Raw genomic sequence first — 140,059 nt, 5'->3', positions numbered from 1 at the left:
GCCTTTGCATATGCTATTTCCTCTGTCGGAAATGTCTGTCCCCTCCTCAACCCCTCTCCAGTCAACTACTCACATTTCAAGGCTCAGGTCAGGTATCTTTGAATCATCTTCCTGATGACATCACCTTCCTCCCTCCTTTGTCCCTCGTTCACTGGGCTTCTCACACTGGATTTTGGATTGGGATGAGCCATTTGCTAACCTGAGTCTTTGCCCTGAACTTGGTCCCTGGAAGCCAAGTCACACCTTGTGTTTGAAATGTGTAGTTCCCATTGCTGAGCACTTACCAGGTGCCTGGCTATAGTGAAAGCTAAGATCATGGGTTGTGGAGGAGTCCCCTGGTGGCTCAGTAGGTTAAGGATCCAGGGCTGTCACTGCTGTGGCTCTGGTTACAGCTGTGACTCGGATTCAATCCCTGGCTGAGGAACTTCAAAAGAAAAAAAAAAAAAAAAGAGCAAGCGAGCATGGGCTATGGAGCCAGCCTGTCTTCTCTGTGCTTCAGTGTCCTCATCCATAAAATGGGTATAATACACCCACCTCATAAGACTGTTAATGAGCAGAGGTTGGAAACAGGGCCTGGCACTGTGAGCCGCCAATTATTTCAGCGCTTATGCACATGTGTGGTTGTATTTAATCCTACAACCTCTGAAGCAGCTATTATCACCTCCACTTTACAGAAGAGAAAACCAAGGCTCAGGCAATGCCCAAGGCTGCAGAGAGACCCAGCCAGCTCTCTGGACTCGAGCCCTGGGCTCTCCTCCCCTCACCCTGTATATCCACTCCACCTTGGCCCAGGACCTGGCATCCAGGGCCCAGTCAATGTTTGTTTGTTGCATGACTAAAAATGATTCACCAAGTGGCATGTTTGCCCCCTCCAGTCTGGGCAAAATTTCCGGGCAATTGTTTGGCGTACTTTATAAAAATAAACTGTTTGCATGGTTGACGCATCCTGGTCACTCCTCTGGTCTCAGCTTAAATATCACTTCCTCAGAGGCTGTCAGCCACCACCCCCTCCCATATACATTAGCTCCCTGAATAAGAAACACAGGAAGGAGAAACCAGAAACCAGTGAGGATCGTGGGTAGGAACACAGAGGAGGGGCCGGGATGGGTTCTCTGCAACGTGACTTTCATCCGGCTTTGTGATTACACATGTAATACCTCCCCAAACCAAACTTTAAGCCAAAAAGGGAGGGGGACACAAACTCATTATTAAAATTAATAAAACCACCACATAGAACCCAAAGAATAACTTCAAGTTACTTCTGGGCATTGTACTTTGCCAGTCTTTCCTTAGATACATTCTAAAGGGGAAAAAAACCCTGTCAAAACCTCTTTACTCCATAGGTATAGTAATATTAAAATTGTAATATCTTCTCTTTTGGCCGTGCCTGCAGCATGTGGAAGTTTCCAGGCCAGGGATCAGATTCGAGCCATAGCAATGACACCAAGTCCTCAACCACTAAGCAACCAGGGAACTCCCTCACACTTACTGTTTGATGTCTGGGGCTGGAGTCACTGACTAGTCACCCCAATCCAAGGCCTCCTGTGGTTCATTACAGGACCCCAAGCTTTGAGGAGCACCCCCCATCCCTGGTGACTGGGAATAAGGACCCACTTCCGCCTCAGCCCCCCAATGGAGGGCCAGCAGGAGACCCTTTACTAGGCCTGAGCCAGGCTATGGGTTCACAGGGTCTTCAAATGCCAGCACTGGAAGGGACCTTAATTATGGGGGGGGGGGGTTGTTGAGCTATACCCAGGATTTATAAGTGCCCTGGGGGGGGGACCTCTCAGAGCCCTCCACCCCTTCCCCAGGCTGAGCTCTTGCTTGCGGGTGGACCATGGCGAAAGTGGCCCTTGGGTTGCATGAGAAGTAGGACAGTAATGTGTGCTGGATAAACATGGATTGCTGACAAATTCTTTTACAAGCTGGTCACAGGCAGGCAAGGCTGAGGGCTGTTCCTTTATCAAAACTTGGCTGAAGGAAACACCCAGGGTCATCTGCGGCACAGTTGTCACTGGACCCAGGAGAGCTGTGGCCTTGGACAGTATTTTACCCTCACACAGTTTCTTCTGAAGGCAGGAGAGTAACACCTAACTCAGAATTACTGGGTGAGATAACTCCAGAACTGTGGACACCTTCCTGTTCAGCGTGGTCCCAGGCTGTGGGCATAGCCCCTGGAACTTTGTTAGGATGCAGACTCTAGTCTGTCCTTCTGAGGCAGAAGCTGCTTTTTCTTTTTAAAAGAAAGCTTCTTCTCTTTATTACCATTTTTTCTTTTTCAGCCTCACCCGCTGCACATGAAGTTCCCAGGCCAGGGATCTTACCCAAAGCACAGCTGCAACCTACACCACAGCTCACGGCAACGCCAGGTCCTTAACCCACTGAGCGAGGCCAGGGATCAAACTCGCATCCTCATGGAACCTAGTCAGGTTCGTTAACCGCTGAGCCATGAAGGGAACTCCCATATGCGGTTTTTAAGTACAGATTTAAAATAGCCCTGAGAGGTACCAACCACCGCCCCAGCCATATGTAGCCCCCAGGTCTGCTGGGGAGAAGCCCCCAGAGCAGAGGTGGACCAAGGACTGCTCATGTCACTTTATCCTTTTCTACTTTATTACTTCAAATTAACAACCACAATAAAGCTCAAAAAAGTCCAATATTTACACAGGAAAAAAGTACAAAATTCCCCCCAAAGTTCTTCAGTATTTTTTTTTCAGTTTTTTAAATTACAAAGTAATAAAAAGCTTTGCTCTTTAATTAAAAAAAAAGAAAAAGAAAAAAGGGGAAACAGAGGTAAATAAATTAGGAAATACACACAGGAAAAAACAAAATAAAGAAAGAATGGGTGTTAATTAGGAGGGATGGATAAATCCAGTGCCCAGCCCTGACCCTGGGCTCCTCCTCAGAGAGGCAGCACGCAGGGAGGGGAGGCCCCAGGAGAGTCAGAACCAGGGAATTCATCTATAACCCAAGAGCTAGAGGCTTTCTGGAAGCAGTCTCCACAGATTCTGCCCTAAGACCAGGCAAGGGGGACCACAGGCTGATGACAGTCGGGCTCGGTGGTGGCACAAAGCCTGTGCCCTTCTTGAGGGACATGAGGTCACTGCCCACCCCTGTTAGCGGGGATAAGAACAGAGAGTCGGTCTGGCAGGTGGGTGGGACACCTGCCATCCTGGGAGATACAGGTCAGAAACACACACACACGCCCACAGGGCCTCTTGACCCTCTTCCTCAAGGTCCCCACGGAGAGGCCAAGGGACCCGAACGGTCAGGGAAGCACTGGAGAAGACCCAGCACAGAAAGTCAGTGACCATCATCTCAGGGGGTGGGGGCTGCACACACCTGTGGCCCCAAGGCTCACAAACACCCAGTGGGACCTGCCTCTGGCCAACCAACCCATTCCCCCCAGCTCCTTGGGCCACCTTGCAAGGGCCCGTGAGGACCCGTGGCCTCTCCAGTGCAGAAACGTCCCCCTTCCAAGCCACGTCGGGCGTCGGCAGGGGTGGGGCCGTGGCGTCTGGCAGGTGTAGCCTGGTGTAGGGAGCGCTTGGCAGCCTCAAGGCTGTGGGCAGCGGGAAATTCGGAGGAAAAGGATCCTCTGTGCCGAGGGCAGCCCGTCTTCTTGCCATTGGCAAAAAAAAAAAAAAAAAAAAAGAAAAAAGAAAAAAGAAAGAAATAAAAGGGAAGAAAAAAAAGAATCGAAACAATATCCATCGTCAGTTTTGTGCTGGGTTTTGTCTTTTTTTGTTCTTTTGAGTGGTTTTTCTTCCCCATCTTTTTGTTGTTGGTTTTTTTTTTTTAAAGAAAATACAGTGAAGACACTAGAAAGGGGGAGAGAGAAGACAGATCAGGTGCACATCTGCCTGAACCACCCACCCACCAGCCGCCTTCAGTGTCTGTCTTCCTGCCCCTGAGGCTCTGAGCTGGTCCCTCCATTTTCACAGAAGAGACAGAGACTCTTCCTCTTGTGGGTAAGCAGCCACCCCCAGCCACACATCTGCCCACCCTGCCATGGACAGACTGGCTCCCGGGCCTGAGGTCTGCCAAAGGTAAACCGATTTAGGTCCCAGCGCTAACTGTGGACAAATTTCCACGAAGCAGATCATACCCAGGATGTCCCAGTGCGAGTCAAGCTTGTGAACTGTAAGCTACTGCCAGCCTCGGATATACTCCCCAGGGAGTTCAGACCTACCTTGTGCCACCAGCCCCCCGCCCCACCCCAACATCCCCAGCCACTTCCCTTCCCAAAGGCGGGGAGGGGGCCCAGAGGGCAGAGCTGCTGTACCTGCCTCAAGGCCAAAAGTAGCCACAAGTCCCACTGAGGCTCACACTGGCCAGATGGCCCCTCCTGGGCTTGAGGAGGCCACCAGGGGTCTCTCTGAGAGCAGATCCGCTCCTAAGCACAGGGCCCTGTTCTAAGGACTTTGCATGAACAAAGCTTTTAACAGCCCAGAGACAGAGACACGGCTAAAGCCCTGGGGAAGGTCGGCCTGTGGGCCCCCAGGCTCAGTGCCTGCTACCAACTTGCTGGAATAGTTACGACAAAGCGGGGATGGAGGACTGGCCCCATGGCAAAGAGAGGGGTTTCCAGCAGAAATCAGCTGGTATGGGCCAGGCCTGGGCAGAGGACACACACTGGGCTCCTCTTGGGGCCACACGTGCTTCTAGACACAGCAGACATCCACTCACCTAAGCAAATACTGGTCCGATGGTGGCTCCTCCTCACTTCCCGAGGTGGTCAAATGGCACGCTTGTCTACGAGGAGGGAGGCAGAAAGGGGGGACGGGGTGAGCTGCTGGCAACAGCACATCGACAAGTCCCTGCCCACGCCCACCAAGCCCCTGGAGTCAAGGGCAGGGGTGTGTATCTCAAGGACCCAGGGTGTTCCTACTTTGTAGGCAAGAACACTGCCCCGAGAGGCAACACAGCTGCTCAAGGCCACACATGAGTGGAACGTGCGACCTGTCCTGCCGAGGCGCCTTGGGTACAGGTAGGAAGCCCAGGGCAGGTCTCCGGCCCACTGCTGTCGGATCCTTCCCTGGGCAACCCCAGATCTGCCTTCTCGACTTTCCTGGTCCAAATGTGACCCTAGCAGGGCCACCACACATGATCTGCCCGTCACTCCATCTGTGCTGACAGGGACCATGAGCCCCTCCTCCATGAGCTCCCTGCTGCCCACCCAGGCCAGGCTTGGGCAGTCATTCCTCAGAAGATGCAATGAGGCCACGCTGAATCAGTGGAGAGGAGAGAGCAGGACCCCTGATTCCGTGCCGGGGGAGGGTGAGGGTCTCTGGCTCAGCCGAGGCACAGCAAGGCTGGAGTGAGGGCGGCTCACCTGTGAGGCTGAAATCCGGGAGACCTCTTGCCGCCCAGTGAGGTCGGAGGACGAGACATTGGCAGGTGCACCCCTGTGCAGCCTCATGCTCACCTTCCTCTCTCTGTCCACCCGGGAGATCGCTCTGGGAGAAGTATTGCCTGGAGGGTGAGGTGGGGGGAGCGGCCGTCAGTGTCCAGGGCTGGGCAGCCCCACCCCTCGGCTCCCCCCGCCCCGCCTGGGTGCCCACTCGCTCACCAGCTTGCTGGAGGCGGGAGGCGGGGGTGGAAGCCACGGGCTCGGCAGCACTGCGGAGCCGGTTGGCGGTGGCCCCCGTGGGTGGGCCAGGGGGCAGGGCTCGAGTTGCGGACCCTCGGAGCTGCCCCATTCTCTCCTCGCGTTCGTGTTCTCGCCGCTCCCGGTCCACGTCCTCGGGGTTCCGGGCTGCACCCTGTGGGCGTGAGAGGAGACCTGGTCAGCCCTGCCAGGGCAGGGAGCTCCGGGACCCAGCAGTCCCCTGGGGGCAGAGCAGGGGGAGGGAGGCCAGGTGGGCATCTCGGGGAAGTAGCATCTCAGAAACCCTCTGGTCCAACCTCCTCCCCACAAAGCAGGAAGCCCAAGACCTGGAGATGACCCACAATCACACCGCAGAGAAACAAAGCCACACAACTGCCTGGAAGGAGAGAGCTGGACCTGAGAGGTGGAGGGAGGTCACTGTGCCCTGGTCCCATGGGGCTGGCGTCAGAGCTGGGAGGGCCAACACCCCAGGACGACCAAGGGCACTCCTTGACCTTCCCAACCTGGGCTCCCCTCTGGGTTTCCAGACACAGCAGAGGAGGTGTTCAGAGCCCCAGAGAGTTACGAGGCTAGCTGAAGGCAGGGCCAGGACTCCAAACAGGGCCCCCAGTCCCTAACCAGGGATCTTTTCAAAGGGCCGGACCTGGCAATAGCTCTGGCAATAGCTCTGGCAGGTGCTGGGGGAGGTCACAACCAAGAGGCCTGGGGGACCCACGCAGACACTGCCTGACCTGGGATGGGAGTTGGAAAAGGAATGGGCTAGATGCCCCATGAAGAGAGAGGCCCAGCAGGCAGGCTGGGACAGAAGGGAGCCATGGGCCCCTGCCCTCCAGCCACTGCCACCCCCAGCACAGGAGGAAAGAAGAAAGGCCCAGAAAGAGGAGCACGGCTTGGGAGCAGCGCCTTGCCGCATTACCTAGTTGGTCCTGGGGTCGTCCACAGGGAAGGGCGGGGGGCTGGCATGAGGGGGGCCGCATCTGTGGAGGAGAGAGCTGCGGGCTGAGTTGGGGAACTGCTCAGGGGCCATGGAGTACAGGCTCCTGCAACCCTGTCTCTCCCAGGGAACTGGTCAAGAAGCCCTATCATCCCTGGGTGATGAGGTGGGCGTGGCCCTCAACTTTAAGCAACTCTAGGAGGTAGTGGCCGGGGATCACAACGATCCCTGAAGCCTAGTGCGGAACCGAGGCCCAGAGAGGCCTCATGACCCTCCTGGGGCCACAGAGCTGTTCTGAGCTGATCTCTGTATCTCAGGAGGACTCAGCAGACTTCAGGGGCGCACTTCCCAGCCCTCCCCCAACAAGCCTGGCCAGGCAGGCGTGGAAGCACCAGGGCACCGTCTCCTGACCTCCAGCCTTCAACCAGGGCCCCCACCCAGTTAGACGGGCACAGAGAGCAATTCAGCCAGAAGCACAGCAACACCTGGAAGTAAGAGCTGCAGCACCCATGTCCCGGGGGCACATCAACTCGCAAGGCAGCTATGCGCTCACTCCACAGTTGGGGAACTGAGGCTGAGCGAAGCCAGGCTATTCACACAGAGGCGCACAGCACAGAGGCTGAAGCTGAGCGGAGGGCTGGAGCCCCTGCCCCTTGTGACCAGAGCAGGATCGGCTGACCCAGCCCTGTGGCAGGAGGGGAGCTACTCTCCCTGTTTCCACCCCACCCAAGCAACGCCTCAGGAAATGCACACTAGGGAGGTCTCTTGGCTTTTATTTGCCCACAAGAAAATACAGGTCAATGTCAAAGTCACACAGGCATCCACCCACGTCGTGCAGACTCCTGTCCTTGGCTGTGTTGAGTTTCCACCTGGCCGGCTAGTTGGACCTTGGAAGACACTGGCCCTGCGTGCTGAGAGCAGCATCCCAGCCTCCGGGATCCAGGGATTCCAGGGCCCTGATACCCAACCATACGGGGTGGGCACTTCAAAGAGGCAAGTTCTCAGTCAAGAGCAGGATTCTTCCCACGGGACTCTGCAGCCCACAGTGCCCAGCGGAATGTCCAGCCTGCTGGTAGGTGCTGGTGTAGGCTTCCTGCAGGGGTGTGGGGGTTGATGTGGGAGGGGCTTGGCCTTGAGATGAGTGTGGTAGGTCCCCAGTGCGTGCCTGCAGATGTTTCCGTCGCAGGCACTGGAGGCTCCATGGTGAGCTCACCAGCGTGGTGATGGGGTCAAAGGTGCCAAATTATCCAGTCCGATGGCCCTCAAGCCAGAGATCAATCAGTGCAGGACAAGGCTGCTGGCACCTCTGCTCAGCTTCTGACCCCAGGGCCTGCCTCCAAGAGAACCCCAGGCAGGGGTCGGGGTGCCAGCAATGGGTGGAGAGGGAGCTCCTAGCCTGGCTTGAGGTGGGATCTTGTCGGCTTTATGGTCCCATGAGAGGCTCTCTGAGGAGCCGTTTGGAGTGGCAGGTCCCGCAGCCTCTCTGTGACGAGGGATGTGCTCACATCCGCCTTGCTGGGTATTCGTTAGAGCCACTAGGCAGCCACTTGTGGCTCCTGAACTCTGAATGTGGCAAAGGCAACTGCAGAAGTATGTTTCCAGCTTTAATTCACTTAGCCAGCCACAAGAAGCCAGTGGCTACCCTACGGGAGGTGACAGGCCTGGATAACACAGACCCCACTGCTGGAGCTGTGCCAAGAGGAAGGGCCAAACCCAGCCGAGAACCAGACACAGGAACGCCTCTCTACATAAATGAGTGAATGCCCAGCGCCCTGAGCAGTGCCCTGGAGCAAGAAGAGCTGGCCCCAGGCCCTCGGCTGTGCTCTCAGCCCAAAGGTCTGGGGTGAAAGGCACCCCACGGTCACCCCTGGGTCCTTTGGCCATGGAACTCCCATCCTCTGCCCAACCTCTGCCCCACTCCTTAGGGAACAGTACCAGGCCACTGTCTGAGAACCAGAAAGAGAAGGAGACCAAGGCCAGTGCAATCCCAGCGTCTTGGAGAACAAGGCCTCGGTCCTGAGCAGCTGGCGGCGTGGGCTGAAGGTGCCCACCGTGAAAAGAGAGGCACACGACGATGAACTGCAGTACGGGGGGGGGGGCGGGCATTTAATGAGTTCGGGTTCAAGACAGAGGCCGCTGACAGGGTCAGGCTGAGGCTGCATCTGGTACCCGTTCTCGGCAGGCCCTCCAGGGCAGGGAACATCGTCTCTCCTTCAGGCTCTGTTCATCAGGCAGCGGATTTGTCCCCAGGAATCTCGCAGCAGGACCTTCTCTGCCACACCCTCTCCACTGTGCCCCCACCATGCCAAGGGACGTCTCCTCGAGCCTGGCCCCGATAGGCTCGGGCACACTTGGTGATGTCAGAATTGGGGCCCAGGAGTCCAGACCACAGGCCAGTAGTTTGGGGGAGGCAACTCCTCCACCTCCTCCATGGGCCTATCTGCGGGGAACTGGGTGCCCAGGGGCGCCGGGCACCTGGAAGGGACAGAGAGAGCAGAGCAGAGGCTCAGCCTCTGTGCTCGCCCGGCCAAGCGGTCAGTCTTGGAGAGATCAGGTCTTGGAGGGTCCTTACCAGTATGTGGGTGGGTACGTGGGCCCGGCACAGGGACAGGGGCGGGGGCAGGGCAGTGCAATAGCTTCGCTGTCACGGGGCTGAGCCTGGCTCGAGGAAGCCCCCTTTTCCAGAAGAGATGTGAAACAAGACACAGGATTTCACACATTCCTGAGCTCCAGGCCCAGCCAACCAACACTACTCTCCACCCCACCACCCCCCACTCTTAAGAGAGAGAGATGAAAGAGGCGCCTAGCAAGACCCAGGGGCCCATGACCAAGAAGAAAGAGAGCACAATGAAGGGGTCCAGGCTGGCCAAGGGGGCTCGGGTGAAGGCCGCCACCTGGGACGTGCAGAAGAGCAAGAGCAGGACAGTGTAGGCCATGATCAAGACCGCAGGGGGGCCGGCCAGCGCCATCCAGGCCCCCCCCCTCCAGGACCCTAGGAGGGAGGGCAGGCCCAGACAAGCCCTCTTGGGTCTGGTGGGAGGAGGCATCCCATGGGGGCCTCGCTGACCACGGTGGCACGTGTCATCAGCATGGGTGAGGCTGGAGTGGGGGGAGCACGCGGGCCCCGGGACCCCAGAGAGGTCACTTGCGCTGTCCGGCTCATAGCTCCCGTCTTCCGGGAGCCCCGCCCGCCACCAGGTCACGTTCGCCTTCCCAGTCCAGTCCCCCAAGCCCTCCTTGGCCTCCAGGTGACTCACGAATTTGAGCATGTTCCAGTCGAAGACGTAGTCGTAGGAGAAGCCCTGCCGGTGGAAGAGGTTGCGGAAGAGCTGGCGCAGGTAGGAGTAGTCAGGCTTGTCATCGAACCGCAGCGAACGGCAGAAGTTGAGGTATGTTGAGAACTCAGCTGGGGTGGGGGGTGACAGAAGGGGCCACATGAGGCCCATGCTCCCAGGGCCCTCAACAGCCAGCGCCCAACAACCCCGCCCCTGTCCTTATGATAGAAAATCTCTATATTGGTCTCTGCCCCTGGGCTCCTAAAGCCTGTATAATCTCCGGAGTGGAAAGAGCACTGGGAGTAGCTTTTGTTCTAAGGGGGAGACTCAGGGTGGGCTCCTGGAGGGGGCTGGTTGCCAGGATTGGAACTTCCAGCCCCACCCCTACCCATTTCCCTAGAAAAGGGAGAGGGGCTGGAAATGGAATTACTGACCGCTTATGCTGACATGATGGAGCCTCCACAAACATCCCAATAGTAAGGGTTTGGAGAGCCCCTTGGTTGCTGAACACCTTCACATCAGGAGAGTGACACCCCAACTCCACAGGGAGAGGAGCTACCTCATCCCATGTGCATTTTCAACTGGCTGTTCATTTCTGTCTTTTTTTTTGCTTTTGCTTTTTGCTTTTTAGGGAATGGCACATGGAGGTTCCCAGGCTAGGGGTCAAATCGGAGCTACAGCTGCTGGCCTACACCACAGCTCACGGCAACATCAGATCCTTAACCCACTGAGAGAGGCCAGGGATCGAACCCGCAACCTCATGATTCCTAGTCAGATTCACTTCCACTGTGTCACAATAGGAACTCCCTCATCTGTGTCCTTTCTCATGTCTTTAAAAAAAAAAAAAAAAAATTTATTACTCGATGAATTTACTGCATTTATAGTTGTACAATGATCTCACATCCTTTTATAAGCTGGGAAATGCAGTATTTCCCCAAGTTCTGTGAGCCAAATTAACGCAGTCCGAGGAGAGAGTCATGGGAACCTCGGATTTACAGCCCATCGATCAGAAGCCCAGGTGGCAAGCTTGACTCGCGGCTGGCCTCTCAAATGTGGCGGGAAGAGCCTCGTGGGACCGAGCCCTCAACCTCTTGGATGCGACACTACCTCCAGGTGGACAGTGTCAGGACTGAGTCAAACTGCAGGACACCCAGCCGGTGTCACAGAGAACTGCTTGGTGAGGGGGAAACAACCCCGACCTTTGGTGACAGCAAGTGTCAGAAGTGCTCCGTGGGAGCAGCAGAGGAGACTCCCAGGAGGTGGGAGTGAGGTGGGCCGGAGTGAGGGTGGGGGGCCTGGGCAGCTCCCAGCCAGGCCCCCCCACCCCCCCGCCGGGCCCGAACAGCAGCAGGGCCTGCGCTGGATGTTCTGGGGCCGGCAGTGGCAGCGGTAGGAGCCCCGTGGGCACCACGCCCCCAGCCCGCGCCGGCTACTCACAGGGGTAGCCTTTGCAGAGGACCTCGATGGGCGTCGACATCTTCTTCTCGCTGATGCGCTCATACTTCTGGCGCTTGGTGGCCGCCTTGAGGCCCTGCCAGGGCAGGGAGCCCAGGTTGAAGTACATGAGCACGTAACCCAGACTCTCCAGGTCATCTCGACGGCTTTGCTCTGCAGAGTCAAGGACAAGGTGAGGGGGCAGGGTCCACTCAGGCTTCTGGGGGCCAGGACCCCCTTTCCCAGGACATGCTCCTCGACTGAGGGGAACAACCCATCCTGGCACCCAGCAGCATCGCCCCCCGCCCGGGTCACGTGCTGGCTTGCTGCAGCCCCACAGCAATCAGGCAATGGCACTGCCCTCTTCTACGGAGAAGAGGCCTGAGGCGGAGGTTTTTCAGCTCAATCTAGGCCTAGTTTTTCCAGCTCAGGCACTTATTCATTCATTCATTCATTCATGCACCCCAGTGCCTCATTGCCTGCCCTGCCCTGCAGATAAGACACAAGCAGAGGCATCAGCCAGGCTGGGGGTCAGATCTGACTTTGGCGCCTGCTAAGCCGTACGACCTTAAGCATCGTGTGTCTCACTGTGAGCCTGTTTCCCACCCTGGAAACACGGGGCAGCACCCTTGCCCTCCAAGATGCTGCGGGGATGAGGAAAGACAGAAGATGCTCACACCCTGCAGTTCTTCTTGTGAAGGAGGAGGGCTGTCTTCGTGGCAGCGGGGGAATAAAGCCAGGCCACAGAGAGCCAGGACCCTGGCTGGGTGCCTGCGGGTGCCCTCTGTTCCCGGGCAGGGCGCACTCACCGATGCCCAGGTGGGTGTTGATGGAGGCGTAGCGGGCCGTGCCGGTCAAGTTCTTGTTTTCCCGGTAGGGGATGTGCTGGTGGGTGCGGGCGTCCCGGTACTTCTTGGCCAGCCCGAAGTCGATGATGTACACCAGGTTGCCCTTCTTCCCCAGCCCCATGAGGAAGTTGTCGGGTTTGACGTCCCGGTGGATGAAGTTCTTGGAGTGGATGTACTCGATGCGGCTGATCTGGGGGAGGGGAGAGCGAGTCACTCAGCAAGTGTTCCTGGGGGGGCTCCCCCAGGCGCTCAGGGCCAGGCCCTGGGCTGAGGCTGCAGAGATGGAAAACACACCCGTGGTCCCGGCTGTGGGCAGGGGAGAAAGACCAGCCTGCAACAGTGTACGATAACTTGGAGGGGCAGGTCAGGGAAGGCTTCCTGGAGGAAGTGAAGGTGAAGAGGAACTCACTCCGAAGGAAGAGTTCTCCAAGTTTGCTATGACAGAGGTAAAGAAAGCAAGGCAGGACCTTTTTTCTTTTTCTTTCCATGGCCGCACCCGCAGCACACGGAAGTTCCTGGGCTAGGGGTCAAATAGGAGCTGCAGATGAGGCCTAGGCCACAGCCATGGCAATGCCAGATTCTTAACCCAGGGAGGCCAGGGATTGAACCCGCATCCTCAGAGACAATGCCGGGTCCTTAAACTCACTGACTGAGCCAAAGTGGGAACTCCGAAGGTAGGAAATTTAATGGCAAGATCTAGAAACGAAGCCCATAAAGGCATGTGGGCCTCACCTGCCTGGCTCCACACTCTGAGAGGACATGAAACGTCCCCAAGGGAACCAGAAAAGCATTTTGCAGGTTGTTCTGATCACGAGACTGGGGGTCAAGGAGCACCAGTGAAGCATAAACTTGGCAGCGGGGACAGAGATGGAGCCCGCAGACAGGATGTGTCCCTGGCTTCCAGAGGACACCGAGGTCAGGCAGACACACAGGCCCTGTCTTCCTTCAAATGCTGTGTTAACGACTTAAATTAAAACGTGTGCACAGACTGTGTCCTCTGGCAGGCTCGTCCCCTCCCTGAGCCTCACACTCCTGAGTATTTCCCAAACCTTTTCTGAGTCTCTTCCCATGAGCCTCACGTCCTTCTCTGCACACACACATTTAGCCTAAAACTAAAGGATGTCCTGGAGCTCCCGTCGTGGCTCAGCAGTTAATGAATCTGACTAGGAACCATGAGGTTGAGGGTTTGATGCCTGGCCTTGCTCAGTGGGTTAAGGATCTGGCGTTGCGTGAGCTATAGTGTAGGTTGCAGACGCACGCGGCTCGGATCCTGCGTTGCTGTGGCTCTGGCGTAGGCTGGCGGCTGCAGCTCCAATTCGACCCCTAGCCAGGGAACCTCCATATGCCGCAGGAGCGACCCAAGAAATGGCAAAAAGACAAAAAAAAAAAAATTAAAAAGGATGTCTGAAGACCTCCTGCAGGGCAGCCACAGACACAGACCCCTACACAACGAGATCTCCATGGACCATCCCATGGCTGAAATTCTATGGTTTTAAACATTTTATTTTTTCTTATTTATTTATTTATTTATTTTTGGTCTTTTTGCCTTTTCCAGGGCCACACCAGCGGCATGTAGAGGTTCCCAGGCTAGGGGTCGAATCGGAGCTGCAGCCGCCAGCCTACGCCAGAGCCACAGCAACACAGGATCTGAGTCGCGTCTGCAACCTACACCACAGCTCACGGCAACGCCAGATCCTTAACCCACTGAGCAAGGCCAGGGATTGAACCTGCAATGTCATGGTTCCTAGTCGGATTCGCCAACCACTGTGCCACGATGGGAACTCCTTAAACATTTTTTTAAAGTTTCCCTCCCTTGAATTTATAAAGTGCTTGAGGATCTAAGGACTGCTCTCCATGGGTACCTACTCTGGTCCAGGCCCTGCATGGCGCCCCTGTGACTCCAAAACAACCCGGCAAAGGGGAGATGCTCCTGGGGCAACTCAGCAGCTCACCTACAGTCACCACACAGGGACAGCACCCAGGTCTGCATGACACAGGCTTTATAGGCATAGGACGGCAGAGTCCCAGGACTTTCCTGGGTGCCCGACCCAGCAGGTCTAGAGTTAGAACTAAAGGGGAGTTTCCATTGTGGCTCAGCAGTTATGAACCCAACTAGTATCCATGAGGATGCGGGTTTGACCCCTGGCCTCACTCAGTGGCTTAAGGATCCAGTGTTGCTGTGATATGTGGTGTAGGCTGCAGCTGCAGCTCGGATCCTGCACTGTTGTGGCTGTGCCCGAGGCCAGCAGCTACAGCTCCAATTTGACTCCTAGCCTGGGAACCTCCATATGCTGCAGGTGCAGCCCTAAAAAAGAAAAAAGAAAAAAAAAAAAGAAGGCGAGTCCCCATCATGGCACAGTGGTTAACGAAACCAACTAGGAACCATGAGGAGGCAGGTTTGATCCCTGGCCTCGCTCAGTGGGTTGAGGATCCGGCATTGCCCTGAGCTGTGGGGTAGGTCGCAGACGCAGCTCGGATCCCGAGTTGCTGTGGCTGTGGTGTAGGCCGGCGGCTACAGCTCCTATTCGACCCCTAGCCTGGGAACCTCCATATGCCATGGGAGCGGCCCTAGAAAATGCAAAAAAAAAAAAAAAAAAAAAAGGAGAAGAACTAGGAATCTGCATTTTAACCCCTCTGCCCCCCCCCCATGGCTGACGGTCAAGGTCCCCTGATCCTGGTCTATGAACCAAGCCTGTCCTACATCCCTGTCACTCCCTCCTGTTCCAGCATCTTCCAGGTAGGTACCCAGTGCCCAGTGGCGTAACGGGAACAAGGAGGTTGGAAGGGAATCCGGGAGCCTACAGGGCCCACAGTCCCCGGCCTGGGGGGGTGGGGGACTCACCATCTGGTCCGCCAGGAGCAGCACCGTCTTGAGGCTAAACTTTCGGGAGCAGAAGTTGAAGAGGTCCTCGAGGCTGGGCCCCAGCAACTCCATGACCATCACATTGTAGTCACCCTCGGCCCCGCACCACTTGATGGACGGGATTCCCACTGCAGAACGCATGCGAGGCTGTCAGGGGTGGTCACTTCCCACCCCAACCAGCGCCAGGGCCCCTCCTGTGTGCATGGGGACACAGCTCCTCAGGCTCCCCGCCCCCACCCCCCAGGTCCCCTCTGGCCCTCACCTCCCCCCTGCATCATCTTGTAGAACTTGCTCTCGATGTGCAGCTGGGGGTGCTTTGTCTTCACACACTCGAGCTTGATAGCAACTTCTTCACCAGAGGCAATGTTGGCACCTGCCAGGGGCAATGGACCAGGGTCACGAGACCAGGACCAACTCAGTGCTGGGAAAGGTGTCAGAGGGCCCAGCTCTGTATCCAAGAAGGGAACCATGAGGACCGTGGAGCATACAGCAGATCCCCGCCCCAGCTTGGGAGGGAGGGAGGGGAGAGCCAGAGCTGCAGCACGTGCCAGGGAAAGGTGAGGACTACAGACTGTTCAGAGAACTGGTGGCTGGGGCAGCAGGAAGGCCGGATTCGAAAGGGGTTGGGGTTGGGGTGGGGGGGCTGAAAAGTTCACAGTAAAGGGAGCTTTATCCTGGAGAGTGGGAGCCCCTAAGGACTCCCAAGCCAGGCCAAGAAGACGTCTCCTTCTAAGGCTAGCACCTCCAATCAGGGGACAAGACGGGGCTATGCCACAAAAGTTCTTGGAACACCTGGCCAGGCATCTGAGAAGACACCACGGCTCACAGCATGCATCACAAGCCCTAAGTTGGGCAAAAGATCATACGTGGCAGGGGACAAACCAGGGTGTGAGTTTGCTCAACCACTTTATTTTTGTTTTTGGCTGCATGTGGAAGTTCCTGGGCCAGGGACTGAACTGTGCCACAGCGGCAACCCCAACCACTGCAGTGACAACACAGGACCCTTAGCCCGCTGAGCCACATGGGATCTCCAGCTCAACCACTGTGGAAACTGGGTTGGTGTTTGTCTGGTAAAGCTGAACATTCACAAACCCTTGACCAAGCCAGTCTGCTCCCAAGTGTATGTCCTTCAGAAACATGAGCACCAGGAGGACAAGAATCTGCACAGAACGATGGCCACGGGGCGGTGCGGGCGTCCCGAGGACCGGCCCCGGCAGTGGACGGGCACAGACGCTGGCTGCAGGAGCAGGAAGCAGCACCGCTCTGGGAGCCGGAAGGTGGAGACAACCCTACTGCCGACTCCCCAACAGAGGCACGGGCAGCCGCAGCCCGTCCCTGCCGGCGAGTGTTACTCAGACCGAAAAGGCATCGGGGCACCGACACACCCAGCGACGGCGACGAACCCTGCACCACCGTGCTCAGTGACGAGCCACACACAAAGGGCCACGCACTGTGTGATTCCATTCTATGAAATGTCTGACACAAAGTAGGCTGGTGCTTGCCAGGGGCCAGGGGAGGCGGAAATAGGACATGCCTGCTTCTGAGGTACAGGGTCTTCTTCTGGGTGATGAGAATGGTTTGGGACGAGATAGGCGTGGCGGTCGCACAAGACCCGGACGGCTGTACTAAATTGTGTACTTTTTAAATGGTTAATTTTATATTGGACGAATTTCACCTCAATTTAAGAGAAAAAAAAGAGGAAGGAAGAGATAGGATGATGCAAACACAGATCTATTTCTCTCAATTTCAAAACACACACGACTGAAAAAGACAGTTCAGGGATGTAGACATACATCCCCAACCAAAACTCGAACAAAAGACAAAACCCTCTGACAAAAGAGACTAACTGAAAACGCCAGGCAGCGGCTACTTCTGTGTGGGGAGGCAGAGGATGGGGCAGGGTGGCACACCAGGGGCCTTCCAGGGGACAGGCACGTCCTCCGCCCCCTGGGTGGGGGAGAGGGTGCCTTATGTCAGGCACATGTTTTATATTCTTTTGTATCTACTCAACATTTAATGTAGAAGGGAACACGGTCTTTTAATTTGGGGGTAGGCAAGGCTTTTTAACCCTGACTTAAGATCCAGAAGCCGGAGTTCCCATCGTGGCGCAGTGGTTAACAAATCCGACTAGGAACCATGAGGTTGCCAGTTCGATCCCCGCCCTTGCTCAGTGGGTTAACGATCCGGCGTTGCCGTGAGCTGTGGTGTAGGTTGCAGACACGGCTTGGATCCTGCGTTGCTGTGGCTCTGGTGCAGGCTGGCAGGTACAGCTCCGATTAGACCCCTAGCCTGGGAACCTCCATATGCCACGGAAGCGGCCCAAGAAATAGCAAAAAGACCAAAAAAAAAAAAAAAAAATCCAGAAGCCATTCGAGAAAAATATGGCTCAGAGTTCCTGTTGCGGCTCAGTGCATTAAGGACCCGACATTGCCTCTGTGAGGATGCAGGTTCGATCCCTGGCCTCGCTCCGTGGGTTAAGGATCCAGCATTGCCTTAAGCAGTGGCGTAGGTCACAGATGAGGCTCAGATTTGGTGTTGCCATGGCTGTGGCACAGGCTGCAGCTGCAGCCTTAAAAAGGAAAAAAAACTGGCTCCCTCCTCTCCAATAAAAGAATCCCTGGCAAAAACATCAGGAACAACGTCCTAAGAAATAGTACATACTCATAACTCTGATCAATGACAAAGAGCTGGTATCATTAATGAACAATGAGTTCCTATAATGAGTAGGAAAAAGACCAATGACTCCATAGGAAACAGGGTAAAGGAGTCAGACAGACACTTCACAGAGAAACAAGTCATCAGTATAAAAATCGCTCACTCAGCCAAAGACAAATACATGGTATTGCTTATGTGTACAGTCTAAGAAAACGATACATACAAATGAACTTATTTATAAAGCAGAAACACACTCAGACATAGAAAACAAATGTATGGTTACCAAAGGGAAAAGGGGAGGTGAGGGGTAAATTAGAGGAGTGTGGGATTAACATATACACACTACCACACGGAAAAGGTCCCCAGCCAGTTCTCTGCTGTAGAGCACAGCGAACTATATACTAAGTACGTTGTGATAACCTATATTGGGAAAGAATCTGAAAAAGAATATATACATGTATAATTGAATCACTCTGCTGTACCCCTAAACTAATACAACATTGTAAATCAACTGTACTTCAATTAAAAAAACTGCATTACATAAAATTTTTAAAAAACAAATAAAAATGGCTAACTCACAGGAAAAGATGCCCCACCTCCTTCGACGAGAAATGCAAGTTAATATGCTCCTGTAAGACCACTTCCACCTAAGCTGGCACACACTGTCTGTGGGCAGGGCTGTGGGCAGTGGGCATTCCTTCCTCGCAGTCCCAGTATGAACTGGGAAAGCCCAGCTGCAGGGCCACCTGGCTCCCTCCAGCTTCCACTTTGCGGAGTCTACGCAACACCCTCACAGTGCAAAACACCCCCACAGTGCAAAACAAGGCCTGGCCGAAGCCATCCGCTGTCGGCTGTTTGCAAGGGTAAAAGCTTGGCAACGACCCAAACATCCCGCAGTGGGGATGGGTTAAATAAAGAATGGCCCATCCATGGAACCCAACACAATGAAGAAAGAATGAGGAAGCTCTCTCTGTGCAGAAGTGGAAAGATCTCAAAGATACAGGAAGTGAAAAAGCCAAGTACAGAACAGTGTGTATTCTACACTCTCCCTCCGCTGTGACAAAAAAAAAAAAAGGTGGGGAAACAATATGTATCTGTGTTTGGTTGTATCTACATAAAGCAACACTGAAAAGCAACACGAGACACCAGTAAAGGCTGGGGAGCCCCGGATCTGGGCGGGATGAGGGGGGGGAGGAGAGTACTTTGATATCATGTTACCTGGTACCGTTTTTTTCTTCAACATTAGAGCTCATGTGATTTCCTTAAGTGTACAATTCAATGTTTTTTTGGGTATATTTACAAGGTCATGCAACCAATACCACAATTTTAGAACATTTTTCACCATCCCCCAAAATACCTTAGTAGTCACTCCCTATGTCCCCCCAACCCCCCAGCTCTAGTCAACCACTAGGCCACTTTCTATCTCTGTGGATGTACCTGCTCTGGACATTTCATATAAACAGAATCACACAGTATGTAATCTGTGACCAACTTCTTTCACTTGGTGTGTTTTGGTGTTTGGTTTTGTATGTTTTCATTTCTGAACCACATAATATTGAAATTAAATACACTGGGGTTCCCACTGTGGCACAATGGGATCTGCGGTGCCTCTGCAGTGCCTGGACGCAGGTTTGATCCCTGGCCTGGCACAGTGGGTTAAAGATCTGGCATTGCCACAGCTGTAACATAGGTAGCAGCTGCAGTTTGGATTCAATTCCTGGTCCAGGAACTTCTATATGCCACAAGTGTAGCCAGAAAAGAAAAGAAAAAAAAAAAAGGATCCAGCATTGTGACCTACCCTGCAAGCTCGGATCTGATACCTGGCCTGAGAAATCCATATGCTGTTGGACACCAAAGAAAGAAAGAAAATTGAAAAAATAAAGCAGATTCCTAAATCCCACGAGCAATGGGAGAGAAAGTGTTCAGGAAACTGTAAAGTGCTTTTAACATATCAGCACTCATCACTGGGGAGAGCCTGGCATGTTTCTGGGGGACAGTGAGGATGTGGCGGGGGAGGGGGGGGGGGTGGCCAGCCATGCAGTGGGAGCAAAGGCCGCAAGAGCTCCTGCTGTGTGAGCGGACTGTGCCAGACAGCAGTCACAGCAAAGGCCCGACAGGAGTGGGGTGTGGTCAGCTCCGGGTGGTGTGGTGCAGCTGGAGCTCAAGGTGGCTGAAGAAGCCGGCGGAAGAGCTGAGCCAGGGAGAGACGGGAAGGGTCTCAAATGCCAAGCTAAGGTCCTGGCCATCAGTCAGCCTGAGGCTCTGGGGCCAGGCATCAGTGCCTTACTACAGGCCCTGCTGACGTGTGGGGCCGTCCTGTGTCCTGCAGGGTGTCCACCAGCATCCCTGGCTCTACGCACCAGCTGCTGCAGGACCCCTCCCAGCCTTGCCAAATGTTCCCTGTGGGACAAAATCTGGCCCCCCTCCCCTTGAGACCCACTCATAGATTAGAGAGGACTTGAGGTGGGGGAGGGAGAGCAGGAAGGAGGCTGCAGCAATTGTCTGGACAACGGTGGCTCAGCCCAGGCAGGCGACAGAGGCCGAAGGGCCTCTGGCACTTAGGATTCGGCAGGTGCGCAGGGAGGAGAGGTGCTGGGAAGGCCCATCCCAGAGACGGGCAGGCGGAGGGTGGAAGGAGCCCTTTGTCCCCTCAATCTCTGACCCCACCCGCCAAGTACTAGCATCTGTATCTCTATTTGACACACGTGGCAACTGAGACACCAAAGGTCAAGGGCCAAATGCCACCCGACTGCTCCGAGAAGGGACCTAAGCTGCAGGATAGAGGCTTCTGACCCCCACGGGCTGCTGGAAAGCCGCCCCAGCGGCCCATGGGTCTCACCACGCGACCAGACGCCTTCACTACCTCTGAACTCTACCAGGAAGCCACCAGTCTTTTCTCTGACCTCCCTTAATTCTCCCAACTACTGACCTGAAGCTCAGAGAGGTTAAGTAATTGACCCGAGGTCACAGAGAACTGGTTGGGGCAGAGCCAGGATCTGAAACTTAGTCTCTAGAGCCCCTGCTTTGGTCTCCTGCAATTTCCTAACATCTCATTCATTACGTCAACACACACACTGAGCCTCGGGCCAGCTGAGGCAGCCCTGCCCTGAAGGACTTCCTTCTCTGCGAACCAAGGATAACTCCGACTAAGGAAAGGTGCCGGCAGAGGCAGGAGAAGTAGCCTGTCAGTTAGACAGAGCAGCCCTGTGGGAGGATGAGTCAAGTCTGGAACACAAACTTGGACCCAGAGAAGGGCCTGGATCTGGCCAGCCCAAGAGGGCCTAGGATCTTGGCAAGTTCTAGGTGAGGAGGGGGATACCCGGCCACCCGTGGGGCTCATGACGACACTCACACACACAGTGCAGTCAAGGACCTGGCTGGGCTGAAGGTGGGGACGAAGTGCCCCCACAATCACCTGCTGGGGAGCACTGTTCCTGCCCCATTTAGAACTGAAGGTCTTAGAAGTCTCCAGAGTTCCCAAGGGCACACAGACAGTGGCTGGTAGAGCAGGTGGCAAAGGATCGGCCACCTCTGGACCCCATGCAGCCACGCTGAGGCACTGACAGAGCTGGCCCTGCCCTCCTGGCTGGCCCCTTATGATGCTGAGGGGCCAGGGAGGACGGAGCAGAAGAAGAGCATCCACCAACATGCTCGGCCTCAGTCGATCCTGGAAAGCAGGGCCTGGAGGCCACACCCAGCCCCACCTGCAGAGGCCATCTGGAGCTAGGCCCTGGCCCTGGCACTTGCGACAAGAATGTGGCCAGAGCTTTGAACAAAGGGAGTCAGCAAGGCCAGCTTGGGAGGCCCTACAACCACTACTGTCCCCACACCAGCAAGAGGGGCCCAGGAAGCTGGCAGGACACGGCATCGGGCCCCAGAGGCCCGTGCAACCCAGCGAAGGCTGAACAGTCAGGGGAGAACCAGCCCAGGAGGACCCAGCTCCTCTGACAGGAACAAATCCCAACCAAGAGCACCACTGCTGGCCGAGCAGGTACAGGTCCCGCATGCCGTGAGCCCGTCACATCTTACCACCGGGAAGGCCTCACCACATCTGACAGATGTTTACAGATGAGGTCATGACTTGCTCAAGGGTACACAGCGTTAGCACTCAAACCTCGGTCAAATTTACTCCAAAGCCTGTATGAAGAGAAGTCAGTCTGGACCTAGCTTTGTGTGTGTGTGTGTGTGTGTGCTTTTTAGGGCTGCACTCGTGGGATATGGAGGTCCCCAGGCTAGGGGTCTAAGCAAAGCTACAGCTACGGCCTACACCACAACCTCAGCAACGCTAGACCCGAGCTGCGTCTGCGACCTACACCACAGGTTGTGCTGACACTGGATCCTTTAACCCACTGAGCGAGGCCAGGGATCGAACCCGCAACCTCATGGTTCCTAGTCGGATTCGTTTCCACTGCGCCATGATGGGAACTCCCTGGACCTAGTTTTTAAAACGAACTAGATGACTACTGGATAAACAGGAAGTGTTGTCCCCAGGGAGGTCCCACCACAAGGGCGAGGGACCCTGGCTTTCTAAATGACGACTTTGGGTTGCCCCCTCCACCTCTGGGCCTGTTTCCCTTCTGCGAAGAGAAGGGCTGGGACTGGGTGCTGTCCAGGAGCAGGTATGCATCTGCCAAAAGCTGCCAATGGCTCCAGGCTTCTGAGCCCAAAGCCTCCATGAAAAGAGTCCTTTGTACCCACCCCAATTTCACGAATAGCAAAGAGATGGGTACCCCCTTCACAGGTGAGAATGCTGAGGCTCAGAAAGACAAAGTGACTTATCCCAGGTCAAAGAGCACATGACGAGTAGACCGGGGACCCGAACTTGCCCTGATACCCCAGCCTTCTCCCCCCGCCCTAAGTGAGGCCACTGCACACGCCTCGCCGAATCAGCCCCCACTTCCTCACACGTTCACCTGCAAGGCCTCCACGGAACACCCGCGTGCCGGGTGCTGGGCACGGGGTCTGAGGATGAACACAACCGGGCGCCTGCCTCTCCCGGAGGAGCGGGCGTCACAGAGCAAAGCTTTCCGACAGCTGCAGCCTGTCCCGTGCCTTCCCTGGTTCTCAGCTCGGCAGTGTTTACAGAGGAGAGTGAACCACCAGGTGCCTGACAATGACCTGCACGTCGCAGCGGACAAGATGCTTTCCCATGCGCCATTTCACTTGGGCGGCATGACAGCCCTCAGTCCGCCGGGTATCAGCCTCACAAACCTCAGGGACGGCGCACAGCCAGGGCAAGCGTCTGCCTCCCGGGCCCGCGCTCTCTCACTCTTGCGGGGGGGCTGCGGGGAAAGCAGCCTCCTCTGGTTTGGGATGCCTCAGGTGGTGGACCCGACCGCGCTGCACCTGCCTCTGGATGTGTGAAGTGGGGCCAGTTTGGCACATCTCTAGAAGCTGTTGTGAGGGAGACCACACTCAAACAGGGCCGGCCCAGGGAGGCACTGCCCAGAAAATGTGTGTGTACCTGGCCCCTCTGATGGGCAAGGGGTGGCTCACTGAGAAGTGGACTTCCTACCCTAAGAGGGTAGGGACCCAGACCACCAGGTAGGAGAAACGTCTGGAGTTCTGTGTCAGTGAGCATGTCACACTGCCTTGTCAGTCTCCGCTGCCCAGCACCCAACGGACCTACTCTTCACTTCCCAGGAGAGAAACAGAGGCAGATGCTTCCGAGGGCACAGGGACAGGAGTGGGGATAAAGCAAGCGAGGGGCTGGCCTCTCCAACACACGATCATCAACGCAACCTCTCCCCTGCGGACCAACAACTGCCAAGAAAGGGCCATGCCTCCCAACTGCCCCCAGGGCAGCTGAGACAGTGGCCTGCTCTCAGGGGGAGGACAGGGTTGAGATGTCAGTCATTTGTTTCAAATGACAACATGAGAGCAAGCACAAGACTTTCAACAGGAAGCACATCCGGGGAGAGAGATCCTAAAAGCTATGACACCCCCGCCCTGAGGTTAGGGGGAGCCTGCGTCATTCCCAAGCCTCCCTGGGCTGGATTCCAGGAGGCCGGACCGCAGAGCGGGGGCCTAGCTGGGAGCAAGTAGCAGCCCAGGCCTCTTCTGTTCATCAGCATCCTTCCCCCAGGAGACAAGAGACAGGGGTGCTAACCCAGCCCGGGCCTTCCCACGCCCAGCTGCAGACCCAGGCCCAACTGCAGCTAGAAACCAGTTAAAAATGCCCTCCCCTGCCCAGCCTGCAGGTGGGGACCCCACCCTGCCCTGACTGAGGAGCCCCTGGGCCTGTGCCTCACCCTCAGCCTATTGCTTCCCCCCACCACCTGGGATGGCTCTGGAGACAAAATGACCAAAACATGCCACGAGAGCCACGTTCTGGCTTCAGAGCATGAAATCTTGGCATCTCTCCTTCTAGTCCCGAGGGCTGTCCCAGGGGCTCCCGAAGCACTGAGCCAGAGCCAGGAACACTCACCCAGGTAGATATCTCCAAAGGATCCGCTCCCGATCTTCCGGCCCAGGCGGTACTTGTTCCCCACACGTAGCTCCATGGTTCACTCCTGCTGCAGGAAGGAGAAACACTGGGTCAGGGAGGAAGGGAGCTGGGAAGGGGGCCCAGCCCCTGGACCCACCCCTCCCCCACCAAAGGCCAGGCAAAGCCACCAAAAATTTGGGAAACCACCATTCTCCCTCCCTCATCTGGGAAGGGGTTTAGCCTCGTTTTGCCTGAGGGCAACCAGGTGTCAGGTAGCCCCACAGGCTCCACAGGTGGGAAATAGCTGAGGCAGGCTTAGAACAGGTGTCGGTGGTATAGCCAGACACCAGACAGAAGGGGATTGGAGACAAGGCCCGAGGCCGGGGAGGAAAGAGTGAAGGGAACATCTCCTCAGGGGACACTCATGTGCGGACCCTCCAATAGGAGCCTCTCAGGGGCAGGCCAGTCACAGTGGACCAAGACCCTGGAAGGGAAATCAAGGACAAAGGGAAGGCTGGGGAGGGGATGCCCGAGCTGGTCATCCTGGGGAGCTGCCATGGCAACCGACAGCAAAGTCCAACCTTCAGAGACAGGAAGACAGGTTATGGAGGGTCCCCAAAGGAGTGCCTCAGCCTCGTTGGGACTCCAATGAATGACAGGGTTGTCCCCGTGTCCCCATCCCCACCCCAGGCTTCTAGCACCAAGACTGGAAACCAAGTCTCCAGTCTGGCTGGTCTTCTCAGAGGTCAGACCTGGCCCGGCGGCAGAGTGCCCTGCAAGACGTCTCCTCCCAACTCAGGGGAAAGGCAAGGAAGGGGCCCAGAACCGGCGCATGGGCAGAGGCCTTCCTGTCCCCTCCCTGTGTCGCCTCATAACACCAAGAACCTCAGGCAGAACTGCGTGGATCTCTTCAGAAGAAAGGCTTCCTTCAAGACTAGGTGGGTCTCCTAGGGGAGCCCTGTAGAGCGCTGAGGGGACCAGAGCCAGGTTTTGAGCTGCCAGCTTCTGTGGGGGTGGGGGGTGGGAGGAGGGCTGGGGAGCACGTTCTGCCTTCCTGGATCCCACCGTGGGTGTTCAAGCTCATGGGCCATCTGGGTTCACCCTCTGCTCTGGCCTGGGGCAAAGTTCTGGGCACTCTGAGGTTCTGGCCAACACAGGGGGAAATTCAAAGGCCGGGAGGTGGCTTCTGCTCGGGGGGGGGGGCAGGGCAGGTCAACCTCCGCAGTAAGGAAAGGGATGCGGGGTCCCCGAGGTCTCAGAGTGTCTAGGGCCGGTACAGAAAACCATCAGAGGGGCTGCCCTCAGCAGTCAGAGAACTCAGGCCCAGGGAGGCCACCTGCCCCCAGTCCCCCAGCAGCCAGTTAGTGGTGGTTTCCTCACCTAGGACCCAGACAGGGTCCCTGCTGTCCTCCCACCCTCTCAAACAGGACTTATTTCACGCCAGGGCCAAGAGGCCAAGCAGGAAGGCGCAGAAGCAGCTGTGCGTGGCACACAGGCTCTGTCCCTTCCCCGTGCCAAGTACTACCCCCAAGGCCAGACCCACCTGGGAGGGAAGGTGGGCAATATCTCCTCCACAGATGGTCAGGCTGGAACCTCCCCCCCCCCCCACCACACACACACACACACACACACACACACACACACACACACACACGGCCCCTGGCAGAGCAAGGAGCCAGCCAGCACCAGCACCTAGTTCCCAGGGAGCCGCCAGCAGCCCTTCACCAGCGGTCACAAGGAAGGAACCTCCACCCCGTGCCAGCCAAACGCCGGGCTCTCCACCGAGGGCCTCTGCCCACACGCCTGGCTGGCCCCAGCTGAGGCACCACGGCTGCCAGAAGAACACACTCCACATTCGCAGGAAACTCACAAGCCACACACTCCACATACACTCGGGCCCCAGGGCAAGCGCCAAAGAAAGAAATGCAGACACGCAGACACACACTGAGTCCTGCTGAGGTGGGGGGGGGGGAGTGTGTACACACACAAACATCCCCGAGTCCTGTTTTCCGCCAACGCCGCCAATTCCGAGACCACACATGGCAGCGGGGAAAGCCGCAGGTTAGGAAAGGAACATAAATATACCCGCATCCTATATTACATAAATACCCACGCCGGGTTATATAAATACCCATGCCCTCCGTCTGGGTGTCTTACATAAATACACTGCACATGACCCCCCAGCCCCTCCCCACTCACCGGGCTGCCGGCAGAGCCGCCGACAAGGGAGGGTGCAAACCGTCAGCCTTGTGGGCAACCACCACTGCTCTGTGCTAGCCACCCAGACCCGCCAGCACCCCTCCTACACCGGGGAGGGGAGGCCCAGGGCCCAAGGACAGCCTAGACTGTCCCGGCACCGGCCCCCTAAAAGCCTCCCAGAGGAAAGGAGAGAGGGTTGATTGAGTCAGGAATGGGAGAGGCTTTCCGGTTCTTTGCTCCTTCTTTAGGTTTTTTTGGGGGTGGAGGGCAGCATTGGAATAAATGAAATGAAGAAAAAAAAAAAAAGGTGAAGATGAAGATTCCGGAGTTTCAACTGGTTAAAAAAATTAGACAAACTACCAAGCAGAACGGCACAAGGGCAGTTTTCTTGCTTCCGCCCACCCTTGACCATGGACCATTAAAATAAAAATTGGAGAGACACCCCAGACACCAAGGCAAAGGAGCCCCAAACACAGGCATTTATGGGGTGCACCTCAGACACTCGGGATCCCCCTTCCCTGTCCCCAACTCCTTCTCCCTGAAGGCTGATCCGAGAAGAAAATAGGCAAGAAAACTAAGGGGAAAGTTGGGGAGGGGGCTCACCCCGCTTGGAGTTTGGGTGCAAAGAGGAGCTTGGGAATCCTCTCTCTGAAGACACCCAGGCACAAACAGAGTTTTCTGTTGCACAGAGACTTGCAAAACATGGATTTCTCACGCGCAGAAACCGGAGAATCTGAGCTGATAAATAACCCCCACCCCTTTCTTTCTCTCCACAATGGAAAAGAGAATCGGTGGCTGGGTGACCACACACCCCATCACCCCAGGGCCCCCAAGCGCCCCCATCCATCGTGCGGGAGCAGCCCTCCTGACCCCTAGGTCTGGAGCACCCGACCCAGGAGCGAAGGGGTGGGGGACGCTGCTGATAGTCTGGTGGAGCCTGCTGAAGCCCAGGGTCTGGTCGGGGATCCCGAATCAACAGTATCGGGTGTCCCCAGCACCCTCGTCCAAGAGCCCCTCCCTCAGCGTCCCCAAATCTCAGCCCGGGGTGGCCACTTCGGGTGGCTGGGGCCTTGAAGGGTCCAGCTGGGGGAGGGGGAGGCGGGCTGGACTGGCGGGGGCGGGGGGGGGGGCTCTCCCGGGCAAGCCTGCAAAATAATAGTCACCCTCCTCCTTCTCCTCCTCGTCCCCAGCCGCGCCTTTGTCCTCGCCGGGCCGAGCGGGCGGCGCCCGGTCTGCCCCCCCATACCCGAGTGCGAACGCGCGTGTGTCCGCCCTCCCTTCCCCTCCCTCTCGCGCAAAAACAAAGAGGCGGAGGGAGTCCGGTTTCCCCCTAGGTTTGCGCCCCTCCGCGGGCCCGCGGACCCCCAATATTTACCCCGCCGGGAAGGCGCCGGTGCCGGGCCGCTGCTCGGGGGGCTGCCGCGGGCGGGGGCGACCCGCCGGGGCGGATGCCGGAGGATTCGCAGAGCCGCCCGGCGCGCCAGCCTCTCCCGGCCCAGCTACCGCCGCCGCTGCCGCCGCCGCGCACCGCTCTGCTCGGCCCCGGCCGGGCTCAGGCTCTAGGTTCTCAACGCCGCCGCCACCGCCTCCCTCCTCCGGGCCCTCCTGCCCGCCCCCGCCGCCGGCTCGCGCGCTCCCGCCCGGCGCGCGCCCGCCGGTTCCCATTGAGCCCCGGGCCCGCCCGGTGATGTCATCCCCGGCCCGCCGCCGCCCCGGAGGATTTAAAGGGCCCGCGCCCTCCGCTCCCGGGGACGCTGGGGAGGGGGCGGGGGGGGGGGTGCCTGTAGCCAGGAAACACGCCCTCCACCCCCAGGCTGGCGAGGAGCTCCTTGCAGGAAGGGAGTCTTACGTGTGGGTCCTGAGAGCACACACAGACACTAGCACCCTGAGCCAATGGGGGTACAGGTGGAAAAGCCTGGGTGGGGGTGGGGAGGAGGAGGGCACACAGAAAGCTGGGGTCTTCTAGACTCAGAGCCTCCTCTTCCCTCGGCCAGGTTCTCGTTCCTCTCACCTCCTTGCAGTGGGCCCCTCGGAAGGCGGGTGTTTTTGTGGGTTCCTGCAAAAGGAAAATGTTTCGTGAGTTAGGGGCTCCGAGTGCTGCAGAGCACACAGGCCAGTTTGATTCAGGGGCCAACGATTTAACAGGACAGGACGGCAGGAGGTGGAAGGACATTGACAAAAGGCCCAAACAGGCAACTGGAGCTATGCTGTGCTATCCCCCTACCGAAAAATCAAAGCCAAAGACCCTTCCCTTCTCCTCCTCCAGTAGCTCAAACTGTGATGGGCACAGAGCTGACCTCAATCCCAGTCCTGTTTAATGAGGGACCCCACACACTGCCATGGGACCAACACTTGAATCAAGGTCCCAAGTGGGTACACTTTTAGCCAAGTCCCCTCCCAGCTCGGGGCTTGGGCTTGCTAATCTGCAAATCGAGAAAGAGCACCAGTCCCTCTCCTGGTCACCAAGAATTAATTAAGGCTTTCTACTGGCTTCCAAAGCATAGTTATTAAGGCGATGACATTTACACTGGACCATGCAAAGCTCCAAATTATGACACATGTCCATTCACGCATACAGCTGAGGCTGTGGACACAGAAAATGCTGGAGTGCACTGCATCCAATCCCAGAAGCATGGCTCCCACGAAGAGTCACTCTCACAATACCACATCCTCCTTGAGTTTGAGGGACTTAGTCACACACTGTCCAAACTGGCAGGAGCCCCTCAGACCAGGTTCTTTTTTCCTAGAGCAGGAAGCTGCAGCTCAGAGAGGGGAAGGGGTTGTCCCCAGACCACACAGCGCTGACTCTGTTCTCCCATTGGTCCTTGGGAAACTGAGTCTGTCATGGGCTCATTTCCAAGAGCAGGAGAGTGAGGACCAGCCTCCCAGGAAAGGTTTAGGGCAGTCAACTGGGGACCTGCCCTCAGTGCCACTTTTGCCAGAGGAGAGGGTCACCAGCCAAAGTGGTGGGGTTTGTTGGTTTTTTCTTTTGTCTTGTTAGTTAATTCCCAACTCTTTTTTTTTTTTTTGGTCTTTTTAGGATCACACCTGTGACATATGAAAGTTCCCAGGCTAGGAGGCTAGGGGTTGAATCAGAGCTGGAGCTGGAGCTGCCAGCCTGTATCACACCAACAGCCACACCTGATCCGAGCCGCATCTGTGACCCAGGCCACCACTTGCGGCAACGTGGGATCCTTGAACCACTGAGCAAGGCTAGGGATCAAACCTGCATCCTCATGAATACTAATCGGGTTCCTAATCCTCTGAGCCACAATGGAAACTCCAATTCCCAACGTTTTAAAATGGAAAGATTTCATATTAAAGGTCCGTATTCCCTATTTCTCTGGAAGCACTGGGAGAACTGCCACTCGAGGCCCAAACTCACACTGAGCCCTGGCCACACTCAGCTGGCCTGGGCAGCAGCCATTCACCTTGACCACAACCAAGGACTCACCTTGATCACTTCCTCATGGCAGCTTGTTTTACCCATTTTTAGGACTCCTTCATCTCCTGGAGGTCCCCAAGTGTGACCCTGTCCTAGAGACAAGTGACCAGGCTTGGCTACCAATGCCATCCCAATCTCACTAACCCTGAATCCTGCTTCCATTGTCCAGGGATGGCAGCCTTCCCTGTGTGTGCACGTTCTTCTAAGTGAGACTAGGTCCAGGCCTGGGGGCCCTGGCGCTTCCAGCCTGGCCCTGCTTCCCAATCATGGCCCTCTCTCTCCAGGAAGGGACTAGTTCTCTTCCAGCACCTAGGAAGTGCCTAGCAGTGGGAGACGTGGTTGTCTCATTTCATCCTTTCAAACTACAACAGACAATTCCTACTCTGATTTTTCCTCTGGCTCAGAGAAAACTGAGGCTCCTAATGTTTGCCTAAGGGTACACACTAACAGTCAGATGGCCCAGCGTCTCCTCCCAGTCCCTTGCTCTCTTTTTCTTGGCCACGCCCATGACACGAGGAAGTTCCCAGGCGGGGATCGAAGTCTCGCACCAGCAGTGAAACGGATGGAACCCCAACCTGCTGAGCCACCAGGGAACTCTGTCCCCTCCCATACCAGAACTCGTAACTAACGCCCCATGCCCTTTTCCACACCACTATTGAAGATCCCTGTCAATCAGTCTTAAAACCCACTCCTGCCGCAAGGCCTGCTCCCAGCCTCTCTCTCCCCTGTCCCCACCCATTCTCTCTTTTGGAAGAATGCTCCCCCTACACCCTCCCCAGTTAGCTGTTCTGGGGGCCCAAGGTCTCCTCCCTACCACCTATGGGTCCTTCCAAAGAGCTTCTCGGCTCGCTCCAGGGAGAAACCTAGGGCACACAAAACCCAGCCAAGGAGGGGCAGTGATTCCCAAGGAAAAGAAAACTTACAGAATTCCGCAGCCTCTGGGCCTGACCTCTTGCTCCAACTGGATTCTTAATGATTCCTCCCAGATTTAACTCCCAACTTTAAAGCCCAAGGGTGTGTCCAACTGGAGTTCCCCTCACCCCCCTCCCTACGCCCCACCCACCCACCCACCCACCCAGCAGATGCAATCAGGCCTGGGACAATAGGTGTCAGCAAAGGCCAGCCCTGGGTCCCACCCTGGGTTTAGCGGCTGGCACTGGTTCGAGGGAGCACCTATCCAATCTGACAGTTTCCACCAATTTCCCTGGCACCCCAGGGCACTGGGCCAGGCATCTCAATGCCCTGGCACTGCCAGACCGAGGATGATGCTACAGATGAGCCCAGTGGTGGGGAGAAAGATTTCTGCCCTGGCCCAAGGGACCTGCAACCTGGGGTGGGTTTAACACCCATAAAACTGTAAAACCTTGGATTTACCAGAGGGAGGGTCCTTTAAAATAACCCTGTACAATCTGTCCTCAGGCCTGGTTCTCCCGCTTCCCCGGGCACTTTCCCCTGGCTGTCTCCCTCGCTTCCCTCAGGTCTCAACCCTCAGCTCCCTTTCACAGGGAGGACTCCCAATCCTGATTTAAGATTTTCACCCCTTCGAGTTCCCGTCATGGCACAGCGGAAACGAATCCAACTAGGAACCATGAGGTTGCAGGTTCAATCCCTGGCCTCGCTCAGTGGGTTAAGGATCTGGTGTTGCTGTGAGCTGTGGTGTAGGTCGCAGACGAGGCTCGGATCTGGCGTTGCTGTGCCTGTAGCATAGGCTGGCAGCTACAGATCCGATTAGACTCCCAGGCTGGGAACCTTCATATGCTGCGGGTGTGGCCCTCAAAAAAAAAAAAGACACAAAGACACACACACACACACACACACACACACACAAAAGATTTTCATCCCTGGAGTTCCTCCCAACAGGATTGGTGGCCTTTTGGGAGAGCTGGGGATATAGGTTCGATCTCTGGCCCGGCACAGTGGGTTAAGCATCTGACGTTGCCGCAGCTGCAGCTTAGGTTGGGACTGTGACTCGATCTGATCCCTGGCCTGGGAACATATGCCCGAAGGCCAGTCAAAAAAAAAAAAAAAAAAAGATTTCCACCCCCTACCCTCACCCCAGGGCACTGCCTCCCTCTCCGCCTCTGCTTCATTTTATCCCCTGGCATTTACCACTATCTAACATAATCTATATGGTACTTATTTCTCCTTTTTTTTTTTTTTTGGTCTGCATCCTGTGCTAGAATATCAGTTGCACAAAGGCAGGGGGTTAAAGCTATCTGGGGGCATATCTGTATCACCACTATCAAGAATAGTTGAGTTCCCATCATGGCTCAGTGGAAATGAATCTGACTGGCACCCATGAGGACATATGTTTGATCCCTGGCCTCGTTAGTAGGTTAAGGATCTGGCATTGCCATGAGCTGTGGTGTAGGTTGCACACAAGGCACAGATCCCGAATTGCTGTGGCTGTGGTGCAGGCCAGCAGCTACAGCTTCGATTTGACCCCTCGTCTGGGAACCACCATATGCTGTGGGTGTGGCCCTAAAAAAAAAAAAAAAGAATAGTTGTGGCTCAGTAGGTTAAGGGGTCAAGGACCCGATTAATAACCATGAGGATGAGGGTTCCATCCCTGGCCTTGCTCAGTGGGTTAAGGATCCAGCGTTGATGCAAGCTACATGTAGGCTGCAGATGCAACTCAGATCTGGCATTGCTATGATCTGGCATGTGCCGGTGTAGGCTGGCAGCTGTAATTCTGATTCAACCCCTAGTCTGGGAACTTCCATATGCCGCAGATGTGGCCATAAAAAGAAAAGAAAAAAAAAAAAAAAAAGAATAGCGTCTTGAAGTTCCAGCTGTGGTGCAGTGGGTTAAGAATCCAACTGCAGCAGCTTGAGTTGCTTCAGAGGTGTGGGTTGGATCTCTGGCCCGGCGGAATGGATTAAAAAGCCTCTGATGTTGCCACAGCCAAGGCTTGGATTCAAACCTTGGGCCAGGAACTTCTCTATGCCACAGGTGCAGCCATAAAAAAATAAAATAAAATAAAAATTGTTTTAAAAAGAATAGTGTCTGGCACAGGGGAGGGATTCAATAAATATTTGCTGCCCAAGTGAATGGCTAGATCGTGAAAGGACAGCCTCCACTCCCTCTGAGGACACATTAGAGCTACCACTTATTGAGCACCTACTGTGTGCCAGGCCCTCTATGAGTTACCCACATTCAGTCCTCACATCCAGCCTCAGCGGAGGTAGTTCCCTGGCAGAGCCCACCCTCTTCGTTCCCCCCTGGCTGATGGCGAACACTGCTCCTGGACAAGTCCCTGTCCCCCTCCACCAGACCCCTGCTAGAGAAGCAACTCTGGGCCCCTGCCGAGAGCCACAAGGCCTCATGGGGTTCATTTAACCCGCCTCCATCATTTCACAGGCAGAGAGTCTGAGACTCAGGGAGCCTTACTCAAGGTCACAGACGGAATCCGAGACAGGAGCCCACGGCGGTGAAGAAGCTGCCTTCACATGCTGACTGCTGCTTTCAAACTCCGTGTGACCCTAGGGAAATCCCTTAAACTTCCTGAGCCTCGTTTGTGAAATGGAGACAACACAGGTGATTGTGCACAAAACACCTTCGTCTGGAGAAAGCCCCTGAGTAGGACGAAGGCATTGGTCCTCTTACTGAGCAGAGCAGAGGAATCGCAGGCCGCCTGCCTTGGATCCCCTCTCCCCGCGCGTCTCCGGCTTCTTTCCTTATCTCATCTCCCCCTGGAGGGGCCGCCAGAAGCCCCTTGGAGGTGCAGGGGGGATGGAGGTACACCAACCTGGCTGGGCCCAGGTGAGTCACCGGCCTGGCCCACTCTCTGTCTACCCCTGTGGTCTTGGTTCTAGAAACTTCTGCAGGGAGGTTCTCTGGGGTCTTCCTACTTGTCTCTCTTCCAAGACCTCCGAGGTCAGCAGCCCACACAGGCTCTGTTCTAAGAGGTCCTCTTCAGGCGTGCCAGCCTGGAAGTGCTGCCCTGGCCCATTCTCCATGCCCCGGTGGCCCTTCCAGGATGTCCCACCCACCTCTGGCTGCTCCCAGGGCAGTGCCCTATCTCAGAAGGGCCTTGGCCTCTCCTCTCGCCTCTCCAGACTCCCCTGCTTTTGGATGCTTCTCCTGGGTGAGCTCATCACATCATCACGCCTGGTCAGGCTGTTTCCAGCACTGATTTCCCCCCCCCCCCCGCCCCGCCCCCCACCATCTTCAGCTGAGCAGCAGCAGGGCCGCGTGCCAGAGGCCTGGGTTTGAGTGCCAGCTCAGCCACTGGACCTCAGGGGGACCTTGAAGAATCTACAGCTTCTCTTTAGGACCAGGAAGCCTCTAAGGCTCTCTCTTCAGTAGCCCGGTCTGTCAACTTAAGGCCGGACCAGATAGGGAGTGGCCTCCACATCTGGGCCCTCTGGTGAGAAAGATCTCAAGGCCCCACACGTCTGGGCTCCCTGGGGAAGGGTCCTCTTCCCACCGCTACCCCCATATTCAAAACATACGCACTTCCTGTCAGCTCTGCCTCCCAACTATATTCCCAGCCCAGCCTCGTCAGACGATGGGCGGCTTCCCCGCGGATACTACACCCACCTTTTAATGGTGAGATCACCACCCTCTGTGACTGGAAATACACCAATGGCTCCTTCTGTCAGCCTGAAACCTGCACTCTCTCCCAGGCCTGTGATGATCTCTCCCTAACCTGCCTTTCAGATCTTACCTTGAACCTCTCCCTGCTCTGGTCATTCATTCTGTTCCACCTCAGGGCCTTTGCACTTGCTGTTCCTTCTGCCTGAATAATCTACCCCTGCCCCAGATCTTCAGTGGATGTCACAGTTCGAACTCATGGTTCAAATTATGACTCAGGAGTTCCAGTCGTGGCTCAGTGGTTAACAAATCCGTCTAGGAACCATGAGGTTGCGGGTTCAATCCCTGGCCTTGCTCAGTGGGTTAAGGATCCAGCATTGCCATGAGCTGTGGTGTAGGTCGCAGACGCAGCTTGGATCTGGCATTGCTGTGGCTATGGCTGTGGCTGTGGCCGGCAGCTGCAGTTCTGATTAGACCCCTAGCCTGGGAACCTCCATATGCGGGAGCGGCCCTAGAAAAGGCAAAAAGACCAAAAAAAAAAAAAATCATTACTCAAAAGTCACCTTTTCACAGAAGCCTTCCTCGACCACACAATCTGAAGCGGGTCCCATTGCCCTCCATTCCTCTCTGCTGGCTCACTCCAACTTACGGTGATTATGGAACTTACTACGGGCTGGAAACATTAGCTTGTTTATTTTTTATTTTATTTATTTATTTATTTATTTATTTATTTATTTATTTTTTGTCTTTTTGCTATTTCTTTGGGCCGCTCCCACGGCATATGGAGGTTCCCAGGCTAGGGGTCTAATCGGAGCTGTAGCCACTGGCCTACACCAGAGACACAGCAACGCGGGATCCGAGTCGCGTCTGCGACCTGCACCACAGCTCACGGCAACACCAGATCCTCAACCCACTGAGCAAGGGCAGGGACCGGACCGGCAACCTCATGGTTCCTAGTCGGATTCGTTAACCACTGCGCCACGACGGGAACTCCTAGCTTGTTTATTTTTAAGCCTGTGAACATAAGCTCCAGGAGAAAGAAAGCTTCCTATGAGTGCTCCTGAGGGTGCTCGGTTGGTAATGGGTGTCTCATAAATACTTGCGCAGTGAGCGCACTCTGCCGCGGGTGTGTGGTCTCGGGGGGGTGGAGGCAGGGCCTGGCACTTCCCATCCCTGGGCCAGACGTGCCTGACAGCCTTCCCTCGGGGACAGGCTTGTAGTTCCCCCGCCCCTCCCCCCTTCTCCTGGTGGGCTCTCTGCCGGCCCCTCGCCCTCGGCTGGGCACACCCTCTCTCAGCATTCCCTGTGCTGCTGTCTGCTTAGGGGAAATCAACTCCCAGAGGAGTTAGGGAACGCCTGCCACGTGTCCCACAGGCGCAGTGAGCACTAAAAATAACCTGGCATCACCCAAGGACCATATCCCCCTGCCTCCCGCTCCCCCGCCCCATCTACCTTCCTTCCTTCAAGTCAGCCGGTCACCTGCCTGCCCCGCTGGGCTCACCTGACCCAGCTGCCGGCTCTCTCCAAAACTTGCTCCTTCCATCCTCTGGGAATCCAAGGAATCCCATTCCCAGGACACGCAACCACTCATTAGCCAGGCCACGGGAATTATGACGATTGCCGCGGCTAATAACTCCGACTCCCACAACAGCACTCCTTGATGCAGCATAGCTGGCGCAATTCATCATCTCCTCGCCATGTCACATGTCTGTCCACACACACGTCCTGATGCCAGCTCCTCGCAGGACCCCAGAGAGCCACACTGGACCCTGTTCGCCAGAAGCTGACAATCCGCCTGAGGAGACTGCCTGTACCCAAGGAAGAGGATGGACTAACAATGCCGGTGAGAACATGCCAGCAGTGAGAGCCACAGGACAGAGCCACGTGGCCTGGGGTCAGGGCAGGCACCAAGGAGGGGTGGGCGAGCTGCCCCCAGCCCCCTCTGAGCATTCTATGAGACTCGAGACCTGGGTTTTCTTTTCCTTCTCTTTCTTTCTTTCATTCTTTCGTAGCCACACCTGCAGCACATGGAAGTTTCCAGGCTAGGAGTCGAATCAGAGCTGCTGCTACCAGTCTATGCCGCAGCTTATAGCAGCATTGGATCCTTAACCCACTGAGCCTGAGTCAGGCCAGGGACTGAACCTGCATCCTCACAGAGACAATGTTGGGTCCTTAACCCACGGAGCCACGACAGGAACTCCTGGGTTTCCTTAACTTTTCACGTGAGGTGCTACACAAAGACAGCACCCAGACAAGTCCCCGAGCTCCCTTCTGACCAGATGGCCCCCAATCCCCTTCTACAGCGTGATCACAGAGTTGCCACTGGGGAGGGTGGGAGGACGTTTGATCTGAAGGTGGGTAGGATTTGGAGGGTGAAGAGGAAACAGGAGGCTAAGGAAGAACAGCCTGAGTGAATGCTCTATGGAAGGAACCACAGATATTTGGGGTGTGGGGAGGCCCTGTGGGGTGACCCGCTAAATGGCACCCCAGATCCCTCTCCCTCTGGGAAGAAGGTTGAAAAGGAAGGTGGAGTTGGGCAGGGTCTCCCATCCCAGACAGCTAGATATGAGGTTTATCCACTGGTTTTGCTCAGAGCAGCTTCGAGTTTTGCACGTGGACGAGAAGAGGAAGTTGAACGAGCAAAGCCAGCATTTACTGCGTTGTGCAGCTTTAGCCATTAGTTCTTAAAATGCAATGGACACATCATCGAATCTTATTTGATTCTACAGCAATCCTGTGAGCTGCAGATGGCCCCAGCCGTTTTACAGGTAGGCACCGGAGGCTGAGAGAGTTGAGGGGAATCTGATCTAATGTTGACAACAGTTATGAAGCACTCCAGTTTGCCCTCCAGATCCACCCTGAAGCCGCATCCTGCCTCGAGGACTGTGCCCCAATCTGCCTTTGTCTCCCTCAATACAGGCCAACCAGGACCTGCCCAGGTATCTGAGGCCCTACGGAATGAGTCCACTCACCCGCTTGGGAAGCATCCAGCGGATGCTGCTGGCCCCTAAGGGAGCTATCTACAAAGCAGATACTTGTCCCTCAGGAAGTTCATTCAGTGATTCTTTGGGGTGTGGGAAGAAAAAACATCGTATTCATATTTCATTTCTTTTTTTTTTTTTTTTGTCATACCAATGGCATATGGAAGTTCCCGGGCCAGGGATCGAACATGCACCACAGCAGCGACCCAAGGCCCTGCAGTGACGATGCTGGATCCTTAACCCACTGCACCACAAGAGAATGCCATTATTTCATTTTTAATCTTAGCCTCCTAAATATTCTATTTTAATGTTGGTTTTATAATGCACACACCAGCACGTAACAACTAAGACATACTTTTGAATACATGCATGTTTAAAATTATTTGTACAGACTGGGTGTGCAACCAAACTTTGCATTAGTGTGTGAGTTCTCACTTGAGGGGCAGTATGGTAGAGACCCTGCTTCCACTCGCTCGATTCAAGTCCTCGATCAGCTATTTCTTGGCTAGACGGCTGGCTGAGTTTCTAGAACCTTCCCGAGCCTTGTTTCCTCATTTCAGCAATGGAGGTGACAAGAGCACGCACCTCAGGTAGATTAAAAGAGACGATGGACATAAAGCGTGTAGCCCAGGGCTTGACACCTGACTGGTAGATGCCGTTAGTACCCATTCAGTTACAGAAAGCAGAGCCCGGCCTGGCCGGGGCCTTGGGGTGAGCCCTGCCCAGGTGGACGGCGTCTGCTGTAGCAGACCCAGAATCCAGAATAAGTCATCCAAAATGCCTGCGACCAGGGTTAAGATGGAGATAGGACATCAACAGACGCCAGCAGAGTGAGAGGACTCTCTCAGAAAGCCCAGATGGTCCATGCAGAAGATGACAACAAAGAGATGTATTTGGAAAAACAGACGGGCGTCAAATCAGACACCCTTTCAGGCGACAGCGGTAACGGCCGCGTGCACTTGAGTTAGCGTGCCTGGAATTGAAGCTTGGTTCCGCATGGGCAATTTATTTAACCTCTCTGTGCCTCAGTTTCACCATCTGTAAAGCAGGGACACTAATGTGCCTATTTCATAGTATTGCTCTAAAGCAGTTCAGACAAGAGGCTCTACAAAAAGACCAACAAATAAAAACCAAGAGGCTGGTGAACGAGGCTCTCAATGAGTGTTAGCTACTAGTTTCTTAAACAGTCAGGGGCAGAGGTGTGGATGTTTCAGAAAGTTATCATTTCCCAGGCCCAAGGCGGGGACTTGATTCTGGCCCTGGGGCTGATGGTCATTCTAAATGATTTAAACATCTTGACTAGGCAAATGGGCCACCTCCAATTTTCTGTGAATTGGAAGGTGACTTCCCCAATTCTGTTTCAGAACATCAGAGACCCCACATACCCAATTGCTGGGTATGTTGGGCAGGGGGGTGCTGACCCTGTTATTTCCGTCCTGGAGTGACAAGCCAGGCCAAAAGAGATGGCCTCAGAGGCGGGTGGACCCTCACTACAAGACCTTCTTAACACTTAGGGGTTCCTGCCAAGGCTCAGAGCCCTTTCTCATTCGGCAGGAGCAGGCTGTTACGGGCACATTACAGAAAAGCCAAGTTAGAAACAGAACAAAACCTCCCAGGTCTTAAAACAGATGACTCTGGGGTGGAGGGGTGGATTTCCCATCCTGAGTTGTGGCCAAAGGTACTTGTCTGGTTCAGCTGACAGGCACCCAGCCCCCCCGCCCTGCCCCTGAAGAAGGCCAGAGGGTCAAGAAGATGAGGGGTTCAGGGTGAGGTGTATGACCATGGGTTGAATGGGCCCCTAAAAGTGGAAGGAGGCCCTGGCTACCTATGGATGGACAGGCCTGGCAGTGGGTACTCAGCAGGCAGGTGGGGAGTTACTATCCCTGCTTCACACCCATTTCACAGATGAGAAAACAGAGGCTCGAAGAACAGCAACTTCTCTTTTCTCTAAGCGTGAGGACTTAGCCCTGTACAAGTGCCTCTGATGACTCCACTCTGACCTCTTCCTCCCCCTGCAGCAGCGAAGTCTCTGCAGTGGAGGCCCTGGGGGAGTTAGGCACCCAGGAGTCCACACATACTCTGTTACTGCTGCCTGTCTGGATCCTGAACACATCACCTGTGCTCTGACCCTCAGTTTCCTTGTCTGTAGGAGGAGGGGTTGATTACTAAGCTCCGCCTCTGCCCTTCCCCTCCTACTTTTCTTCCAGTTCCCTCACCCTGAACTCCTTCCAGAAGCTCCTCCCAAGGAGTTGAACCCATTGTGAGCCTGGAGGTCACCAGCCCCGCCTTAGGGACCCTGTCTGTGCCTGGTCCACACAGAGTGGATGTGAATCATTCCTATGGGTTCATACCCATCCATCCTAGGTCTAGGGACATCTCCATTCTGCGGGTTTTCCCGAGAGCCCACCCCCCTCTACCCAGCGCTTCCTCTGCTCCACTCTCTGAGCAGCTCCTGCTGGAGCAGACCTCTCCTCCAGACTCACAAACATGTGGACCCTCTTTCTGCCAGAACCATGGGGGTGGGTGGAGGGGGGGAGATTTTCTATGTAAATTAGCTCACTTAATCCTTACAACATCTGAGGAAGTAGCTTTACGTAGCCATTTCCCAGATGTGGAAACTGATGCTTGCTGTTTTTTTATTTTTATTTTTATTTTTTTGGCCACCCCCATGGCATTTAGAAGTTCCCTGGTGAGGGATCATACCCACACCACAGCAATGCCAGATCCTCAACCTGCTAGGCCACCGGGGAACTCTGAAACTGATGCTTAGAGACAGCAAAGATCTTTCCCGAGATCCCAGTGTTGGAGGCGGAGGTCTTGGCCTGCCTGACCTCGAGCCCATGTTTTTTCTATTACACCTCTCTGTCTCCCCCTCATATCCTTCCTCCAAGTATTCAGAGTGGTACCCAACTATGGCCCATCCCTCAAATGCAGTATTACGCAGCCATTAAAAATGATTACACATACACGAGTGACTAATAACAACACAAGAAAATGCTTATGACACAATGTTAAGAAGGGAAAAGCAAGACACGAAAAATTGTAAATACAGTATGATAAAATTATATTAAAATGACTGTGCATAGACACAAGATTGAAAGGAAATATTCCAAAATACCCACAGTTGTTTTGCTTGTGGGTTAGTACGAGGGGTGATTTCTTTCCTACTTTTATCCCTTTGCCAAACAGTCAGTGCATATTGCTCTTACAACAAAGAAATCATGTAAAAAATAATAACTTGTGGTTGAAATCTTTGGAAACCTGCAGTTTTCCTCTTCAGCTCCCTCTCCTTCAAATCCCTCCATAGCCCAAATTCTCAGTACAACGTGACTCTAACCAAGAGATACGGTAGGAGTTTGGGGAGAACCACCAGTACCTCCATAGACCCAGGACCAGCTCCGTTCTTTGACCAGGCTCTCCTCCGCGACCACTGAGGATTCGCACCCCGGACCCTCCTCCCAGCCCCCAGTCGGAGCTCCTGCTGACGCTCACCTGACACTCGCGGGTCAGCCTCCGAGATGCGAGATGCACACACCTGTCCCTCCAGGTGAGGACTCAGCGAATGCGCGGCGCGCAGGAAGGAGGGAGCCGGTCGGGGCGTGGCCGTGACGTCACCACTTCAGTCCCGCCCCCGGCTTCCCGGCCACGCCCCGGCTTCCAGGCCCCAGGGAATTGATGGTTCCCGAGCTTGCAGGGTGAGGTGCTGGGAACACGTCCTCGAACACGCACGCCTCAGCAGTGCCTCCAAGTACCGTCCTGGGGTGGGCGGACTGAGAGAGGCGGTGTCAGAGCGAGGGTCCCCTTGAGAAACCGAGAAACAGCTGGGATCCTCACCACGCACAACCACCCCTGGTTTATAGAGAACTCTTGGGTCCTCAGACGCTAGGTTCAAATCACCTGGGGTAAGGAGTTATCTCCGGAGGGACAGGGGGAGCCTCTGATTCCTCGAGTGTTTTCTTCAGGTCCTACCTCGCGCTTTGTACTCCTCTGGGATCCTACCTCCAGCTCTCCTGCTAAGGAAGCTGGGAGCGGAGTGTACGTGAATGGACAAGAAGTGTGATTCCAGCCCTCGGGTATCCGGGAAAATTATCCTGGCACCTGACACCTATAGTCAGGAAACTGTTTCCATCTTCTTTGTATTACCTGGGATTGTTTATACCTGGCAAAATTCTCTGCTGAAAATGCCAGCAAGGAATTCCCTCTGAGGCTCAGTGGGTTAAGAACCTGGCTGGTATCCATGAGGATGTGGGTTTGATCCCTGGCCTTGCTCAGTGGGTTAAGGATCTGGCATTGCTGCAGATGCAACCTCTCGCCTGGGAACCTCCATATGGCACAGGTGTGGCCCTAAAAAAAGGGAAGGACGGAAGGAGGGAAGGGAGAAAGGGAAGAAGAAAGAAAGGAAAGAAAGAAAGAAAGGGGGGAGGGAGGAAGGGAAGAAGAAAGAAAGAAAGAAAGAAAGAAAGAAAGAAAGAAAGAAAGAAAGAGGGAAAGAAAGAAAGAAAGAAAGAAAGAAGGGGGGAGGAAGGAAGGGAAGAAGAAAGAAAGGAAAGAAAGAAAGGAAAGAAAGAAAAGAAAGAAAGAAAGAGGGAGGAAGGAAGGGAAGAAGAAAGAAAGGAAAGAAAGAAAGAAAGAGAGAAAGAAAGAAAGAAAGGAGGAAGGAAGGAGGGAAAGAAAGAAAGAAAGAAAGAAAGAGAAAGAATCCCGCCCGCCGCACGCCTCGCCGCCCGCCCTCACTCCCTACCAGCAATAAAGAGAAAGAAAGAAGGAAAGCGAGAGAAAGAGAGAAGGGAAGGAAGGAAATGCCAGCAAAATGGTGGCAAAAAAATCAAGAGCACCAGGTTCCCCCTCTCCAAGAGCTTTAAAACTGTGCTCACCCTTGGACCCAGCGATTCCATTTCTGGAAATCTATCCCAAGGAAGTCATTCAGAATGCAAGTTCATTGTAGAGCTCTTCATAAGGGTGAAACCCAGGGCGGGTGAACAGCACAAACACAGAACCGAATATTATGCAACCATTTAAGAGTTATGTTTACAAACAGCTTAGCATATGAGGAAATATGTTCAAATATTAAGAGAATAAAAGGGCATGTGTGTGATGACAGCAGGCTTACAGTTGTACCTTAAGGCAAAACACAATGTTATGCAGGGGAAAGAGCCTGCAAATAAAATGTCCACTGTGGTTATTTCTAGGTTAACTCGAGCTATGAGGCTTGTTTTTTATCCTTGTTTCCTGCTTTTTTATCTAATGGGCTTATTTCCCTTTTATGTAATAGCTTTACCTCTTGAAGAGTTCCCCTTAATTGAGCACGTACCATAATTTAGAATAAGCCCCTCTCATGGGATCCTTCCAAGAGTCCTGAAGTAGGAATTAGTGGTCTCTCCTTCCCACCCAGGAGGCTTCAGGGCTGGCGTGGCACTGGTGGGATCCCAGAGTCCAAGTCCAAGGTTGAGAGGTCATCTTTTTCAACCTCCTCACTTACTTGTATAGCCCTCATATATTTTTCTGGTTATAAAAGTAATACATATTTATTATAGAAAATTGCAAGTTGATACAACATAGAGAAGAAAAATAAGTCAATCCCTTCATTGCTTTATGTTTTATTGTGGAAAATTTATTTTTTAATTAATTAATTAATTATTCCTTTTACCACACCCCTGTGGCATATGGAAGTTCCTGGGCCAGGGGTCGAATAGGAGCTGCAGCTGGGGCCTAGGCCACAGCCACAGCAATGGTGGATCTGAGCCATATCTGTGAACAACCTCATCACTTGTCGCAACACTAGATCCTTAACTCACTGAGTGAGGAAAGGGATTGAACCCGTGTCCTCATGGACACGATGCTGGGTTTTTAACCCTGAGCCACAACAGGAACTCCAAATTATTATTATTATTTTGCTTTTTAGGGCCATATCTGCGGCATATGGAGATTCCCAGGTTAGGGGGCCAAGCTGAGCTAAAGCCACTGGCCTACACCACAGCCACAGCAACACTGGATCCTTAACCCTCTGAGCGAGGCCAGGGATTGAACCCGAAACCTCGTGGTTCCTCATCAGATTCATTTCCGCTGAGCCACGACAGGAACTTCAGGGAACTCCAAATTTTTAAATAATACTAACTAGTAGAGGGGATATAGTATAAGGAACTCTTATACCCATGACTAATTTTCATCAAATATCAACATTTTCCATTCTTGTTTCATCTATTCCCCTCACATTTTTGAAAGAAAATTCCAGAGATCATATTATTTCATTTATAAACACTTCAGTAATCATCTCTAACAGATAAGGACTTTGTTAAAAAACAAACAAACAAAAAAAATAAAACATCCACACAAGTTCCCATTGTGGTTTAGCATGTCATGACCCTGAGCAGTATCCATGAGGATACGGGTTCAAGCCCTGGCCTTGCTCGGTGGGTTGAGGATCCTGTGCTGGCGTGGCTATGGTGTAGGTCGAAGATGCGGCTTGGATTCCCCGTTGCTGTGGAACGAAGGGTCGAACTAGAGCCGCAGCTGCCGACCTACACCACAGCCACAGCAACTCGGGATCCAAGCTGTGTCTGTGACCTACACCACAGCTCATGGCAACACAGGATCCTTAACCCACTGAGAAAGGCCAGGGATCGAACCCACCACCTCATGGTTCCTAGTCCCATTTCTATCTGCTGCGCCCCGAGGGGAACTCCCTCTGGCACTGGGCTACGTTTACATGAACTGACCCATTTAATCCTCTCATCCTTTGTAGTTGGCTTTATATTCTGATCTTCCTCTTCAAATCAGGAAACTAAGGCTCCAAATGGTGAAGGACCTGCCTTTGATGACTCTTCGGTACCTCCTCTCTGGAGATACTGGAGGACAGAGAGATGGGAAAGCACGGTTCTTGCTCTGGTAAATGCAGACATGAACAAAGTGATCAGAGCCATCGAGAGAAGGAGCTGGAAGTCATGGACGTCTTCCCAGAGGAAGCATCACTGGACCTGGCCTGCAAGCACGTGTAGGAGTTTGCTGCGGGGAACAAAGGTGGAGGAATGAACCCACTGTATGAATAAGGCCTGAGGTGGGATTGGGGCTGTGGCTCAAGCTTCCGTTCCTCATCGTGGACAGGCTCTCATGAAGGTCGGCCCTTGGCAAGAAGGAGGGGAGAGAGGGTGTGATAATGTGTGACATTATCACAGACTGAGAGGCTCCAAGAGCCCTGGACTCGGACTCAGTCTGACAACGAGTGCTCAGCGGGCCGTGAAGCCTGGAGGCTGTTCCCAGACACGGTCCCCTGCGCTCAAAGGCCTAAGACAACGGACAGAGGTAGATCCAGGGGTTGGTAGCTCCTACCTCGGAAAGGAAAAGGCCACCAACCTTGTCCTTGACTCCAAGGTTCTGTCTGGAGGGATCCCCCTCGGCTACCCAGACCATTGAATGAAAAGAACCTCCAGCAAAGTCTAGTCCAAAGGGTCTGTTGTGGAGGTCCCCTTGTGGTTCAGCAGGTTAAGAACCGAGGAAGTTTCCATGAGGATGCAGATTTGATCCCTGGCCTCGCTCAGTGGGTTAAAGATCTGGCATTGCCGCAAGCTGTGGTGTGGGTTGCAGATGCGGTTCGGATCTGGTTGCCATGGCTGTGGCTCCAATTCAACCCCTAACCTGGGAACTTTCATATGCCACAGGTGCAGCAAAATAAAATAAAATAAAAAAACAGGAGTTCCCATCGTGGTGCAGTGGTTAACGAATCCGACTAGGAACCATGAGGTTGTGGGTTCGGTCCCTGCCCTTGCTCAGTGGGTTAATGATCCAGTGTTGCCATGAGCTGTGGTGTAGGTTGCAGACGTGGCTCAGATCCCGCGTTGCTGTGGCTCTGGCGTAGGCCGGTGGCTACAGCTCCAATTCGACCCCTAGCCTGGGAACCTCCATATGCCGCGGGAGTGGCCCAAGAAATAGCAAAAAAGAAAAAAACTACATGAAATGAAAACTTTCAGGGTCCATTTTACAGAAAGGGAAACTCCTCAGATGAACAACTTGCAGGGTCCTCTCCTGCAAGGCCCCCCCACCCCCTGGTGGGGGGAAGAAGGCTCGAGGTGAGAATGTCCTTGCCTTGGTTCCCTGATTTCATTCTCATAGCCACCTCCCCATTTTTCAGATGTGGACACTGAGGCTCATAGCTGGAGAATGGCTTCCAGAGGGTGGAAGGCTGGGGTGCGGATGGGGTGGGGGGAGGCGCCCAACATCCAGCTCATACCCATGGCTCCTGGCCCTCCCATTGGCTGTCCCCCCATGATGCCACCCCCAGCTGGCCAGCAGGCATGATGGCTTTCTCATCTAACTGGCGCCAGACTTCTTCATCCTGAACCTTCTGGTTATTTGACCAAAATGGACTATTGTTTGCCTGAATCACACTTTATTTTAAAAAATAAAAAGATAAGCTGATTGAATGAGCAGTCATGGGACTGGAACGACTCCGGGCTAGATCCATCACGGACTTGACTGGACTGGCCCTTTCCTTGGGCTGTTTGGGAGTTTACTTTAAATTTAGCAGCATTTGGATTCTCTGGCTCTTTAAATAGGCCTGGATTTGGAAAGAAATTCAATTAAGTGGTTCTTTGCCTAAATTAATGGGATTATTTTTTGATTGAATCATGGCCGATTCTTTCAAGACTGAATTTGCCTCCTCTCTGAGGCTTTTCGAGACCTGACCAGGGAGTTCGGGGGGCGATGGAGAACGCTGACCACTTCAGGTTCACTCTGCACAGCAACTGCTTCCTCTGGGAACCGCCTCCCCCACCCCCTCCCCCTGCCCCGAGGACCCCCGACTCCCCCGTTTCACAGCAGTCACGCCTCCTTGCCTGGCTTCCTGGCTCTCACTGGTGATGGTAAAAGGGTTCCAGAACTGTCTCCACATCAGGCTCTCAGTTCTTTGGGGACAGGGATTGCGGATTCACCTGGTCTCAGGGCTTGGCGCCGGCCTTAGCCCAAAGCAGGGCACATGGGCCAGCGCAGGAATGAATTCAACTGAACTGACCCCAGGTCTTCTGACTCCAAGGCCTCCCTCCCACTGGGTTCTTCTGAGAGAAGGGAGGGGGTTTCTAACTGACCTAGGGTGGGATTATACCCTGAGTCCCCCTCCACTCCACTCCCATTCCAGCCAGCCAGCATCTAACACCCACTATGACATAGCTCTAAAACGCAACCGCCTTTACAGTTTGCAATTTTATTTTATTTTATTTTATTTTATGTTATGTTATGTTATTTTTCAAGGCTGCAGTGCAGCGTATGGAGGTTTCCAGGCTAGGAGTCGAATCAAAGGCTGCAGCTGCCAGCCTAGGCCACAGCCACGGCAGCACAGGATCCAAGCTGCATCCTCAATCTATACCGCAGTTCACAGCAATGCTGGATCCTTAACCCGCTGAGCGAGGCCGGGATTGAACCTGCGTCCTCATGGATACCAGTCGTGTTCTTAACCCGATGAGAAACAATGGGAGCTCTGAGAAGTAGATTCTTCACCTCTCTTTACAGCTGACCTCCCTGGGGCTCAGAGAGGGGTGGAGCCTCACCTAAAATCACACAGCCAGTGGGTAGGGGGCCATCAGGACTCCAAGTTCCTGTAGGGCCGGGCGGAGGCCAGGGGGTGTGCGGGGCAGTGGAGAGATCTTAGGGGGGGGCCTCCTCCTGTGCTTGAAGGGTGGAGGGCTGAGGGCTGGGGAGGATGGCAGGGCCTGTGGCCTGAGCTGTGAGATGGGGCAGCAGAAGGTCAGGGAAGATGCCACAAAATCCTGGGAGATGAGGAGGTGGCCGGCAGGAGTGGGAGGAGGAAATGGATGTGGACTCACGCATTCGCACATCAGCAGACTGGAGGGCCTGCCAAGGCTAGTCCTGGGCGGGGCCTCGGAGGGGCCTGGCACGACACCCAGCTCGCAGCTGCTCGCAGGAGGGGCTGGGGCTGGGGTGAGAAGCTGGAGGGAGGTGACTGGCCCTCTCCTTGCAGGGCGAGGGAAGCTACCCGGGAGGGAGAGGGCAGTTTGGCCTGGGGGGTTAGTCTGGAAGGTACTGAGGGAGGAGGAGGCGTTGGCCTGGCAGGGAAATGACAATTCTGAGGCCGATGCTTAGGGAGTGCCCGCTGTGCACCTGGCTCCGTCTACAAGCTCTCCACCAGCTGACCCAGCTCTCAGGCCTTCCTGAGAGCTGGTGCTGTCAGCGTTGCCAGTTAACGTCTGGAGAACCCTGGTGTTGAGGCCAGTGCCTTGTTCAAGGTCACGCAGCTGGTAAGAGGCTGGTGTGGCTTTGAATGCAGGCGGGAAGGATCCCAAGCCTGGCTCCTAACTAGGCTGCCTGGCCTCACCGCGCCCAGGGTCACCAGGCAGGGGGACCAGCAAACCAACGGCAAGAAGACTTGGGTTCGAGCACCGCCCCCACCCGCCGTGTACTTGACCTCTCTGAGCCGCCACTTCAGATGCGGAAGGGATCTGTCTGAAGTTCATGGAGATAGGGCCCTGTGCCTGGCATATACCAGGCACTCGGTAAACTGGGGTCCCTTCCCTCCCTTGTGCCCTGAGGAGGTCAGGGTCCAAGAGGCATAGGGGCTTCCCTCCCAGGGGTCTAGAAAGGTCTTCTTGTCCAGCCCCCTGTGTGTACAGAGAGCAGGCTTCTCTCCAGCCAGAGGTGGGTCCCCGAGAGAAGGAAATTCTTTGAACTTCTTAACGATGATGGGGAGGCGGTGACGGTGGCGATGAAGATGACGGTGGTGGCAGCAGTAGTGACGAAGCTCTGGCCCCTCCCTGGCATTCCGGCCAACCCCGGGCGGGTTCAGCCAAGTGCTGGGCATAGCTCTGCGGGTGTGTGAGTGTGAGTGCCCAGAAAACTCCGCCTCGGGGACTGACGATGGCCTCGGTTCTGTCAACAAGGGTGCCCTGGCCTCAGGTCACGGCCCTGGATGATTCCCTCGGCCCCGCCTCGACTGTCCTCTGACCCAGCGTGTCCTGTGGGATTGACTCCCAGGAGACCACACTTCCTAGAAGTTCGTAACCAAAGTCCAGAGGAGGAGACTCTTGGCTGCTGAGGTCACACAGCAGATCTTGCCCAGCAGGAACCCAGGGCTCCTGACACCTCTCTCCGCCTCCCCCACTTGTTCCCACTGAACTAAGAGGGTGGACGGGAAAGCTGCTTAAAACCAATCCCTTCAGCCGATCCTGCCTGAGCCTCTACTGTGCTCTGGCACCAGGAAGGGTGTGGAGTTCAGGGACACCTGACTCTGGGAGTTCCCGTCATGGCTCAGCAGTAACAAACCCAACTAGTACCCATGAGGACGTGGGTTCAGTCCCTGACCTCGCTCAGTGGGTTAGGGATCTGACGTTGCTGTGAGCTATAAGGACACGGCTCGGATCCTGAGTTGCTGTGGCTGTGGTTGCTGTGGGCTGGCTGCTACAGCTTCTATCTGGCCCCTAGCCGGGGAGCTTCCACGTGCTGTGGGTGCAGCCCTAAAAAGAAAAAAAAAGGAACAAAAACACCTGACTCTGGCCTGCAGGTCTTCGGGAAGCTGTCCAGGGAGCCGTACAGGAGGCACTGGGAAGAGGACTTGAGGTCGACCCTGGGGGCTGGGAGAGGGCAGGCTCAGAGCCGGGGAGAGACAGGGCCCGGGGGGAGGGAGGGGCGGGCAGGGTGTGGGCTGCCAGGAGCCGAGGCTCCTATAGGGCCACGCCTTGAAGTGTGCGCCAGGGCCCACCAGGCAGGTGCAGGGTCTGCTGCAACCCCTGAGGAGTGATGGCAGGAGTGCCCCCGGAGTGCCACACCAACACCTCTGGATTGACTCTTGTAGACTTCAGGGATCCCAGGAGGTTTTTAGTGGAGGGTAGACCTGGGGGTCCTCTCAGAGGGCAGGGATGTGTGTGACAGCTGGGGTGGAGTGGGGTGGGGGCAGGAGGACTGAGAGACACTAAGCTCCATGAGCTAGGGTGACCAAGAGGTCTTGGGAGCTGGGAGGGTCTTGTCCATTGTGACTCTGTGTGGGGAGGGTTGGGGTCCAGGCCGGGGTGGGAGGTGCTGGGATCATGAAGGACTACAAGAGAGGCGGGGGCAGGGCTCTGCCCCCCTGCCCTCCTGCCAATGCCCCCCACGCCCTGCCGCTGCGGTCTGGGCTCCTATTCCGAGCGCTTGACCTTGGAGACACACTCTGCCTCCTCTTCTCCAACTTCATGGGACTCTGTCCCCTGCTCTGCCTGCCCAATTCCTGCTCATGCCTTTATTTTTTAAAAAGTGGAAATGGAAATGTTCATTTTCTCAGTTTTTCCTCAAAAAAATGTTTAGACAAAAATTAAAAATGTTTTAATATTAAAATTGTGTGTGTTAAAACACACAATTGTGGTGAAATATCCATAACTTAAAAGTTACCGTTTTAGACTTGTTTCTTGTCTTTTTGCCTTTTCCAGGGCTGCACCCATGGCATATGGAGGTTCCCAGGCTAGGGGTCGAATCGGAGCTGTAGCCACCAGCCTACACCACAGCCACGCCGGATCCTTAACCCACTGAGCAAGGCCAGGGACCGAACCCGCAACCTCATGGTTCCTAGTCGGATTCGTTAACCACTGCGCCACGACGGGAACTCCCATTTCAGCCATTTTTAAGCGTACAGTTCCGTGTTATGGGTACCTTCACGCTGCTGCACGACCATCCCCCCCACCACCATCATCTTCCCAAACTGAAACCGGGCGCCCACTAAGCGCTGGCTCCCTAACCAGGGGCGGCCCCCATTCTGCTTTCTGTCTCTAAACTTGACTCCTCCCGGTAGCGTGTACGAGTGGAGCCACACAGCCTCTTTCTTTTTTCTTTTCTTTTTTGGCCACACCTGCGAATCTGAGCCTCAGAGACAAGTCGGATCATTAACCCACTGTGCCACAGAGGGAACTCCCACAACCTGTTTCTTAAAGCTCAGAAGAGAGGCCACCTTCTCTGAGAAGTCTCCTGGGCTCCTAAGCAGAGAATTCATGTGATAAGCTTCAGGCCTCTGCCTGTTGTCCCAACTCCAATGGGGGAGGCCACCAGAGGGCTTCTCCCCAAGCCTCCTGCTTCCATGGAGTGGGCCACACATGGGCCAGGAGGAAGTTCTTTTTTTTTTTTGTCTTTTTGCCTTTTCTAGGGTTGCACCCACAGCATATGGAAGTTCCCAGGCTAGGGGTCGAATCGGAGCTGTAGCTGCCGGCCTACACCACAGCCACAGCACCACTGGATCTGAGCCGCATCTGTGATCTACACTGCAGCTGGCGGTCATGCCAGCTGAGCAATGCTGGGGATCCAACTGGCATCCTCTCGGACACCATGTCAGGTTCTTAACCTGCTGAGCCGCAACAGGAACTCTTCCTCATTACTTTTTTGTGCTGCGAGTAGGTAGGGCTGGGGAAACCTAGGCACAGGGAGTTGCCCCCACTTACTGGGGGTCACCCTAGAAACCTGCTCCCCGTGCTGGTCTCTGGGCTCCGGGGCCGCAGGAGGGAGTGGCCTGCAGGGCCCTTTGTGAGAGACAGGTCAGACCCTAGGCTCAGTGCCAGGTGTGGGAGCCAAGTTGACCTGGCTTAAATCCCGGTCTGCTCATCCCTGGTGGCCCGGCCTCCGTCCTCATCTGTAAGTGAAATGCATCATGGAGCTGTTTCTCAGAGCAGCGGGAGCATGGCTCCAGCTCAGGTCCCAGCCCGGCTCGAGGCAGTCTCAGCAAATAGCCCCTCTGCCCTCCTTTCCTATTCCGAGGTCTGTAGGGAGGGGTGTAAACAGCCTGGGGTGGGAAGTTCAAGTCCTGGCCCCACCTCTGACCCACTCGGAACCTCAGGATCTTCATCTGCCTCTTCTGGCTACTGTGCTGCGCTTGTGAGTGGGGCCGTGCTCAGGAGTTTGGAAGGCCACCCCCAGCTTTGTCCTCCTTCTGGAAGGAGATGGAAGGGGCTGTGTTAGGCTAGGCCTGAGGAGATGTTTGAAGAGAGCCGGGTAGGAGCCAGTCCTGGCAACAGGGCCAGGCCCCCAGCCTGTGGCAGACCCTCCAGAGGTGGTAAGGAAGGCTGAACCCTGAGCCCAGGACTTCCCATGGGGCCTCTGTGGCCTCTCTCTTCTCTGGCTGTGTGTGCTGAGCTGCCAATTCTTTTTTGTTTGTTTGTTTTTTCCATTTTTGGCCTCCCCGAGGCATATGGGTTCCGGGGCCAGAGAGCAGATCCAAGCTACAGCTGCGGCAATGCCAGATCCTTAACCCACTGCACCTGCCTGGGGATTGAACCAGTGTCCCAACAGTCCCAAGAGGCTGCCAATCTTGTTGGGGCACAGCGAGAACTCTGAGCTGCCAATTCTTATTCCCTTTCATTTTCCAAGTAAAGGTAGGAGGTGGAGTGGGGGTTGCTAAATCCTTAAACCTCCAGGGAGGAGTTCCCGTTGTGGCTCAACGGGTTGAGACCCCCACAATAATGTGGAGTATGGATGACGATCCGGGTTTGATCCTTGGCCTCGGTCAGTGGGTTTAGAATCCAGGGTTGTCCTCTGATGTAGGTCGCAGATGCGGCTTGGATCTGGCATTGCTCTGACTGTGGTGTAGGCTGGCAGCTGCAGTGCACATTGGACTCCTATCCGGGAACTTCCATATGCTGCAGGTGTGGCCCTGAAAACAAAACAAAACAAACAAACAAAAACAACAACAACCTCCAGGGAGGTGGTGGAAACAGCAGACAGAGGCTGGGCGCCGCTCAGCCCTGGTCCTCGCGCGAAGGCACCGGCAAATCCCCTCCCCTTTGGGGGCCTGGCCTGCTGGTCTGTACACAGGGGTCTCCACGGGGGCGGGGACGGGAGCTGGGCTTGGAGTCGGATGTGACCTCAGGAGGCTCACTTCCGTCTCCCGGCTCCTTTTCCCCACCTGGGCTTCTGTCAGCCCAAGAGAGGACCCCGCTTTGTGAGCGGGGACACCAGGCACAAAAGCCACTCTCCATTCGTTACTAAATCCTGCTCAGGGATTGTCAGGGCCAAAGAGGCCCTTGCGGACGGCCTGGTCCCTCTGATGGGGAAACTGAGGCTCCGGGGGGGTTAGGCAACCTGCCTGGGACCCCAGCGGGGCGTCAGCGCCAGGCCAGCTCCCGGCTCAGGTCCCCTGTTTCCCGGATGCTTTTCCTCCCACTGCATCCGGGCTGCCTCCGGGCTAGAACTTGGGCGGCGGGCGGCTTGGAGGGCGCTCGCCTGCTGCCCCCATGTGGCCTCCGCGGGCGCTGCAGGCGGGGCGCGGCGGGGCCGCTGGGTCCGGGTCACGCGGGGCGGGGGGCGCTCCTTGTTACCAAACCCTTGGCGGAGCGAAGATGCGCCCTGACCGCCCGAAACTCTCGGGACTGAGCCCGCGCCCCCTAGACCTGCCCTGAATGCGTTCACTCACAATTGGGAAACTAGGGACGATTCTGGGAGGCCATGTCACTTGAACAAGTGGCCCTGAGTGTTGGTGATGGGTCTGCCTTGAAGCATCCGGGCTATGGCTGAATTATGTGCTGGTCTGAAAATAGAGAGGCTTTGGAACCTGACAGAGGGGGTTCCTGGAGCTCGACGGCTCAAAGTAAGACATTGGTGTGGGGCCACCCTTGAGGAGCTTGCAGATTTGTGGGAGCTGAAGCCAGCTAGCTGAGCCTTTTGCTGGAAGAAAATATAGGACTTAGTGAAGGGGGGGTGGTGCAACTGCAAGGGAGAGCTCCGGATTCTGGCCCAGGAGGTGGGGCGCTCCGACTGGATGGGGCCTGGGAGGAGGGCAGATGGGGGGTGCTAAGCTTCTTGGGGACTTCTGAGTTGGGGGAGTGGGGGGGCTGGAGGGAAGGAGGCAAGGAGGGACTGTAGGTTTAGCTCCTCCCATAGGCATTCTCCCTCCTACGGGTGAGATAATGCACCCATTTAACAGATGAGATCATCAAGGCCTAGAGAGAAGAGGGGAGAGGCCGAGTCAGTCAGGGTCAGTGAGCGCTGAGTGTCTGAGCCCCGCAGGCTCTTAGTGAATTTTGAGTGAGTGAACAAAGATGTGAAGAAGGGACAGTTTGGTTTGCTAGTGACCCAGAGACATCACCCAAAGACTCCTGGATGCTGTGGATCTGAGGGCTCAGAGGCAGAGTAGCTTCCAGAAGGACACACAGGAACTGGTACTGGTGGCTGTTTCTGGGCATGGGGGTGGGGAATGAGGAGGGAGGGAGGTTTACTTTTCTATCTGAATGTTTACTTTATTATTATGATGTGCGTATGTTATAATGTCTTATAATTATGATGCCTTATGGGCATGTTCAGTAAATGAGTACTAGGAAATCATCGCCTGGGGGGCCCCTTGAACTTGCGGACTTCTGGGCTGCAGCTCCAGGGGCTGGAGGCAGTGGGTCTGGGGGTGGCAGGGCACCAGGATACGTTCCCCAGGTGATTCTGTTACAGGTGGCCCTGGACCACACTTTGGGAACAAAATCACCTGCTGGGTCCTCTTCCCAGTGGCCGCCAGTCAGGCTAATTGGCATGGTCTTTTGTATATATTTGTATTTGCATATGACGTCTCTGGTTCCAGATGACGCCTGGGTCAGTCTTTATCCTGAGGGAGGCCTCTTCCCTCCTCAGGTCGTCTCCCATCACTCTCCGCATTCCCAGACCGGGCAGCCTGGACAAGCCCCTGCCTCCTCGCCCCCATCCGCCAGCCAGCGGGGTCATTCTTTTACCCCAACACATTCTCGCAGTTCCCCAAGGCCTGGCGCGCACACATCACCCCCAGGACCCCTCCCCACCCCCAGCCAAGTCTGTTCTCTGCCCCCTACTCTGAACTCGCTCTCATGTGCCTGCCCGCCTTTTTTCCCTCTTTCTTCCTCTCTCTATTTCATTCTTTCTTTTTTCCTCCTTCCTTCTCTTTCTCTCTTTCTTTCTCTCTCTCTCTCTCTTCCTTCCTTCGGCCCCACCTGTGGCATATGGAAGTTCAGGGGCTGAATTGGAGCTGCAGCCTCAGGCCTCACCACAGCCATGGCCACACTGGATCTGAGCTGCGTCTGCAACCTACACCGCAGCTTTTGGCACCCCCAGATCCTTAATCCACTGAGCGAGGCCAGGGATTGAACCTGCATCCTCAGGGATACTTGGTCAGGTTCTTAACCCACTGAGCCACAACGGGAACTCCCCTACATATATTTTTGTAGTGAATATTCATGGTGAACCCAGGGCCAAGTCAGGCCCTTTACCCATCTCATCCCCTGCCACCACCGCACCCAGTCCTCCAGAGACCCTTGAGACCAGACCCCGTTAGATTTATTTTACTTTTATTATTATTATTTTTTTGTCTTTTTGTCTTTTCTAGGCCACACCCGCGGCATGTGGAGGTTCCCAGGCTAGGGGTCGAATCGGAGCTGTAGCCACTTGCCTACACCACAGCCACAGCAACGCAGGATTCAAGCGGCATCTGCCACCTACATCACAGCTCATGGCAATGCCGGATCCTTAACCCACTGAGCAAGGCCAGGGATCAAACCCACAACCTCGTGGTTCCTAGTTGGATTTGCTAACCACTGAGCCACGACGGAAACACCTAGATTTATTTTCTAGAAGAAGAAACCAAGCCTTAGGGAAATCGTATGACTCACCGGAAAGTGACAGCTCTTTCTATTCCACAGACCTGCCCCCTAAAACGCCCCCCAAAATTGTGACATATTTCCTCTTCTTGTGTTAACATAATTTTGTCTTGCTTTAGTTGGTTTAAGTGGGTCTTTAAAATTACCCAGGTCATACACACTCCACTGTAAGATCATGCAGATGATCAAGAAATATTTGAACAAAATACAAATTCCTGGAGTTCCCACCGTGGTACAGTGGGTTAAGGATTCAACTGCAGTGGCTTGGGTCACTGCAGAGGTGCCAGTTCAATCCTCAGCCCAGAGCAGTGGGTTAAAGGATCCATCGCTGCCACAGCTGTGGTGCAGGTCACAGCTGTGGCTCAGATTCAATCCCTGGCCGGGGAACTTCCATATGCTGTGGGTAGGGCCATACATTTTTTTTTTTTAAATGAATGCCCCCTCTCTACCTCCCCCATGACACTCTCTAGGAAGGGCCACTGTGGTGCAGCAGAAACAAATCCGACTAGTACCCGTGAGGATGTGGGTTCAGTCCCTGGCCTTGCTCAGTGGGTTGGGGATCTGGCGTTGCTGTGGCTGTGGTGTAGGCCGGCAGCTGTAGCTCTGATTTGACCCCTAGCCTGGGAGCTTCCTTATGCCTCGGGTGTGAACCTAAAAAAAAAATTAAAAAAAAAGTCTGGGTCTTCTTCCAACCTCTTATGCATTTACATGAAAATATGATATAGGGAAATATACAGACATAGCATTTTTATCATAAAATATACATGCAAAATATATACAATTTAAAGAAAAACAATACAGACACCCATGTACTCACCACCTATAAAAATTCCTGGTACCTAAGAAACACAGCTTTATGCCCCTCTGCAGCTGTACCCCCTACCGCTTCTGACTTTCCTTACAGATTGGCCACATATAATATATGTATGTATTCTTTTTTTTTCTTTTTATTTAAACAGCTGTACCCTTAGCATATGGAAGCTCCCAGGCTAGGGGTCAAATCAGAGCTGCAGCTGCCAGCCTACACTGCAGCCGCAGCAACACCTGATCCGAGCCACATCTGCGACCTACACCACAACACTGGATCCTTAACCCACTGAGTGGGGCCAGGGATCGAACCTACATCCTCAAGGATACTAGATGGACTCTTTACTGCTGAACCACAATGGGAACTCCCTACATGTGTTCTTAAGTAGCAAGTTTAGGATGAGAACTGCTATCAGAGTGAGAATCATTGTGTGTGTAACGTTTTCCACTTTTTTAGGCAAAGCGAAACTATTTTCCAAGGAGATTGAACCAATTTTTACTCCCACCCAAAGGGAAGGCAAGTCCCCACTGAGCTGTATCTTTGCCAAATGTGGAACTCTTCAACTTTCTAACTTTTGCAAGCTAGGGGGAGTAAACATCCAACTCAGTGTGGCTTAAATTTACATTTCCCTGATTACTAATGATATTTAATGTCTTCTTGTTTATACCTCCCATATCCTTAGTGATTCCTTTTTTTTCCTTCTTTTTACAGCCGAGCCTGTGGCATATGGAAGTTCCCAGGCCAGAGATGGAATAAGAGCTGCAGTTGGGGCCTACGCCACAGCCACAGCAACAGCAGATCTGAGCTGCCTCTGTGACCTATGCCACAGTTTATAGCAACAGTAGATCCTTAACCCACAGCATCCTTACAGAGACAGCACTGGGCCCTTAACCCACTGAGCCACAATGGGAACTCCTTAATGATTTTTTACTTTCTTGATGTATCAGCCATTGAAAGAGTTGTGATAAAATCTCTAATTATGATAATGAATTTTTTTTCTCCATGTTTTGCTTTATATGTTCTGGGTTGGTATTATCAGGTGCATAGACTTTAGAACTATTATATCTTCTTGGAGTTATATATTCCTTGTTTCTAATAGTGCTTTTGTCCTATTATCTATAGACTAGATAAACAACAAGGTTCTACTCTATAGCACAGGGAACCATATTTGATATTCTGTGATAAACCATAATGGAAAATTATATGAAAAAAAGTGTAAATATGTATAACTGAATCACTTTGCTGTATAGCAGAAATTAACATAATGTTTTAAATCAACTATACTTCAATAAAGTAATTTTTTTTTTTGTCTTTTCTAGGGCCACCCCTGTGGCATTTGGAGGTTCCCAGGCTAGGGGTCTAATCAGAACTGTTGCTGCTGGCCTACATCAGAGCCACAGCAACACCAGATCCAAGCCATGTCTGCAACCTCACGGCAATGCCAGATCCTTAACCCACTGAGCAAGGTCAGGGATCGAACCCACAACCTCATGGTTCCTAGTCGGATTCATTAACCACTGAGCCATGAAGGGATTCCCCAATAAAGTAAATTTTTAAAAAATAATGCTTTTGTCTTGAACCCTAGTTTGCCTGTTTAAATAGTGATAATGTTTTTGATTTTGATCTTTTTCCAGGTGAAGGGGAACAATTTTTTGGCCTCGTCTTTTCTTCTTATCTGGGTCAAAGCACTTCCAAACTACCAGTTGGTCTTAGTGAGAGGTGACTTGATTTCTTATTTTAAAAAGATTTATAGTATGGAAAGTTTTCAACCTATACAAAGGCACAGAACTATATGTAATGACCTTCCATGCAACCGTTACCCTGCTTAGACATACACCAAATCAACATACTTATCTCCACCGGCTCTCCCATCCCATATTATTTTGAAGCACATCCCAAATGCCGTAAATTAATCTCTAAATACTTGAATAAGTATCTTTAAAAGAAAAGACTTTTTTAAAAACCCTCCACGTCCGTTGTCATCCTATAACAATAATTTCTTAACATCGTCGAATGTTACTTTGTTACAGTGTGTTGAGTCAAGATCTAAATAAGGCCCATGAGAGTGTAACTGGTCAATGTCTCAAGTCTCATTCAGTCTATAGGTTCCTACCCTGTCTCTTTTACTTTCCTTACAATCTGTTTGTTGAAGAAACCAGACCATTTGTCCTTTATATGAAAATATTTTGTTTCATGGGATTATAAAGGTAATTTTTTTTTTTTTTTGCCACCCTGCAGCATATAGAGTTCCTGGGCCAGGGATCAGAGGATCAGATGTGAGCTGGAGTTGTGACCTACACCGCAGTTGCAGCAGCACTAGATCCTTTAACCCACTGGACTGGGCTGGGGATTGAACCTGTGTCCTGGTGCTGCAGAGATGCTGCTGGTCCCATTGTGCCACCGTGGGAACTCCAAGATAATATTCTTTAACAATAGTTACTGGTCATATTTTCTCTCAGTATATATGTCAATTTTGGATTTTTAGTTGGTGTTCAGAATGCCATAGTTACTATTTTGAAAAATGTCTTATCTCCTCTACTTACCTACTATGAGCATTGGATCAGATCGTTCACCCAACAGACATTTAATGAGCACCTACTGTGTGTCAGGCCCTCTACCAGATCCTGAGAAGTATAAAAGTAAACAGGCTAGGAACATTCCTAGAGCTTAAATTCAAACTTTGGTGGTTTGCAGAATCCATGAAGAGACCTTGTTAAGATGCAGCTTCCAGGACCCCATCTCAGACGGGCTCTCAGGGGTATAGTATGGGGCCCAGGAATGGGCACCTTTTGTCCTGTGTTCTGTAGAAATATGTGAGCCACAAATACAAGCCACATTTTTCAATTTACATTTTCTAGGGAGTTCCCTGGTGGCTTAGTGGGTTAAGGACCTGATGTTGTCACTGCAGTGGCTTGGGTCACTGCTGTGGCACGGGTTCAATCCTTGGCCTGGGAACTTCCACTCGCTGCCAAAGAAAAAATTATTTACATAACAAGGTGAAAAGAAACAGGTGCGGGAGTTCCCATTGTGGCTCAGCAGGTTATGAACCTGACTCGTATCCACGAGGATGTGGGCTCAATCCCCAGCCTCACTCAGTGGGTTAAGGATCCGGCGTTGCCATGAGCTGTGGTGTAGATAACAGAGGTGGCTCAGATCCAGCGTTGCTATGGCTGTGGTGTAGGCCAGCGGCTGCAGCTTGGTCTGATTAGACCCCTAGCCTGGGAATTTCCATATGCCGCAGGTGCGGCCCTAGAAAGAAAAAAAAAAGAAAAGAAACAGGTGAAATTTCCCTTGCAGAAAATTTTAATTACATAGTTATACATTTAATACATAAAATGTATTTAACATATATACAATATATATCTGAAGTATAAGTTTAAATGTAATCTATAATAAAAATCATTAATATTTTGTATTCTTTTTTTACATACTAAGTTCTCAAAGTCGTGTGTGTGGCTTACATTTACAGAACTTGGCTCCAACCAACTGCATGTTGAGTGCTTGCTGTGGGTGGTGACTGCTGTCCCGACAGCGCCGCCAGTGAGTCTGATCTGGATGCTGGGGGCCTCCGGGGGTGCAACGCTAGGCTGGATAATGTCTGTGAAGAGCATGGAGCAAGTTCTGGTGCTCCAAAGAAAATATAAGGACAAATACACCTGGGCTCAAATCCTGCCTCCAACCTTCTGTCCCTTCCTCTCTGTGTGACCTTGAAGTGGCTTCACCTTCAGAGCTTGGCTCTCCACACCTAGAATGGGTGAATAATCCTGGATGGTGTGTGGCGCCCTCTGGGTGTGGGCGGCAGGGAGGTGTGAAGGGTGCAGACCTGAGACGAGGAGAGGACGGAGCAGGACTCAAGGCTCCGAGACCCAGAGCAGAGGGCATGGGGCTCCCCGACTCCTGGGGTGGCAGTGACGGGCCACGTCCACCAAGGTGCACTCAGCCTGCAGTGCCAGAGGCCACCACAGGGCGGCGCTGTGGGCCAGGGACCCGGGGGATCGAGCAGACCCCCCGGGTCTGGCATGAAGCCCGGGAAGGCAAAGCGAGAATTGTTAGTAACCATTTGTCTGGCGTGGACTTCCGTGGGGAGGAAAAGATGGAATCATTCTGACTTCCTCTGCGGCAAGAGGGGAAACTGAGGCGAGGAACGGTTCCCTCTATCACCTTTGAAAAGCTGCTGTGATGGAGGGAACTTGGGCTTCAGAGTCCGCGTATGGTCCTGGCTCTGACCAGCTGAGGAACCTGGCATGGCAGGCCATTCAAGCTGCCAGGCCTGTTTCCACACCTGCAAAACGGGGACACCTGTACCTCCCGGGGCAGGAGCAGGACCGCTGCAGATGATGGCTAGGAAGGGGCTTTGCCAACTGTTTGGTGCTGAGACAAGGTCCACACCTGCTCTGGGACTGAAAGGTTGAACTTCTTTTTTTTTTTTTTAGGGCCATGTGCACAGCATATGGAAGTTCCCAGGCTAGGGGGTGACTTGGAGCTGTAGCTACTGGCCTACTCCACAGTCACAGCCATGCTGGATCCGAGCCACGTCTGCAACCCACACCACAGCTCACGGCAATGCCAGATCCTTAACCCAATGACCGAGGCCAGGGATTGAACCTGCGTCCTCGTGGATACTAGTCAGATTCGTTTCCGCTGAGCCACGGTGGGAACTCCTGAAAGGCTGAACTTTGAAGGATGAGTATAAAGATGACAATGGCCATTAGCTAAGTGCTTAATCTCCTTTACAATCTCATAACAGCCCATGAGGTTGGTGCTACTATTGCACCCATATTACAGATGAGAAAACCGAGTCTCAGAGACATGGTGTGGTTTGCCTGAGGTCACACAGCCCAGCAGAGTCTGTCCTCTGACTCTTGGGTTTTGTGCTGCCATGCGACCAGATATCACCTGAGGCCGGACCTCTTCCTGCCCAGCTGTTGTCTTTCATCACTGGTTCCTGGCTTCCTTCCTCTCTTCTCCTTCTCTCCTTCTCAGCCTCTGTGGCCTCCCCCGCCTTCCTCTGCCCAGGTTGCCAGTCCCCCCATTAACACAAAGAGCCTCTCCTGGCCCACAACTCATACCTGCCAATCAGAGTGGTCCATGCTCCTGCCACAGTGGTGGGTGGGCTCAGGGGTGGGCAAGTGTCCCAAGCTTGGCCAATAAGGCTGGATTCTGAGAGGGTTGGAACTTTGGGAGACCCTCCTTTCCCCTGCCTAGAAGCCGAGCAGCTGTGAGCCTGGAGCCCAGGGGCTTCTGGAGACTTTGCTTGCGCCTCTGACTTCACCCAGAGGACCTGACTATCCCATGAGTTCATGCACCAGGACGCCACTGAAGCGCCTCCAGCCTTCCACCTGCCCCCACACCTGCCCATCTCTGCCCTTTCCCACCACCAGCTCACCAGACCTAAGATCCGAGCATTGAGGTTCCCCAAACCCCTGAGGTTCCAACAAGATGTGGTTTCCCAAACCCCTGCCTCCACCAGGAAAGTTCTCAGCTCCACGCTGACAGGCAGGCAAGTGTGCTAAGTGAGATTTGCCCAAAGATGCACAGGTGAACAGTGGGCCCACAGTCTAGAATCCCATCAGCGTATTCATTCCCTTCCTGCCTTTTTTTTTTTTTCTTTTTAGGGGCACATATGCAGCATATGGAAGTTCCCAGGCTACGGGGTGAATTGGACCCGCAGCTGCTGGCCACAGCCACAGCCACAGCAATACCAGATCTGAGCCACATCTGTGACCTACACCACAGCTGGCAGCAAACCAGATCTTTAACCCACTGAGCGAGGCCAGGGATGGATCCTAGTCCTGGTGGTTTGTGCTGTGCCACCACGGGAACTCCTCCCTTCTTGTCTTGAGCCCCTGCCCAGAGGCCGGCTGTGAGGGTGCAGGGTGGGGCTCTGGAGACAGACCCCCCCACCACCCCTCCCCAGCTCAAATTCCAGCTTCCTCACTCTGTAGTGATCTTGGGCAAGTTATTTCACGTCTCTGTGCCTGTTTCTTATCTGTAAGACAAGGGAAAGGGTGAAGTTCCCTCATATCTCCAGAAACCCAGAACCTTCTGCCTCTTTCACAAGACCAGGCTTTGCTCATGCCATCCCTCTGCTTAGATAGCCTTCCAGAGTGACCACAGACTGGGTGGACTCTGGGCCCAGGAAGTCCGGCTTCCAATCCCATCTGGAGACGAAGGAGAAGGGCATTTCCAGCAGGAGAACCACAGGTGCAAAGGCACTGAGATAGGAAGCTGTATAGAACTAGGGGGAAGGTTCTGTGGGGCTAAGTTGCACGGTTGCACCCCTGATCTAGTCCTGTCCCCATCCTTCTGCCCCCGTGAGAACCTCTGCTCTCTCTGGGATTGTGCTGTGGAAACAGGGGCTGGCTTGCAGGCCCCGGGGAACTCATTTGAATAATCCAGGGGAGAATGTGGGGATCCCGATTAGCCTGAAGGGCCCGGGCCCTCTGGGAGAAGTGGCGTCCGGGGGGGATGGAGGCCTTCAGTTGGAATTGGAATTGGAATTGAGCCAGGAGGAGCGGGCAGCCCAGCCTTGGTGGCCCTCAGGCCAGGGGGCAGTTCCCAGGAGGCAGGAGAGCCCGAGGTCCCAGCTTGGCAGTGCCTGGCAGAATGGGGGCAGGGGTTGGTGCAGGCCCTCCGCAGCCAAACACCCTCGCACTGCGTTCTGGGCCTCTCCATGGAGGAGCTGGAAGCTAAAATAGGACTCTATTTTGGGGGCCTGAGCCAAGCTGGAGTCATTTCCCTGCCAGACAGGAGAGGTTGCCTCAGTCTCTTCAAGGCCAGGCTCGCTGCCCATGCAGGAGCAGCGGGGTGAGGGCCTTGACAGTGGGGTGCAAGGCAGGGCCCGGGCTGAGACGAGGGAGATGGCGGCTACTGTGGGCCCGAGGCTGCATTCGTGAGCTCCCTCTGGCCTCCCAGCTGCCCTGTGGGGCGGAAGTGGGGGCTTTCCCCATTTCACAGAAGAGACTGAGGAGTTCCCATCGTGGCTCAGTGGTAACCAACCCTACTAGTATCCATGAGGATGCAGGTTCCATCCCTGGCCTCGCTCAGTGGGTTAAGGATCTGGCGTTGCCCTGAGCTGTGGTGTAGGTCACAGACACGGCTCAGATCTGGTGTTGCTGTGGCTGTGGCGAAGGCCGGCAGCTGCAGCTCTGATTCGACCCCTAGCCTGGGACCCTCCATAGGCCTTAAGTAGGGCTTTTGAACAACAAAATAAAAAATAAAAATAAAGAAGAAGAGATTGAGGTTCAGAGAGGCGGAGTTGCTTGTGCAGGGGCGCTCAGCAGCAGGTGGCAGAGCCAGGATTCAGCCTGGGTCTGGATTTTGCCCGAGCCTGTGTGCTAACCACAGCAGTGCACCTGAGCTCAATAAGCAGAAGGCAAAACCTTTTTCTGAGCACCTACTGTGTGCCAGGGCCTCTCCCACACATTAGCTCAGTGAGCCTGTGGGCTGTACCCCGGCAGGAACCCGTCATTCCCCCCTATTTCACAGACAGACTTGAGAAGAAGGATCAGGGACCAGCTGGCTTCAGTTGGGCATCTGAGCTACTACACGGTCAGGGGCAGAACCCTTCCCCTTTCCTGGCCTCAGTGTCTTCATCTGTAATTCCAGGAGATGGGCTCAGGGCTGTGACATGTCTCCAAAGGAGGCTGATGGAACTGGGCCTGGGGAGGTGGCCAGGACAAGGGAGGGAATTTTTCTTTTTCTTTCTTTCTTTTTTTTTTTTTTTTTTTTTTGCTTTTTAAGGCCGCACCCACGGCATATGGCAGTTCTCAGGCTAGGGGTCAAATCACAGCTTCAGCTGCCGGCCTACACCACAGCCACAGCCACACAGGATCCAAGCCGAGTCTGCAATCTACACCACAGTTCATGCAGGATCCCTGGCCCACTGGGTGAGGCCGGGGTTGAACCTGAGTCCTCATGGATACTAGTTGGATTCGTTTCCACTGCCACCACAGTGGGAACTACCACAGAGGGGTTTTTTCCAAGCCTACCTTCCCCTGCCTGCTGCCTCCTGCAAACCCATTTTCCGGATCTTCAAGTCGGACCCATCTATCTCTGAGGGAAGAGAAGGAACACATGTTTCCTGAGCCCAGAGTGTGCCTGATGCTTTGTGGCTGGATCCACATGCACTAGGTCCCTAGTGCCCACGTGGTGGCCCCTGTGGAAGTGGGACAGTGGCCATTGGGTCATTCTTACAGGTGGAGCCCGGAGAGGGGAAGCAAGCCACACAGGACAGCCCAGAGAGGAAGGGGTGCCCTGGGTCCACGCCAAGGCCGTGGGCTTTGGGGCCCTGTCCCCTCTGCTGCCCCCTTCCTGATGCGACCGAGCACCAGGGCCTTCCTTCACCAAAGGCTGACCCCATGCCCCTGGATTCTGGGCTGCCAGGGGGCAGCAAGGCCGTTTGGCGGCCTCGTCCTCACGCCTTCCCCGCAGAGACCAGGCCAGAAATAGGCCTGTCTGTCTCTCCACGGGTTGCCACCTGGGCCGCTCGCCGTGCTCAATTGCCCGTGTCCACCCTCCCCTCCCCGTCACAGGGAAGACGGAGCCAGGCCACCCTCCCCTGTCCCCATCTGTCATCGGTCCTACCGCCCCTCCTGCTGAGGCTCCTCTGGCAGCATCTCGGGCTCTGCTTGTCGCATTGCTGAGCCCAGAAAGCTGCCCGCTCTGTTCCTGCCACCACATCCAGCTTCTCTCAAAGCCCCGCGGAGGCTGGGCCGCCCTGGTCCGCACGCGTCCTGCTCCAGCCCCGCTGGTTGCCACTTGCCGCTTGCCCAGGCCTCTCCCATCCCTCGCGCCTCTACTCCAAGACCTCCCGGGTCTTCCCTGCAGGGAAAGGCCTCTCCTTCTGCTGAACTCACCTCCTCACCTGGCCCAGCCCCCCCATCTTGGCCCCACCTCCGCCTGCTGCCCCCACCTCGCTCCCCCATCAGCCAACCTCCTCTAGGGCTTGGGGCTAAAATGCCATCAAATGTAAGGCCAGAAAGCTCGGGGCAGAGCCCTGAGGGGCTGCAGGGCCTTGGGAAGGACACGTGACCTCTCTGGGCCTCCTCCTCTGTAAAATGGTGATAACAGAATAACAGATAATTTCTCATTGATGGAATGAGAAATCGGAGGCCAAGGGGATTTGTAACCTGTAAAGGGCAGGCATTTCATCGTTGGGGATGTTGAGGTGTCCTCAGATTGTAAAGCACTGGCGTGTGCCTGCTGGGGACTGAAGGACAAACTCACAGCTGGAACAGAGTTGCTGCCTGTCCACCCACAGGCTCCAGGGACCAGCATCGGCAGCCCCCTCTCGAAGGCGGGAAAGAGGCTCGGTCTCACGGCTGCCACGCGGGGATTGGCTGCAGGCCGATCGATTCCCAACACAGAGCCTTTGGTCCCCTCTGGCCTCTGGGGTTTTATTCATCAACAACTCGGGCTTTTTTTGTTTGTTCGTTTGTTTGTTTTGTCTTTTTAGGGCCGCCCCTGTGGCATATGGAAGTTCCCACACTATGGGTGGAATCAGAGCTGCAGCCGCCAGCCACAGCCACAGCCACAGCCATACAGGATCTGAGCTGTGTCTACAACCTACTCCACAGCTCACAGCAACTCCGGATCCTTAACCCACTGAGTGAGGCCAGGGATTGAACCTGCGTCCTCATGGATACTAGCCGGATTCATTACCACTGAGCCATGCTGGGAACTCCTGTTTGTTTTTTTTTTAATGGCTGCACCTGCAGCATGTGGACATTCCTGGGCCAGGGATTAAATCTGAGAGAAGCACCGGCAATGCCAGATCCTTTAACCCACTGTGCCAGGCCAGAGATTGAACCCATGCTTCCACAGTGACCTCAGCTGCTGCAGTAAGATTCTTAACCCACCATGCCACAGCGGAAACTCCTACAGCCTGGGTTTTTGCGGGCTCATGGTCCAGCTCCAGCAGGGCCTCAGCAGGGAGTCCAGCGCTGCAGGGAACCCCAAACCGCCCTCCCTGCAAGACTCCCTGGTGCGCAGCGTCCTTTGTCAGCTGCTCTGCTTGCACAGCTGCCCTGGCCTCTCTGCCTGTTCTGTGGTGCACCCACCACTGCTCAGCACCTCCGAGGAGTCTCTCCGGGACATCTCTTGGGAAGGGTCGCCACCTTCCTCCCTGCCTGGTTGGATGCAGCCTGGGGTTTCTCCATCCTGGGGCCCCAGAGCACCTGGCTGCTTCCCTGCACCTATGCCAGTCTTTGTGTGTGTGTGGGGGGGGGTGCAGTGGGAGGCCACCCTCTGTCCCTCCACATCCATGTCCCCCAACCCCAACACACCCCTCACCCCCACTTCTGACTTGGTGCCCGTCTCCCTCCCAGATTGGGGCTCCCTCCCCCCTAACCCTGGGCAGCTCTTCTCTCGGTTGTTCTGGGGTTCTGTCTGCCTCCCTCTGGCTTGTTCTGGATCTCTGTTCTTCTGCCCGCCTCCCTCTCTTAGCCATCACCCCCTGTCTTTCTCTGTCTCTGACTCTGTCACTGTTTCTCAGTTTGTCTCTCCTCCTCCTGCATCTCTGTCACAGCCGCTCTGACTCTGTCACCTGCTCCCACATCAGGGTATACCACGCTCGCCATCCATCTCCATTCCTTGAACCCTCTCCCACCTCCATGGACCCACCTTCTTCCCTCTGGTCCAGGTGTTGGCAGGGAGGCCCAGGAGGAGATGAAGGAGGGGCTCGGACAGGCCAGGAAGAAGCCGAGAAGGGGAGGGCAGCGAGCTGAGCCTCTGCTCTGCTCGGCAGGGAAGGTCCCAGAAGCACGAGGGGTAAGTGTGGCTTCTGGACCCTCTTTCCAAGGGGCCCTATCCCAGGAGGAGGTCATCTTAGTGACAGGTGGGGGGTCAGGAGCCTGACTCAGAATTGGGCCCTGCACCTGCCTCTCTGTGCGATGTCTCAAATGCTCCCCCTCGGCCTGTCCTCCCCTGTCCATGGGGACTGGGGATCCCTCTTGGCCTCCTTCCCGCTGTGGGCACTGTGAGCGCTGACACCAGCCTCCACCAGCAGGGGCCCTGGCCTATATGCCCTGTTGCCATGGTACTTGCGGCACAGTGGCTAGCTATGGCTACTGCAACTGAGGGCCTGGCTGCGGTCCCAAGCTTGAGCATGAGTGACGGGAGTTACCTGTGGTCCCACATGGCATTGGCAACAGGGCTGAGGCCAGAGGCCTCAGGACTCCCAGCCCGGACTCTCTCTCCTGGCGCCACAGCCCAGGGTTGAGGGGCTGCGGGCCCGGGCCCCAGCTGCATCTCTGCCTGTTTGGCTCAGTGCTAAATCCCCTCTCCTAGACCAGGTGCTTCCTTGCAGGTGCTCAACCAGTGTTTGTTCCATGAAGGGATGAATGAATGACACAGAAGCCCTTTGAAATCTGTAATGAGTAGGGCTGATGTGGGAGCCGATGGCCAGGATCTGGGCAAACACCTCTGGCTGGAATCCCAAAGGGCTTGTGTAGGGATTTTATACCAGATTTGAAGCAGTGAACGGAGTTGGGGGGGGGTTGCCAGGGATTGTAGGAGGGGGCAAAGATGGACTTGGCATCCTCACGATTTGGCCAAGTACCAGTCCTATCCTTCCCCATGCCTCCCCAGGACCTCCTGCCATGTCCTAAAGGACAGAGGAACTGCGTCCCAGGTTGTCAGGCTTGTCAGGGCCTGGAGGTCAGTAGGTCTAGAGTCTAACTTTGACAGTGAGGGGAATGAGGTTCAGAAAACCGAAGAGATCACTCAGGACCACACAGTCAGTCAGAACCCAAGGTCCTTCTTTAGCCTCCCGGTACTTACATACTGAGAGCTAAGTGGTCTCCCAGGTTTCCCTTCTTCTTCTTCTTCTTCTTCTTCTTCTTTTTTCTTTTCTTTTTCTTTTTAGGGCCGCATCCACAGCATATGGAGGTTCCCAGGCTAGAGGTCTAATCAGAGCTACAGCTGCCGGCCTACAGCTCAGCCACAGCAACGCCAGATCCAAGCTGCGTCTGCGACCTAGACCACAGCTCACAGCAATGCCAGATCCTTAACCCACTGAGTGAGGCCAGGGATCGAACCCACAACCTCATGATTACTAGTCAGATTCGTTTCCGCTGTGCCACGATGGGAACTCCAGGTTTCCCTTCTTGCATGGCTGCCAGGAAGCTCAGAGTTCGGTTTTTGAACTATTTCACCTATGGTAAGCCCATCAAAGGAGTTCCCTCTGTGGTACAGCAGGTCAAGTATCTAGCATTGTTTCTGGGTGGCTCGGGATTGATCCTGGGCCCAACGCAGTGGGTTAAGGATCTGGTGTCGATGCCACTGTGGCAGGTCACAGTTGTAGCTCGGCTCCAACTCCCGGTCTGGGAATTTCCATATGCTATGGGTGCAGCCAAAAACAACAAAACAAAACAAGACAAGACAAAACAAAACACCCGAGTGCCATACTGTGCCTGGTCACATATGAAATCTCATTTAATCCAAGCAACAAGTATGTGACATAGGTATGCATGGCCCTTTGCTAACAGTTGAGGAAGCAGGTTCAGAGTTGTAAGTCAGCTTGCCCAAACTCACAGAGCTAGTAACTGGGGGAGGCGGAATTCAAACCTAGGACCCCCTGGCTCTCACACGCATGATCTTTCCTGTCTATAAATATCTACATAAATGCCATTGTTCTTGGCTCTGCGCCCTGGTGCCAGGGCTGTGCCCAGTGCCAGCCTTTCTTCCTCATCCACACTCACCCTCTCCACAGGGAGCCCCTCGAGAAGCTGCGGAAGGGAAGCTTGGTTTTGAAACCGCCCCCCTTCCCAGTCCTAGGAACCCAGCTTGACCCTGTTCTGGTGGAAAAGTTCAGATGCTGGGGGTTTGCATTTTTAGAGAGTTTGGCATACATAACCGGGAATTCTATTATGCCTGAGCAAAGAGCCGCAAGAAGAAAAGAAAGTGAAAAAAAAAAACAAAAACAAAACGAACGGCACAAAGATGTTGGTCGCAGCACTGGGGATCCTGGAGAAAAGCTGGAATTCGTCCAGATACAGGAGGGGAAAAATCAGGCCGAAGGCTGCTTTCATGGAAGGGACCCAAGCTTGGTTCAGTGCTTGGTGGTCTCCGGCTTGAAGGTCTTCACCCCCGCCAGCCGGCGGAATATAGAAGTTCCCTGCCAGGGATCAAATCTGAGTCACATCTACGACCTGATCCTTAACTCATTAACCCACTGTGCCACTGTGGAATCTCCTTGAAGTTTTTAATTTTGGCTTTGACCCTGTAAAATGTTTTTCTTTTTCTTTTTAGGGCTGCACCTGCAGCATTATGGAAGTCCCCCAAGCCAGGGGTCAAATTAAAGCTGCAGCTGCTGGCCTATACCACGGCCGTAGCAACACAGGATCCGACTCACATCTGTGACCTGCACCGAAGCTTGCGGCAACGCCGGATCCTTAACCCACTGAGTGAGGCTAGGCATCAAACCTGCATCCTCACAGACACTATGTCGTGTTCTTAACCCACTGAGCCACAGTGGAAACTCCCGACCTTGTAAATTTTATAAGTGAAGTCCAATGGGATGATGTGGCAAGCACGTGCGCAGGGGAGGTAATCCGAAGAAAGGAAAAAGTTTTATTTTTAGTGCCTTTAATGGCACAGTTTCCCCCAACTTTTGAACAAGGAACACACATTTTCACTTTGCAATGGGCCCCATCAGTTGTGTAGTTGGCGTAGTGAGAAGGCACGGGACTGGGATCCAGGAGAGCAGTGTTCAAGGCTATTTCCTTCTAGGCCTCAGTTTCCCCACCGTACATGACGGCTTGGCCTATCGAGCTCTATGATTTTTAGAAACATTATATTGTTATTACAAATGGAAAACGTGTAGAATCCAGCAAAACCAAGAAAAATAACTACCAGAAAAATCTATGGTGAGAACAGCCAGATCCAGGAGGGAAGGGCTGGGATCATAGCCACGGGATCTCACTAAGGTCTAACAAAGGCGAGGATGTGAGGAGCTGAAACAGCTGAGTTGAATGCCTTCTGGGTTCTTCTCTCTTTGGCTTCTTCTTTTGGCCACGTCCCTGGCATGTGAAAGTTTCCAGGCCAGGGACCAGTGCCACAGCAGCAACTCAAGCCACAGCAGTGCCCACACTAGATTCTTAACCCCTGAGCCACCAGAGAACTCCCTTTTCTCTTTTTAGGTAATTTGAATTCATAAGGAAAAAGAGTTTTTCAGAAGCTGGTGGGAACGAAGCAAAGATGAACCCTCAAGTAGTTCCCACATGGCTCAGCGGGTTAAGAACCCCACTAGTATCCAGGAGGAGGCGGGTTCCATTCCTGGCCTCGCTCAGTGGGTTAAGGATCCAGTGTTGCCACAAGTTGCAGCATAGGTCACAGATGTGGCTCAGATCTGGTGTTGCTGTGGCTGTGGGTGTAGGCCAGTAACTGCAGCTCTGATTTGACCCCTAGCCTGGGAACTTCCATACGCCGATGGTGCAGCCCTTAAAAAAAAAAAAAAAAAGATGAACCTACAAGAATTAGGCCCGAAAGGTGGGGTTTTAGTTGGGATGAGATGGGCTGGCTGTCAGCTTGGTGAGCCCACACCCTCATACACCCCCCTGACATCCCCTTCCTTCTCTCCCTGCCACCTACCCCACCCTGGGGCTGTGACAAGGAGGGTGGAGAGGGGACAGGACAGGGCCTCCCCTTCCTGGCCCCGCAGGGGAGATGGGGAGGCCATGAGGAAAGGCTTGGCAGCTCCTTCAAGGTCCCTTCTGTGACTCTAAGCTCATGATCGCTAAGGTTCTTACACCCCCAGAGTCAGCGATCCCCCCTATTTCAGTGCCGCCTGGAGCCCAAGTGCAGTGAGAGATCAGAGGAGCTGCCTGCCTGGGTGCAGGGGCGGGGAAGGTGGGTGGGAGGCTCTGAAGGGAGCAGGTGGGAGAGGGAAGGTGAGTCAGCGCAGAGCACAGCAGCAGGGCTTTGCAGCCTTGGAGCCTGCCCTCCGCTGGTGCTCACATCTGGGCTCCGGGCTCACGCCCCTGGGGCCCCCACCCCATGCCCATCCCCAGCGCCCTCCACTTGGACACCCCAGGAAGCCTTTGCTTCGGCCCTTGTCAAAACTTACCTACCCTGGGTCACACTCACATGTAAACCAAGAGATGGGCCCTCCTTAAGGAGCCACTGTCACATGTGTCACAAGCGTCTGAGCAAGTGACAAGACGGTGACAATGAAGATGTTTGGGAGGGGTCTGGAAGTGCCCCCGTGTCACTCAGGCCAGGAGGCCCATCCATACCTATGGCTCCCGCCTTGCCCTTGCCAGTGGGGGGCTGGGCGGCCCTAAGAGTGTTCCCAGTCCCAGATGCTGAGTCTGAGGGCCTCCTTGGTTACAGCTGGCTGCTCAGGGCACCAAGCAGGGCTGAGACGCAGCAGGGAGGAGAGGATGAGATCCAGGGTGGTCCTCCCAGGGCTGGAGGGTGGGACAGTCACTGGGGTGGGGAGTGAGACCTGGGATGCTCCCACCTGAGAGAAGGGCACCAGGCCCACGGGCATGGGCAGGTGAGCAGCCTCACTTTTGTCTGGCCGAGTGGCCCCTACGGGCCCTTGAAGGGAAGCCTGGACCGGGGCTTCTGACCACCCTCACCTCGCTTCAGGTCAGTCCCTCGGTTCTCCGGGCCTCCGTTTCCTCTCTGAAACCAAATCCTCGTCCCAAAGCCCTTGAAAGGTGTGATGCAAATGAGAGAACTTGTGATGCGTTGTTGGGAACCTGGACCCCTTTCTCCAGGAAAGAGGCCTCAGGTTCTCCTGTTAAACTGTTAAGGCATGTGACATGCACAATGATTTGCCCAAATGGCCGAGCGTTGCCAGTGCTGATGTAATGTGGTCATTCACAAAGCAGCCAACAGCACTTCCCAGCTCCTCAGCAGGTGAGCTGACCTGCTGGTTCCCCGCAGTTTTCCTGAGATAGCTGGTATGATTGCATGGAAGATTCCTGGGAACAGGGAGGGTGCCCGCTGCTTCCTTATTGCCCGAATGTTGGGTACACAGTTGGCATGTACAATAGACTTAGAGCTGGAAGGAACCCTTAAACACAAAGTTTCTGTAATAGACTAGCAAGTCTGGCCCAGTTCCACCTGGTGTGTAAACCTTTGCGATGGGAGTTGACCATGCTCCCAAGAGGCGGAGTTTAATTTCCCACCCTTTGAATCACACCCTGAATTGGCCAATGCAATGGAAGTGATGTTATACAAGCTCAAGGCCAAGCTCAAGAGACCTCGCAACTTCTGCTTTCACCCTCTTAAGCTATTGCCCTAAGATGCCGTAGAGGAACTTGGTGTAGCCTCTTGGAGGAGGAGAGGCCACTGATGGAGAACTGAGGCCCCCTGGGGCCAACAGCAGGACCTACTGCCCAACACATGAGGGCCCTCCTGGACCTTACGGCCCAGCCAACGTTCCTGCTGTGCAGGGCTGCCGGGGTGAGCCCAGAGAAACCAGACAAGGAGCCACCCAGCCCGCCCACAGAGTCTTAGAACGAATAAAGCATTGTTTAAATTTACAGTGGCTTGTACACTGCATAGGCTCACCGAAGCCCAGAGAAGGGAAGGGACTCACCCAAAGTCCTACAGTGAGGCAGAGGCCAAGTCCAGCTATGTATGACAAGGTTACACAGCTGGCCTCCAGAGCCCCTCACACCTCAGTGTCCTGCAGCCAAGTTCACGAGTCCAGGCAGATGTGTGAGGGTTTGGGGGGCAGGGTACAAACTAAGCAGGACCTTCTCGCTTCTCCCCAAATTACCAAGGGTTGGCTGACATTCCTTAGGAAGGATGTGTGGTGCATCCCATTCTACAGATGGTGAAACTGATGCCAAGAGCTGATGGGCAATTTTCTGAGAGCCACACAGCTAGTTCATAGCAGTGCTGCCACTCAAACCTCTTATGCCCACTTAGAATCCTTCCCACTGGCTCCCAAGAAGGGGAATAGCAAGAGGAGATAAAGTTCCCTCCAAGGGTCAGTCTCTCAGAAAGGGGCACACACACACACACACACACACACGCATATATATATACACACATACACATATATACACATATGTATATATACACAAATACCACACACACTCCATACACACATATACACAATATGCAGATACATTCCACACACACACACACACGTACATCTCATTGTTCTCTCCCTCTCCCTCTTTCCCTCTGTCTCTTCTTCCCAATCCTCCATCTTCAACCAGCCTAGCCCTAATGGACCATATACTTTATTAAAAATATATAGTTACAAATGCCATTGTCAGTCTGGGCTCGGCTTGGGGGCCCAGAGGGACCACAGGGAGGGAGGGCCCTCATCCTACTCCCGGGTGTCCCACTCCTGCACCCAAACCCAGCGCTATCCAGGAGCCAGGACAGCTGGCTCTGAGGGCCCCCAGCCGCCAGCCAGCTGCGCAGGGGAAGGGGCTGGCCTGACGGGTGGGGAGGGGGACGGATGCACAGCGAGGGACAACTCGTCCTGCAGGTACAAATGGCAGAAGGTGGGCTTGGTGCCTCCATCTCTCCCTTTATGGATATTTACAAAAGAAAGTCATGAGCAACAGACTCCACAGTCATGCAGAAGAAACGCACCCCCCTCCCGCCCCCCAAGCTAACCACCGGCCCCCCCAGAACCCCAAGATGCCCACCCCCCCCAACAGTCCAGCCGCCTTCCCCAAGGTTCTGAGAGCAAAGGGTGAATGTCCTCGAAGGGTCGGTGGGAAGAGGGAGGTGGGCCTGGGGTCCCTGAGTCACCAGTGGGTGGGCGCTGGGCAACCTGGGCTGCCCAGACTGAAGGCAGCCTGGGCCGTTCCCAGGCTTGGGTTCTGGAGCCAGTAAGAAGGGGTCCCCCAGTTTCCGAAGCCCCCCCCACTTCCCTCCAGAAGGTCCGCGGAGCCAGGGTGAGCTCTGTCCTGAGTGTGCGGGGGGGTCCTGGGATCCCACCCCGGCAGAGGCTCTTGTGGGGAGCGACGAGGGCGGGCCTGGAGGTCAGATGGCGGACTCCCTGCGGTAGGAGATGTTGTCCAGCGGGAGGGTGGCTTGCATGCGCTCCAGATCCAGGTGGCTGCCAAACTCCAGCATCCGGATGATGCCCGCCTCCTCCTTGGAGCCCGCCTCCAGGCCCAGGCCCGCGGCCACGGCGGCAGCGGCCGCGGCCTCCTCCTCCATCTCCTCTTCCTCCTGGCTCATGAGGGCCAGCTCGTTCTCGTAGCAGAAGGCACTTGGCGGGGGCGGCGGGGCGGGCAGCACGGTGATCTTGCTCTCCTGCAGCTCCCGGGCGGAGCAGCAGGGCGTGCCGGCCACCTCGTAGGTCTTGTGGAAGCGCGAGTAGTCCACCTTGTAGTGGCTCTTCTCCTCGAAGACCACGGGCTCAAAGCGGTGGCCCCACAGGATCTCGCTGGCCAGGTAGGAGCTGCGGGCCTGGGTGGTCATGGCAGTGGCCTCCACCATGCCCTCCAGGATGACCACGATCTCAAAGTCCTCGGACTCCAGCTCCTCCTTGCCCATGCCGTACAGGGGGCTGTCCTCATCGATCTCGTGGACGATGATGATGGGCGACACCAGGAAGATGCGGTCCAGGCCGATGTCGTAGCCCACGTTGAGGTCCCGCTGGTCCAGCGGCAGGTACTCCCCCTCCTGGGTCATGTAGGGCTTGATGAGCTGGGCCCGCACGTGGGCCTCCACGATGTGGCTCTTGCGCAGGTTGCCCACGCGCCACATGAGGCAGAGCTTGCCGTCGCGCACGGAGATGACCGCGTGGTGGCTGAACAGCAGCGTCTGCGCCCGCTTCTTGGGCCGGGCCATCTTGGCCATGATGGTGCCGATCATGAAGGAGTCGATGACGCAGCCCACGATGGACTGGACCACGACGGCGATGACGGCCAGCGGGCACTCCTCCGTCACGCACCGGAAGCCGTAGCCGATGGTCGTCTGCGTCTCCACCGAGAACAGGAAGGCGCCCAGGAAGCCGTTCACATGCATGATGCAGGGCTTGGGGGCCGCCGGGGCCGCCCCACCGCCGCCGCCGCCGCCGCCGCCGCCGCCGCCGCCGCCGCCTCCCGCCGGGGACCCCGTCGTGGCCCCTGCCGGGCCAGCCTCCAGGTCACCGTGGAAGAAGGCGATGCACCAGAACAGGAGGCCGAAAAAGAGCCAGGAGACGAGGAAGGCCGCGGAAAAGATCATGAGCATGTAGCGCCAGCGCGTGTCCACGCAGGTGGTGAAGATGTCCGCCATGTAGCGCTGCGACTTGTTGCTCAGGTTGGCGAAGTAGACGTTGCATTGGCCGTTCTTCTTGACGAAGCGGTTGCGGCGTTTCCGCCGGGGCACGTGGGCCTGCCCGTTGCGGCTGTGCCCGTGCATGTCCTGAAGCCGGCGTGCTCACCTGGGAAGACGCAGGGCCTGGGGGGGGAGAAGCCAGACACGTGAGATGCCGGGAGTGGTGGCCTCTGTTGGGGGGCGGTTCTCCTAGGACCCGGGGGACCCAGCTCAGGGCGGCAAGACACCCACCCAAAGATGCTCAGGAGGGGAAGAGCCTGGACCAGGACGCAAGGCTTCCATCCTGTGCAGAGAAAGTTAAGGTGGTCCTGCCGACAGGGAGGGAGTGCAGGGGCCTGAGCCGGTGCCTCCACGGCCAGCCCAGCTCCAGGATTGAGGGCTGCTGGACCAGAAGCCGAGGCCACCAGGATCCAGGTCCTAGTCTCAGCCTCTCACGTCCTCCCTCCCCAACTCCCGCTGCACAACCGGGTCTCCTTTGCTTGATGTTCCGATGTTCTGGAGGCTTCCTGATGCCCATCTCGGCATCGTCCTCCCGACATTTGTCCCACTTGCCCTGAACAGAGGGAGTCGTGAATGCTCTGGGCCCCTGCTCATCTCCCTGGGTCCAGCCTCTGCCCTCTTGGGTCTCTCGGGGATGGACATTCTCCTGTGCAGTCCAACTCAGCAGCCACTGGCCCCCTGTGGCTCTTACACTTAGTTAACATGAAATAAAATATTCGCTTCAGTTCCCCAGGGGCCACATGTGGCTGGTGGCTGCCATGCTGGTCAGAGCAGATATAGGGCACTTCATCATGGGAGAAGGTTCTGTTGGGTAGGGCTGGGACCCATGGCCCCAGCTCAGTTCCTGTCCTGACCCCAGACTTGTTGGGAGCAGTGGTGGGGGAAGGCTCCAATGTGGTGTTCAAGACAGAGGGGAGCTCTGAGCTTGGGCTCCTGGGTAGGCACCCCTATTTCCATATCGCAGGTGGTAAGTGAGTCCAAATCCAGGCATGGCTAACTCTTCAGCCCCAGGTGCTGTCAATATCGAATAGTTCATGGTGTGGAGACCTGGAGTAGCGGAGGCAGACGCCCCATCATGTAGCTTTATATCCTCGAATAACTTATTTTAACTCACCGAGCCTCAGTTTCCTCATCTGTAAAATGGGGATCAAAATCCCGCCTCGCAGGACCCCAGGAGATGGGAGGTGCTCTGTTAAAGCCAGGTGCCCTCCTGCCTTTCCACTTCCAAGGAGCAGGATAGGCTGGTGAGAGGCAGGATTTGCCTGTCAGCATCCGCAGCTGTTTCAGTGGAGGTGGCCTCTCACCCTACCTGGTGGTGGGCCATGCCAGCTGGGCCCATGGCGGGCAGGCCCCCCTTCACCCCTCCCTTCCACTGGGGCCCCAGGAGAGAACTGGTGCTGCCCGGCTGGCAGGGCCGGGGTTGGGCACGGGCCCGGGTTCCTAGTAACGTTTTGGCCCAGAATTATATAAGGCTGGAAGTTTCTATTTTCTGTTCTATTCTTCTTCCTGATCTAATTGTGCATCTGTGGCAATGTTTATACACTTCCCCGGTTCAGGACAACTCGGTTGCCGCAGCAACCAGTGCGCGCCAACGCTGTAATTTAGAGATCAACAGCTTCAGAGCTGCCTCTTCCCGGGAGAAACTCCCTCTCTCAGCCCAGGGAGAGTGAACCCTGCCCCCACCGCCTCCCCCGCGGTCACCCCACCCCGACTCTGGATTCTTCTTCCTCTCCACCTTAGAAGGAGTTCCCTGGATCCCACAGTCCTAGATTGAAGTCCCGGATCCACTATGTAACTTGGGCAAGTGACTTGACTGTTCGGAACCTCAGTTTCCTCATCTGGCAAATGGGACTAGTGAGACCCATCAGTCGGAAAACCTAAGCAGTAATGACTCTTAAGAGGTCATGATTTTAGCTGGTCGTCTCAGACCCTCTCTGCTACCTCCCCTAGAATCCCAACAGCCAGGGCTCCAGGTGGTAGCCCTGAGGAGCTTGGGGGCCAAGCGCAACGTCTAGGCCGTACATTGTTTCCAGGGAGGTCTTCCCTCGATAAATAGGTCCCTCTCTGCTCTGTCTCACCATCTCAAATGCCTCCATTAGCACCACGGAGGATCCAGAGCCAGAAGGAAGGGTTTCGAGATCACTGATTTCAAGACCCTCATTTTACATCTGAGGCCAAGGATGCTCAGAGCCAGGATGAACTTGCTAAGGGTCCCAGAGCAGGAAGCAGGGGGGGCGGCCCTGAGCCAGTCTCCTCACTTCTGCTCCCCGGAGAAGGTCAAGATACTTCTGGGGAGAGGCGGTTCCTCCCTGGAGAGGACTGGGGTAGGGCTTAGGGCCAGGAGAGAGGGCAGCAGCCCCGCCGGGCAGGCCCTGGGCCCACCAACCTCAGGTTTGCAGGGTAGAAGCAGAAGGGACAGTGTAGGGACCAGGGACTTTTTTTTTTGTCATAAGGGCTGCTGTCCCCCATCCCCACCAGCACCCACACTGCAGCTCATTTCCCCACCTGTTGGGAAAGCTGCCTCCAGGCGCAGGTGTTCCCCTAGACTTGTCACCCTGTGAGAGGCGTCTCCCTGAAGCCCCCGGGCTGGTGCGGACCCCGCCCCTCGTCCACAGTGACCTGCTCACCATCACTCCATCACCACGGCAGGAGCGGGAGGCCCAGCTGCTGGCACCCGCTTGAGGCTGACCACACAAAGTGAGGAGGGTGAAGCCTGGCATGTGCCTGTGGGTCACAATCCCCAGGAGACGCCCAGCTTTTCTGTCCCTAATTTGTCACATGGAGCTTCCCGGCGAAGGCACAAGGGCCCAAGAGAAAAGTGTGAAAGAGGAGGGGACACAGATCACAGGAGAGAGGCCACACATTGACAGCTAGGTACCATCCTCCTCCGAACAGAGATGTTTTATTAAGCTAGAGTGAGCGTGCAAGAGCGCCCTGGCTGTTCAGGTGCCTGTGTCATGGCTACAATTAAGCTTACTTTTCCGCAAGGCAGGGAGCTGGTCTAATCCGCTTGCACTGAATGTGAGCCGTGACACCTGCTGGGGAGGCGGTTTCTCGGATGGCGGCCCTCTGGCTGTCTGGCTTGGGGGCCTGGACAAGTCCCTCTGCTTCCCCACCTGGGCACTTCCTCCTGTTGCTGTCCTTTATTCTAGGAGTGCATCCTGCAACTCCTTTCGTGGTGAACTTTCTTTCTCTGGGGAATTTTGGGGATGGGAGATGCTGGCTGCTTTTTTTTAAAGGTAACATCCTTTCTTGGCAAAGTGAGGAAATGACAACGCTGTGCAAGTTACCAACTTTTGTTTTTAGTTTCGCTGTGCTGTGAATATCTAGACTCTGGACAAGGGGAAGTTGAGGCTGAGAGCAGGGCTGTGGCACGTGAGTCAGCAGCTGGCAAAGGATACCTGGGCCTCAGGGAAATAGTGAAGGTGACCACAGGGCTGTCAGCTGGCGGGCACCATCGCTGTCCTGCCCCTTCCTGAGGAGTTAGGGAGGGCTGGACCCTGCCTGCCAGGGGTTCTGGAGAGGCAGGAGGACCACCCGCTCCTATGTCCTCTTAGGTTTTCCCTATGATTTTATGACACCAAATGCCCCCTCCTTGCTCACAGCTCCCTTTGCAAAGAAAAAGCCAATGAAGTTGCAGCAGCCCAGCAGCCTCAGCAGCCTGGGGAGGCTCTGCACACAAATCTCCCCACGAGCACCTTCACCGCTTGTGGGAGACACGGTGGCGTCTGCATGCACATCACACAGGCCCTCTGGCTCCCAACAGCAGTAGCAGTGGGTCCTGAGACCCGAGTGAGCAGGCTCAGGCCCTAGATGGCAGGAGGGAGGGAGGAAGGGGGCAGAAGCCCACACGCAGGGAGACCTTAGCCTGCCTACAGGACTTTAAGCATCTCATTGATGTTGGCTGGGACAACAGGGGAGGTGAAGTGACTTGCCCAAGGTCACACAGGTCAGCCGTGGGGGGCCCAGGTGAACCCGTCATCCCTCCCGGTGGCCGCCCTCAGAGAAAACACTCTGAAAATGCCAGCTCTATGCCAAGCGCTCCCTGCTCTCTCTCGCTGAAGCATCACTGCAGCTCTTTGTTAATTTAACAAGTATTTATTAAGCACCTACCACAGCAACAAGCAGGGTTATTATTTCTCTTCCCAGCTGAAGAATCACAGGCTGGGGGTGGGGGTGGCGGAGCAGGGATGAGGATGGGGTTCACACAGCAGATGTGGCAAAATCGGGATTCCGACTCAGGCTTGGCTGGCTCCAGGCCCGGCTCACCCTGGTCCCCAGCCTCTGGCCTTCCCTTCACCTCCCAGAATGCCCTGCTCAATCTGGACCCCCTCATGCCTCTCCCCAGCCCTCCAGACTCAGCCTGAGCCCCTACTTTTCTTCAAAGCCTTCCGGGGCCACGCGGCCAGCTGCCAGCCCTGGTACCCCGAATCCCCTTGGGTCTCACTGTCTGCACCACTCGGCTTCTTTTCAACTTTATGAAAATAATGAGCTGCTTAAAGCATCATGTTTGGGGTGGCAAGGCCTGGTTCTCAGGCTCAGCTCTGTCAATCTCCTAACAGACCCTCTGTGGACCTCAGTTTCCTCATCTGCAAAATGGAGATGCTGCCAACAGTACCAACATCACCAGGCCACGGTTGAGCAGAACGTGATAACCACTATGTAATAGAAACAACGGCTGAGGGTTCAAGAGGGCATTGCAGGTAAAATGCAAAAGAGAGGAGATGCTGCTGCTGCTGCTGCTGCTGAAGAGGATGATATAAAAACAGTGGCCCCGGGGGGCAGGGAACCGGCTTCAAGTCCTGCCCCCACCCCCACTAACCACGCCAGCCAGGCCCTCCTTCTCTCCATCTGCAAAATAGGGACCCTCAATGCTCTCTGGCGGGAGAGTTGGGAAGTTGTAATGAAACAAGGGCCCAGCACAGTCTGAAATCAGGCAGGTGATCCAGTGGGTGTTGCTCAGCCTGATCAGCCCTACCCACCCCTGAGCCCCTCTCGGGCTTGGAGGGGAAGCGGACCCTTGTACCAGAGGGAGCACCCACAGGGCGGTGGGGGCGGGGTGGGGCCGGAGCGAGGTGTGCAGGGGGAGACTTCCCTGGGAGAAGTGGAAGGACTAACACCACTGTCCCGTTTCCCGGCGTGTGAGGAGCACAGGGCCTGCCCCACTCCAGCTCTGGCCACGGCCTCTCAAGCCTGGACTGCTTGATTTGGGTGGGGGTCCTTTCAACTGGAACACATGGGGATTTGGAGCGAAAGGGCTCACATGTGGGCAGCTGAGCCGTGCTTCTCAAAGAGTAAGAGGGAGCTGAGGCCAGATCTAGCCATGAGGGTGTCCCCTCCTGCCCAGGGCCCTCTGCTGGCCCCTGTCCTGCTCCTAGACCCTGGGAGGTCTAACTGCCCTCTCTTGATGCATCTCGAGAGCCCACATCTTGCCCCTCCCAGTGCAGTGACTCTGACTCTGGAGTCCCTGTACCACTTTCTGACTATGTGACCTTGGGCAAGTTACTTAACCTCTCTGGTCCCTGAGCTGCTCATCCTTAGGTGGGGCTAACAGTATTCCTTAACCCAAAGACTGTAATGAGAAGAAAACGGGGCTCGTGCACATCGGGTGCCCAGCAGCAAAGCAGGTGGTTGGGAAGTGGTCTTCCCTCGGCCCCCTCCCCTGGATTTCAGATGTCGTGCCTCAGAGCCCCCCACGCACCCATCACACACCTGTCCAACCTTTCCTCCTGCACCAGCACTAGGGAGCAGGTGAGTAAGAGCAGTGGCCTCAGACTCCACAGAGCTGGGCAGGAGTGGACTGGGTCCTGCAGGGTCCTGGACCTCGGAGCCTCTGGGTGTTCGTGTGCAGAGAAAGAGAGAAATGCCTACCTTGCCGGGTGGTCTCGAGGGCCAGATGCAGATTATCAACTGCCAGAAAAGTGCAGACCACACAGGGGGTGCTCAACAAACTCTGTTCCTCCCCCACACCTTCTTCGGGGCCCTGAAATCCCACCACACGCGGCCCCTCCCCCGCTGGCCAACGGTGTGACATTGCAAAAGCCACACGGAGTGTTTAGTACGCACTTGCTCTGCGTGGGCTCTGAGTGCTTTACACTGATCAATTCCTGCCATCCTCACCATGACCTCAGAGGACGTTTCCATTTTCATCCCTACCTTAGAAATAAGAAAACCAAGGCACAGAGAGGTTCAGCAACTTGCCCAAGACCACACAGCTCGTGGGTAGTGGAACCAGGATTTAGAACCAAGAAGTTGATGTCAGAGCACATTCCTTAGACTCTCTGCTCTCCTGCCTCAGAGAAAACACTATCACATCAAAACTTTCTTCCACTTAGTAAACATTTATCACACCCTCCTAGGGGCCAGGTTGGGTCCAGCCAGTCCTCTTGGGAGAGGAGAAATTGTCATAGGGCAAATTGGAGGTAGGACCTGGGTCCCTGATTTCAGGTCCACAGAGCCAGACACACGGGCAACACTGGGCTCCAGAGGGGCTCTGAGGGGTGTGGGATGAACTGGTTCATCTCTCCAGCTCTGCATCCCACCTCTCCCTCCCAACCACTCAGCCAGCCCGCGAGCAGGTCAAGAAAGCCAGAGCCCCAGGAAGTCCTGCTTACAGCCCAATGGGCAGGTGCTGGGGGCTGGAGGACCCAAGGGCCACTGCTCCCACCTGCAGGTGTGCCCTTTGCTGCACTGCCGAGGCCTGGCCCCCAAAAGGAGCCCCTTCTAATGGCCACCAAAGAGGTCCCCCAAACACCTTTGCCTTCCTGCCTTCAGGAATCTGAGGGCAAGGGCAGATCCCCGAAGGCTTCTCTTTTCCAGAACCACCTCAGCTCCCTGACTGGTGGCGGGACTCAAGCCCCCACTGCCGTGCTGTGACTTCTATCAGCCTGCTCTGCTGTGCTCTCTTCCTCCAAAGTCACTCACTCAATTACTACTGCACACTTGCTGCAGGTCTGGCAGAGCCGTGGACTCATTGGCTTAGGCCTCAGCTGGGACAGACGCTGTCCCCTTAACAAGCACTTGCACAGGCGGCAGCCATAAGCCGTGATGAGCTGCTCGAAGGATGAGTGTGATGGGAGAGAGAAGACAAGGGGCTCAAGTTTGATGGGGGTCCCCGAAGGCCTCTTACAGAAAATGACATTTAAACTGAGACCTGAGTAGTAAGTGGGAGCCAAGACAATCAGGGAATTGTGTGTCTGTGCGAAAGGTGGGTGTAGAACATTCCAGAAAGAGTTGGTGTCGGAGAATCTGCAGCAAGGCCAGACAGCAAAGAGTGAAGGGAGCAAGAGAGGGAGTTGCCCAGTTGAGGCCCGGAGGTGGGTGTGGGCAGGGTGGTGGCTTTCATCCTCCTGGCCATGGGAAACTGGCAGGTGGTCACACATCGCCTGGTTTGATCTTTTAAACTTTCACGTCACATCTTTATGACACAGAGGAGTAAGCAGTAATATACTAAACCCTTTTGTATCCACCATCCACCTTCAGAAATAAGACGCCCTCAGTGCGGCCCCAGCGGCCCCCTGCCCTTGTCTGGCCACGCTGGGATGAGATGTGCAGGGCACAGCAGACACTGGAGGCCAGCAAGCGGGCGATGATGGTGCTGCTACCCAGCCGGGCGATGATGGTGGCGTGGAGCTGCCAGGGTGGGGGCAGTGCGGCCCGAGAGAGGTCAACAGTTTGGGGACACATTCTGGACAAAGGGTCCCGGGGTGCGGCGGTGGACTGGGTAGGGGTTGGGAAGAGGGGTGTCAGGACTAAGGAGTGGTAAGAGGCTGGGAGGGGACCAGGTTTAAGGAGTGACGGTTCCTAGCGTGTGGTGGCCTTGGAATGTCCACAGGGGGAGTCCATGGCATGTCAACCCCCCGGGATCGGGCAGGGTCAGACTCAGAAGATCCTGCACGCCTGGACGGCGCTGGAAGTTATGAGAATGGATGAGATCACGAGGCAAGAACGCCAGGTGAGGAGGAAAGACGGCCCTAGAGCAGCACTGGGCGCAGCAGAGGGAGGCCAAGCGGCCGAGGGAGGACAGCGGAGCCACTGAGGCCAGGAGCAGAGGGAGCTGTTGCAGAGCTGCCGAGCTGGCCCTGACCAGCCAGGCCGCCTGGGCCAGCGGCCCACCTCTCTTCCCCACTTGGAAGCCCTCTCCTCCCAGCCAAAAAGGGTGAAAACACCTCATGGGCAGAGAAGGCAAGGGGCTTGGGGGGGGTGGTAGCGGCTGTGGTGGGCCAGGGGCAGGGGCAGAGGTGACTTCAGCACAGTCCATCCTGGCACCCCGGCCAGGGGTGGGTGTGGAGGTGGCTGCCAGCTCCACCCCTCCATTGCCTCGTCCTTGGTTTCTCAACAAGCAAGACTGCAGGGGCTGGGGCTGCTGATGCGCACTCCCCCCACCCCCCTGCCCAGGATTCCCTGCTGGGCCCGCAGGCTGGACCTAAGAAGAGCTGCAGGGAGGACGGCGGTGGGGAAGAGGGGTCAGAGCCCAGTGCCCGAGCGCCAGGGTAATTCAGCAGAGGCCACCCCTGGTGGCTTCGGAGAGCCATGGGGCTATCTGACACCTGTGTGGGCTTCTGGCCCTGGGCCCACAGACCGTCACGCACCAAGCAGCCAGGTGCCAGGTGTGCCCAGCCCAGCCTGAAAGCAGCCTGCTGCCCAAACACGGCGGCCCACCCCGCAGCCCTGAGAAAAGGAGGGGGAGCCCGGTAAGGAGCCGTGTGGGTCCTTGAGATGGGTTTTTAAGTGAAAAAAGGCAACGGTGTTGAACACTGAGTATAGTATCTACTGTTTGTATAAAAAAGGAGAGAAAAGAAATTTATAGACACACGTTTGCCGGTCTGTGCTTGTCTATGGATGGAGACCCGGGAAACCGGTGACACTGGCTGCCTCCGGGGAGGGGAAGCAGGTGGCTGGGGAAGGGGTGGGAGGAAGAATTCTCACTGTATTCCCGTTTGTGTCTTTTTAATTTTAGAACCATATAAATGTATTACCTACAAAAAAAAAAAGACATAGAAAGTTTTAAAATTAGTGTGTGCATTTGTGCATTTTCCCCAAGAAGGGCCCTAGCGTTCATGAGGTCCTCAAAAGGAAGCCTGAGAACACTTCAGGTGGCGGGTGGCTGTGGAAAGATGTCTTAACCTCTCTAACTGGCATTCGTAAGATGGGGAGGAACAAGCCCCACTTCACAGGCAAGTCGCAGCCATGAACGGCGGCAGGGGAGGGTCAGGGTTAAGAACCGTGATGTGCAAAAGCCTTCCCTGAAGGGGATGGCTTACCATGGGCTCCCGTTCTCTCCGCAGCCCCCTCCAGGGCTCCTCTGAGCCCGCAGTCCTCCCAGCAGTTCTGATGGGGGCCGCTGGCTTGCCCTTGCCTCCCTCCTGGAGTCCTCCAGGCCTGGGGCGGGGGGCCCTCTCCAGGTTGCCCCTCTTCCAGCCTCTCTATGCAGAAGCCATGCAGTGCCAGGCTCGGCCTGGACTTAAAACACCACCCGGCCCCGGTGGCCCTCCTGACGAGCCACCTCGGCTCCTGCTCCAGCGTCTGCTCAGCCTCTTAGAGGCATGGCAAACCCAGCAGAGCGAGACGGAAGGCCCCCTCCCCGGCCTCCCCCACCTCAGTCTGTGACCTTCCCGGGCACCGCTCAGGCATCACACCTGGGCATCCTCCTTCCTTCCACCCTCCTCCAACCCCATCGTCATAAAAATGGCATAATCACCACATTTTGTGTTTACTCAGGCCAAGCCCTGGCCACTCCTTTGACCCTCATGACACCCAGGAAGTGGGTGCTGTTATCTTCACCCCTGCTGGGGGTTCAGGACCTTCCCCAACAGGTGAACCTCGGGATTGGGACCCTGCCCCTGGCTCCCCAGCCAGTCCACCCAGCCTGCAGAGCCCTCCCTGCTGCTCCACGCCACATCGGCGCCGGACGCAGGCTCCCTGCCTCCACTCCCCGTGCAGACCAGGCCTCTTGGGGCTGAGAACCCATATCCCTCCTCAGCTGGGAGCTGTCTGCTTCCCACCCTCTCCACTCCCGCCCCGACCCCCAGCCACGCGGGCCGTTCTGCTTGCCCCTCTGGGTCTTTACACTGGCTGCCCCTTCTGGATGAAATCCTCCAGGACTCCTCTGCTCACATCTTCCTACCATTCAGGTCTTGATTCAAAGGCCGCCTCCTCCAAGAGGTCCCCCAGGCGCGCTCTGTCTGCGTCCTGATCTTCCTGCCAGCGTTAATCCCATCCGAACCGATTTCAGTGGCAGTCTCCTTGAGGGCTGAGACCTTGACTCTGCTTCACCCCGAACCCCAGTGCCCGGCACATGCAGCCACAATAAACAGCTGACAACTGACAAAGAAATAAGATAATTTCAGCCCGTCATGATTCCCGTGAAGGACCTAAGCAGGGTGATGTGACAGAACGTGACCAGGGAGGAGCTATTTTTGTCACCAGAGTCAGGGAGAACCTCTCAGTGGAGGTGGCCTCTGGGCGGAGACCAGAACGAGACCTTCTGTGGCGCTGGAGGGAGGCAGGACGTCCAGGGCCTTGGGCCTGGGCCTCGCCCTCCCACAGAGCACCGGCTCCTCCTGGTGTCCCCCAGGTGTCCTCCCAGAGGGGCCATGCAGGGCGTCCCTGCTTCATGCCCAGAGTCCTAGGCCCATAAGAGGAGGTCGAGGTCAAGGAGCGGGGAGTGCTGGGTGGGCCGCGTGCAGGACCAACAGGAGACGGGGCAGACAGGCCCCAGAAGGGCCAGAGACAGCGGTAGGGACACCCTGTGTCCAAAGAGAGGGACAATCGCTATCAGAACACCTACTGTGCGCAGGCGAAGCGCCACACCCTCCCTCATCATCTCTGACCCCCGGGCAGCTGGCTCCGGAGGCCGCAGACCCTCAGAGACCCCTCACTGGTTCCTTCCTTCATCCATCAGCCTAAAGGTACGCTGAGCAGGCACGGCAGCTGCTCTCCTGCCCCCTGTGTCCCCAGCACAGTGCACGGCCTTCCCTCAGAGGCTCTATCAGTTGTGGAATGAACGAACATTTATTGTGCACCACCGGCATGCTGGGAGAAGAGAAAGGCGTAAGACATCACCCCACTTGCTGAGCTCTAAGTGCGTGAGGACAGGAAGAAAGGGTGCTCCCGGCCAGAGGGGCTGCAGCGAAGGCCCCGGGGAAGATGCGGGGCACCCAGGAGAGCCAGCGCTGAAGCAGAGCTGGGCCCGACTGGGCTGGGCAGAGAGCAGGACGAGCACCCCGGGGATGGGATGGTTTGTGGGGAGGCGCAGAGTGGGCTGCTGGGTAAGAGAAGAGAGGTCTGAGGACCAAAGAGCAAGCAGCCTGCAATTCTCAGCACGTGTATTCTTAGGAACCAAGCATCCTGGAGAAAAGGAACCTGGGCTCACAGGCCTCCATCAGCAAGGCCTCCGGGATTTCCATACCGGGCAGGGGCTTTCAAACTTTCTGGCCAAGACCCGGAGTAAAAACAAGCACACTGTATACTGCTACTCATTATATAACACAGTGGAGATATTTTAAAAGTTGAAACAAGAGCATCACAAAATAACACTCCACGCTCACTACATACAAGTGCTTAGAATTTTTTTAAAATTTCTTTTTCTTTTTCTTTTCTTTTCTTTTTTAAAAAAGGCAGTGGACTCACTAACTCAGTTTCACAACCACTACTGGGTCAGGACCTGCACGCCACTTGAAAAACACCTACCTTTTGGGTGCCTAGGAGCTGTGAACAGGTTGAGATGGGATCTAGGGCTTCTCTTGAAGTTGCAACTGACTGTCCTTGGATCACAGGCTTTTGAGGGGCACAACTGTGGGCAGAGCTGTTCAAGGTCATGGGAGGATATGTGGAACCGTGGCCCTTAGGGTCACAGGAGCTCTGTACTGTGGCCCAAACAACAGGGACTCTGGGTTCTGGGTCCAATCCCTTCCCCCGGCCCTGTGTTAGAACCCACTGCAGATGCCATTCAGCGGTTGCTTGCACACCTCCCACGACACGGCGCTCACCCCCTCCTCAGGCAGTTCCCCAGAGTGTGGCGAGGTGGGGCTCTGCCATGCTGTTAATGCAGCTAGTGACTGTAGGTCGTTCCCACGACTGTCTGTCTGTCTGTCCTCCCCTCTGTCTCCTGGCCTGTCACCTTAGGGACCCGAGCCAGCTCCAGGCCTGCTCTCTGCCCTGCTTGGTTCCCTCTTGTTCCTGGTGCCAGCTTCTGCCCCATGTCTGGGGGGTGGCCCTGGAGCTCAGCCAGAGAGAGGCTCTTTCCAAGGTCAGGTGGCCTCAGGATCTGCAGCTGCACGGCCTGGCGCTGGTGCTCAGCCAGCCCTGCCCCCACCCAAGTGGGTCTGGAGGGCTCAGCAGAGGTCAGGTGCTCACACTCAACATAGCTAGAGAAGCAGTATCTGAAAGCGATGGCCAGGGACCTGGAAGTCTGCCCAGAGTGGCCACTGGGTGGTCAGGACACAGCAGCTCATGTCAACAACAGGCTCAAGAGACCTTCCCATTAACCCTCAGATACAGGGGTACAAGCCACCCTATGGTTCAGGGGGCAGAGGCTCAGAGGTGAAAAGGCTGCCCAAAGCCACACAGCTGCACCAGGGTGGAGCTGGACTTGAACCCAGATCTCCTGTTTCCCATTCACAGGCCTCAGCTGGGATGACGGAGGCTGGAGGGGAGACGCCTCAGGGGAGCCAGGGAAAGCTGACCACCCTCTTGGAGGGGGACAGGCTAGATTCCTTGGGCCCCAGAGAGCAGAGCCAAGGCCGAAGTGTGCATCAGTTAGCAGAACCCTCGAGACATACGTGGGCTTCCCAGGAGATGGTGATCGCGCCTCCAAAGGGTGTGGGGGCTCTGGTGCCCATGTGTCAGAGTGAGTGTAGCCCCTTCTGTCCCCATCCACATCACCTACAGCCAGGGCCCCCTCTAGCTCTGCGCCGGCCACCTCCCCTCTGTGGCTTCACGGAGTTTCCAAATTGCTGGCCCATTCCATCTGTCGCTCAGGCTGAGTGGCACCTTCACTCTCCCTTCTTCTCAGGCCCATGGTGGGAGAGAAGCACCTACAGGATGTTTGGGGCGGGGGGTTGGAGAGGAGCTGTAGGGTGGGGTGGGGAGGAGACTTCGCTGGGGTGTCCCAGAGGCCAGACAGTAAAACTTGGTGCCAATTCTGCCACTGAGGCCAGGCTGGGCCAATTCCCCTCCCCAGGCCTCAATCTCCCCATCAGTAGAATGGGATCAGCCCCTCACAGTGCAAGGACGCCCTTCTCCCTAGGGGCCCCCTAGCTAAGGTCCCTGTCCACCCTAGCAGCCCAAGTAGAGCTAGGCGGGGTAGGGCTCCGAGAACAGATGGGGTAACAAAAGGAAAAAGCCAGGCACCTGCCTCCCCATCACCACAGGCTGTCCCTGTGTCACAGAGGAGCAAAGAGAGGTTGCCGGGGGGAGGGTGACCTGGTGTAATGTCACTTGGGATAAGTGAATAGCTAAGGTGGGATGCAGATGCAGGCCCGACTGACTCGGGCAAACTTCCTCACTCAGCTGCACCCGCTGTGACAAGGGGGTGCTGGCCCTTCCCCCTCTCCAACCTGAGGTTTTCCCAGATCAGCCCATCCCTCCAGAGACACAGGGAGTGTCTGAGAGAGACAGGGGGTGTCAACAGCCCTGGGAGGGGGAGGCAGAGGGATTAGGAGGAGCCCTGGTCCAGCCCCAGCTCTGTTGCCATTGCTGTGTGACCTTGGGCAAAGCACCGTGGTCTCTGGGCTCTGCTGTTCCCTCTCCTAGCAGAGTGCTGGAGAAAAGGCAGACACAGGGGCAGAACAAGGCTGCAGGGTAAAGGTGGGGAGAGTTTCCTCCTTCGTTCAAGGCCTGGGGGTGTTTCTGCCCAACTGCGCCCATGACCCACCACCTCTCCCCTCTGCCCTTCTGGAGGTCCCCCACTGGGCCCACTTAGAACAGGCCTAGACCCAAGCTGCTGGCTGATAGGTTGCCGTGACAACACCAACTCCCTACACAGCTCCAGCCGGGGTCTAGACCACCAAGAGCCACCTTTCTTGGTATCCCCTCTCCCTGACCTGCCAGTGCCCCTTCTAGGCACCTCCCCTCCCCTGGTTCATGGGCCAGATGTTCTGGCTGCTGGCAGTAGGGCTGGTCAACCACTGGCCAGGTAGCTGCAGGCCAGAGTGGGGGAAGGGGCCAGGGAGAGGAAGGGGAGCCCCGGCTGCTGAGATGCACCTTCCCTCTTACAGAAGGCCAAACGGAGGGGCCCAGAATGGCTGGAACTGGGTGCATCCCAGCAGGACAAAGGACATATGGCTCTCCCTGTCAGACCTTGGGCAAACTCTTGCTTCTCAATGAGCCTCAGTTTTCAGGTCCGAAAAGTGGGAGTGACGGCTGTCACAGGACTAAGCGAGATCACGAATATAAAGCCCAGCACAGAGCCTGGCGCATGGGGGCCTTGTCCCCTACCTGCAGCTGGACCCCTGGGAAAACCTTTGCCCTTCTGCAAGCGATAGCACCATCCATCTAAGCAGCTTGCATGTATGAGTGTATGAGTGTGAGCACATGAGAGAAAGTGTGTGTGATAGTGAGCCAGAGCGTGTGTGACTTCGAGGGGGTGTGTGCTGGGAGGAGGTGAGGCAGGAGGATGCCCAGGCGAGCCAGCTTTCCTCCACCCACTTGTCCGGCCTGTGTGTCCTGAAAAGGAACAATGATCTTAGGACCAGATCCATCAGTTCAAATTGAGTCTATTTGTGTTGAGCCAGCGCCTCTCCTCCACTGAACCTCAGTTTCCCCTTCTGTGAGCCGAGTCAACCACTGATGCCCCGAGTCAGGTGTGACACAGGGACCAGATGGTGGCCGCAGGGGCAGAGCCGGCCCAGGCCTTTGAGCATAGGGGTGGGGGCGAGACCCAGTGCAGGCTGGAGCGTGAGCTCCCCTGCCCCTCTGGCTGCACCCCACCCACCACCCCGTCAGCCCCGGGTGCGCGCCTGCAGGAGCGCGCGCGCGTGTGTGACTCAAGGTCTATTCATAGCTGAGCTCCACCAGCTGCAGCGTCACAAGCAGAGGGGCCTCAGCCCATATTATTATTTCAATTACCATCTGAATTAAAAGTTTGAGCAGCGATCAGCCCACGTAGCGAGGCGAAGAGGGAGCAGGAGAAAAATCAAGATGAAAAGGAGAAGAAGGGCTCTGCTCAGAGATCCCCCCGCACCCCAAGGAGGGCTGAGTCGCCGAGGAGGCTTAAAGGTTATGCCAACCCCCAGGATTCGTGCCCGCCCTTCGCCCAGGGCCCAGGGTCCTCCTGGGAACGGGAGGAGCACTTGAGACGACAGCGCAACCGCAGCTACTCTGTGGGAACAGAAGATTTAGTACAGATTCTTGGGCAGGCGGATGGGCGAACCACGCTCAGAGAGGGTGATGAACGGACCCAAGGTCACAGAGGGAGCCACGCCCAAGGTTGCTGGCTCCAAGACCCTCTCTTTGCCAAACAGGTCCCACCTACAATTTCTTCCGGCCTCACAGGAGAGTGACAACTGTGGGTGGCCCTGGGGCAGGACCAGGGAGGACAGAGGTGGACCTGCTGTCCCTGCTGGTTCCTCTTCCTGCTCCCTTTTCCTGGTTCCCAAGGCTGACTCCCCCACCCACGGCCCTAGCCTCGAGCCAGCACTCCCCCCGCCCCCCTCCCCCCCCCCGCCACCTGCCAAACCGGTCAGCGGTCTGTACCCCTTGTCCCAAAGCTCACTCCACCATCAGCCCGAAGGCCCCGAGGGGGCAAGGCGACAGAGCCCTGGTCCCAGTCTAACTCTCTAGCCCCTTTCGGCACCTTCAGGCAGGCCGTTCTTTGTCTCTGAGCCTCAGTCTTCCCATTTGTAAAATGCGTTTTCCTCTTGGGCGCATGTCTATTCCTATGTCTTCAGAATGGAGCCCCTGGAGGATCTCTGAGGGGGTGTCACGCTGTGGGGGCGACACATCATCTCCTGCCAAAGCCCCAGCCCAGGGGAGGGACGTTTCCACTCCTTCCTCAAGGAAGTCCCAGGGACTGCCTCGGAGAATCAGACTGGCCCAGACTCCAATCCAGGCTCCTCCACTTCCCTGCTGTGTGACCTTGGACAAGTCACTGAGACTCTCTGAGCCGTGGCTCCCCCATCTGTAATATGGGGGCCTCAGTCCGACATTGTAGGCTTGCTGGGAAGGTTGGAGGAGAAGGACGGACAAGGACCTGGGGGGCCGACGTGAGCCTCCTTGCTGGGAAGCCAGTAAGTGCCGGGGCCGCCTCCCGGCTCCTCTCCAGACATCACAGACTCTCGAGATCTGGGAGGTGGGGATGTCACTCAACCTCACCCATGGAGCGGGAGTCACCCGGTCAGGCTCCCTGGCAGGTACTCAACTGGTTCTACTTGAAGAGCTCTGGGCAGGAGGAGCTCACTCGTTCATAAAACATCCGACAGATGCTCCCCGTCTTTCTCTACCTCCAGTTCTGGGAAGCTTCTAGAAGGGGCGATCATCTTCCATCTGAACCCCAACTCCAGCCTGTCTCTGACTGGGACGGCCTGAAACTGGCCTTCAAATGAGCCTGAAAGGGAGCGCTTCAAAGAGACCAAATGAGGGGTGGAATGAACGGCCAGGGATGGTGGAGACGGGGCAGCCGGGGGGCAGGAAGGGAGAAGGGAGGGAGCCAAAGGGCGCACTGGACCCTCAAAACTCCGGGTCTTGGCCGGGCTGGCCACATCCTCCGCAGGGGGTGTGTATCTGCCTGTCTCTCTGCCTACTTCCAGGCAGGGCCGGGATCCCGGAGGCCTGGGTTTAGGACCCAGCTCTGCTTCCTCCACCCTCTGATCAGCACTGTGACCTTAGCGGTGGGGGTGGAGGATCCACTTCCCTTTCTGGGTCTCAGTTTCCACGTCTGTAAAACTCTGGGCCTCAAACCGGCAGTTTAGCGACAAATCTGGTTTGAATTGACACACCGTCCTGCCAGCGGCTGGGATGGCTGGCCCCTCACCTCCAGCCCAGCATGCTGGGACCCATGGGGCTCCCGAGTGTCCGGTTTCAGGCCAGAGACTCTGTCTCTTCCCCCTGAACCCCTCTTTTGCGTCCAGTACCTCTTTCCCGTTTCTTGCTTTTGAGGGCTCTATCATCCCCATTTTACAGGTGAGGAGATGGAGGTAGAAAGAGGTAAAGTCACTTGTTCAAGGCCACAGAGAGCCATTCGCAATTCAGGACTCCTTCTCTGTGCCCAGGAGAGCAGCAGGACTCAAGGGCATCTTTTCTCAGGAGAGTCACCGAGATCTTGAATGGCCAACCGTTCTGGATACAGCTGTAGACTCTGCACAGGGTGGGGGCTGGGGGAGCTGCCCAAGGTCACAGAGCCAAGCCACCGCAGACTGGGGTCCTGAACTCAGGCTCCCTGCCTCCCGGGCCTCACCTCGCCAAGGGGACAGAAACACGGTCTGACCTCCTGCCCTGCCCGGAGAGCTCCAAGATTAGAGCCCTCGGCGGCCTCTCGGCCCTGCCTGGCTGCTCCCAGGAGCCCCTGATACCTGGGACGGAGGGAGAAGAGTGAGCAGGAAGACAGGAAAGAAAGTTGAGGGTTGGCCGCTTGCCCCCAGCCCTCTGTCCCTCCCTCTCCTTCTCTCCTCGTGCAGGGGGAGCGGCGGTGATGTAATGCGCTCGGCTTTGGTCCCGGTGCCAATCTCAGAAGAGAGACGACAGATTGCGTGAGCCAAATTTGGCATCCTAGGGGGAGAGGCATGAAAAGTGGAGATGTGGAGGAGAGGAGCGAGGAGCCTGGGGAGGTGCAGGAGAAGGCCCCCTGCCCAGCAGACCCCAAGACGCCTCCCCGCTTCGACTCCGGACCCCACCTCCTCCCTGGCCCACCTGGCCTCGGGGCCTCCCCTCCTCACTCTGAGAGGCCAGCCTGGCTGGTCCCCGGACCCTCCAGGCCCAGGGCTGCCAGGGCTGCCCCCCCCCCCCCAGCACACCGCTCCAGCTCCATTTCCCACCGCCGCGAGTCTCCTGGTTACCATGTTGCTGGTTGTCATGTCGCTTCCATGTCCTCGTGACTCAGTGGTCCCTGCAGAGGGCCCCCCTCCTCCTCACACCCCCCTCGGCACACGCCCCCGCCTCCCCCAGATCCACATTAAGAACCAGCCCGCCCTGTAAGCCTACACTGTTCCTCCTCCCCTTCCCTCTTCCATCCTAAGCTAAGAAATCCTTTCACCGTATCTCCTAGGGCTCCTTCATTCTCTGCTTTGCAAACGTCAGGTAAGAACCTACTATGCTGCAGACTTGTGTCAGCTGCTTCCAGAGACCTGACCTGGTCTGCAAATCATTCAGCAACCCAAAGAAGTCAGTGCCATCATCCCCACTTCCCAGGTGAAGAAACCGAGGCCCAGAGAGGTCCAGCCAGCTGCCCAAGGTCACCCAGGAGAAATTCAAGGCCAGCCCTGTCTATTCCCAGTCACTCCAATACTTGCAGGAGAGAGGAGCTTCCCTTTCCAGGGTATACCCAAAGGTTCCCGAGGACGACGTCCCCAGCCCCAGGTCCCCCTCCTCAGATGCCGGACACTGCCCTTCTTGGTCTGTCCTCTAGTTCAGGCCACGTTCCCCCTCCCCGTTAGCTATGCCTCTTCCCAGAAGTAAAATGAGTCTTTACTTCCATTTGCTCTGCACTTTCCCAGCCTGTAAACAGCCCTTGGCTCCCTTGAGCCCAGCCCCCCCTCCCTTGGAGGTCAGTGGGACAGGGACTGACTGCTGTCCTCATTCCACAGATGTGGAAGTTGAGGGCCAGGGAGGAGAGCGGCTTGCCCATGGTGCTGGCCCCTCTGCTAGCTGAGCAGACTTCTAGGAGCCCTAATGGGGGCTACCCAAGGCCCACTGCCCAGGGTGGAAAACCCCAGGAAGAGCCCATCCCCCAGGAAAGAACCAAGTAGAATGTTCTAGGTTCGGCCCTCCAGACTCCGATTTGGCTATAGGTCAACTCAACAGCCAACCGCCTTTGCTCCTGCCATGCAGCACGGCAGCCCTGAGCCCAGTGCCCCCTTCCACATGTTGTCCCCTCATCCCAGGCCACTCCAGGACCACAGTTTGGCTCTCAGGCCCCCAAAGTCCTGCCAACAGCTCTCAAAAGTCCCAAAGCCATGGAGGTCACAAGACTGGATGTGGGGGAGAAACAGAATAGACATTCTACGCACACACACACACACACACACACACACACACGGGTCTGGCTCCTCTCTGGACCTTGCATGTGTGGCCCTTAGGCCTCCCTCCCTCAGCTCTCTGTTCCCTCAACCTACTTCTTGGCATCCTCCTGCTCCGGAGGCCCCCGCCTGCTAACTAAGCCAGGCAGCCCTCCACCGGTCTCTCGCCCACCCCCACCATCCCCCTGCACCCTCTCCCCATCTTAGAGCCTGGGCTCTGGGGACACAAGTGCCATGTAGATGCTGGTCAGGGGACACTGGGCACGGTTGCAGGGAAGTTTCCCTACTCCATCCAGACCTCTCTTTCCCTGGTGCTCTCCATCTAGGGAGGGAAGGCACTCTGGCCTCCCTCTGTGGCCTGTCACCACCGCTGGGAAGCCTGAACTGCTTCATCCATCCCTGTCCACCCTCTCTAGGGTCTCAGGGCCCAAAGCAGGTGCTCAAAACGTGAGAAGAGGGATTTTGTTCTGTCAGGGCCATTTTGCAAACAGGCTGCAGTTGGGGAGGTGGATAGGAGACCCCCCCCCCCTTTGCCACAAGTCATCTGCTTTGAAACTCCTCCAACCCAGTGTGACAACTGGGGGTGGGTGGAGGCAGGGAAAGGTCACGGCCGGGGCAAGAGGTCCAGGCCCTTTGCACTCACCTCTACCCCCCTCCTGGCAGAAACCCAGACCTTGACGCTCCCGAGACGACGACGGACAGAGGACAGAGCTCCTCGGCTCTGGGGAAGTCGCCTGATCGCGCTGAACGCGCGCCCAGCGGCCGAAGCCCGGGTCAGGGGATAAGGTGCCGAGCGGGCGGGGCCCGAGCCTCCAGGCCCCGGGACACATACACATACACACGCACGCGGCGGGACAGACGGACGGACAGCGCCAGCGGCGAGCGCCGGCCGGGCTTACCGCGGGGCGCAGGGTCCGACGAGTCTCCGGGAGGCGGCGAGAGGCCGCTACATCCCACGGCGCAGTCGGGCGGGCAGCGTCCCGGGCCGGGAGCGGGGAGTCCCGGCGCCCCTTCCCCGCGAACTCGGCGGCCGGGCCCGCCCCCCTCCCCCGCTGCTGTGGGTCTGTCCGTCGGTCCCCCGGTGTCCCGGCCTCCGGGCCGTCCCGCGCCGCTCCCCGCCGGCCGCCCAACTTTCAGCGCTGCCCCGCGCCGCGCCCTCGGCGCCGCCTCAGCTTCAGCATCGTCGGGCCCCGGGCCGGGGCTCAGAGCGCGGGGGTCCGGGGACCCATGGCGCTGGAGCCCCCCGCCCCCGCCGCCTTCTCTCCGCCGCCCCCACGGTTCTCTCGCTGTCCCTCGGCGCTGTCCCCCCGCCCTGCGCTCCGCTCCCTGGCCCGCTGCGCTCGCCTCCGGCCCCGAGACCCCCGAAGCCGGCCGGCCCGGGCTCTGCCGCCCCCGCCCCCGTCGGCCCTTCGGCTCTCGGTCTCTCGCAGTCTCTCCTGCCCGCCTGGGTCTCTCCGACTCTCCCCGCGGGCCCCTGTCTTCGTCTCCGTCGCCCTCCCGGTCTGTCCGCTGCCTTCCTCTGCCTCTGCCCTCTCTCCCCTGAGCGTCTCTGTCTCGCTCCGGGTCCCTGCCTCTGTCTCTCTCTCTCTCTGCCTCCCACTCTCGGTGCGGCCCCCGCGGTCTCGGACCCAGGCCCCCGCCTCTGCCGCGTCCCCGGCTCGCCCGGGAGCCCGAGCTCCCGCCGCCCGCGGCGCGCCGAGAACTCCCAACTCGCGGCACGCCGCCCCGCTTTGCGAGACTTTCGCCCCTCCTCACACGTGACCCGCGCCCCGCTGCGGAGGCCGCGCCCCCCCACCCCAGCCCCGGAGCCCCGTGCGGCCCGGGGGACCCGGCCCCGGCCCGTCCCCTCAGCCTAGCCCGGCATCACACCCCCTTCCCACCCGCGGGCAGCGCCGGGCCGGGCAGGGGCTGGGGGCCGCGGGGGCCGCTCCTGTCCCAGATCCTGCCCGGGTTTTCCTCCTCCCTCCAGGAGCACTCCGCCCAGAACCCGCTCCGAGAATCCGCTCCCAGGTTTTCTCGCCCCCCAGGGGCAGGTGGAGAGGGTTCCTCCGCGCCGGGAAGGGAGTGGGTGGGATAGGGTCGGTACCCGGTTCCGCGGCTGCGGGCCACTCCCCTCAGCGGTCCCCTTCCCCTCCTGCAGGACTGGCCATTAAGGACCCTACGCACCCTGCCCCCGGGAGCCGGAGGTGTAACCCTTCTGGAGGGACCCTCACCACCCGCTGGGCAGCACCGCCCCGTTTGACAGACTGGGAAACTGAGTATCAGAAAGGGTCATAAGTTTGCCCAAGGTCACCCAGAGGTGGCAGAGCCGGACCAAACCACAGTTTTTCCTTCTCTGCGTCCCCATCACCCCAAAATGTCTTTATAAGGGAGGATCTCGCCCGTTTCCTTCTCATCTTGGGGGCGCACCGGTCTGGACCCCACACCGGTCTGGACTGTGGGGAGAAAGCCCCAGCTCCTCACAGCCCCTGGCGAGCCAGCCACTCCCGTGGCCATCCTGCCACCTCACTCTGAGGATGCAGGAGGTTAGAGGATGTAGGGTGCGAGGATGAAAGAATACCTGCAGTTAGATAGCCAGAAGGACTTCCCTGGGAGCCTGGCCATCTCTGACTGGCCCCAGTTAAGTGAGGGAGATTGGGCACCCCAAGCTGGACCGAGAATTTACTGAATATGAAATCTCTGGCTCCTCCTTCAAGCTGACCCTCTGAAGTTGCCGCAGGCACAGGAACCACCACACTTGAACCATCATGACTGTTCCCAATCCCCACAGTCCCTCCCCTCCTAAAAGGATTGCGTCCCAACTCCTCAGTGTGATGTACAGTCAGGTCCCACCTTATCTCACACCCCATATACCCACACATACACCACGATGCCTACAGATTCCCGAACACACCAGATGCTTCCACACCTCTCTGCCTTTGCACATGCTATTCTTCCTGCCTTAAATGCCCTTCCTGCTTCTCTGCTCTAAGAATTCCTGCTGTTTCCCAAGTCCAGCCTCCACGCCACCTCCCCTAGGAAGGCCTCCTGCTGCCCTTAGCAGAAGTCATCCATCACCTCCTCATTCATTCATCCAGCACCGGCCACAAGTTTAGCTCTTTTTTTTTTTTTTTGTCTTTTTGCTATTTCTTTGGGCCGCTCCCGCGGCATATGGGGGTTCCCAGGCTAGGGGTCTAATCAGAGCTGTAGCCACAGCAACAGCCAGAGCCACAGCAACGTGGGATCCGAGCCGTGTCTGTAACCTACACCACAGCTCAGGGCACCGCCGAATCGTTAACCCACTGAGCAAGGGCAGGGACCGAACCCGCAACCTCATGGTTCCTAGTCGGATTTGTCAACCACTGCGCCACGACGGGAACTCCACAAGTTTAGTTCTTATTAGGTGGGCTTGGGAGTCAGGCCAACCTCAGCTACAGCACTTAGGAGCTGCATGACCTTGAGCAGATACTTTATTGAACCTGTTTATAATATTAAGACCCTGGAGTTCCCTTGTAGTGCAACGGGTTAAAGATCCAGCGTTGTCACTGCAGCAGCTCAGGTCACTACTGTGGCATGGGTTCAGTCCCTGGCCTGGCAACTTCCACATGCCACAGGCATGGTAAAATAAATAAAATAAAATAAAACCAGGACCCTCACAGTCCCTCCCCTCACAGGAGGTCGATGCACAAGAAATGCACAGTTCATAGTAGGTGCTCAGTAAACGTGACCATCCCTTCTCAGTCCTCCCCTCGACACTGCAGAGCTTCAAGGCGCATGCCCCATTCCCTGCCCAGCTTCCTCATTACCCTGCTGTGCCCTCGTGGGCGGGCAACCAGGACTGGTGTTCCCTGGGAGGAGTCTTTGGTGTGTGAATGGCCGGGAGAACTTAACAGTCTGAAGGCGGGGTCAGCTGTGGTGTATGCCTCTTGCTTATCACACCGTTCCCTGAATTGGAAGTGGGCGGATGCAGGTGAGGCAAATGTCCTGTGGTCTCTTCCCCTGGCCAGAGACCTGGCCTGGTGGCTGCCCTGGGGGTGTGGGGGTTGCAGAGGAAGGAGAAAGGGCAGGAAGAAGGGAGAGATGGATACAGGGGTGTCTTTAGACCCAGAGCATCTGTTTCTGTGGGATCAAACCCAAGGCCTGGTCGCTGGGTACCAGTTTCAGGAAAGAGCGGCTGCGGGGGGGGGGGCGCTCAGGGGCAGTGACTTGGTGGGGGGGCAGCTGTGACACCACAGGGGTTGAGAGGAAACATCCAATAATGATCACCTTGCTGGGCCTGGCGGCCTCTGTGGCTCATCTCCTATAAGGAGAGTCCTGTGGCGGCTGAGGGCAGACTGGGAGAAAGGGAGGAGAGGCAGAAAGGGCAGCTCGAGTCAGGGAGAACTTCACAGACCACCAGAAAAAAAAGTCACCCTCCAATCCTGTGTGACTCTGGACAGCTCACCTCTCCTCTCTGGGCCTCAGTTTCCTCATATGTAAAGTGGGGAGGATCACGTCCACTTTAAGGGGCTGTTCCGAGGATGATGAAAGACTAATGGAAGGATCTGCCATGTTCCAGTAGCTTCTCGCCGTGTGCGGGGCGGGGTGGGGAGGGGGTGGGGAGGACTGTGAGACAGGTATGCAAAGGTTGCAGAGGTGGGAGTGGCAGGTTTGGGTGTCAGAACTGGGTGACCCTGGGCAAGCTCCTTGTCCTTGCTGGACCTCACAGGCCTCATCTGTCATGGGACAATCTGGCCTGGGTCCCCAAAGGGCAAATAGACTTTGTCATCATCTAACACAGAAGCACCCCCCGGATGGAGGGAGAAGAGACATCGTTGGAGTGCCTGGTGTCACAGCGGCCAGCACTACTCAGGCCTTCACGGGCAGAGTCTCGTTTTGCCCTTACAGGAGCCCTGTGACACAGGCCTTTGTTACCAGCAGGGAAGCTGAGGCATGTGGCATGGCCCCGGGGGGGGACCTGGAAGAACTCTTTGCAAGGGTGAGATCTGCTCTGAAGTTTGATGGGAACCATAGTGAAAACTGGCGTCCATCTGTAGGTTTTGCTAAAGCCTCCGGCCCGTTCTCCATTCCTCCTGTTTGCCCCTCACAACAACTCACTGAGGCAGAGACCCTGACTGTCTATCCCTAGTTTCCAGGTGAGGAACCTGAACTGAGACAGGGATAAGGAAGCGCCTTGCCTGGGGTCACTGAGGGCATAAGCAAGGATCTGAGCCACCATTTGAACCCGCTCCTAGTTTCTGGGGAAAGGTCATCCCAGGCCAGCAGGGCGCTCACTCACTGGCTCACTCTGGGAGCCCAGTCAGGCCTCCCTGGTCCTGAAGGGGCCCCGTGAGCTTGTGTAAAGGGCTAGGAGGCCTGGAGGGGAGAGGGATGGGTGGGACAGATGGGTGGGACAGCTGAGAAGTGGGGGAAAGTCTACCTTAAGATGCCAGAGTCACAGAGTCCAGAGGTATTTGGCCTAGAGAGCTCCTTAAAGTCAGACAAGCCCATTTTACAGAGGGGGCAAACTGAGGCCGCCCAGCTGCTTAGATGAGAAATCAGACCAGGACACAGCTGGCCTGCCTCAGAGCTCTGAGGTCCCACCAGCCCTGAGGGGTGAGGACCAGAGGTGGGGAGAGGGGTATCAGAGGTCCAGAGGACCCATCCTAGCAGGCTGTGCCCTGGGAACAGAGCACTCTAGGGGGTCTCTCCCGCCCTCTGCTCCCACCCTCGCCCCCCCCCCCCCAGCACTCAGTAGTCACCAGGGTGGAATATTTTAGCACCTATAGAAAAACCGCCACAGACGGCCGTGGCAGCTGTTGCTAAGGAGACGCTCCCAAAATAGCCCCCCTCCGCCAACCTTTCCCGCTGCTGCTCCTGCTGTGGGGAGGGGAGGAGGCCAGGCAGAGAGGGGGTGACACATGAGCCCGGGTTCCAGGTTCACCCACCCACCCTTGCCCCCCCCCCACCCCGCGTGCCCACACCGGCCAGTGACCCAGGCATCCACAGACCTGGGCAGCCACAGGTCTGCAGAGGGGCAGGAGCGAGCCACAGCGTGCCTGTGGCCTCAGCCACAGTCCTTGTCTGGGAGAAGGTCACCCAGATGAAAAGAGATGAGGGAGGAAGGAGTCCCTACATCCAGGACCCCCAGTGCGCTCCCACATTGCACAGTCACAGACCTCACAGTTTCACACACTCACTCATGCACACCACAAGTACAGACCCACAAATGTCCACCTAAATATGCATATACACAAAGACACAAATAGATGCATGGGTAAACACATATGCCACAAATACACAACATACACCTGCAGGCACATACCACACAGCCATAAATACACACATTTACATACACGCACCCCAAAGACATACACACACACACCCCAACATAGGGATGGCCGGCACATGTGTAAACACACACATACGCCAGTGTATGTATAGCCTCATGGCACATGAACACACAACTGTCCACATATACCTAGTATGTGGCATTCAAAGGGCTTTGAGTGGTGTTACCCATGGGCTCTGTCCAAGAAACATGTCCCAGGAGCACCGGACAGCCTCGCTTAGTGGCAAACCCCTGTGATCCAGCCACGAGGTGGAAGATTAGGAGGGTGGGTGGAGGGTGCTGTCTCTGTGAACCCCTCTGAATGGGTGGTCTGGGGACCAAAGGGTTCCCGGTGCCTGGGAGATCTGCCCTGAGCGCATTCCTTAGGAAGCAGAAAACGGGGGCAGGGAACTCTCACCTGCAGCCTGGAAACCTCTGGGCATGGAGAGTTCTGAGCCCAGGTTCACCATGCAGCTGGTTGTCACCAAGGCGGCAGCTGGGGCTGGGGGCGGTGATGAGGATGAGCAGGTTAGCAACGGGGTGATCCCGGACACGTGCAAAGCATTTTACAGCTTATAAGTCACTTTTACCCCCGTTATTTCACATACTTGATCACAGCTACTTTGAGCTATTGGTGGTATCATCCCCATTTCTGAGACCCAGACAGGAAAAGGCACTGGAAGACCACTGAGCCAGTCACTGGCAGAGCTGGAACCAGACCCCCCAGGAGGTGTCAGTATACCGCCCCATGTGCCTTTCGCTTGGCTGTAAGGCACAAGAGGGAAAGCAGGCCGCTAGGGTGCAAACCTCGGTTTTGCCCCTGATTTGCCCTATGCTACTGGGGAGTAGCCAAGCCCTCCATCTCCCCACCTGGAAAACCGAGAGTGAATCCCCAGCAGTATATTCAAGCAGCAGTTTAGGGCTACAGTCAGGGCTGGGGAGGGGAGCTTGCCGGATGCCCTCGGAATGCCAGCGCAAGGACAAAGGGCGCGGAGTTGCTCCCCTCTGCACTTGGCCAGCTGCCCTCTCTCTCCAGTCTCTCTCCATGGCTCCGGTTCGGTCGTCCGGGATCCGGGGCTTCGCTGGCGCCTCGTCACTCCCGAGACGCGGCGAGCGGCTTGCGGTTGCCTTGGGAACCTAGCTGCGGCCCCGGCGCGAGGCGCACGACTCCCGGCGCAGGGCGCTGTGCCTGTGCCCGGCGCGTGGAGACTGGTCTTCGGAGTCTCAGAAAGACACCTGTCACCAGAAGCGAGGGAAGGGGGCATCGCAGCCAGGGTGTTTTTTTTGTTTTGTTTTGTTTTTTAAATTTTCTTTCTTTCTTCTTTTAATTGAGCTGTAACGAACAAACAGTAGTACATACATCTTGAGAGTACAGCTCGATGAATTTTTACAATTTTTTTTTTTGCAAAACCCATGTATCCACTACTCGGATCTAGATACAGAACACTTCCAGCGCCCTTACCTTAGAAGGCTTCTTCTGGCCGAGAGGTTAAAAATAATTCTCTTTTTTGCATTTCTCGGGGAATAAAGCGGCGAGGAATGACCGCCTTCTGAGCACATGCAATTTCTGTTTTCTCCCCGCTCTGCTTAGCCTCATTGGGTCCCGGTGTCCTGTAAAGAGGAGCAAAGGGACCAATGTTTGTTTCGTAGTTTACTTCTTGTAAAGCGCTTTAGAGACTTAGCTAACTTTGACCCTGATATCTACTCTGTGAAGTCACTACTTGGTTTATAATCAAATTACTGATGAGAACACTATGACGGAGAGATTAAATAAACTATCCAATTCGAAACGTTCATACGTGGTGGAGCTTGAGCCTTGAACTTTCATCCTTTCCCCCTCCCTCTTTTATTCCATTCCTTGGCTTTTTTTTTTTTTTTTCCTTCCCCTTGCAATGCCCTGGCATGAGGAAGTTCTTGGGGCGAGAGATGGAGCCCGAACCACAGCAGTGACAACACTGAATCCTTAACTGCTAGGCCACTAGGGAACTCCTCCTTGGCCTCTTTAAGAGTCATACAGGAAGTTCCCCCGAGGCATAGCAGGTTAAGGATCCTGCTTTGCTGCAGCTGTGGCAGGTCGCGACTACAGCACGGGTTTGATTCCTGGCCCAGGAACTTCCACATGCCGCAGGTGTGGCTGAGAGAGAGAGAGAGAGTCGTACAAATAAAATGCGCTGGGAGAGCAAGTCACATTATATACACTTGCCATTGCACAAGTAGTTTCTTCTACTTGGGACCCTACTCCCTTCACCCAGGTTTTGTCGTTGAGGCAAGCTCCTATTCATCCTTCAAAGCCCCCTCTGGCATCCTCTGAAGCCTTCCCAACTGCAATTCTCCCTCCTGACTCCCGCCCAGCCCAGAGTAATTAGGCTCTCTTCTGCGTCATATCCAATCCTTGCGCAGGCACCCGCTTCCCACGTTGCCCCAAGGGCTCCTCAAGTCAACGCCTGTGTTCAAAACCTGCAAGGCTCCTGGCACACAGCTGGTCTTCAATAAATGTGCTTGGAACTGAATGTTGAGGAGAGGTTTTGGAAACTTGATCTTCTGCTCTATAAAAACGAGGCCTGCACTGGGCCCTGCAGCAGGTCCAGGTCGCTCAAAATATATTGAGTGAGGTGGAGTGGGAGGAGCTTCCAGAACACCTGGGTTCAGACCACAGGAATGTCGCCCTCAGCCCAGCCCCATTCTGTTGGGGAATGGACTTGTCCGTGTCTCCGAGGCAGGACTTCGGGGCTGTCTGGGAAGAGTTCATTCCTTCCACGGGGGAGCGTCCACTAGCCAAGACCAGAAAAAGCCATAACAGGCCCTAGGGACCCCAAGGGAGTCCAAGGAACCGGGGCCCCTAGCTCCCCTTTCCTTCAGGGCCTTGCCTGGCCAGAGGCAGCTGATGAAGTGATGAGATGTCCTGAGGACTGTGACTTTCACGTTACGGCCACACCTTCCTTCCACACAGTTGGCAGCATTGTCACTACGGTGGTGAAATTGAACAAAGGGCTATAGGTCCGGGGAGGGGAAAAAAAAAAAGGCTGAGCGTACATTTTCCCTGTAATTAAGCAGCTCCCCCATTCTCTCTCCTGTAAATCTGATGCTGAACATACAATTTGTGAGAGAAAAAGAAATCTTGCCCTTTGAGCTGAAGGAAACACCCCTCTTGGCTTCCCCTCAATTGCATGTCTACAGCAGGCAGATTGCAGGTGTCAGGAAAGTGAGGCCTAGAGTGGTGCGGGACTTGCCTGGAACCACCCAGCATCTGGGAAAGACAGGCCTGATGGTGCAGGTGGCCAGAGTGGTGACATGGGCTAGAGCCAGGGGGGTAAAATGAGTAGGGGATTTTTTCCCTCTTCTTCATGGGAAGCTTTGGAAAACACTCCACCCTGAAGATAAGGGAGGTACGAAAAAGGCAGGGCTGACTGCTAAGGACAAAGTGGTAGAACTTGGGGGAGAAGAGGTCTATGCGACTTGGGGAAGCAAGAGGACAAGTTTGAGCCTCAATTTTCTCATCTATAAAGTGGGGGTGTCTCTCCCTCTCCTGAGACATAACGATGATCAGCTTCACAGGGGGATTGGGAAGGCTAGATGCAGGGAGGACCAAGGAGCCGGTCGCAATACTGCTAACTTCATTATCCCCATTAAGAGATGGGAAAGCTGAGGCCCAAGGAAAGGACATGGCAGGCTTAAGGCTACTCTAGAAGGCTGCAGGATGAGACCCCTTGGCCCTGGGGCTACTCAGCCTGGGTTCTTCCCACTCCACCACCATGGTGGTCACTTCTCAGACCTCCCCTGGCCTGGCCCAGTCCCCCCGTGGTCCCCCCTGAAGAAATAGAAGAGGACGATTCTAGCCTTGTTCCAAGCCCCCGCTGGCAGTTGGGGCTGCTTCTCAGGAGGACAGATGTTTCACCAAATGGCAAATGCACGTGCTTTTCCCTGGCTTGGGGAGGAGGTGGGCGCTGAGAAGGACATGCCAGCTGGTTGGGCAGAGAGAACCGTAGCCACACCTGAGGGATTTAAATAGCCACCGCCTTCTCTGGGCACCGACTGGAGAGGAAGCATCTGGGCAGGGGAGGGGGTGGGGGGTGGGGGTGGGGAGAGGAGAGAACCCAGCGGCCCATTCAGAACCTGTCACAGCCCTGGGATGAATGCCTGGCTCTTCCTCCCAGAGGAACTTGGACTCCACATCTCACCTCCCTGACTTCAATAGCCTTTACCTGCAAAGTGAGGATTTTGAGTCTGCTTCGGAGCGTGACTGTTGAGGCCTGGCCCATGCCTGGCACCCAGGAGATGCTTAGTACTTGATGGCTGTTATCCCAAACCTCTCTGCCAGGGCAAGAGTCCCCACTGCAGCATACCTAACAAATGGGCACCCACCCCCTGCTTACCTGTCTCTCATGACAGGGAGCTCATCACCTCCCATGACAACCTACAGTGTAATGTAATGATTTAATTGCATGAGCCCTGGAGTCAGACTGTATGCTGGAGTCCAGGTTCCACTATTTAGTGTCTGTGCGACTCTAAGCAAATGACTTAACCCTCTCTGTGTCTCCGTTTTCCCAGTGTGGAATGAGAATAATAACAGTACCTCCCTTTTAGTTTCGCTTAGATCTCAACCTTTCGTGTGCACACAAAGCACCCACGGATCTTGTTTAACAGCAGAGCAGATAGATTCTGGTCCACTTGGTCTGCGGCGGGACGCAAGAGTCCGCATTTCCAGCAGGTGATACAGATGCTGCTGGTCCTTGGACCACATTTTGAGCCTCAAAGTACCGCCTTGCCATAGGAATCATGGTGAGGGGGCCATGAAAGGGTCACGAATAGAGGGGTGATGGGTTTTTATCATGGCAAAGCCTCTCTGGCTATCTGTGGTGGGGATGGGGGGAGGCCAGTAATTTGGGGAGAGATAAAGGTGCTGAGTGGGAGAAGGGGTTACAGGGGCAAAAGGAGGGCGGTGGTAAAGGCCCTTAGCATATGCACTCCAGTCCTACAGATGCAGATACCAAGGCCCAGAGAGGGTGGCTGATCTTCTTAGGCCACACAGCACTGAGAGGACTCCTGACCACCATTAGTCCTTCACCCTTCCTGCCTCCCAACTTGCTGGCCGACATCCCACAGCCCTTTGGAGTCTTTCCTGCCCTTTGCTTCTGTTTAATATCTTGTCACAGCAGGAAGAGGGAGTGACACTCAGTGAGGGCCTTGGATCTCTGTGATAGGCTTGACCTCTTCCATACCCACAGTAACGCCATTTTACAGATGAAACACTGAGGCCAAGAGAGGAAGGCTTGGCGTTCCCCTCGTGGCGCAGTGGAAATGAATCCGACGAGGAACCATAAGGTTTTCAGTTTGATTCCCTGGCCTCGCTCAGTGGGTTACAGATCCAGTGTTGCTATGAGGTGTGGTGTAGGTCACAGATGTGGCTCGGATCTGGCGTTGCTATGGCTGTGGTGTAGGCCAGCAGCTGTAGCTCCCATTCGACCCCTAGCCTGGGAACCTCCATATGCAGTGGGTGCGGCCCTAAAAAGACACACACACACACACACACACACACACACACACACGAAGGCTCTCAGCACCTAGGCTGGAACCGAGGTCAGCCTGACTCCCAACCTGAGTGTGTTTGGTTACCACTGTCCAACAGGTCAGGAGGGGACAAGGCAGCTATTCAAATTAACAGGTGAGAGCATAGGGATTCTGGCTCCAGCTCTTCTCACCCAAGAAGGGAAGAGTTCAAACCCCAGAATGATGATGACAATAGCAGGAGGTCACCGTTTATGCGAGGCTTCTAAACTGCTAAGCTCATGCCAAGAAATGGCACGAGGGACCCAGCTTCACCCCAACACTGGCCTTACTAGCCCTGGCTACAGACGAGGGAACTGAGGCAGAGAGAGGAGCCCCGTGGCTTGCCCAGGGTCACGTGCGAGAGGACCCCCCTCCCGCCCCGCGCCCCCGGCACTCCTCTGTGGACCCTTCTCCGGACACCGGCGGGGCGCCGCGGGACGGGGCGAGCACCCTGCGGGCACTGAGCGGCCCGGGCGGCTGGTAGCGGGCCCCAGCCGGAAGGCCGCTGGCCGGCCGAGCGGTGCCCGCCCGGGAGCCTGGCGCTGGGCTGGACGGGGGGCGGGATCTCGGGATCTCGGGCGGCGCCGCTTCCTGGCTCCCAGGCGCGGCGGCCGGTCTGGCCACGTCACCGCCCGGCCGAGAGCGCGCTGGTGGAGCGGCGGCGTCCGGGAGCGCGGAGCTCGGGGGCGCGGGCAGGGGCGCGGGACCCAGAGCCCGGGGCCGGGGACGTGGCAGCCGCCTCGCCCGCCAGAAAGTTTCCCAGGAGTTGGCTGCGCGCGGACCGGACCATGAACGTGTTCCGTATCCTCGGCGACCTGAGCCACCTCCTGGCCATGATCTTGCTTCTGGGGAAGATCTGGAGGTCCAAGTGCTGCAAGGGTGAGGGGCGCCTGGGGCGGGCGGTGTGGGGCGGGGGGCAGAGGTGCCAGCCCTATGCCGCGGCAACGGGGCTTGACCAGGGGCTCCTGAATGTCTGTTCAGGGTGGGGACTTCGGCTTGGGGGAGCTGGAAGCTGTTTTTGCACAGCTCAGCTTCCAAAGAAAACTTAGAGTCACACCACATCAGAGAAGAAGGACCCGTGGAGATTATGGAGGGAGGCTGGGCTTGTGCTTCCATTGACCCTCCCCGCCTCCCGCCCCTGCTTGGCATTGCCACTGCTAGTTGGAAGAGGAGGGGACTCCCTTTGCTGCCCAGGAGCAGCACCCTTTGGGTCCCATTGTTCCGTCTAACCTCACTCAGGCAGGAGGATGGGGAACAGGAGGTGGGGGTGGGGTGGGGAGGTGTACACACAGGAAGTGGCTCCAAACTCTCAAGGTCTTCTCTTTCCCAGCCCCCCCCCCCCTCTGCCCCATAGGCTAGGCCCTCTTTCCTCCCCTGCCTGTGCCACAGGCGGCTGTGATGTGGCAGGAGGGGCACGGAGCTGCCCATGAGCAGAAGCCCAGGGAGGGTGGGAGGGGTCCCCCTTTTGTCCAGTAGTCTGGCTGCCCTGATGGGGGCTTGGAGAACTTTCAGGCCTGGACTGTGGTGACCATACAGACTCAGTGCGTGAAGAAGCCGCTGGAGCCGCCTGCAGCCAACTCTGTCCACTGGTGTCCTGGAGGCGCCTGCCCTGCGCTTGGCACTGGGGTGAGGGGATACAGAGATGCGCATGGGCTCCTCGTGGGGGCCAAGGAGGCTGAGAGTGGACTCCTGAAGGCTTCATGGAGGGAGCGGCTCTGTGCTGAGTCCTGGAAGACAGGCAGGGTGTCACTCAGGGAAGGTGTGTGAGGGCACGTATGTCTCGGGAATGGTGAGCAGCCAGTTTGGGGGTAGCCCAGGAGGGAGATGAGTCCAAGGGGTGGGTGGTCAGATGTGAAAGGGCCTTGTCTGTCAGGCTAGGGAGATGGGACTGGGGAGCCATGGAAAGTTTGGGAGCAGGGAGGGGCCTCAGAAGGGCCTCTGGAAGCTGTGCGGAGTGGCTAATGGAGGAAGCAGAGAGAGCATCACAGAGGCTGCCAGCCTCTGTGGGGGTGAGAGGTACTCATGTGAGGGTCACTGCAGAGGGAGTGATTACAGACCTGGAAGCCCTTCGGGTTTGGGGTCTCTGGGGAGATAGGCAGTCACTGGCACTCCGGTTTCCATTTGGGGGAAGTGGGCCAGGAACACTGACAGGGGCTCCAGTGAGAGGAATAATCTAGCTTGGACCTGTCGCTGCCACGGGAAGCCCTAGACTGGGTGAACAACCATGACCAGGAGGGGGCGCTGTTCCACAACCCGCTCTGCCAGGCGTTGTACCAGGCACCTGGCATATACCTGGCCAACACAGGCAGAGATCCTGGCCTGGTGGGTCTGAATCTAGCTAGTGGGAGATTGCCAACAAGCAACAGTGGTAGCAACTGAGTAAATGATACGGTTTGTTAGAGATGCTAAGTGCTGTGGGGAAAGAAAAGGGGGGATGGGGCCTGTGTGTGCACAGAGAGGGCTCAGCCTGGTTGAGAACGGGGGAGGGGAGGGGCCTGAACGCCAGGTCATCAGCCCTTGGGAGCAAAGCCGGCTGTGACACCCCAGTGACCCAGCCCTGAAGGCAGGAGACTGGTCCTTCATCCTTACTCCGCCTCTGACTCACTGTGTGATCTTGGGCCTCAGTTTCCCCATCTGTCAGATGGCAGGAGGGCTGCACCTGGTCAGTGGGTCCCACAAGTGCTCCACGGACCTCTGAGGGACTCTGGCCAGGTTTCGGCTTCTGTTCTCCTCTGTATCCTGGAGTCTGCATGTGTGGCCTGCTTTGGTGGAAATTATTCATTGCTTTCAAGAATATGAAAACCATTGCGCTCAAGACCGGCAGGGCTCCCAAAGCGCTAAGGAAAATGTGAGTGGAGCCCGGGAGCCTGGCGGGGTTGGGAAGAGAGAGAAGGGAGGGGTGGGGAAAGGCCATGTGAGGGACAGCCAAGCGTCCCCTGACAGAGCCTCCTCTTGGACGCTCCTAAATGGGGCTGAGGGCCTCCCTGGCAAGTCCCCTGCGAGGGCTCTGGGTTCAACAACAAGCAGAGCCCTGAGCTGGGTCAGTGTTGCCTCCTGGACCCCACCGCCTCTCCCAGGGAGCTCCTTCACCCACTGCCAGACCCCCAAGGAGGCACTTAATGTTTGCACTGAATCCTACTTAGTCCTCATGTCAGCCCTGCCCCATTTTACAGATGAGAGTGTGAGGCTCAGCCTTGCTGTGCTGGTGGGAGAGCCAGCACAGGGACCAGCCCTCTCCAGAATATTAGGGACTCCAGTGGTGTTTATCCTTGGTCATTCAAATTGTCCCCCTCCCCAAAATGTCCCAGACCAGAGAAGTACTTAGAAAAGGCCCAGTTTAGGGAGTTCCCGACTTGGCGCAGCAGAAATGAATCAGACTAGAAATCATGCGGTTGCAGGTTCAATCCCTGGCCTCGCTCAGTGGGTTAAGGATCCGGTGTTGCCGTGAGCTGTGGTGTAGGTCACAGATGCGGCTCAGATCTGGCGTTGCTGTGGCTGTGCTGTAGGCCGGCAGCAACAGCTCTGATTGGACTCCTAGCCTGGGAACCTCCATGTGCCGTGGGTGCGGTCCTAAAAGAGGAAAAGACAAAAAAAAAAAAAGTAAAAGACCCAGTTTAGGTGTAAAAAGGAGTCAAACCCTGAATCAGGTAATGTCACTTCTCAGTGTCAAATCTCTGAGCAATCCGTCACATTTAGGGTAAAATCCAGAGGTTGGAATGACAAAGGTGAGAGGCTCAAAGACAGTTCTTGGTTTTCTGGCTTGAGCACGGAGCAGGTGATGGTGGCATTTATAAAGGAGAGAAGACCGGAGGAGAAGGGGGTTGGAAGGGGATGGTGAGTGTAGTCAGGCAGGATTATGTGGGTCAGAGATCTGAGGGGAGTCTGGAGCTAGAGGGTCCTTCGTGTGGGCTGAGATGGCAAAGGGACAGAAGGAGAAGAGAGGTCGCCCTCTGTGGATTAGGTGTCGAGGAAGACAGGGGTGCCCAGTGGAAGTGGGAAGCCGGCACTGTGGACAGTCGCAGAAGCCTGGGGAAGGCTGTGGTGGGGATGGACAGAGTGCTCAGCTGGCTCTTAAGAAGTCAGGTGAGGAGTTCCCATCGTGGCGCAGTGGTTAACGAATCCGACTAGGAACCATGAGGTTGCGGGCTCGGTCCCTGCCCTTGCTCAGTGGGTTAACGATCCGGCGTTGCCGTGAGCCGTGGTGTAGGTTGCAGATGCGGCTCGGATCCCACGTTGCTGTGGCTCTGGCGTAGGCCGGCGGCTACAGCTCCGATTCAACCCCTAGCCTGGGAACCTCCATATGCCGTGGGAGCGGCCCAAGAAATAGCAACAACAACAACAACAACAACAACAACAACAAAAAAGAAGTCAGGTGAGTGAAGACAGAGTTGACATTTGGATCCGGATGCGTGGGCGTCATGGCCCATGGGAGTGGTTTGGTGAAGTATCCAGACTGCTGCGGGCTTAATGGGACAAGAGAAACGGGAGGCAAGGCACCTGCTTGCCTCACCCGGGAACTACCTCTGTGACGTATCAAAAGTGGCCAAAAGTTGACTAAGGCACATGATGGGTAAATGCAGCTTCGATTCCTGGATTAGATCCTGAAGCAGAAAAAGGGCATCTGTGGGAAAAGGTGAAATCTGAATAAAGTCTGCAGTTTAGTCAATAGTGCTGTACAGATGTCACTTCTTAGTTTTGGCAATTGTTCTGTGATTATGCAAGGTGTTAGCACTAGAAGCTGGGTGGAAGGTGTCTGAGAGCTCTCTACTGACTTTACAACTTCTCTGTAAACCTAAAATTATTACAAAATAAAAAGTTTAGGAAGAGATCAAAGCAGATGAGGAAATAGCATGGAAAGTACGAACCCAGTTTTGTCAACCTGATATGTGCAAGTGTGCACGTATGTGTCGTGTGTACGTGTGCATGCATGTGTCCTGTGTACGTGTGTGCCAGCAAAGATTTGGGAGGATGCACAGGGAGGCTTTGGGATTCAGGTGATTGCTGCTTTTGTATTTACATCTCTGTGTATTATCTGGCTTTTGTTTTACAAAGAGTAAAAATAGCCATAACTTTTATAACTAGGAAAAAAACCCAGCTTTTTTAATCTTTAAATTTTGGAAAAATAAGATAGAAAGCTCCCTTGGCCCTGTGCCTCCCTCCGTCTGTTCCGGACTCTGATGAATCAACACCTTGTGGAATCAGTGAGTTGTTCTCCAAAAGATGGAGCTTTGGGGACTGTCAGTGGAACTCTGGGGGTGGAGCGAAGAAAAGCCTTGACACCCTCCCCCCAGCCTGGCTCCCACCTCCCCCACGCCCTCCCCAGAGCAAGCACGCGCAGCGGTCCTGGGAACTCGGTGTTCGTGTCTTTATTTGGAGACTGGGTGACAGAGTACAGTCTAATGAGAGGAATAGACTCCAGGGATCCAATGGGAAGGGATGTTTCCTGACCCTTGGAGGGTGACAGTCCCTGGACAGAGTGTCGTTATTAAGTGTGATTGGATGCTCTTTAGGCTTTTCTAGCTCAGGCTCTGGGGCTCACGAGTGTATGAGCCTGGGAGTCTGTGTGCTTAGTGTCTCCCTCCTGTCCCCATTTGCCACAGGCATCTCCGGGAAGAGCCAGATCCTTTTCGCTCTCGTCTTCACCACCAGGTACCTTGACCTGTTCACCACCTTCATCTCCATCTACAACACAGTAATGAAGGTGAGAGGAATGGGTTGCCATCTGAGGGGGACCCGCCAAGCACCCGCAGATGGTGAGCCAGTACGATTGAGACTCAGGCTGTGGAAGCAGGCAGACCTGGGTTTGAATCCTGGCTTTGCTGTTAGCAGCTGTGGGACCAGGGCTTGGGCAAAGCTTCTGGCCTTTGTGTACCTTGGTTTCCTCTGCAAAATGAAGATAGTAGTACTTACCTCAGAGGATTTTGTTGTGAAAATTAAATAAGGTAATAAATATACACAACAGCTGTCATATACTAAAAACTCAAGAAAGGTCAGCATTACAATGGTTAAAAAATAAGCGAAAAATCAAACATCGTATCCTGAGCTTTCAGAGAACTTATTCGTCCATTTATCTGACAAATATTTATCAAGCCAGGCACTTGAAGGAGACAAAACGAGGAACCTACATTCTAACTGGGAGACAGATAATAACACGTAAAAATAACTGTGGTTAGGGATAAGGCTATGAAAATAATTAAAATAGCATGATGTTTCCTTCGGTTATTAAAAACAATTTTTTTTTGGCCGTGCCCCTGGCATGCATACATTCCTGGGTCAGGGATCAAACCCACACCAGAGTAGTAACGGGAGCCACAGCTGTGACAATGCTGGCTCCTTAACCACTAGGCCACCAGGGAACTCCCCCCAAAAAAATGGTTTTTTAGATTTTTTTTTTTGTCTTTTTAGGGCTGCACCCTCAGCATGTGGAAGTTCCCAGGCTAGGGGTTGAATTGGAGCTGTAGCTGCTGGCCTACACCATAGCCACATTGCAACTCCAGATCCAAGCCGTTTCTGCAACCTGCATTGAAACTCACAGCAATGCCAGATCCTTAACCCACTGAGTGAGGCTGGGGATCAAACCCGAGTCCTCATGGATACTAGTTGGGTTTGTTACCACTAAGCCATAATGGGAACTCCCTGTTTTTTTGTTTTGTTTTGTTTTTGTTTTGTTTTGTTTTTAAAAGACAGTGTCACCTTTTTCTATCAGGCTTAGCAGAAATGTCACTTTTTTTGGGGGGGGGGGCACACTGAGGCATGTAGAAGTTCCTGGGCCAGTGATTGAACCTGAGCCGTGGCAGTGCTGGATCCATAACTGCTAGGCCACCAGACAACTCCCCTCCAAAATGTTTTGACTTTTTTTTTTGTCTTTTTGTCTTTGTTGTTGTTGTTGTTGTTGCTATTTCTTGGGCCGCTCCCGCGGCATATGGAGGTTCCCAGGCCAGGGGTTGAATCGGAGCTGTAGCCACCGGCCTACGCCAGAGCCACAGCAACGCGGGATCCGAGCCGCGTCTGCAACCTACACCACAGCTCACGGCAACGCCGGATCATTAACCCACTGAGCAAGGGCAGGGACCGAACCCGCAACCTCATGGTTCCTAGTCGGATTCGTTAACCACTGCGCCACGACGGGAACTCCCAAAATGTTTTGAGAACAGGGTTACATGATGACTAGGGAGCTATTCAAGGAGTGTGATTAGGAAGGGCCTCTCCAAAAAGGTGACATGTAAGTGGAAATCTGAGTGACACAAGGAATGAAGATCAGAGAAAGAGCATTCCAAGCAGAAGGAATAGCTGGTGCAAAGACCCCCAAGACAGGAACAAGCTTGGTTTATTCCAAGGACAGAAGGCAGGCACAGTGGGAGCTCCATGGGTCACAGTGCCTAACAGAGGGGGTGGTGGGGATGCTGATAGAGGGCTGGGTGAGGGCAGAGGGTGCAGGTGAAGTTTGGATTCAGTTTTGTGATGGGAAGCTGTTGCTTAGAAGCTTGGTCCTGTTTTATAAGAGAAACTTAGTATCTCTCAGCCCTGGGCCTTAGCTATGTGGTTATGTTGGGGTGAGGCATTCTCTGAGGTTTTAACCAACCATCCAATACAGTTTAGGCAAGGAGCCCAGGTTTCAGAGTCAATAAACTGGGATTTAACTGTTTGGATGCTGTTAACAGAAACTTAAAATAAGAGTTACTTTAATAAGGTAAGGATTTTTGAGTTCCCGTCCTGGCGCAGCGGAAATAAATCCGACTAGGAACCATGAGGTTGCAGGTTTGATCCCTGACCTTGCTCAGTGGGTTAAGGATCTGGCATTGTTAAGGATATGGCTGTGGCCTAGGCCGGCGGCAACAGCTCCAATTCGACCCCTAGCCTGGGAACATCCATATGCCGAGGGTGTGGCTCTAAAAGGACAAAAGACAAAAAAAAAAAAAAAAAAAGGTAAGGGTTTATTTTTACCCCACTCATAACAAAATCTGGAAGTGGGTTGTCCAAGGCTGCAATGGCAGGCCCTTTAACGTTCTGCTCTGCCAACTTTAGTGTGACCAGTAGTATCACATAGGAACTTGCTGGAAATGCAAATTCTCAGGCCCACTCAGACCTTCTAAATCAGAAACTCTGGGGGCAGGGGCAGGGGCAGGGGCAGGGCAGGGACAGATGGCTGTATGACTTTGATGCACATTCAAGTTTGAGAGCCTCTGGCCCATGCTAGAGGCCAGATAATAAAACCACTATATGCTGGAGGACAGCTACTATAATTAGAAAAAGAGCACTTTTCTGAAGGATGGACAATCAGCTGAATCAAAGAATGTTAGCTTTTGTGGAAGAATGCTCTCAAGTCACTGATACAGATCCAGGGAGTTGAGGCTTTAAAAGAGCCCTTGAATGACACTGCTAAGTCCCCCAGTAAAGATCAATTCCGTTTTTTTGCCCAATACTCCACAGGGAGAGGACACCTGGGCGCCTTTGAGTCTTCATGTCTCAATTTTAAGTCCCAGTTAGAAGCATGGAGTTACAAGTCCATCAGCTTTGGATTCTAGGCCACTGACCCAAGACTAATGGCAAATTTCACATTTCAATTTGAAGAAAATTGCACTTCACCTTAAGGTGGAAGAGCATTAGCCCTTGGGTTTGGTAGGTCCCAACTCAGGGTGACTTTGAAGCCCAAGCGAATAGGTTGGGAAATGACCTCATCAATTCCCATGTGTCTTTCTCTTTTTAGGTGGTTTTTCTCCTCTGTGCCTATGTCACAGTGTACATGATCTATGGGAAATTTCGGAAAACGTTTGACAGCGAGAATGACACCTTCCGCCTGGAGTTTCTTCTGGTCCCAGTCATTGGCCTCTCCTTTCTTGAGAACTACAGTTTCACTCCCCTGGAGGTAAGGGAAGGGACCCAGAGTACTAATTCCCCAAGGCTAACACATTCCCTAAAATCCTCACCTCCAGACCCTTGGTAACTAACGCCTGGGCTAGCCTGCGGCAACGGTGGCCGTTACTGTTGTTCTGTTTGGAAATTGCCACTAAGCTATGCTTTTTTCTTTTTTTCTTTTTTTTTTTTTTTGTCTTTTTGCTATTTCTTTGGGCCGCTCCCGCGGCATATGGAGGTTCCCAGGCTAGGGGTTTAATTGGAGCTGTAGCCGCCAGCCTACGCCAGAGCCACAGCAACGCGGGATCCGAGCCGTGTCTGCAACCTACACCACAGCTCACGGCAATGCCGGATCATTAACCCACTGAGCAAGGGCAGGGACCGAACCCGCAACCTCATGGTTCCCGCAACCTCATGGTTCCTAGTCGGATTCGTTAACCACTGCGCACGACGGGAACGCCAAGCTATGCTTCTCCTGAAAACAGGCACATCTGAATAGTCATGTTTGAAAACAAAGCAGACACCACAGCACCACTTAAGGCTGAGACCTTCTGTCCAATAGGCGATTAATGGATACTGGAGCACAGTCCAGACCCAGATTTCAACTCAGCAGTTCTGCATTCTGGCCCAAGAATCATTAGGGCAACAAGCATCTCAGGAGATTCGAATACTAGTTAGTGTTCTTGGATTGTATACTGAGAAGCCCTAGCCTCCTCAGTCAACGAGTTTGTGTGATAGAATTCTGTTAACAATAAGGAGCCATGTACTATATAGCAACATTCATTCTGTTGTGAAAAATGCAGTATGCCTGAATCTTTTTTTTCACAAAGGGTAGAATGATATGCTGATCAAAACATTTTAAAATGTCAACATCCTTTTGCCTCACTGTATTCCCCCCAATAAACATTGTTTTCGTAAATTAAATTCTAAAGGTGGGGCCCTTGTTGATCAGTCTTCTCTGGCTACTTATCTCTTTGGCTCAGATCCTCTGGACTTTCTCTATCTACCTGGAATCAGTGGCCATCCTGCCCCAGCTCTTCATGATCAGCAAGACAGGAGAGGCTGAGACTATTACTACTCATTACCTCTTCTTTCTTGGGCTGTACCGAGCACTCTACCTGGCTAACTGGATCAGGCGATACCAGACTGAGAATTTCTATGACCAGATTGCAGTGGTGTCTGGGGTAGTACAAACCATCTTCTACTGTGACTTCTTCTACTTGTATGTGACCAAAGGTAGGTGCTGGGAGAACAGTGTGCTGGCACTGGCTGCTACTAATCCATTCACTATTTGGGGGAATATGGAAGTCAAAAGTCAGGTCTGTGTGCCCCTTATGGTGCCTGCTTCTAACATGGAATATAAATGTTCTCAGGAAACTCTAAGTGCTGTGAAAAAATAGACCAATAGGATACTTTATGTTGTGCACTACTTACAGGGACGCTGTTTGACATGGGACAAAATACTTGGATTAGGAATAGGGGACACAAAGATATTCCAGAGGGAACAGCTTACAAGCCTCCAAAGTAGGACAAAAAGGCAAATATGGTTAAAATCTATACACCTAGAGAGATCAAGAGTTCAATCAAGATTAATCACCTAGGGCCTCACAAGTCAGGGTAAGGGATTCACACTGCCTTCTGATCATAAATGGCAGCAACTGGACTGGTCACCTGACAACCAACCCACCTTCTATGTAGGGCAAAGATCAGCCAGAGGAGGGAGATGGCATGGGGCAGTTAGAATTGTCCGGGAGGTAGTTATCAATGCAAAGACAGGGGCATTTCTTGAGAGTGGTCAATAGGGACAGTGGATATGCTGGGTGAGAGGAAATAAAGGAATTGAGGACAACTGCTAGATTTACTGCCTACCTTACAAGGGGGTGGTGCTATCAGTGTACGAGGAGTCTGTAGCTAACCTGTTAGTTCCCCTTGGTCTAACATCTGAATATATACTGTCAACTGGGCATTAAGATACTAAAATTATATACAAAGTTATAAAGGAATCCTTTCATGACAATTCTAATTTCAGCTTCATTTTCTTCTAGTCCTTAAAGGAAAGAAGTTAAGTCTTCCAATGCCAATTTGAGGGCCCTCAGAGATGTTCTACACCTTAACAAGGACATGAAGCAAACTATTTGAAGTGTTCTCCTGGGTGACTTACCAACAACGCAGACCAAATATTAAAACTAAAGTCAGAAAAATCCTTAGTGTGGACTTTAACGAAGCACTGATCATTCTATCTCGAAGCCCTTATCATTATCTCCTTTAAATTATATAGTCAATTAAACAGCTGGCCAGTCACACAAGTGTGGTGCCCTCATAATATCAACTGGACCATGAAGAAAACCTTAGGAGCTTGTAAGTTCCTGTTGTGGCTCAGCAGGTTAAGAATCCCACTAGTATCCATAAGGATTCAGGCTGGATCCTGGCCTTGCTCAGTGGGTTAAGGATCCAGTGCTGCTGAAGGCTGGAAAATGGTGTGGCCGTGACTGCAGGTCCAATTTGACCCCCAGCCTGAGAAACTTCTGTATGCTACACCTTGGTGCTAGACCCATCAATGGGTCAAATAAATTACTGCACTCAAAGGCCTAGTATGAGATTCATGCTAAGTAACAGCTAATCTCAATCTGGAAATATGCTCCACCCTGAACAGGGCAAAAGCCCCAAATGAAGATCACAGTCCAAATGTCTGGAGTGTGCTAATGTGGTTAACTTTCACTTTCTGGGTAGGAAACCAAGTTTAGGCAGTCAAAATACAAAGGTGTTATCAACAGGTGTCAAATGTTATGAGGCATCAAACACCTAGGCTTTACCTACTACTAGGTGTTGTCTTGTTGCTTTGTGACTCAAAATTTCGCATTAAAACCAATCAATTCACCCCCCTTCCACATTTTCCAGTGCTAAGGTGTTTGTCAATCCAATATGGTCTTGAAGCAAATAAAAACTAAGAAACTATCATTGGACTACGATCAGGATTTTTTAAGCAATAAAAACCTCACAACTTATTGTCAACAGTGTTTTATTTATACCTACAAAAGAAAACAAGATGGTATCAAAAGGACAATTTACAAACTAAGAATAGTAACATAAGCTCTTAGCATCCTGTGCCTGAACATCACACATCTACAAATCTTTCAAGTCTTAACGCAACAGGAATGTGTTCAGCAAGGACATAAATAGAGAGAGCACTGATCCCAAGCAAAAGCCACCAACCTTTTAGATGAGAGAACTCCACACCATGAATTGTTAGGGAGGTACTGGGGAGAAGCAGCCCCACAGCTTGGAAATCCTTTCCCTAAATGCACTTCAATCATGACTGCAATAATTAGCATCAAATAAGGATTTTTTCTGCTCATGTTCTGAAGCAAAGGCAGAACCTGAATTATGAGTGGCAGACAGAGGCAGAAGACTTAATTCTGGCGGTATTATATAGGAAAAACTCTACTAGTAGATTTCGGCTGTGCTCAGATCACAATAGCTTTTCAGTTCTGAAATAAGCCGTTATCTTTATGATTACAACATCCCTGGTGGAAAAAAGGGAAGCAAGCAGCAGACCAAATACTGCTTGCTTGCCCAAAGACCTTTTACTGCAGACATCTTTTCAAGACCTGCAAGAGTAGGATACCCCCTGCGGTGGCACCTTAAAAAAAAAAATTTTAGGGTGAAATGTCCACAATGGGCTAATCAGTGCTTAGATGGAAAAAAAAAAAAAAAAATTTTTTTTGGGGGGGGGGGGGTAGACACTTTGGTTCGAAAGCACAGAGTAGTGCTGCCATGTTTTTCCTGTGCCTACCATCCTCCCTCAGCCTCAACTTCTATTAAGGGGGAAAAAAACCAGAAGTTAAGAAAGAAGACAGTGGGGGTGGGGGAGAGTAAAAGTTCTTACATGCATATATTTCAGCTTATGCTGACAACCTACCTGTATGTTGCACATTCAACCATACTTTCAGTACCCCTCAGAAACAATCCCCTCTCTCTCCCTGAAGAATTTTAAAAGGAAAACAAAAACAAAAACCTCAAGTATTTAGAACTTACAAACCATCAAGCACTCTCAGGCCTTAGCCAAAGAATGCAATGGAGCCTTCCCCCTTTAACTACACTGTGAATGAACACCACCAATAATAGCATTAAAAAGTAATAATACCACACTGGATACATAAAGAGGTTTCTGGGACTGTCTGTTCTCCCTGCCCTGTTACAGCAAATACAAAAGCAGAAAATTCTTTCTAGGCCCATCTGCTATAGCAAGTCTCAGCAAAACAGCTGGTATTACTACGAAGGGGACAGTCTCACCTACCTTCAGGTGGTGGAAAACTAAAAGGACTTAGACTTTAGTCCTCTTAACTTTTCTTAAGTACCACCTACCTGTAAAAAAAGCTGAGTGCAAAAGGATGCTGAGGAAAACTTGCACCCAAAAGCTATTTCAAAGCACTGCAGAGAAACAGAGTAAGAGTTCTTTCTTAACAAACCCTTAAGACCCTTTAAGACAATTTGGCCAAAAGGGCTGAGTAGCTAGCAAAGAGTTGCTTTTATTCTAGCTCTACAGATACTGAGTTTAACAAGAAAATTTGCCCACTGAATATTATAATTAAACATGGTTTTTACACTGCAGGTGAATGCATATTTAACCGGTTAATAAATTTCCAGTGAACATTTATGTTCATTCTGCTCAAAACTGTCTGGTTGGAAATTGAATTTCACAGATGGTCCCTGGTTATACGGGGAAGAAAAAGAGGCAGCTTCCACCCAGATGCTGAGATGCTACAATTAACCATTGCAATAAACATTTGGGGTTTTTAATTTAAAAAATATACTTAAAAAAAAAAAAAACCCTCAGACTTAGCAATTTAATTTCTAACTGACAACTAAAATGGTTATTTTTCAGTAATTGGGAAGGGGGAAGGCAGAGTGTAAAGGAGACAAAGCCAATTAGGAATTTTTTAAAACTGTCAAATGCACTTAACAAGCAATCAGCCAAAATGACAATGGCAAAGCACTGTCTTAAAAAACTCATCAGGCCTGAGGAACCCTATTCCAGCTTGAGAAACATTAAAAAACATTACAGAAAGTATGCAGGGAACTCCCTCTTGGTTTTCTATCCCAGTAACGAGAGCAATTTAAAGCACAGATGCCATCTTCTTCTGTAGAATTCAACCCTCTACCCTCCCCCACTCCAACTCAAGACAACAAAAAAAAATGTGCACCCACGAAAGGGCCTAATACCTTACTTTTTCTTTTAAGGTGAAAAATAGCTCAAATATCCTCAACATGCAAGAAGTTGGGGGGGAAAAAATCGCTTCCAGTCGGCTATACATATATATATACTCTTAAAAAATCTGTTATTACAGACTGGATCATTTGGCGGGCAGAAGAAACCTGGCAGTGAATTCTAACTAATCTGCATGAAAGACAAATCACAATGGTTGGGGAAAAAATTTAAAAAGAAAAAGAAACGGGGAAGAGAAAAAAAGGTAAAGATAGCGTTCCTTTAAATGTAGTTAAGTCTGCACAAGTCACTACCACTTGAGTGGTTTCATTTACGTGAAGGAGGAGGGGGAGGAGGAGGAGGGGGGTATTGGTAGGCAGTCTGCCCCATGTAACCTATCATGTTGGTAGCTCCTGGAGGTTGTGCAAACTGTTGTGACATCAGTGGCTGTGGTTGCTGCCCAGATCGGCCTATCCCACTAAACTGCTGACTAGAACTCTGTGAACTTCTCCCAGTTGAGGTAGTGCTACTAGCCCCATAAGTACCAGCGCCATATTCTTGGGCTGTGTAACCACTGGTGCCATAAGCAGCTGCCCCATAGGTGCCTTGACCATAGGTGTATTGGCCTGCTTGTGCTCCAAAGGCAGAATTTGGACTTCCATAGCCACTGCCGTTAGCATAACCGGCTCTATCGGTTTCACCACGATCCCGATAGCTTGCAGAGTCTCTCCGGCCACCATCTTTGACTCCTCGAAGCCTCCGGTCACACTCATCCTGATACATCAGATTGGGATTGTTGGCTGAAGAAGTGGTCCGGTATCGAGAACGACCTCCTGATGAGGACACAAGGAATGTTCAATGCCAGATATATGATCCAAACATGTAAAAACACGACTAGGGACAAAACTATTCATGAGGACATATTTAAAAGAATGGTAAGCTGGAGTTCCCGCCGTGGCGCAGTGGTTAACGAATCCAACTAGGAACCATGAGGTTGCAGGTTCGATCCCTGCCCTTGCTCAGTGGGTTAACGATCCGGCATTGCCGTGAGCTGTGGTGTAGGTCGCAGATGCGACTCGGATCCTGTGTTGCTGTGGCTCTGGCGTAGGCTGGCAGCTACAGCTCCAATTAAACCCCTAGCCTGGGAACCTCCATGTGCCGCGGGAGTGGCCCAAGAAATGGCAAAAAGACAAAAAAAAAAAAAAGAATGGTAAGCATATTCAACTTCTTACCTTTTAGGTTCTTTATTTGAGAAGTACCAAGAAACATGCTCTTAAAAATGTGGGGAAGGGAGTTCCTGTAGTGGCTCAGCAGAAATAAATCTGACTAGTATCCATGAGGACACAGGTTCGATCTCTGGTTTACTCAGTGGATTGATAATCCATTATTGCCACGAGCTGTGGTGTAGGTTACAGACACAGCTCGGATCCTGTGTTGCTGTGGCTGTGGTATAGGCCAGTGGCTATAGCTTCGACCCCTAGCCTGGGAACCTTCACATGCCGAGGGTGCAGCCCTAAAAAGACAAAAAATGTAAATAAATAAATAAATAAACAAAAGTGGGGAAAATACTAAGAATGGTTTAAAAACCAAACAGGCAAGCAACTAAGTTCGTAACACCACAAAGGGATCCTCTACTAGTGTATGCTGGTTCTCAAATGTTGCTTTGCAGACCTAACTTCACCAGAGTCACCTCATAAGCTTTAGAGGAAAAGTTCATGTTTCTAGCTCAAATCAAAACCCATTTTAAAAAAAAACTCCGTATCTTAAAATCCTCTAGGGAAATTCTCATGTAGAGTTTCAACATGCAGTAAAAGTTGGGGGGAAAGCTTATCACACTGGTAGGTAGGAAACCCAGACCCTAGCTTATTTTGCAACTGTCTAATTCAGAACCACTAACTGCCTTTCTCTACCACCATGAAACACTATAAAATTACTGATTTCTCCACATGGAAAACTGAAAACCTAACATACTACTTTAAAGGCTTTTACAGGCCCTCCCAACTTTATATTCCTACTCAGAAGGGATTATGAAAAATTATTAGGCAACATACATAAAACCTCCAACGGGATTTAAAAAAAAAAAAAAGTACAAGGAACAGAAAAAAGATACCTTGGCAGTACCTGGAGAACTCCAGGACTTACCCTTACCCCCTCCGCCGCCGCCTCCTCTGTGGTCCACCAGCTGCATCAGTTTTGGATTGATAGCCTGATTAGCCTCTTCTAGCACTTTGATCAACTCTCTGGCCTGCTTCAGGTTCCCAGGGGTGAAGAAGGTGTAGGCAGTGCCCTTGTTGGTGCTACGGGCTGTTCGGCCAATACGGTGCACATAATCCTCTGAGCTGTTTGGATAGTCATAGTTGATCACAAACTTGACATCTTCCACATCTTCAAAGCCAAGGATGAATCAGTGTGTAGGTTGATGTGGCAGGGAAAGAGAAGGTAAAGGACATGCCAACAACAGGTGGGAAGCACGAATGCAGGTGACAGCAGAGGAGAGAAGATTAAGTTAGTAACCACTCTGAACAGGAACAAAAAAAGACTCATCCCAACAGAGTAAAAGAGGATTAATGATGCTTGGGACATGCAGAGGAAATGGCATCTTTATCAGCTGTAAAATCCTAAGGGAATCCCGTTCAACCATCCAAACTCCTGCCTCTTCTGTTATCATAACCAATATGCGACAGGAGTCGTACCAGATTCCAGTTCGTCCTTTTCAAAAACTGGGATGTAGAAGGTGTGGTTACAAGGCCAAATCACTTCTACTCTGTTGGGAGAAGCCTGGCAAAATCTACCAGTAATATAACAAACTTACCTTCAAACCAGTCACAGAGCAAAATGAAAACAAAAACAAAAACAAAACAAACTTCATATACTTTATTACTACATTTTCATGAAAACTTAAGATATTTAAAGAATTTTTGCCTATATTAAGAACAATTTGATCAGAGCCAAAGTTAAATACATACTTTCTTTTCCCTTACAGAAAAACCCAAATTATCTTTCCCCTTTCAATTACCACAAGGAAAAAAACACATTACACTAAAATTTCACTACCAAGCCCAGCTCTGCCAAATAAGGTTTTTTTTTCTCAACTCAAGGTTACGTCAACTCAGTCCTTGCTTCAATTATTTAACCTGGAAAATTAAATAGCCAAAGAATGTGGGAAAACCATGAAACCTTGAGACACAAGTTTAATGTTCTCTCCACTGCTGGGAATTGGATAGAATAACCTCCTAAAGCTTAACGTATGTAAATGTTAGTGTAATGCTTTCAGCTAAATGTCTATTTTTACCTACTTAAACAAACAAATTTAAGAATATAACAAAGAATCCTAATGTTTTGTGGAAAAAATCTGCATTTTACAAAGAATATTCAGAAAATATCCTAGATAAAACACAGATTTTTGTGATATAAATAATTAAAAAACATTCTCTGTTTGTTACCAGACCGATGCACACTCCCTCCTCCTTTGGGAAACCGCTGCAGCCGATCCCGTCTCTTTGCCTTTTATTTTTGGCGGCCTCCTTTCGAAAACTCCGCCTTCTGACACGGGACCACTGGAGCGCGGGGAGCATGCATCAAGGGTCCGTGGCAGTGAGAAGTCCCCACACACGCTCGCTCTGTGAACTGGCTTAGATGCTTCTCTGTAGCCCCATTTGGTTGCCAAGCGCCGGAGAACCTGGGTTCGGGTAAAAATTTCAGGTCCTCCAACGCCTCCCCCAAGGATAATTGGGGTGATTGTAGAAAAAAATAATTAATTAAAAAAAATGTAAGTTACATCCAAAGGGTCAGACTGCATCTATTGCCCAGACTGGATTAATTTCAGGGGGAAAGGGGAGATGATTTAAAAAAAAAAAAAAAAAATTGGGTTGTTAAAGGGCCTGTGAAGAAAGGGGCATTATGTCTGTTTCTTATTACAATAAAGGCTCCTCAGTCTTTACTGACCCCTAAAGTCCTGAAATCACACCAGAAAGACGAGAAGGCAGTTATCACAGGGGGCAGCGTGAGTCTCCGGCTAGGGTCGTTGATGTAACAAAGGAAAAACAAAAATTTACAGGGCCAGGGTGGATGTGAGGTGGGGGCGTGGGGATGGAGGGATGGTGAGTTATGCTCCATGACATCTTCAGAGTTGGGATAATGCTCCTTAGTCAATCCCATTGTGTATGACCATAGGCAGCAGAGCAGGCTGAAATTACTGCACTGGGCGCCCAGACGTGTGCTTTCCTAGCAGAAAGCCCTGGAGACTAGAGTCAACAGTTTGGATACTAGCACTTGGGAATATTTCTGGAGGGGCTCAAAAGGGGGCAGACACGGTGCAAGTTCTTCATACAAGAAAGGTGTCTTGGGTGTGCACACATACAGCTGGGCACATATGAGCAAGCGCAGAATTTGGTTGTTGTCTCCAGTCAAGCCTGCCCTGATGTTATTTGTGCACTGCCACAATATTACCTTGGTGCCTTTAAAGAAGATGCTGTTGCAGGGTAAGAAATCGAAAAGTTAATATTTTGGCCAGCTGCCTAGGATAAGAACTTTTTGTCTGACAAGCCCTATGACATGGCCTGAATCTCCAATCACTAACTGGGAGGGGCTGAGACTAGCCAACAGGCTCATCTAGAGCTGCTTCGGGCCAATGTAGATTTGCCTCGGCCATGTACTGAGTGATCTGCAGCTGATATCAAAGCTTCTGTTAAAAAACAAAACAAAATAAATTCAATACTTTTAGTTTAACAGTGCCTAATTTAAACAAAAAAAGGAAAAAGGAAAAATATCCCACTGGAAAGGGAATAAACAGTGGTTTCCTAAATAAAATTATGGGAATCGAAGAACTTACCTGAAGGGAACATTTAAGAGGCCATCGCTCGACAGGAAGTGAAAAAAGGCCTGGTGACTCAGCTGAAAATTGCACCCCTGTCTATGAGGTAGAAGCCTTCACTTTCCAGGATCTTGTAGGACCTTGGTCAGCATTCTGCCATTTTGGTGGGTTTTCCCCTTCCTTTTGACTTTTACAAGGCAGCAAACAAAGGGGCCCAAAACAATCGCTGATGTTGAGTAACAAGAAACAGACTCAGGTACCTTCCCTCGCCCCTCTCTTGGATGAGAGAGGGTGGGATGAAGAGTCTATGGCAGCCAATTGAGTTGGTTTAGAAATGCAGGGGGACATGGAACAAATATTTTAAATTGTCTAGGCAAGATGCACAAAGAAGCTACCAGCACATAGCAAGCCTGTTTAAAAACCACCATCACTGAAAGCTTTTATGTAAACTGCTTTCAAGCCTCAGCCTCTTCTCCCAACAGGCCCAAGTTCTAACCGCATAGATCCAGACATGACCTCAGAGGGCAGAGACAATTTTTCAGTCATGGCTGCAAGTCACCCCCTCTGAAGGAGGGAACAATGAGAGCAATGTATAAAGAGCCTTCATTACTACTGTATTCCAGTTTGAATACTTGTTCTCTTTATGTTGCATATCATAAAGGAATATGGTGCTGCTCACCTTACTGGGCAAGAAACTAGCATCAGCCAATAATTTTAAAATAATATCTTTGTAATAAAATACTCTCATCTTTTTTAAGATTTACGTTTTAAGTTAAACCTGTTTCATTCAGAATGATGGGCTAAGTACCACAAGATATTTCTATATATTTTAAATCATTATGGATTGAAAAATCCCAGGACAGCAGCTTCAAATTAGGTTTTTAAAAACAGCACATCAATGATGTGAGTATGGATAAAAGGAGGGGATAACTGGGTACTCATGATAATTTTACTTCAGTAAATTAAACTGGGCGATGCACATTTAATTGCTGCAATATAAACAATTTTACTAAATCCCAAGAATATATTGTATTAGCATTCATGGACTTGGACCTCCATAGATAGATTGGTAGGGGGGAAATCACTGAAGAAACTAGCTTCTAACAGGTTCAATCAGGCTCATTCTATCCACCCATAAAATAGAATAAAACCAGAAAGAAGTAAATAAGTTCAGCTGTTAACTGAATGTCTCCTCTCCCTCTAACTGTTTAAAAAGTCATGCCTAGGCCCTGCTGCAGACCAAAGCCTGTTTGTTAGGAGCAGGAAGAGACTCTGAAAATAAAAGGAAAAACAAAAAAACCCCACCAAACCCAAAAAAACCCACCAAGGTTTAGGAAAAAAAAAAAAAAAAAAAAAAGAAAAAAGGAAAAAAAAATGGGGGGGAGGGAAATCACATACTTTGTATGTATTCTTCTCTTTTAAATATTTATCTAAACACACGTATATACAATTCTAATGTGAAATGACAAACAAATCTTTAAACCAAAAGATACATATACCATTGACAGAGACACCTATCTATACAAACCTAGCCCACGGGAGGCTACGTCTGTGGCAATGAGAATGGGAGCCTTTCCAGAACGGAACTCTGCAAAACAAAGATGATACCATGAATGCCAAGTTAGAAAATCAAGGCTATGTGCTGTATCTTTAAAAATAATCAAACAGACATTCTCAGCTATCTGGCCTTTTTACCTTACCATGTTAAAATTTCAAGTAATGGTGTCAGAGCCCATCAAACTCTTTTAAATTTAAGAGTAATAGTAATTCTTCTGAAAATATTTATTGTACTCATCTTTAGCAGAGAAGCAACACACTAAAAAAGCTACCTCTAATAATGAAGTACCATTAAAACGCTGTGGCAATTTGTAACAAATTTAACATGAGCTAGAATTTTTCTTCCTTTAAATTGCAACAGCAAAGTTATCTTCCAAATGAAACAAAACCAAAAGTCAGGGTGGGGGGGCTGGGGAAAAGGAAGGAGCGAGTGTAAGAGATGTAGAATAAAAGGAGAAACCGTAACTTTGCCCTGTGAAATAACAGAATAAATATATTGGTCTCTGCCCTCGGTTCCTGGCATAAAGCTCCTAAAATCCTTGTAAAATAGGGATGCTAGGAGAATCTTTTATTCTAATATTTAAGTCTTTGATCCTAGTTCCTGAATAAGAGTCCCAAAATCTCTCAATTTCCTGGATGATACAAAAGAACTCTTTTGTACTAAGGAAGTGACACCTGGTGGGCTCCAGGATAGCTTGCAGATGGGGGCTGGTCACTAGAAAGAGCAAGCCATGATCAGAAGTTTGGAATTCTGAGCCCCACTCCCAATCCTCAGAGGAAAGAACATGGAGACTGAGTTAACACGATGAAGCCTCCATTAAGTATCTCACAAGTACGGGACTTAGGGAGCTTCTGGGCTGGTGTGTGTATCTATAAAGACAAGAACTTATTAGATAAAGAAAGGGTGGTCTAAGTGGTGAATAAGTGGAGTAAAGAGCCAAAATTATTGACCTTAAAGGATAGTGGAGATGCCAAAAATGCCCCTAATATTCAATTAACCACAGCAGAGCTAGGCAAACACTGGTCTATGGGTCAAATCTGGCACAATGCCTATTTTTCCAAATCTTTTCCAAATCAAGTTTTGTTGGAACACAGCCAGACTATCTCTACATAGGATCTATGGCTATTTTGGTACAAGAGCAGAGTTGAACAGCTAACACAAACCACCATACAGTCTACTGTAAAGCCAAAGTTTGCCAATCCCTGAACTAGACTAAGGACAATGCTTAGTTTTGGGTACCTACCATTAAGTACCCAATCTCTTTCTGGTTGACTCTTGTCTCCATGGATACACATAGCTGGCCAACTGTCAGAAGAACAAAGTACATGGTAAGCACTGAAATATTATACAACATTCACAATACTAATTTAGAAATTCCCACTTAACTATAAAACCTGAGGCAAATCAATACCTTAGCACCACACTCACCCATCTCTGCGCATCCTTCGAGTGAGGTCATCACAGCGTCTCTTTGTCTCTACAAATATTATTGTCTTATTTTCCTTTTCCGCCATTATTTCCTCCATGAGCTGGATCAACCTGAAAACAATCCCCAATAATTCAGTCATGCAGAGAAGACCTCCTTACATATCATGCAGAAGCTATATCGGCAATTTCAACCCTCCAAAACTTTACTACTTTCTCTCCACATTACTTTTTTGGCTTTTTAGACACACACCCATGGCACAGGGAAGTTCCTAGGCTAGGAGTGGAATCGGTGCTGCAGCTGCTGGCCTACACTACAGCCACAGCAACATGGGATCCAAGACAAGCCTGTGATCTACACCACAGCTCACAGCAATGCTAGATCCCTGACCCACTGAGACCAGGGATCGAACCCTCATTCCTCATGGATACTAGTTGGATTTGTTTCCACTGCACCACAATGGGAACTCTCCCACATTATTTACAGCTGGTAATTGTCAGATGTGGGAATCAAGTCCAATGATCCAGAACCCTTACCTTTTACCTGATGCTTTGATCAATAATAAAAAGAATGAACTATTGGAAAACTAGCAATGATTTTAATGTTTTCAGGTATAGAAAGTACTAGCCTCTATAACATTTTAATTTTGGACGATTATTAGGAAAAGTTTATCAGCATTATTGAAAACAGTGAAATCTCTTACTTGTGGTCTTTTTCACTCTCCATGCAGACATCCACAATCTGGAGGATGTTGTGGTTGGCACTCAACTCCAGATTGCCTACATTGATCTGAGTGTAATCACGAAGGAAATCCTCTGCAAGCTGTCTTACTTCTTTCGGCCAGGTTGCACTCCACATCAATGTCTGCCTATCAGGCTATCAGGAAAGAAAAGGCTTTCTTTTAGGCAAAGGAACCACTATAGGCAAAGGGTATATATGAGATAGTCAATTATCAGCTTTACACACCCTAATTTGGTCAACAATTTTACGAATCTGGGGTTCAAAGCCCATGTCAAGCATTCTGTCAGCCTCATCCAGTACAAGGTAAGTACATCGGCGAAGATTTGTCTTTCCTGACTCCAGGAAATCTATCAGGCGTCCAGGAGTAGCTATACAGATTTCAACACCTGTAAAACAAAATCAAGGATCTAGCTAAGAATTCTTTACACATTGCTTAAGCCTCAGCAAACTAAGAAGCACAGCTCTGGTGGTTGTACTCAGTGCTACAGAGCACCAGTTAAAACTTCAATACTGTTCCTGGAAAAGCATGATGTAAAAAGAATTTATGTACAGTCATCAAAACCTCACAAAGTCTCTAGCCACACTGAACTTGCCTAAAATGGCATTTTAAACATATATGAGAATTTCTAAGCTGTTGAGATAGTGATGATTTCTTTCCCCACCAGAACCCACTATTTTCCTCTTCAATTTCATTTATAGAAGTTGGTAAAATGAGAGAAACCAATAATTCTTATACATTAATTTTTTAAATTACCTCTCTCCAAATCTCGAATCTGAGGACCTTTAGGAGCACCTCCATAAATGCAAGTACTCTTCAATCTAGAACATTTGCCATAGTCATCGGCCACCTGCTGCACTTGCTGGGCAAGCTCTCTGGTAGGAGCCAGAACTAGACACTAAAACAAACAAACCAATAAGACTACTTGAGACACCTATATCAACTTTAAAGACGAAAAAAGATACAAAAAAGTTATCTAATTCTCTAACCTGGTACTTTCAAAGTATGTGATGAGGTGGGGGCAGGCTGGGAAGGAAGGGGTATAAGACAGTGACTGGAGTGTAGAAAAAATGATGAGAATATTTGGCATGTGGTATGATGGATGATTTTTTTTTTGGTCTATTTGTTTTGTTTTGGCCACCCTGTGGCCTATGGAGTTTCACGGGCCAGGGATCAGATCTAAGCCGCAGCTGCGACCTATGCCACAGCTGCAGCAACACCAGATCCTTCACCCACTATGCCGGGATCAAACCAGTGCTCCCTGATGGCCACTGATCCCATTGCGCCATTGCAGGAACTCCTGGTATGATGGCTAACTTTTGATACAAGATTCATTAACATTATGTGTACTATGTAAAAGTTGATTTACAGATTGTATTGCCTAGTTTTAACTAAACAACTCAAAATGAGAAAGTGGCTATAAAATGTCCCTGCAACAATACCATGGATTAAATATTAGAAACAGATGAACAAGAAAAGAGCAGGAGTGACAGTTTTCTGACATCTAGTTTAAGCTCTTAGGCAGGCACATTACACAGAAACAGAGTGATGACTTAAACACAATCTGACAAGAAGCTGGCCAAATTAAACAAAATTAAGTCACTCTGAAACAGGTACCATACACCACTGTTAACAATGACCCTCACTTGGTGTACTGATCCATTAGACTGTTAGCTAATAGCTATTAGCCATACAGAATACATACATATGATGTAATGGAAAGTAATGCACTATTTCCTATAATTTGAGACATACTGTAATAATGTATCTATTTATAAATGTAGACTGTAAATTCTATTTTTAAAAACAGAATGTACATTCCAAATGTTTGAAGACCACTACTCAAATCTTATAGGAAATATCATAAATGAAAATGATCAAAGCAGAAACCTGTACTGCTCTATATAACTATTTACCAAAGCATTACTTAACCACAAAGAATACACATCCAAAACTGACTTAGATCCACAGGGCAGTGATCTTATCTCCTATGTTTTATATCCCCAGTAGCATCAATGAGCAATTTAGAATTGCAGTTGAGCACAGGGCGGCAGCTACAGCTCCAATTCAACCCCTAGCCTGGTAACTCCCATATGCCACGGGTGTGGCCCTAAAAAAAGAAAAAATTGTACTTGAAGGAGGGAGTTCCCAATGTGATGCAGAGGGTTAATGATCTGGCCTGTTTCTATGAAGGTGCCAGTTTGATCCCCCACTTGGCTCAAAAGGTTAAGGATCCAGCATTTACTACCACTGTGGAACAGGTTACAGCTCTGGCTTGGATTAGATTCCCTAGCCTGGGAACATCCACATGCTGTGGGTACAACCAAAAAAGATTAAAAAAAAAAAAAAAAAGAATTGCACTCAAAGGATTTCCCTTGTAGCACAGGAGGTTAATAAGGAGCCAGCATGATCACTGGCTGGATCGCCACTCTGGTGCCGTTCAATCCTTGGCTTAGGAACTTCCACATGCTGCAAGTGGCGCCATAGAGAGCGAGAGAGATCACTTAATTGAATGGTATCTAAGATTTATTAGTAAGATAGAGATATCTCTTCTAGAAGTGGAAGGTGGGATTGAGAATGAAATCTCAGAACATTATGTAAAGTACACAACAATCACTGGGTTGCAGCTATTCTTAGAATTATAAACAAACTGAAACACACTTACAATTGGGCCGTCTCCCCTTTCCAAGTAAGGCTGGTGGTTAATATGAACAATTGCCGGCAGCAAATACTGGGGGAGGGGGGAGAAAATGACAATCTTATACCAAAAGCAAGCCAGTATATGAAATGTTTTAAATTATCACAGTAACTGATAATGCCTAAGTAACCAGGAAAGAGAAAATAGAACTCACAACTGTTACACATCTGTGCAATGTAAATTCAAACATAAAATGCTTCCACATATTTCAGATAGCTAAAAGAGCTAAGGTATTATGTACACGATCTAAATTAAAACTTTAAGAACTAAGAATATATGAAATATTTACAGTAGCATTACAGTAGCAAAATAAGTTATCACAACCTTAAAAATCTTCCCTTGCTGGTACATACCGCCAATGTCTTCCCAGAGCCAGTCTGAGCAATGCCCACCATATCCCGGCCACTAAGAGCCAAGGGAAATCCCTGGCACTGAATCGGAGTTGGTTCTGTAAAGTGCTGATCCATCAACACATCCATTACGTATTCTGTACAAGAATAGATATTACTGTTTTTAAGTAAAACTAAGGACACAGCCAAATGAAATTTTAAAAACTGCTCACTGAAGCTAGCTCCAAGTAGCTTTTTCTTCAGTTACTGAATCTTTGAATTGCTGACCATTGCCACAGCCACCTAACCTTATCTTCGAAAACTTGAAAACCACTGCCTTACAGTAGCTAACAGGGCATAGGTACACGGTAGTCACTTAATTACCTAACTCAACTTTTATCCAGCTAGAAAACAATTTCATAAGGCTGTTTTCTAAAAGGTAGAAACAAAACCCCAAGGAGAGATGAAAAAAATCACACCCCAAAAGTTCTAAATCAGAGACCACAAGAGCATTAAAACAACAAACCCCCAAACTTTTACTACCTTTAAAAATTTATTACGCAAATTAATTTATCACATCTGTAGTTGTATAATGATCATAACAAACCAATTTCACAGGATTTCCATCCCACAACCCAAGCACCTCCCCCCACCCCCCAACTTTTACTACCTTTATTAAAGGTTTCTACTTGCTTTTTTTTTTTATCAAAATTCTGAGCCTGTGTCAAAACCTTGAAATAACCTATGACCAGAAGAACCACTCAAGCTAAATTAACCAATTAGGACCCTGGACTGAAAAAACACTTACGTGGGAAGTTAGCATGATGGAAGGCAAACACAGGTTTAGGACAAACATCGCCCCCTCTCACTGTAATCTCTTTCTTTCGGCGTAGTTCATCAACCTCATACTATGTATGAAAACAAAGTAGGACAAATCATAAAACAAGTTATTCTAAACATGCAAAACTTTATAGTCCAACACAGAACAACTATCATCAAATTCACAATTACAACGGAAAATAAATGTAAACTTCTTATAGCATATGTTTTGTGTATGTTCAACTTCATCCAACTTTGAGTCAATGAAGCAGGTAATAGGAGTTTCATTTTCGGAGTTCCCGCTGTGGCCCAGTGGAAATGAATCCAACCAGCACCCACAAGGATGCGGGTTCAATCCTGGCCTCGCTCAGTGGGTCGGGAGCCAGTGTTGCTGTGAGCTGTGGTGTAGGTCAGACATGGCTCAGATCCTGAGTTGCTGTGGCAGAGGCCAGCAGCTGTAGCTCCAATTTGACCCTTACTTAGCCTGGGAACTTCCATATGCCAAGGGCATGGCCCTTAAAAAAAAAAAAAAAAGCACGCTTCATTTTCCATATGAGAAGAGTTACTCAGGAGATTAGTAAATTGCCCAAGGCAAGAAATGGGAAGAGGGAAAAAACCATGGAACATTTTCTGTGGCATGTGGAAGTTCCGGGGCCAGGGACTGAGCTTGAGCCACTGTGGTGACAAAGCAGGATCCTAAACCCAATGCACAAGGAGACTCCGCCTTACACTGTTTTCTGAACAAGTCACCATGTCATGGGTAGAACCCAAAACAATCATGAGATTAAAAACACAAACAGAAATAAAAAATAGTATTTTTAATTTATTTAAATTTACTTCATAGATGAAAACGCATGATACTACATGCATACAGTTAAAAATCACATAATAAACTGATTGAGAAATATAACAAATGAGAACCAAGTAACTGGGTCTTACTGGTTTCCCTTAAGACCATCAGCAATCTTAATAAGAACCAAAGTACCACACTAGAATAAAACCTGTTAACAGTGGAATTCCCATCAAGGCTCAGAGGGTTAAGAACCCCACGCTGTCTCTGAGGATGTGGGTTTGATCCCTGTCCTCACTCTGGGGGTTAAGGATCTAACATTGCCACAAGCTACAGCAAAGGTCACAGATGCAGCTCTCATCTGACACCTAGCCTAGGAACTTCCACATGCTGCAGGTGTGGCCATTAAAAAGGCCACCATGTAACAGCAACAGCTGTACATGAGTAAACTCTGGCTAATATATCTACTAGGTTCATGATTACATATGAAAAAAAGGTAAATAAATAACCCCCTCCCCAAAGCTTACCGGAGTCAACCTTGCCACTTCTGGATGTTCAACATAAAAATTCTTCTCAAACTTAGGGAGCTCACTCAAATCCCACTTCTTTTTACGTAAACGCTCCCCAGGATTACCAAATTTCTTTGGGGGAAGGCCGCCACCACCTCTTGCTCCAAATCTAGAAACACCAAAACTTTTATTTATTATTTTGTAAGCAAAATACCTTAGGTACCATAAAAACATGCAAAGATGGGATTCTTAAGATACTACCAGCCCCGACCAAAAAAGGCTTGTGTGTAAAGTGATTACAACAGTACCTGGCATAGTAAACACTCATACAAGCTAACATAATTTTATTCATTCAACCAATAGTTACTGTGTATCATGTACTGTTTTAAGTTGTGCCAGAGATACTAATGTGAACAGAAGTCTCTACTCTCATGTAGTAATCAAGGCAAAATTGTGGACAGGTAGAAAAAGGTCAAGCAAGTTACCCGAAAATGAACAGCTTCTTGAACTCCTCACCCCTTTATGCTGTGATGAATACTCCTTTTGCCTGCTAATCTTTGGCTTAAAAACCAACCTAAACATTTCTCTAAATACAAACATACAAAGACTGGTTTTACTGGGAGTATTAAACATTTACCTTCAAAATGCGGAACTTGGGTGATTCCATTTATACTACTGCTGATCAAAAATCTTCTATATGCCTTCAGGTTTAAGACTCTACAGACCTAAGACTACAGTGATAGACCCCTCCCTCCTCACTTGCAAATCAAGGAGCACAATTCTAAATAAGGTACTCTACAATAAAAAGCCAAGTCTTTAGACTGTCAGTCTTGCAAAGAATAAAAATGACTAACGACCAATTTTCAGACATTGGCTGCCTAGTTATGTAAATTGATGTAGCTCCTAGAAGATACCATGTCAATGCTGCTGCTGTTGTTATTCCATTGCTACCCAGACTTTAAAATACCGACCTAGAAAAAAACAGAACTTTTGAAATTGATGTTCTTTTTAAGGTTTACTCAAGGTAGTCCTTATTTTTTAAGTGTTTTCCTTCCTATTCCCTTAGCTATTTATCTAAGACATACCACCCTACAATAAAGATACAATTTGCAACATAGGATTGTTAAAAAATAAGCTTTTTACCACCTTTATAATGCTGACTTCAATATTCAAGAGCCTTTACTTGTAAAATTTGAGTACATTTGTACCATCATCTAAAGCACATATCCTAATCCCTCACATACTATGCTGCTCATTAAATGTTTTTATTGAGTATAATTTGGCTTTGCAATTAATGCCCGCTTTGAAGACTTACACATTTAATACACAAAATCATGCTAGTTTAAATGTGCAACACACATTTTTGGACTGTACATGTACATACAGCACTCCACTCGTTTCCTTTTCAAAACAATAATCCATTTCAGGTCTGTTCAAGTTAAGAACAAGAGCAACTGAAATAACAAAGGAAATTTCATAGTACAAGTAAAGTCAGAGCAAAGACCTTATGAATGAGTTTTTAAATTTATTTTTAAAGTCTTTTTTCTTAGTGTCACCTGAAACTTTGGGTCAATATGGGTTAAACTAAGTATGGATCAGTAATTCACTTTCTGCTCTTTCCAAATAATGAATTTTTATTATTAAAACATATATATGGTAAAATATCAAACCAAACACCCATGGTAAAGAAACAGTATTACCAGTACCTCGGTACCCTCCATGTGCCTATTTCAAGTTTACAATTCCCATCATAATAAATACCACCTGAAATTTTAACTATTCCCTTGTTTTATCTGTGAGTACCCTCGCGTTACTCTTTTAGCATAACTTGCCTTTTTAACTTTATTTTAGGTTTGTGAATGCGGCAAGTTTTTCTTTTTCACCGCTGTATTGTATTCTACTGTAAGAATACAGTCAATTTAACCAGTCATTTAAGCTGTTTCTAATACTCTCTCATGAACAATGCTGTTACAAACATGGATACCGGGTACATGCACCAAGACTTCTCTAGACCTAAAAGTCTGGGGTATAAACCTTATGAGAAGAGTTTGGGGTTATTTTCATTTTACTAGATTAATATTAAGTTCTTTTTCCTAAGCGGTTTACTGAAATTCACTTCGGTTAGCTATACTGAGAAACACTAAGCGAACATTCCATCTACAGCCCTCCGAACTTAATACTAAAATCAAGTATTTTCTTTCCTAACAAGGTATAAATCAAAACAACCCTTTTTATTTAGTAAATGAAGTGGTCATTAAGGAGCTTATGACTAGCAGGTCTGGTACTTGTGTTATCTGAACCACAAAAACCAAAAACGTTTGGAGAAAACAGCATTAACAGAATGCCTACTACAGGGACCATCGCATGGTATTTCAATTGAGAACAATGCGAAGTAAAGGCAGTTACTACCTCCATCTTCAGAAGAGAAAACAGACTCACAAAGGTTCAGGATCCTGCCCAAGGTCACACACACATACATATTAAGAGGTGACTGGGTCCCATAAACTTTTTATCCAGAGATAAAACTTTTATTACAAAAGTAAACAGCCCAAATAAACACGGACCTCTTAAGCAACTTTTTAAACAGGGGCTTTAAGATTTGAATCTCAGTATCTGGGAGGACTCCAGGTTTAATCCTGTTAACTTCCAACCTAGTAACCGTGGCATTTCTACATCAAAAGCTCTCAAGCTAGGGCGAGAAGTTAATGCTTCAGTCCAATTAGAGGGGGAAAAGGCCGAAACATTAAAAAAAAACAACAAAAAAAACTTTAATAACTGCCAAACAAAACTCCCTCCCCAAACACGACCATGAAGATGGCAAATAATTCCACCATTTTGCATTCCAATGTGCTTCCTTCGAATTATTTTAAAAGACGACTAAAGGCAATTTTAAAATACTTTAAACGCTACAAGTCAGCCTCTTAGTCTCTGGTTTCAAACCAAGTTTCCAATCGCAGTAACACGGAAGCCATTTCGCGTTAAAAGATTTGCCTAGGCTGCACTCGGAGACCTCATCCTCTTCTCTCAGCAAGAACATCCGAGTTTCACGGATGAACACTGAGGCCTGGAGAGATCGAATGACCTGCCTAAATCGGCAGGGCTCGAAACCGAGAAACCAGGGAGGCCTGGGCTGGGTCTGCGGCGGCCAGGCCGCGCCACGACGACCGTACAGGAGCAGGGGCTGGGGCGTCGCCGAGCCGCCGCCCCCCCTGCCAGGTCACCCCGGGGCCCACGGTCGGGCCCACGCCTTAAACCGCTATTATGTCCCGGGTTGCCTCGCCTCTCAGAGTTGGGAGCGCGGCTCCCAGGCCTGCGATCAGCTCAAAAGTCTTCCGCTCGACCGCAGGCGGCGGTCTCCTCAGGAGACAACCCCCTCCCCACCCCCCGCGCACACAAGGCCTTTCCTCTCCTCCAACTCCCGCTTACCCTCCACGGTCACGATCCCGGTCCCGGTCCCCAAAGCCGCCTCCGCGCATGGTCCCAAATGGATAGAGATCTGGGAGCGGGGCACGGATGGCCGGGCTCGGGAGGGCCTGCGGCTCCGGTCTGGTGACGACCGATGGCGGCGGCGCCTCCGCTGTTGGGGCGGCGGCAGGCGCGGCGCTCTCTCGCTCCGACGCGCTGTCTCCCGTCGCAGACGCCACCGTCGCCGCCTCTCTCGTCGGAGACGGGAGCAAAACACAGAGAATCGGGGTTATGAAAGCAGCGGGTAGGTTTGGCTACGCTCAAACCCGGCAGTGCCGCGGTTTAGGCGTCTCCCTCCTTCCCAGCGACTGCACAAAATGGCGGCCGACGCTGAGACTGCTCCAGCTTAACGCTACGTACGTCGGAGACGATACGTAAACAGCGCCTCGGAAGAGCCAGAGGGCTTCGCGGAGTACTGTGGGTATTCTTGGAAGATTTTACGTCAGTTGCGGAGATGGATGCGTTTTGCGGTCGGTAGCAGAAAAACAAAGTACGGAAAGGGAGTAGAGTTCTCGCGCCACCTGAGCCAGAACTAGAGGTAGGGAGTGGAGGGGGAGAGCCTCCGGTGCGACGTAACATTCTTTGCGTCGTTAGCCGGCCCACTATTGCGAAGATGCGCAGTGTGCGTAACGCATTCTGTTTGGAGAATAGAGGATTTTGCCGGGTTCCGACACGGGACGGAACCCGGGCCTGCTTGTGCAAGTTGCTCTGTAGAGACAATAACTGTCCTCCATATTGCAGGCTTCAAGTTTCAGGGTCTCCAGGTGCCAAAAGCCCAGAAGTGTGGTCAGGGCCCCTGGCTAGCGCTCCTGGACGGCCCTTCCCGCCCTCTGGCCCCGCTGCCCTGGGCTTGGCGAGACTGGCCTCGCGGCCCGGCGCCATTTCTTTTCCGTTGCCTCGCTGCGCTGTTGCCGGCGGCCATGATGGATGCGGCTTGTCCGTTCTTTGGGGGGATTAGTCAGGCGGCGAGGTCCCTGTTAAGATGGATCTCTCTCTGCTACGCTTCGTTCACACCGGAGTGCATTTTCTGAACAGAATATTTGCACTGCCCTCGGTTGAGCACAATTGGCTAACAAAGAGCCAAAATGTGGGTGGAGCCTCTCTTAAGGTAGACGCTGAAGCGTCTCTGCCGCCATTACATGGCACCGCCTCGTGCCAGGCCCTTAGCGCTCTCCGGAGACAAAAGGTTTAAAAGCGGTGGTCTTCAGACGCTGAAAAGGTGAAGGCGTAAGCACATGTTTTTAACTAGGTTAGGCTGCCCTCATTTCTCAGTTCCTTCTAAACTGACTTTTTTCTCCCTCCCTGCTTCCTTCTTCCTTCAACTGCACTTTTAAAGTCTTCAAAGCTTGGCCAGGCAACGTCTCAGAATTGTCCAGTTGCTAGGACCCCTGGTGAGCAGCTCTTGAGTCTCTTCTATTTCTATAAATGGATAAAAGGGAAGAAGTTTGAGGTCTCTCACAGTGGTGTCTCCTACTCTGGCTCTACTGTTTCCTAAATTACTAGAAAAGTAGCATAGGGAAAGGAGCGTCATGACAGGCTGAGCAGATGTCTGTCAGGCCATAGACAGGATGGACAATCCCCGATTCTTTGGACAAGTGTTGAAGGCCTAATGATCCAAGCATTGTGCTAAGCACTTTGGCACAGCAGTGAACAAGCAATAAGTACCTACATCTGTGGAGATTACGCTAGTGGGGAAATAATAAATGTGGGGTTGTTTTTTTTTTAAGTTTCTTTTTTTATTTTCCCACTGTACAGCAAGGGGATCAAGTTATCCTTACATGTATACATTACATTTTTTCCCCACCCTTTGTTCTGTTGCAACATGAGTATCTAGACAAAGTTCTCAATGCTACTCAGCAGGATCTCCTTGTAAATCTATTCTAAGTTGTGTCTGATAAGCCCAAGCTCCCGATCCCTCCCACTCCCTCCCCCTCCCATCAGGCAGCCACAAGTCTTTTCTCCAAGTCCATGATTTTCTTTTCTGAGGAGATGTTCATTTGTGCTAGATATTAGATTCCAGTTATAAGTGATATCATGTGGTATTTGTCTTTGTCTTTCTGGCTCATTTCACTCAGTGTGAGAGTCTCTAGTTCCATCCATGTTGCTGCAAATGGCATTATGTCATTCTTTTTTATAGCTGAGTAGTATTCCATTGTATGTATATATATATATATATATATATATATATATATACCACATCTTCCAAATCCAATCATCTGTCGATGGACATTTGGGTTGTTTCCATGTCCTGGCTATTGTGAATAGTGCTGCAATGAACATGCGGGTGCACGTGTCTCTTTTAAGTAGAGTTTTGTCCGGATAGATGCCCAACAGTGGGATTGCAGGGTCATATGGAAGTTCTATGTATAGATTTCTAAGGTATCTCCAAACTGTTCTCCATAGTGGCTGTACCAGTTTACATTCCCACCAACAGTGCGGGAGGGTTCCCTTATGTGGGGTTTTTTTTGCTTTTGTTGTCTTTTTTGCATTTCTTGGGCTGCTCCTGTGGCATATGGAGGTTCCCAGGCTAGGGGTCGAATGGGAGCCATAGCCGCCGGCCTATGCCAGAGCCACAGCAACGCAGGATCTGAGCCGTGTCTGCAACCTACATCACAGCTCACGGCAGCACCAGATCCTTAACCCACAGAGTAAGGCAAGGATCAAACCCTCAACTTCATGGTTCCTAGTCCGGATACGTTAACCACTGAGCCACAACGGAAACTCCATAAATGTGTTTTTTTAATTGTTATTTCAACAAATGTTTATGTCAGGCAGTTACTAATTGAAATAAAAATTAAAAACAGTAAAGGGATAGTGTGTTTGTGCCTGAGGGGGAGGGGAGTGTATTTGTGACAGTATTTTACAGAGAATGTCCTGGGAAGGCCTTCCTGACCAAAGGACATTTGAGCAGAGCCCTAAAGTGGAAGAAGCAGGCTTACTAACAGGAAAAAGCAGGTACGAAGTCCCTGAGGCAGAATGTGGCTGGAGTAGATAGAGCAAGGAAGCCAGATAGGA

General features: G+C 53.0%; 4 protein-coding genes across 21 annotated transcripts; 1 reads left to right on the top strand and 3 right to left on the bottom strand.

The window, feature by feature from the left end:
- Positions 1-2,591: 2,591 nt before the first annotated feature.
- Positions 2,592-40,761, bottom strand: CSNK1E (casein kinase 1 epsilon). Of its 14 annotated transcripts, none has more exons than XM_047786259.1 (12): positions 27,622-27,830; positions 24,048-24,135; positions 15,228-15,338; positions 14,945-15,093; positions 12,064-12,292; positions 11,258-11,428; positions 9,803-9,951; positions 6,528-6,588; positions 5,573-5,765; positions 5,336-5,475; positions 4,690-4,755; positions 2,592-3,621 (listed from the first exon to the last, which is right to left on the bottom strand). In XM_047786259.1, exons 2-11 carry the CDS (start codon positions 24,121-24,123, stop codon positions 4,739-4,741), a joined length of 1,296 nt encoding a protein of 431 aa, XP_047642215.1. In that variant the 5' UTR covers positions 24,124-24,135; positions 27,622-27,830; the 3' UTR covers positions 2,592-3,621; positions 4,690-4,738. The 14 variants fall into 14 exon arrangements, with proteins under 14 accessions (XP_047642215.1, XP_047642216.1, XP_047642219.1 ...); XM_047786260.1 differs by having other exon boundaries at positions 2,592-3,618; XM_047786258.1 differs by lacking the exon at positions 2,592-3,621 and adding an exon at positions 3,658-3,821.
- A 32,429-nt stretch (positions 40,762-73,190) lies between these two features.
- On the bottom strand, positions 73,191-95,119 carry KCNJ4 (potassium inwardly rectifying channel subfamily J member 4). 4 transcript variants are annotated; one of them, XM_047786248.1, is made up of 3 exons: positions 94,903-95,076; positions 84,958-85,154; positions 73,191-74,954 (listed from the first exon to the last, which is right to left on the bottom strand). In XM_047786248.1, the coding sequence occupies exon 3, from the start codon at positions 74,913-74,915 to the stop codon at positions 73,545-73,547; it is 1,371 nt and encodes a 456-aa protein (XP_047642204.1). In that variant the 5' UTR covers positions 74,916-74,954; positions 84,958-85,154; positions 94,903-95,076; the 3' UTR covers positions 73,191-73,544. The 4 variants fall into 4 exon arrangements, with proteins under 4 accessions (XP_047642204.1, XP_047642205.1, XP_047642207.1 ...); XM_047786249.1 differs by lacking the exon at positions 84,958-85,154 and having other exon boundaries at positions 94,903-95,119; XM_047786251.1 differs by lacking the exons at positions 84,958-85,154; positions 94,903-95,076 and adding an exon at positions 94,647-94,710.
- An 11,342-nt stretch (positions 95,120-106,461) lies between these two features.
- On the top strand, positions 106,462-117,697 carry KDELR3 (KDEL endoplasmic reticulum protein retention receptor 3). The gene is made up of 5 exons (XM_047786246.1): positions 106,462-106,718; positions 111,440-111,540; positions 114,547-114,705; positions 115,676-115,928; positions 116,738-117,697. Exons 1-5 carry the CDS (start codon positions 106,628-106,630, stop codon positions 116,776-116,778), a joined length of 645 nt encoding a protein of 214 aa, XP_047642202.1. The 5' UTR covers positions 106,462-106,627; the 3' UTR covers positions 116,779-117,697.
- DDX17 (DEAD-box helicase 17) lies at positions 117,695-137,139 on the bottom strand. Of its 2 annotated transcripts, none has more exons than XM_047786244.1 (13): positions 137,006-137,139; positions 133,598-133,748; positions 132,270-132,369; positions 131,486-131,619; positions 131,100-131,165; positions 129,191-129,332; positions 128,662-128,822; positions 128,399-128,571; positions 127,698-127,808; positions 127,513-127,574; positions 126,240-126,299; positions 122,041-122,283; positions 117,695-120,731 (listed from the first exon to the last, which is right to left on the bottom strand). In XM_047786244.1, exons 1-13 carry the CDS (start codon positions 137,053-137,055, stop codon positions 120,226-120,228), a joined length of 1,959 nt encoding a protein of 652 aa, XP_047642200.1. In that variant the 5' UTR covers positions 137,056-137,139; the 3' UTR covers positions 117,695-120,225. The 2 variants fall into 2 exon arrangements, with proteins under 2 accessions (XP_047642200.1, XP_047642201.1); XM_047786245.1 differs by having other exon boundaries at positions 122,047-122,283.
- Positions 137,140-140,059: the final 2,920 nt, after the last annotated feature.

This window comes from Phacochoerus africanus, chromosome 7, assembly GCF_016906955.1.
Source record: "Phacochoerus africanus isolate WHEZ1 chromosome 7, ROS_Pafr_v1, whole genome shotgun sequence".
In the NCBI taxonomy this organism is placed as follows: domain Eukaryota; kingdom Metazoa; phylum Chordata; class Mammalia; order Artiodactyla; family Suidae; genus Phacochoerus; species Phacochoerus africanus.
This window is presented reverse-complemented; position numbering and strand designations above follow the sequence as displayed.

Coding starts and splice junctions, on each gene's coding strand:
- CSNK1E (XM_047786255.1), bottom strand. CDS start 24,123: ATGGAGCTACGTGTGGGGAACAAGTACCGCCTGGGCCGGAAGATCGGG. Junction 12,293..14,944: donor TGCTCCTGGCGGACCAGATG/GTGAGTCCCCCA, acceptor CCCCTCCCCCAG/ATCAGCCGCATCGAGTACAT. Junction 11,429..12,063: donor CAACACCCACCTGGGCATCG/GTGAGTGCGCCC, acceptor TTGACTCTGCAG/AGCAAAGCCGTCGAGATGAC.
- KCNJ4 (XM_047786249.1), bottom strand. CDS start 74,915: ATGCACGGGCACAGCCGCAACGGGCAGGCCCACGTGCCCCGGCGGAAA.
- KDELR3 (XM_047786246.1), top strand. CDS start 106,628: ATGAACGTGTTCCGTATCCTCGGCGACCTGAGCCACCTCCTGGCCATG. Junction 106,719..111,439: donor GAGGTCCAAGTGCTGCAAGG/GTGAGGGGCGCC, acceptor CATTTGCCACAG/GCATCTCCGGGAAGAGCCAG. Junction 114,706..115,675: donor ACAGTTTCACTCCCCTGGAG/GTAAGGGAAGGG, acceptor TCTTTGGCTCAG/ATCCTCTGGACTTTCTCTAT.
- DDX17 (XM_047786244.1), bottom strand. CDS start 137,055: ATGCGCGGAGGCGGCTTTGGGGACCGGGACCGGGATCGTGACCGTGGA. Junction 131,166..131,485: donor GCTCTGGGAAGACATTGGCG/GTATGTACCAGC, acceptor CCCCTCCCCCAG/TATTTGCTGCCGGCAATTGT. Junction 126,300..127,512: donor AAGAGATTGGGTACTTAATG/GTAGGTACCCAA, acceptor TTTGTTTTGCAG/AGTTCCGTTCTGGAAAGGCT.